Source organism: Henckelia pumila, chromosome 2 (genome assembly GCF_033568475.1).
Source record: "Henckelia pumila isolate YLH828 chromosome 2, ASM3356847v2, whole genome shotgun sequence".
Taxonomy (NCBI): Eukaryota; Viridiplantae; Streptophyta; class Magnoliopsida; order Lamiales; family Gesneriaceae; genus Henckelia; species Henckelia pumila.
In genome coordinates, this window is record NC_133121.1 from 40,181,585 (window position 1) to 40,325,763 (window position 144,179).

At 39.1% G+C, this 144,179-nt stretch overlaps 1 protein-coding gene across 1 annotated transcript; it reads left to right on the forward strand.

The window, feature by feature from the left end:
* Nucleotides 1-42,755: 42,755 nt before the first annotated feature.
* LOC140877528 (uncharacterized) lies at nt 42,756-46,197 on the forward strand. Its single transcript, XM_073281066.1, has 5 exons — nt 42,756-44,290; nt 44,545-44,707; nt 44,852-45,039; nt 45,118-45,226; nt 45,346-46,197. The coding sequence occupies exons 1-5, from the start codon at nt 42,756-42,758 to the stop codon at nt 45,973-45,975; spliced, it is 2,625 nt and encodes an 874-aa protein (XP_073137167.1). The 3' UTR covers nt 45,976-46,197.
* The last annotated feature ends 97,982 nt before the right edge of the window (nt 46,198-144,179 follow it).

Here is a 144,179-nt window from a genome sequence, read left to right on the forward strand (position 1 = left end):
TCACCTCGGTCGCCTATCCTCAAGCTAATGGCTAAACAGAGGTAACCAATCGTACTATTGTTCGATCTTTACAGGCGCGATTGCATGGAATGGGGAAAGATTGGGTTGAAGAGATCCCGAGTGTGTTATGGGCCTATCGCACCACTCCACACACTGCAACACAAGAATCACCTTTTAGCCTGGTATATGGGTCGGAGGCTATTTTGCCTGTAGAGATCGGACAGCCTTCAGCTCGGATTAAAGCATATGAGGACACAAACGAAGGAGCCCGGGCACAAGAATTGGATCTCATTGAAGAACGAAGAGAAAAGACGGCTCGTAGAATGGAGGCCTACAGAGCTCGGGTGATGAAAGCCTATAATCAGAAGGTCAGGCCTCGGGAATTCCAAGAGGGAGATTTTGTGTTGAAAAGAGTTAATCCAGCAGGGGAAGTAGGGAAGCTAGATGCCCGATGGGAGGGACCATATAAGATTATCAGAAAAGTCGGTGCTAATACTTGGTACCTACAAGATGGCCAGGGACGCCCCCTCAAGCGACCACGGAATGCTTTACATTTGAAGAAGTATTTTGTGTAATGATTTGTATTTAATGTTTTATTAATGAAGGAGTTTTATCATAAAAGAAGGATAGGAATTATATAAGCCCGGGAGGTTCCAGGCCCCGGCACCCATCATAAGCCCAAGGCATATATAAGCCCTTGGCATATATAAGCCCTTGGCATTATATAAGCCCGGGAGGTTCCATGCCCCGACATCCATCATAAGCCCAAGGCATATATAAGCCCTTGGCATTATATAAGCCCGGGAGGTTCCAGGCCCCGGCACCCATCAAAAGCCCAAGGCATATATAAGCCCTTGGCATTATATAAGCCCGGGAGGTTCCAGGCCCCGGAACCCATCATAAGCCCAAGGCATATATAAGCCCTTGGCATTATATAAGCCCGGGAGGTTCCAGGCCCCGGCACCCATCATAAGCCCAAGGCATATATAAGCCCTTGGCATTATATAAGCCCGGGAGGTTCCAGGCCCCGGCAACCATCATAAGCCCAAGGCATATATAAGCCCTTGGCATTATATAAGCCCGGGAGGTTCCAGGCCCTGGCACCCATCAAAAGCCCAAGGCATATATAAGCCCTTGGCATTATATAAGCCCGGGAGGTTCCAGGCCCCGACACCCATCATAAGCCCAAGGCATATATAAGCCCTTGGCATTATATAAGCCCGGGAGGTTCCAGGCCCCGGCACCCATCATAAGCCCAAGGCATATATAAGCCCGGGAGGTTCCAGGCCCCGGCACCCATCATAAGCCCAAGGCATATATAAGCCCTTGGCATTATATAAGCCCGAGAGGTTCCAGGCCCCGGCACCCATCATAAGCCCAAGGCATATATAAGCCCTTGGAATTATATAAGCCCGGGAGGTTCCAGGCCCCGGCACCCATCAAAAGCCCAAGGCATATATAAGCCCTTGGCATTATATAAGCCCGGGAGGTTCCAGGCCCCGGCACCCATCATAAGCCCAAGGCATATATAAGCCCTTCGCATTATATAAGCCCAGGAGGTTCCAGGCCCCGGCACCCATCATAAGCCCAAGGCATAACCCTTGGCATTATATAAGCCCGGGAGGTTCCAGGCCCCGGCGCCCATCATAAGCCCAAGGCATATATAAGCCCTTGGCATTATATAAGCCCGGGAGGTTCCAGGCCCCGTCACCCATCATAAGCCCAAGGCATATATAAGCCCTTGGCATTATATAAGTGTAGTAACCCAGAAACCATTTTAAGATAATAATATGTTAAACATGATTAAGGGTTGGTATTTAACCAATTTCGGAGTGTTATTGGACTTCAGAAGTAAAATTTGGGCTTTTTAATTTTGGGCCGGATAGTAAGCTCCGATCCCAGATAGTAAGTTCCGATCCCAGATAGTAAGCTCCGATCAGAACGGAAGCTCCGATCCTGGAACGGAAGTTCCGATCCCCAGCTGCCAGCAATGATCGATGACTCAGTCGCGAGTTTTGACAAGTGTCGATCATAGAGCAGATCGGAAGCTCCGATCGTAGATCGGAAGTTCCAATCCTGGCGTGGCAGACATGCACGCAATGAGCTGGATCGGAAGCTTTGATTCCGAAATCGGAAGTTCCGATCCTGGCCGAGAAATTTGGCTATAAATAGGGCAGTTCAGAGTTCATTTTCAATTACGAATTCCCGAGTTTCCTTCTTCAGTTATATAGTGTGAGATATACACTTGAGGGCCCTATCGGTTATAATCGAAGTTCTGGAATAACCAAGTTGTGGTTATAGTCATCCGGGACTAGCGTCTTCAAAGGGCTTACTTCGGACGAAGGTATGGTCCGGGAATCGATTTAAGTTTTGGGAGTACTTATTAGCTTAGTTAAGGCTTATACAACTTGTGTAGTGATACGGTGAACTTTTGAATATAGGCTTGGAACCTAGGATCTACTTTACTTGAACTAGCCTAGAGGTACGTACACATTGACTGAGATTGCCAGCGAGTATACATGTTTATATGTTGCATTTATTTGGCATTATTATATGGCATGATGTATGATTTACCGTTTTCTATACTCATATGTCATGTGCATATACACGTTGAGCCTATTCCTTGTTATACCTGATTATAGAGCCGCTCAGCTTTATACTCGATAGTCTGTCACTGAGAGTACCGCGACGGCGGGGGCATTTATGTCTGTCTACTCTGGTGTAGTAGACGAGTGTGGTTGCACCCAGAGGTTGATCCGTGCGGTGGCAGCACTCATATGGCGCCGGTTCTAAGCATGACTTTTCAGATGATCTTTTACCAGTCATCATGTAGCATGCATTATATACATATGTTTACTCATGTCTATGTACTGGGCGTAGCGCTCACGTCCTAGTTGTTATCTTGGACACCCTATTCCATGGGGCAGGTTGCAGGATGGACGGAGTTGGTAGTTCAAGGCAAGACTAGGGAGCAGGAGCCTTGAGGAGTTTATTATACAACATGATTTGTTAGCTGTATAATGTTTATTTTAAGAATTTCGATATGGTTGTATCATTACAGATTTAAGCCTGAATTATATTACTAAGCTGATATGTAATTTATGGTTAAGTTTCCGCACGTTTTTACTCTGTTACGTATTTTGCTGTATTAAGTTTAATGCATGCTATTAGTTGCCAGTTAGTAGGTGATTCCATGCAGGGTCACTACATTTTTGGTATCAGAGCATGCATAGATTTTGGGATTAGTACTTGAGATTTAGTTTAGTCTTGAGTAATTCTTGCGCATTTGGGATTTTAATGTGCAATTTTTTTTAGGATATGGCTGACGAGAGTCACGGTAGTGTTGGCCAGGGAGGTGGTCATCATCATCGTCGCCATCATCACCAGGATGATCAACATCGTCCTCATGAGGGTCGACGTCGCTATACTATTAATAAGTTCATGCAGGTAGGACCGAAACCCTTAGTGGGAGGCGAGAATCCTGAACAAGCTAGAAGCTGGATGTCTAAACTTGAGAGCACGTTCCGAGCTTTCGAGTGTACTGAGGAGCAGAAACTGGAAGTTCTAGAATTCGTTGTAGAGGATAGAGCACGTTTTTGGTGGGATGCCAAGGTTGCTCAGGCACGTACTGAGAGAGGACAGGTGACTTGGGGGGATTTTTGTCGGGAGTTTCAGAAATTATATTTTCCTCCGGCTGTTCGCCAAGCACGATCTATGGAGTTGCTTACTTTGAGGCAAGGATCAATGACTATTGATCAGTATCAGCAGCGATTTCTTGATCTGCTACCTTTTAGTCCTCATATTAATGCGAGTGATGCGTCGAAGTATGATATCTTTCTGCAAGGCCTGAACCAAGATATCTACGCACAGGTTGTCGTTTGTGATGACACGGTGTCTTATGAGACTTTGGTGAACCGTTGCCGTCTTGTGGAGACCAGCAACAGGCGTGGACAGTTGATGATGCCAGCACAGCCTAGTGGATTTGTTGAGCCTCGAGCTCAATCTGTTGTGCCATCTGTACCTACGTCTTCTTCTACTCCTACTACTTCGTCTGGTTCTCGTGGTTCACGAGGTACTTTCCTCTTTGGGAAGAAGAAGAAGAAGGAGGAGTTTTGTAGCCACTGTGGTGGGAAGCATCCTGCAGCTTCATGTCGGAGAGCTACTGGTGCTTGTTATATTTGTGGTCAGCAGGGACATCTGCGAAGAGATTGTCCTCAGCGCATGGGTTCTGCTAGTGGATCGGGATCCCAGGTTGGATCTCAGGCTTCTACTTTTCCACGTCAGCAGCCAGCACCACAGAGTTCTTCTGGTTTTCGTCCCCAGACTCAAGGGCAGGTGTTTGCTCTGTCTCAGGAGCAGGCTACTGAAGGAAGCGATCGCATGTTGGCAGGTAACTTCTTGTTATGTGGTATTCCTGCACTTGTATTAATTGATACTGGAGCATCGCATTCCTTTATTTCTAGTCGCTTCGTTAAGAGACATAGATTACCTTATGTATCATTAGATATGGATTTAGTTGTATCTACTCCGTTGGAGCAAGAGATAGTAACTAAGCGTCTAGTGATGGGTTGTCTTCTGGAGTTTGAGGGTAATGTGTTAATAGCTAATTTGATGATATTAGCGATGGCAGATTTTGACTGTATCTTGGGAATAGATATGCTGACTTTGTATCACGCTACTGTGGATTGTTATCAGCGTCTGGTACAGTTTCATCCCGTTGAGGGTGATAGTTGGTACTTTTATGGTGAGGGTGCACGACCTCCGATGCCACTTGTTTCGGCTCTGAAGGCATGTCATGTCTTGGAGTCAGGTGGGGAGGGCTACCTCATCTATGCAGTTGATATGTCCATGAGTAGTACGGGTATTGATCAGCTACCGGTTGTCAGCGAGTTTCCTGACGTATTCCCTGATGAGATTCCTGGTTTTCCTCCGGTTCGAGAGGTTGAATTTGGTATTGATCTAGTACCAGGAACTACGCCTATATCCCGAACACCTTATCGTCTGGCACCGTCAGAGATGAGGGAATTGAAACAACAGTTGCAAGATCTGCTTGATAAGGGATATATTCGTCCGAGTGTTTCTCCATGGGGAGCACCTGTTTTGTTTGTCAAGAAGAAGGATGGATCGATGCGATTATGTATTGATTATAGGCAATTGAATCGTGTCACCATCAAGAATAAGTATCCTTTGCCGCGGATTGATGATCTGTTCGATCAACTACAGGGTACTTCTGTTTATTCGAAGATAGATATGAGATCTGGATACCATCAGATGCGGGTACGAGACTCAGATATATCTACGACTGCTTTCAGGACCAGATACGGGCATTATGAGTTTCTGGTGATGCCATTCGGTTTGACGAATGCACTGGCAGTCTTTATGAATCTGATGAATCAGGTATTTCGAGATTATCTGGATAGATTTGTCATTGTCTTTATAGATGATATTCTTGTTTATTCTCATGACAAGAATGAGCATGCACAACATTTGAGGATTGTTCTACAGACGTTACGAGATAAGCAGCTATATGCGAAATTGAGCAAGTGTGAATTCTGGCTTGATCGGGTAGTATTTCTCGGTCATGTGATTTTTAATGAAGGGATATCTGTTGATCCTAGTAAGATAGAGGCAGTGCTGAACTGGTCTCGTCCGACGACGGTTGCTGAGATTCATAGTTTCTTGGGTCTAGCTGGATATTACCGTCGGTTCATCGAGAATTTTGCACAGTTGGCAAGGCCTTTGACTCAGCTTACACGGAAAGATGTTACCTTCATTTGGTCCTCGGATTGTGAGGAGTCGTTTCACGAGCTGCATAGACGTCTTACTATTGCACCTGTGTTAGCTCTACCTTCTGGATCAGGAGGTTATGTTGTTTATACTAATGCCTCTGGTCAGGGGTTGGGATGTGTGTTGACATAACATGGACATGTTATTGCCTATGCTTCTCGACAGTTGAAGACGCATGAGAATAACTATCCAGTGCATGATCTCGAGTTAGCCGCTATTGTATTTGCGCTCAAGATTTGGAGACATTATCTTTATGGCGAGAAATTTGATATATTTACGGATCACAAGAGTTTGAAGTATTTATTCACTCAGGCAGAGTTGAATATGCGACAGAGACGCTGGATGGATCTCCTGAAGGATTATGATTGTGAAATCAAATATCATCCAGGTTCTGCTAATCTTACTGCTGATGCCTTGAGTCGGCAGGTGAGACTGTCTGCACTTCAGACTAATGAAATATCTTATATGATTCAAGAGTGCTGTTCATTGAGTTTTACGCTCAAGCACAAGAAAGGGAGGAATGGGATTCGTTTGTATACTATTCTATCTGAGCCAGCATTGTATTCTCGGATCAGAGATGCTAAGATATCTGATGTTAAGACTCAGCGATTGGCACGTCTAGCCAATAGAGTTAATACATCTGGATTCCATTTTCAGGCAGATGCTTTATTGTGCCTATCCAATAGAGTGGTTGTACCTAATGTTGCGGAGCTCAGGAATGATATTCTATCTCAAGCTCACAGGAGTCGATTATCAGTTCATCCTGGAAGTATGAAAATGTATAAGGACTTGCGAACTAGATTCTGGTGGAAGGGAATGAAACGAAGTGTTTATCAATTTGTTTCGAGATGTTTGGTTTGTCAACAGGTCAAGGCTGAACATCGACGACCAGGTGGATTACTGCAGAATCTTGAGATTCCCGAATGGAAGTGGGAGCACGTGACTATGGATTTTGTTACCCACTTGCCTATGACTTCACGTCAGTGTGATGCTATCTGGGTTGTCGTTGACCGTTTGACAAAATCAGCACATTTCATTCCTTATAACCGGGAGTATTCTTATGATCGCATGACACGCTTATATATCCAGGAGATTGTGCGATTACATGGGATTCCGGTGAGTATTGTCAGTGATAGAGATCCGCGATTTACTTCACGTTTTTGGGGTAGTTTCCAGCAAGCGTTGGGTACCACTCTGAGTTTGAGCATGGCGTATCATCCGGAGACTGACGGGCAGTCAGAGCGTACTATTCGTACGCTGGAGGATATGCTACGTTCTTCTGTCATGGATTTTGGCTTATCTTGACAGGATCAGTTACCTTTGATTGAATTTGCCTACAATAACAGTTATCATCGTAGTATTGATATGGCACCTTTCGAGGAATTGTATGGTTGACGGTGTCGTACTCCGTTATTCTGGGATGAAGTCGGGGAACGGCAAGTCTAGGGTCCTGAATTGGTGCAGCAGATTGTAGAAAAGGTAGATTTGATCAAGCATAGGATCAAAGTTGCTCAAGATAGACAAGCCAGTTATGCGAATATTCGCCGCAGGCCACTTCAGTTTGAGCTTGGTGAATATGTATTTCTGCGAGTATCACCTTTCAGGAAGGTGATGAGATTCGGTGTGAAAGGCAAGTTGTCTCCTCGTTACATTGGGCCTTTCCAGATACTGGAGAAGATCGGAGATGTTGCTTATCGTTTGGCTTTACCGCCATCTCTTTCCAGTATACACAATGTTTTTCATGTGTCGTTGCTTCGACAGTACATAGCTGATGAATCTCATGTGATTCAGTCTACTGATATTCAGCTAGAGCCAGATTTGTCTTTTGTTGAACGACCAATCTGTATCCTAGACAGGAAGGAGAAAGTTCTTCGAAACAAGACTATACCACTTGTGATGGTACAGTGGCAGCCCCGAGGCGTTGAAGAAGCAACTTGGGAAACTGAGAGTCGTATGCGAGCAGAATATCCTGAGTTGTTTGCTTTGTATTTTTGATTACCATGTAAGATGTAATTACCGTTGTTATAATAAGACATGGTTTGATGTTTTATATTGTTATCCTGATTTGTCTTTAGATGTTATTTCGCGGACAAAATATCTAAAGGTGGGGAGAATGTAGTAACCCAGAAACCATTTTAAGATAATAATATGTTAAACATGATTAAGGGTTGGTATTTAACCAATTTCGGAGTGTTATTGGACTTCAGAAGTAAAATTTGGGCTTTTAAATTTTGGGCCGGATAGTAAGCTCCGATCCCAGATAGTAAGTTCCGATCCCAGATAGTAAGCTCCGATCGGAACGGAAGCTCCGATCCTGGAACGGAAGTTCCGATCCCCAGCTGCCAGCAATGATCGATGACTCAGTCGCGAGTTTTGACAAGTGTCGATCATAGAGCAGATCGGAAGCTCCGATCGTAGATCGGAAGTTCCGATCCTGGCGTGGCAGACATGCACGCAATGAGCTGGATCGGAAGCTCCGATTCCGAAATCGAAAGTTCCGATCCTGGCCGAGAAATTTGGCTATAAATAGGGCAGTTCAGAGTTCATTTTCAATTACAAATTCCCGAGTTTCCTTCTTCAATTATATAGTGTGAGATATACACTTGAGGGCCCTATCGGTTATAATCGAAGTTCTGGAATAACCAAGTTGTGGTTATAGTCATCCGGGACTAGCGTCTTCAAAGGGCTTACTTCGGACGAAGGTATGGTCTGGGAATCGATTTAAGTTTTGGGAGTACTTATTAGCTTAGTTAAGGATTATAGAACTTGTGTAGTGATACGGTGAACTTTTGAATATAGGCTTGGAACCTAGGATCTACTTTACTTGAACTAGCCTAGAGGTACGTACACATTGACTGAGATTTCCAGCGAGTATACATGTTTATATGTTGCATTTATTTGGCATTATTATATGGCATGATGTATGATTTACCGTTTTCTATACTCATATGTCATGTGCATATACACGTTGAGCCTATTCCTTGTTATACCTGATTATAGAGCCGCTCAGCTCTATACTCGATAGTCTGTCACTGAGAGTACCGCGACGGCGGGGGCATTTATGTCTGTCTACTCTGGTGTACTAGACGAGTGTGGTTGCACCCAGAGGTTGATCCGTGCGGTGGCAGCACTCATATGGCGTCGGTTCTGAGCATGACTTTTCAGATGATCTTTTACCAGTCATCATGTAACATGCATTATATACATATGTTTACTCATGTCTATGTACTGGGCGTAGCGCTCACGTCCTAGTTGTTATCTTTGACACCCTATTCCATGGGGCAGGTCGCAGGATGGACGGAGTTGGTAGTTCAAGGCAGGACTAGGGAGCAGGAGCATTGAGGAGTTTATTATACAACATGATTTGTTAGCTGTATAATGTTTATTTTAAGAATTTCGATATGGTTGTATCATTACAGATTTAAGCCTGAATTATATTACTAAGCTGATATGTAATTTATGGTTAAGTTTCCGCACGTTTTTACTCTGTTACGTATTTTGCTGTATTAAGTTTAATGCATGCTATTAGTTTCCAGTTAGTAGGTGATTCCATGCAGGGTTACTACAATAAGCCCGGGAGGTTCCAGGCCCCGGCACCCATCATAAGCCCAAGGTATATATAAGCCCTTGGCATTATATAAGCCCGGGAGGTTCCAGGCCCCGGCACCCATCATAAGCCCAATGCATATATAAGCCCTTGGCATTATATAAGCCCGGGAGGTTCCAGGCCCCGACACCCATCATAAGCCCAAGGCATATATAAGCCCTTGACATTACCTACTCTTTTGTTTATATATATCAGGCATTAAATAATGAATAACAAGAACAGAGGAGTTACATTGACAACAGATTATGAGAGGAGGGGCTCCTACGGCCCAATTACAAATAATAATTCAAAGTGCGGGGTTATTAGAGGGACCGGCATCTGCAATTGTCTGACTCGGGGCAGCCTTCGCATTTTCAGCTCCTTGGGTGGCGGGGAGGGAGTCGATGGACTTATCCAAGTCGGGAAAATCTCTCTTGTCAGAAGACCATAGGCCAGCTTCCTCGAATTGATCTCGGCATTTGTAAAATCCGACCTGGAAAAAGGTGTACGATCTATCCACCACTGCCTCTTGAAATTCAACAGAAGATAGGAAGGTTGCTTTGAGCTCTTCCTCTGACTTCAGGCGAGTTTCCAGAGCTGACACTGCTTTCTCCGCTTTATCCCTTGCACTGGCCGCTTCAGCTTGAGCCTCTGCAGCTCGGTTTTCAGCCGCCCTCAACTCACCTATAGTGGTGGCTAGAGCATCTCGAGCCTGCCCTAGATCAGCTTCAGAGCGGGCACGGTCTAGCTGAGCAGCGTGAAGACCTTGCTCGGCTGCCTCCAGGGCTGAACGGAGACTAGACGCCACTTGATCATGACTTTGTTGTGCCATCATCAAGTCTTGTTCCAGTTTTTTGATCAACTCCGCGGCAGCCCGAGACTTCTCAGCCTCTACGTGTGCCCGATCAGTCTCAATCCGACCAAATTTGGTCGCATCTTCATAGCTGTCCACCAGCATATGCAGTCCCTGAAAGCAGAGGTATTAGAAATAGAAAACAGAACACGTTCGAGACTAGGACAAGTAAACTTACGGATATAACCCGGTTGGTGCCCTCGAAATACTTCACGGTTGGGTTTTGGTTATAGAGGTGGAGCTGCTCCGCAGAAGTCAAGAGGTCCTTCAGCATCCGCACTCCTCGGCCAGAGGCCCCGGCTTGGAATATATTTTCCCTCGCACCGAAGGGACTAGATCCCTGGGCAGCCTGGTAAAAGGGGGCCAATGGGGGGAAAGAGGGAGAGGAAGGAGCCACCTCTTCTGGGTCACTAAGAATGACCATTTCTGGCTCCTCTATGGCTTTCCTCTTCCGCGTCAAAGGAGAGGAAGGACCGGCAGCCGAAGGAGCCGGCTCATTCGTCCACCCTGCCTCCACAGATGGAACTGGCAGGGGTACGGCAGAAGGTGAAGGAGCGGCGACCTCGGGAGTGACAACTGCAGTGGTAGCCTCCTTACCTAGGGCCTGTTGAGCCCTGCGTTGCTCCGCTAGTTGAAGGACTCGGGCCTTTCTCGCTGCCTCTGCAGCCCTGGCTTCTTCCTTTTCCCGGGCAGCTGCCTTCTCGGCTGCCCGTTTCTGAGCAAAGGCCTGCTTCATCAGTCGAGATTTTTTCTTCTTAGGCGGGGCTGGGGATGCTGCGCAATAATGATAAAAATCGGTACATTACAAACAACATGTAAGAGAAGCAAATACATGGTAACAGTAAAGCATACCAGGGACTGGGGCCGACTCATCATATTCATCAATAATCCGGTCAACCGGATCAGTTACCCGGGCACCCAGCCCATAATCATTCAAACTTTTTTCCTCCAGGAGAGGGGCTGAAGGAAACTTCTGGTTTTCCACTAGCTCTTGGGTTCGGAGGTAGGGTTCCTCCAACTTATAATTTTTAGGGAGCTCGGGTTGAAGAGGAAGGGCCGTCAAGAATTGGGTAGGTCTGGTTCAGGCACCAGGGAGTTGAATATAAAAGAATCTTTCTTTCCATCCCTTCCATGAGGACGGGGTATCATCTAGAAACCGGGCATTCTGCCGGGCATTCAAAGAGAAAGCCATCTCCGTGAAACGGCAGGCATAATAGTAGTGAAATATGAGAGGGGTGATGGCTAAGTTGTTCGCTTTGAAAAGAACATAAGTGGCAGCCATCATGCGGAAGGCATTGGGATGAAATTGGTTCAAGGGAACCTTGTAAAACGAAGCAATTTTGTAATAAAAGGGATGAATAGGGAAACGAAGCCCATTCCTAAGCTGTTCCCTGAAGAAGGTATAGAACCCCTCGGGCGGCTGGTCAGCCCGGCCTAGGGGCCCCGGAATGAGAATAGAGTACGCCGGAGGAATGTTACCCATAAGTTTAAGTTCCTCTATGGATTCTGGGTGGAGGGTACTGGTAAAGTGGGAGAACCAGGGACCTTCGGGGTTTGGTTTGGGCAAAGGAAGGAGAGGCCCAGAGTCGGATATTTTAGCCTTACCCTTGTCCTTAGAAGGCCCGATTTTAGCCTTCTTCAGACGAGAGGAGGAGGGAGCTCCTGTGGATTGGACATGGGAGGTGACAGGCGGGGGAGAATCGTGGCGTAAGGCCTCGGATTCTATCTCAGAGGAGCCACGAACGTGGCCACCGGAAGTTGAAGATGTGGAATTTGACATGCTCAAAGGACAAGGAAACTTTAAGGTAAGATAGACAGAAAACTTACAGAAGAAAGCAAGCTTGCTACGCGGAGTCGCCGGAGCCGGAGAAGCTTAGAAGCAGGGAGGGAATACGTGAATAGGGAAAGTAAAGAAAAAGTGAAGGAAGGGGGCCTTGTTTTTATAGGCGAAGAGCTTTAATGCTGGCCGTAGATGAAAATGTGATCGAAGGGTAAGGATGATCTTGGGAAGTTGAACCGGGCAGCGTAATGATGACGCGGGCAGTCGAAAGGACAGGTAACGTCTTCTGACACCTGCCCGTCTTTTCAAAATTCTAGGGTTAACGTCAGCCCTAGAATTTTTGGACTTTACTGGACGATACCCCCACAAGGCCGGGGTAGCAAGGCTTTGAACAGCCAGGGGCAGGACTGTAAGTCAGGACAGCGAGTAAGACTCTAGCCCGACTATTTTTGGGCTGAGTAGTGATGCCCCGGCAAGACAGGGGAGCAGGGCCACGTATGCCCCGGGAAGCAGGGACATAAAGAGTCAGGGATTACAGGGTTGTATTAAAGCAAGGGTGGCGGAACTGTAAGTCAGGACAGCGAGTAAGACTCTAGCCCGACTATTTTTGGGATGAGTAGTGATGCCCCGGTAAGCCAGGAGGGCAGGGCCACGAATGCCCCGGAGTGGTAGGGCCATATTAAGGTAGCCCAGTAGCCTCAGGAGCCCGGAAAACCAGGTATGCAGGACTTATATAAAGCCCGTGTTTTAGGGGCATGATCCCCACGATTTGTTGGAGAACCGCGATCAGATCAATCAGAATTGATACCCGGTGCAGCGGAAGTTTAAAAATTTTATATATAGAACGATTCCATAATGGGTATCAAAACTTTACGATTAAATTGTGCGTGTAAAATTAAATAACAATTATAAATTTTTACCTCCAATCTCGAATCGAGATTATTGACACCAACAGATTGTTCTGCTCTTGTTGTATCTCCCAGGAACTGATGGACGAACTGTTCTTCAATCAGGTCCACGAACAGAGATTTAATCCCTCTGATAGATTGCACTAGAAAATCTATCAGAAGTTTATACGAAGAGAATTAACGAATTTGATCCGTTAAACCAGACTGTAATTCAAAATTCACAGGCTGGATTTTTCCCGAGCAGAGGGGAGGGGGGCGGCCACTTTTAGAGAGAAAACTAGGGTTTTTTCGAAAATTGTGACCTGTGTTATCTAATTTCTGTACTGCAATAACTTATTTATAATGTAGGCCGCTAACAACTTAGGGCCCATTAGTCATAAGTTCAAGCCTGACAAGCAAAGCCCGCATGTTCAAAAAATAATATAAAATTCATCGTGACTCTGATTGATAAACCGATTTTACCAATGTTCACAGAAACCATTTCTGCACTTTTCAAAGTCAAGATAAATTTTTCTGAATCCGAATTCAGTGATTTCCAAAAATGCTCATCCCTATGTCATTTTAGGAAATCTTACTCCTCTACTCTTAAATAAGAAGTCCAACTTCTTTGTTCATTAAATTTAACTCTTTAAATTTAACTATCTCAACGGGGATTAAAAATTCATTACTCTGTGTGACCCTCAATGGTTCAGGGATACAGCTAGCCGTGGGCTCACAACTCCTTGTGACTCAGAACAACAATTTCCGACTTGCCCATCGAATCATGGTAAGAGCGCCTAGCAACATCGCCCCATGATTCCCTAGGTATCACTGATAGTGCCTACAAGAACCAATAGATTTTGGTTAGCGTACAGTACGGTCCCTTCATCCATATATCCCGATCGAATCAACAACCATTGGTAAATCGAGAGTCGTTCTAGATTCGATAACTATGCAATACATCTTGAAGATCAAATAGTGACATCGCATGTGCTACTAAGAAACCATTTCTTAAAACACATCATGTACTCTGGCCAGAGATTCGTCACACTAATATCTCCTCAGATCGCATAGGATATCCACACTCGCAAGTATGTGGTGAATCCTTGACAACAAAGCATCGACTCCTATATGTGTTGTAACTGTACCCAATCCCAACACCTGATGACCCCAATAGAGTCGGTAAACTAGTCAAAGCACAGTACTAGCATATAGAGTCTCAATGATGTTTCAAGTAGTAAGGACTAATGGTGTACAACCAAAACCGCGGACTTTATCCACTCGATAAGTGATAACCACTTGGAAAGTCCGGATAGGGTAGTTCGATCATTCATCGTTTGAATATCCATTTGCATGCTTCGAACATCTCTATGTTCCTTACCAATGAAACGTGGTACTCTGCATCGCAAATGCTAGTCTCAATCTCGAGCGATCCTTATCCTTATTAACGGACGGCTCAATCGACTAGGAACAGTTTAGAATATACAGTGACTATAAGATGTGTTTCATGATAGACATCCCCATGTACTACCACATCTTACATACACTATAGTATATTCAAGGTCTTTATCAAAACAACAATAGTATATCACAATATAACAATATGAAGAAAGATAAAGTCATTGCCATTAATAAAAGTGTAAATTATATTAAACAAAAGATTGTTTATACAAAGAGTCATCAAAGCCCTTAGCAACAAGTTGGCTCACCGGGGCACCCACTCTTTCAATCTCCCACTTGCCCTATAGCCAACTAGTCATACTACGTAGACCCATTGCTTCGCGATGTTTGTCAAATAATGGTCCTGGCAAGGGCTTAGTAAGTGGATCAGCGATATTGTCTGCAGAGGCCACTCTTTCGACAGTAATGTCTCCTCTTTCCACGATCTCCCGGATGATGTGGTATTTCCTCAGTATGTGTTTGGATCTTTGATGAGACCTTGGTTCCTTTGCCTGAGCAACGGCACCCGTGTTGTCACAGTACACCGGGACTGGACCAACAACTTCCGAAATAACGCCCAACTCTTGGACAAAATTCCTCATCCAAACGGCCTCTTTAGCAGCAGCTGATGCTGCAATGTATTCTGCCTCAGTGGTGGAATCCGCTGTGGTGTCCTGCTTGGAACTCTTCCAAGAGACAGCACCGCCATTGAGCATGAACACAAATCCAGAGGTTGACTTCGAGTCATCCACATCACTTTGGAAGCTAGAGTCGGTATAGCCTTCCAATTTTAGTTCTCTTCCTCCATATACCATGAACATATTCTTAGTCCTTCGTAAGTACTTAAGAATGTCCTTCACGGCTTTCCAATGCATTTGACCGGGATTAGCTTGATATCTGCTCGTGACACTCAGAGCAAATGCTACATTCGGTCTGGTAGATATCATCCCATACATGATACTACCTATGGCTGACGCATATGGTACATGTGTCATTTTCTCTATCTCTTCATCAGTCTTGGGACACATAGACTTGGATAGAGAAACTCCATGACACATGGGTAGATGTCCTCTCTTGGACCCATCCATTGAAAACCGTTTCAATATGGTGTCGATGTAGGTTGATTGAGTGAGTCCTATCATTATCTTAGATCTATCTCTATAGATCTGTATCCCTAGAATATAGGATGCCTTACCCAAATCCTTCATCGAAAATCTACCTGATAACCATATTTTTGTTGACGGTAACATCCCTACATCATTCCCAATGAGTAGGATGTCATCAACATAAAGTACTAAGAATGTCACAGAATCCTTAACTACTTTCTTGTACACGCACGGTTCCTCCGGGTTCTTGATGAAACCAAAATCCTTTATTGTTTCATCAAATTTTTGGTTCCAACTTCTTGATGCTTGTTTTAGACCATAGATTGATCTCTGAAGCTTGCATACCTTATGCTCGCTTCCCATGGATGTGTATCCCTCAGGCTGCGTCATATAGATCTCTTCCTTAATGTTTCCATTAAGAAATGCAGTTTTCACATCCATTTGCCATATCTCATAGTCATACCAAGCAGCTATGACAATAAGGATTCTTATGGACTTGAACATTGCAACTGGTGAAAAGGTTTCATCATAGTCAACTCCTTGTCTTTGAGTATAACCTTTCGCCACCAATCGCGCCTTGTAGGTCAATACCTTACCATCAGGCCCAAGCTTTCTCTTGTAGATCCATTTACACCCTATTGGAACAATTCCATCGGGAGGATCTACTAAAGACCAAACTTGGTTTGTATGCATCGAATCTATTTCCGACTGCATAGCTTCAAGCCATAAATTTGAATCCGCATCAGAAATTGCTTCCTTGAAGTTTCTTGGATCACATCCAACATCGGGTTCATCTTGATCCCCTTCAAGAAGAAGACCATATCGAATAGGAGGTCTAGAAGTCCTCTCGGATCTTCTAAGTATAGGCGTGTCCATCAATGGTTCCTGAGGTGTAGGATCATTATTTTGTATTTCGGGTTCTTCTCGAATTTCTTCGAGTTCCATCATCTCGCCTTTCTTATCCAATAAGAACTCCTTCTCCAAGAAGGTGGCATTCCTTGAAACAAACACCTTTGTTTCAGTAGGATGATAGAAATAATATCCGATTGAATTCTTCGGATACCCTACAAAATAACATAAGGTGGATCGACTATCCAACTTATCTCCCACTGTCTGCTTCACGTAAGCAAGACATCCCCAAATCCTCAAGTACGAATACTTAGGAGCTTTGCCATTCCATAACTCGTATGGTGTTTTGTCCACTGCTTTGGTGTGGACGTTGTTCAACAACAATACCGCCGTTTCAAGCGCATAGCCCCAAAACGAAGGTGGAAGCTCAGTGAAGCTCATCATGGATCGAACCATGTCCAACAAATTTCGATTACGACGCTCCGATACACCATTCAGCTGAGGTGTCATAGGAGGAGTCCACTGAGAGAGAATCCCATTCTCTTTCAGATAGTCCAAAAACTCGGTACTCAAGTATTCTCCACCTCGATCCGATCGAAGTGCTTTAATACTTTTACCTAGCTTGTTTTCTACTTCAGCCTTGAATTCTTTGAACTTTTCAAATGCTTCAGACTTATATTTAATTAAATATAAATACCCATACCTTGAATAATCATCAGTAAAGGTAATGAAGTAGGTGTGGCCAAATTTCGTACCAATTCTAAATGGACCACAAACATCTGTATGGATCAAATCCAACAGATTTTGACTACGCTCAGGTTTCCCCTTAAAAGGAGATTTAGTCATTTTTCCTTTCAGGCAGGACTCACAAATAGGTAGAGAGTTAATATCAGACATATCAAACATGCCCTCTCCCACTAGCTTGTTCATCCTCCTTGAGGAAATATGACCTAGCCTAGCATGCCAAAGATTTGCTTGGTTTTGACTATCGATTTTCCTTTTGTTTGTTGTTGCCGGTTTATCAACATAATTTATTGGAACGTCTTTTAATTTTAAGTTATATAGATCATTTTCAAGTTGTCCATTTCCAATCAAACATTCATTCTTGTAAATATTGCAAATCCCATTCACAAAATTGCAAGAATAACCATCTCTATCAAGCATAGAAACAGAAATAATGTTTTTAATCAAATCTGGAACAAATAAAACTTCTCTCAAAAGTAACTTAAAATCGTTCTGCAAAATTAAATAAACATCTCCCACAGCTTTAGCTTCAACTCTGGAACCATTTCTGAGCCTCAGCTGGGTCTCACCCATTCTAAGCTTGCGACTTCTTGTCATCACCTGCAAATCATTGCAAATGTGAGATCCACATCCGGTATCCAATACCCAAGAAGTAGTATTAAGTGAAACATTTATTTCAATATAGAACATACCCTTCGCAGTTCGCAACTGCTCTAGATATTCCTTGCAGTTACGCTTCCAATGACCGGGCTTCTTGCAGTAATGGCAAACATCCTTGGACTTTTCCATGTTTGAAGCCTTTGTCTTGTACTTCTTCTCGGGTTCGATTTTTTTGGGTGGGGCAGAACGTTTCTTACCCTTTGTACTTGGCCCCTTCTTCGCAGAAGAAGAGGAGCCCACCAAGAAAGCCGATTTATCCTTCTTTAAAGTGGATTCATATGTTACAAGCATATTGACCATCTCTTCAAGGGAGGCCTCTATCTTGTTCATATTGAAATTCACCACAAATCCGTCAAACGAAGAAGGAAGAGATAGAAGTAGTAAGTCCACGTTGAGTTCATGCTCCAACACCAAATCAAGCGTTACCAACTTCTGTATGAGCCAAATCACTCGTACCCCATGATCACGGACCGAAGTCCCTTCACGCATGCGACACGTCATTAGCTCTTTTACAGTAGCGAACCTTTCAGCTCTCGATTGAGCCCCAAAAAGTTCCTTGAGTTGTACGTGAATGTCAGCAGCATTCACGGTATCCTCAAATCGCCTCTGGAGTTCATCAGACATCGAGGTTTGCATATAGCATTTGGCCTTGATATCATGGTCCCACCATGTATCAAGATTGGCTAACTCTTCTGGACTTATGTCAGCTGGTGCTTCCTTCGGAGGAGATTTTTCTAACACGTAGATCATCTTCTCCGAAGTCAAGACAATCTTCAACTTACGGAACCATTCCGTATAGTTTGCGCCAGTCAATTTATTTTGTTCGAGGATCGAGAAAAGTGGATTACGCGAATTCATCTTTATGAAATACTAAAAAGAAACAGACAAATATCAGTGATTGTTTAATTAATTTACTAAGACATAAAATAGGCGAAATTTATTTTATGAATCTCACTCCCACTATTTTAACGATTTCACTACCCTCTAGTGAAAACGGGAAACTGTTTTCCTTAGTGAGAACATGGAGTCCAATTGACAAACTATGGTCCCGAATAATATCAGTCAACCATAATTTTCAAAAGGTAGAGCCCAATTGCTTCCAAAGCAACCTCCACGTTTTTACCTCATGTCCAATAAGGGCCCAATAATATGACGCCGTTTATTGTGACATGTCAAGATGACCCATCAATATTAAGTTGTGATGGACGGTCGCCATGTGGATCCCCCAATAATATGAGCCGATCCCATGGGAGTTCCACCCAACTTACAACATGTGTCGATCCAATGTACAGCTTTCCGACGAACGGGCCCCCCCAATAATATGAGCCGGACCGTATCCGCGGGTAGCATCTCATACATTGATCGTTGATGGAAGGTAGGAACATTTAAACAATTTTAAATTTCCTTTATTTATCTTGATATCAATTTTAAATCATATTTAAAATGAGGGATTTTAATTTTGAAAATTTGTCTCATCATTTTAAAATTTTGTATGCTTGCCGGATTCACACAATTTAGTCTAAAACATGCATACAACAATAATATCATATATTATATAGGATGATCGATTCCATTTCTAATCGACCCGTGGTTGCCAATCACGAGTCTTAGTCCAATCCTAGGTAATATGCAGTATGCAATGCAATCCTATTACATTGAGCTTCCAATTTAAATTTCTTCAGTCTTTATTGTCTGCTGGGCCCACCTCCATCTTCAAATCTTCATCTCCCACTAAGTCTAATGTATTTACAATAAATAACCATGACAAGTAGGGAATACATTTCAAGGGGTGGGAACGGGCCATAAACCAGGCCCACTTTTATTACATATGACAATTCATATTGGGCCATAAACCAGGCCCATTAATAAATCCAACAACAATAAAAACAAATGTAAATTCCTAACATACACCTACAAAATTGGTCATGACAATCGATCATCCTTATCCAATAATATTTAATTCAAAATTAATTTATTGGATAACATGCAATGGCAATTTAAATTAAAAGGATAAAATCATATTCCATATATAAAATCTTATTTTACATACAAAATCATATTTTATCTTTTTATCAAATAAAATCATATTTTACATATAAAATCCAATTTTATACATAAAATCATATTTTACTCAATATTTCCATAAGATCATATCTTATCATCAATTGTACCAAAAATAATTAATTTCATAAAATCTGATTTAACGGATAAAATCTATAAATTTTCCAAAAATTCAAATTTATCCAAAAATCAATTTTAAAATTTTCGCACTCGAACAATTCGATCCGATGCCTCGTGGACCAATCAAAAACAATTTTCGATCGGACCAAAAATAGAATTTTAACATATTAAAATTTTAATTTTAAAAATTAAAAATTAATTTTTCCGCGGGCCGCCCGGGACGTTCCCGGGCAGCCCGGCTTCCCCTAGGGCAGCGCCGTGCGCTGCCCGGGGCAGCGATCCAATCGCTGCCCGTGTTTTTGCCCGAAAAAATTTTTAATTTTAAAAAAAAATTATTTTGTTTCAAAAACCGAGGCTAAAATTTTTTTTTTTTGTACAATCGATTAATTTAATCGCTTGATCTGAGCAACCTGGCTCTGATACCACTGTTGGAGAACCGCGATCAGATCAATCAGAATTGATACCCGGTGCAGCGGAAGTTTAAAAATTTTATATATGGAACGATTCCATAATGGGTATCAAATTTTTACGATTAAATTGTGCGTGTAAAAATTAAATAACAATTATAAATTTTTACCTCCAATCTCTAATCGAGATTATTGACACCAACAGATTGTTCTGCTCTTGTTGTATCTCCCAGGAACTGATGGACGAACTGTTCTTCAATCAGGTCCACGAACAGAGATTTAATCCCTCTGATAGATTGCACTAGAAAATCTATCAAAAGTTTCTACGAAGAGAATTAACGAATTTGATCCGTTAAACCAGACTGTAATTCAAAATTCACAGGCTGGATTTTTTCCGAGCAGAGGGGAGGGGGGCGGCCACTTTTAGAGAGAAAACTAGGGTTTTTTCGAAAATTGTGACCTGTGTTATCTAATTTCTGTACTGCAATAACTTATTTATAATGTAGGCCGCTAACAGCTTAGAGCCCATTAGTCATAAGTTCAAGCCTGACAAGCAAAGCCCGCATGTTCAAAAATTAATATAAAATTCATCGTGACTCTGATTGATAAACCGATTTTACCAATGTTCACAGAAACCATTTCTGCACCTTTTAAAGTCAAGATAAATTTTTCTGAATCCGAATTCAGTGATTTCCAAAAATGCTCATCCCTATGTCATTTTAGGAAATCTTACTCCTCTACTCTTAAATAAGAAGTCCAACTTCTTTGTTCATTAAATTTAACTATTTAAATTTAACTATCTCAACGGGGATTAAAAATCCATTACTCTGTGTGACCCTCAATGGTTCAGGGATACAGCTAGCCGTGGGCTCACAACTCCTTGTGACTCGGAACAACAATTTCCGACTTGCCCATCGAATCATGGTAAGAGCGCCTAGCAACAACGCCCCATGATTCCCTAGGTATCACTGATAGTGCCTACAAGAACCAATAGATTTTGGTTAGCGTACAGTACGGTCCCTTTATCCATATATCCCGATCGAATCAACAACCCTTGGTAAATCGAGAGTCGTTCTAGATTCGATAACTATGCAATACATCTTGAAGATCAAATAGTGACATCGCATGCGCTACTAAGAAACCATTTCTTAAAACACATCATGTACTCTGGCCAGAGATTCGTCACACTAATATCTCCTCAGATCGCATAGGATATCCACACTCGCAAGTATGTGGTGAATCCTTGACAACAAAGCATCGACTCCTATATGTGTTGTAACTGTACCCAATCCCGACACCTGATGACCCCAATAGAGTCGGTAAACGAGTCAAAGCACAGTACTAGCATATAGAGTCTCAATGATGTTTCAAGTAGTAAGGACTAATGGTGTACAACCAAAACCGCGGACTTTATCCACTCGATAAGTGATAACCACTTGGAAAGTCCGGATAGGGTAGTTCGATCATTCATCGTATGAATATCCATTTGCATGCTTCGAACATCTCTATGTTCCTTACCAATGAAACGTGGTACTCTGCATCGCAAATTCTAGTCTCAATCTCGAGCGATCCTTATCCTTATTAACGGACGGCTCAATCGACTAGGAACAGTTTAGAATATACAGTGACTATAAGATGTGTTTCATGATAGACATCCCCATGTACTACCACATCTTACATACACTATAGTATATTCAAGGTCTTTATCAAAACAACAATAGTATATCACAATATAACAATATGAAGAAAGATAAAGTCATTGCCATTAATAAAAGTGTAAATTATATTAAACAAAAGATTGTTTATACAAAGAGTCATCAAAGCCCTTAGCCACAAGTTGGCTCACCGGGGCACCCACTCTTTCACGATTATCATCAACCCAAGCTTTCCGGGTTCATCGTACGTGACAGGAAAACATGGGCAACTACCACACCCACGATCCAGATCGTGGCCACTACCCTGGAATTGCGGAGTGAAATTCTCACTCCAAGGCCTTTAAATACCTGGTCACAGATATTTGTAGAGGTATGTTCACCTAAATTTCCAAAGCACTATACTCATTTTCTCTAAAAAGCCCACTCTATTTCTAAGTCTAACTTAAGCATCGGAGTGGCCCCGCCGGAACTTCCTCCGGCATCCCACTAACGTGCTTTTTATTCCCTTCTTTGGTGTGCAGATCATCTTGATTAAAGAAGGGCAGCTCATATATTACTGCCATTAGCCCGGTCACCACGTCAAGCCCACAACACTACCCTGATAGCCCGGGCCCTAGTTTTACAACCATCATCATTTCCAATGTCCAAAACTTTGCTTTCATATCAAAATTTTACTGAAAACTTGCGACCCGGCTGGCCTCTGTTGACGTTGGCCGCCGTTCGGCGCTTGTTTGCCGTTGAAGTGACTCGTGCTTGTTGTAAACAGTGTTTTTGGGTCGTTGGTAACTAGTTTAAGTTTAGAGAAAAGCTTTTCGAGCCATGTTTCGATTTTTCCTCGAGTCCGTGGCTTTTCCAGTTGAGTTCCGGCTGAACGACGTTGAAAGCTACAGTCTCTGATCACCGTGCTTCGTGTTCGGAAGTGTTGAAACTCGAGTTTTTCAGCCGTGGTTGGTGCAGATTATAGACTACGGGTAAGCCTATTTGGTTCGATTATTATTTGATTTTGTGAGATGGATAATGATCAAATAATTTATAATTGTTGTATATTTGATTGTATGTATTAAATTTGCTATGATTTGAGGAATCGAATACATTTCTGAAATTTATTCGGATAGTTTTGAAAATCCAGATTTATATATTGGAGAATTCCTTAAATACGGTGTAGCTTAAGTTGAGAATTGGATTGTTCAATTAATATTTTTAATATTATTTAATGCTTAATGATCTTTGTTATGATGTGAGTATTTATATTTTAAAAAATAATTGCGCAGGATCAAATAATGCAGAAGACATGGATGGACTGTCCTCGTGCTAGTCTTCAATATCGGGTCGGAATTCTACACTTTTTACGTTATGCATATGCTAATACAAATGATGAAGTGAGGAAACCATGTCCTTGTTGCAAATGTATAAACTCATCAAATCACGATCGCGCAACAAATCTATGAACATTTGACCATAAATGGTATGTTACCAGATTATCGCATTTGGGATTTTCATGGAGAAATGTCTACTGGACAATCTAGTAATAACATGTGTAGTGGGCCTCAGATTTCATCGGAGTCGATTTTTGAGAAGACTAACCATGGACAGGTGGTGCAAGAAATGATACATGAAGCATTTGGGATGCGTGAAGAACCATTTACGAATCATGAAAGTTGCTTCGGCCCATCCACAAGTCATACGCCAAGCGAATCGAATGTAGAAGATTTCTATAGATTGGTTGACGATGGGAAACAACCTCTGTATACTGGATGCACCGAGTTTTCCAAATTGACGTTTCTTGTTGAGTTATTTCAGTTGAAAGTTAGTGGGAAATGGAGTGATAAGTCCTTTTCGGCATTACTGGACTTTCTTCGCAGAGTACTTCCATCTGAGACACAGGTACCTAATTCTTTTTACGAGGCAAAAAAATTAATATCCAAATTAGGACTTCATTACGAAAAAATACATGCTTGTCCAAATGATTGCATGATTTATTGGGGGGAAAATGAGAAAGAACAAGCTTGCAAAGTGTGTAACCTCTCGAGATGGAAGAATTTGCAGAAATTACCAAATAAATCACTGAGAGATGGAAAAAAACGCCTTCAACTAAAAGCTCCTGCCAAGGTTTTTTGGTATTTTCCATTAAAACCAAGGTTACAACGATTATTTATGTCGTCTAGGACATCTGAAAATATGCTGTGGCATTCGAAGAAACGGGTAGTGGATGGAAATCTTAGGCATCCAGCTGATTCATTAGCATGGAAGACATTTGATGAACGACACCATGAATTTGCATCCGATCCTAGAAGCGTACGGTTGGGTCTTGCCACTGATGGGTTTAATCCATTTAAAAATCAAAGTACTTCACATAGTACTTGGCCAATTGTCGTGATTCCTTACAATTTGCCACCTTGGGAATCTATGAAGCCTCATTTAATTATTTTATCCACCTTAATTCCTGGCCCAAAAGCACCTGGAAATGATATTGATGTGTATTTACAACCTTTATTGACTGAACTAAAGGATTTGTGGGAAAATGGGATTTCTACCTATGATGCGTGCAGTAAAGAGATGTTCCAAATGCGCGTTGCACTGCTTTGGACAATTAGTGATTTTCCTGGTTTGGGAAGTTTGTCTGGATGGAACACATATTCCAAAAATGCATGTCCATCGTGTGCTGATAAGACAGATGCATTATATTTGAAGCATGGCAAGAAATGGTCGTTTAGAGGGCATCGTCGTTTCTTACCTCATAATTTAGAAATTAGAACGAAGTCACTTTGGAAGCTAGAGTCGGTATAGCCTTCCAATTTTAGTTCTCTTCCTCCATATACCATGAACATATTCTTAGTCCTTCGTAAGTACTTAAGAATGTCCTTCACGGCTTTCCAATGCATTTGACCGGGATTAGCTTGATATCTGCTCGTGACACTCAGAGCAAATGCTACATTCGGTCTGGTAGATATCATCCCATACATGATACTACCTATGGCTGACGCATATGGTACATGTGTCATTTTCTCTATCTCTTCATCAGTCTTGGGACACATAGACTTGGATAGAGAAACTCCATGACACATGGGTAGATGTCCTCTCTTGGACCCATCCATTGAAAACCGTTTCAATATGGTGTCGATGTAGGTTGATTGAGTGAGTCCTATCATTATCTTAGATCTATCTCTATAGATCTGTATCCCTAGAATATAGGATGCCTTACCCAAATCCTTCATCGAAAATCTACCTGATAACCATATTTTTGTTGACGGTAACATCCCTACATCATTCCCAATGAGTAGGATGTCATCAACATAAAGTACTAAGAATGTCACAGCATCCTTAACTACTTTCTTGTACACGCACGGTTCCTCCGGGTTCTTGATGAAACCAAAATCCTTTATTGTTTCATCAAATTTTTGGTTCCAACTTCTTGATGCTTGTTTTAGACCATAGATTGATCTCTGAAGCTTGCATACCTTATGCTCGCTTCCCATGGATGTGTATCCCTCAGGCTGCGTCATATAGATCTCTTCCTTAATGTTTCCATTAAGAAATGCAGTTTTCACATCCATTTGCCATATCTCATAGTCATACCAAGCAGCTATGACAATAAGGATTCTTATGGACTTGAACATTGCAACTGGTGAAAAGGTTTTATCATAGTCAACTCCTTGTCTTTGAGTATAACCTTTCGCCACCAATCGCGCCTTGTAGGTCAATACCTTACCATCAGGCCCAAGCTTTCTCTTGTAGATCCATTTACACCCTATTGGAACAATTCCATCGGGAGGATCTACTAAAGACCAAACTTGGTTTGTATGCATCGAATCTATTTCCGACTGCATAGCTTCAAGCCATAAATTTGAATCCGCATCAGAAATTGCTTCCTTGAAGTTTCTTGGATCACATCCAACATCGGGTTCATCTTGATCCCCTTCAAGAAGAAGACCATATCGAATAGGAGGTCTAGAAGTCCTCTCGGATCTTCTAAGTATAGGCGTGTCCATCAATGGTTCCTGAGGTGTAGGATCATTATTTTGTATTTCGGGTTCTTCTCGAATTTCTTCGAGTTCCATCATCTCGCCTTTCTTATCCAATAAGAACTCCTTCTCCAAGAAGGTGGCATTCCTTGAAACAAACACCTTTGTTTCAGTAGGATGATAGAAATAATATCCGATTGAATTCTTCGGATACCCTACAAAATAACATAAGGTGGATCGACTATCCAACTTATCTCCCACTGTCTGCTTCACGTAAGCAAGACATCCCCAAATCCTCAAGTACGAATACTTAGGAGCTTTGCCATTCCATAACTCGTATGGTGTTTTGTCCACTGCTTTGGTGTGGACGTTGTTCAACAACAATACCGCCGTTTCAAGCGCATAGCCCCAAAACGAAGGTGGAAGCTCAGTGAAGCTCATCATGGATCGAACCATGTCCAACAAATTTCGATTACGACGCTCCGATACACCATTCAGCTGAGGTGTCATAGGAGGAGTCCACTGAGAGAGAATCCCATTCTCTTTCAGATAGTCCAAAAACTCGGTACTCAAGTATTCTCCACCTCGATCCGATCGAAGTGCTTTAATACTTTTACCTAGCTTGTTTTCTACTTCAGCCTTGAATTCTTTGAACTTTTCAAATGCTTCAGACTTATATTTAATTAAATATAAATACCCATACCTTGAATAATCATCAGTAAAGGTAATGAAGTAGGTGTGGCCAAATTTCGTACCAATTCTAAATGGACCACAAACATCTGTAGGGATCAAATCCAACAGATTTTGACTACGCTCAGGTTTCCCCTTAAAAGGAGATTTAGTCATTTTTCCTTTCAGGCAGGACTCACAAATAGGTAGAGAGTTAATATCAGACATATCAAACATGCCCTCTCCCACTAGCTTGTTCATCCTCCTTGAGGAAATATGACCTAGCCTAGCATGCCAAAGATTTGCTTGGTTTTGACTATCGATTTTCCTTTTGTTTGTTGTTGCCGGTTTATCAACATAATTTATTGGAACGTCTTTTAATTTTAAGTTATATAGATCATTTTCAAGTTGTCCATTTCCAATCAAACATTCATTCTTGTAAATATTGCAAATCCCATTCACAAAATTGCAAGAATAACCATCTCTATCAAGCATAGAAACAGAAATAATGTTTTTAATCAAATCTGGAACAAATAAAACTTCTCTCAAAAGTAACTTAAAATCGTTCTGCAAAATTAAATAAACATCTCCCACAGCTTTAGCTTCAACTCTGGAACCATTTCCGAGCCTCAGCTGGGTCTCACCCATTCTAAGCTTGCGACTTCTTGTCATCACCTGCAAATCATTGCAAATGTGAGATCCACATCCGGTATCCAATACCCAAGAAGTAGTATTAAGTGAAACATTTATTTCAATATAGAACATACCCTTCGCAGTTCGCAACTGCTCTAGATATTCCTTGCAGTTACGCTTCCAATGACCGGGCTTCTTGCAGTAATGGCAAACATCCTTGGACTTTTCCATGTTTGAAGCCTTTGTCTTGTACTTCTTCTCGGGTTCGATTTTTTTGGGTGGGGCAGAACGTTTCTTACCCTTTGTACTTGGCCCCTTCTTCGCAGAAGAAGAGGAGCCCACCAAGAAAGCCGATTTATCCTTCTTTAAAGTGGATTCATATGTTACAAGCATATTGACCATCTCTTCAAGGGAGGCCTCTATCTTGTTCATATTGAAATTCACCACAAATCCGTCAAACGAAGAAGGAAGAGATAGAAGTAGTAAGTCCACGTTGAGTTCATGCTCCAACACCAAATCAAGCGTTACCAACTTCTGTATGAGCCAAATCACTCGTACCCCATGATCACGGACCGAAGTCCCTTCACGCATGCGACACGTCATTAGCTCTTTTACAGTAGCGAACCTTTCAGCTCTCGATTGAGCCCCAAAAAGTTCCTTGAGTTGTACGTGAATGTCAGCAGCATTCACGGTATCCTCAAATCGCCTCTGGAGTTCATCAGACATCGAGGTTTGCATATAGCATTTGGCCTTGATATCATGGTCCCACCATGTATCAAGATTGGCTAACTCTTCTGGACTTATGTCAGCTGGTGCTTCCTTCGGAGGAGATTTTTCTAACACGTAGATCATCTTCTCCGAAGTCAAGACAATCTTCAACTTACGGAACCATTCCGTATAGTTTGCGCCAGTCAATTTATTTTGTTCGAGGATCGAGAAAAGTGGATTACGCGAATTCATCTTTATGAAATACTAAAAAGAAACAGACAAATATCAGTGATTGTTTAATTAATTTACTAAGACATAAAATAGGCGAAATTTATTTTATGAATCTCACTCCCACTATTTTAACGATTTCACTACCCTCTAGTGAAAACGGGAAACTGTTTTCCTTAGTGAGAACATGGAGTCCAATTGACAAACTATGGTCCCGAATAATATCAGTCAACCATAATTTTCAAAAGGTAGAGCCCAATTGCTTCCAAAGCAACCTCCACGTTTTTACCTCATGTCCAATAAGGGCCCAATAATATGACGCCGTTTATTGTGACATGTCAAGATGACCCATCAATATTAAGTTGTGATGGACGGTCGCCATGTGGATCCCCCAATAATATGAGCCGATCCCATGGGAGTTCCACCCAACTTACAACATGTGTCGATCCAATGTACAGCTTTCCGACGAACGGGCCCCCCCAATAATATGAGCCGGACCGTATCCGCGGGTAGCAACTCATACATTGATCGTTGATGGAAGGTAGGAACATTTAAACAATTTTAAATTTCCTTTATTTATCTTGATATCAATTTTAAATCATATTTAAAATGAGGGATTTTAATTTTGAAAATTTGTCTCATCATTTTAAAATTTTGTATGCTTGCCGGATTCACACAATTTAGTCTAAAACATGCATACAACAATAATATCATATATTATATAGGATGATCGATTCCATTTCTAATCGACCCGTGGTTGCCAATCACGAGTCTTAGTCCAATCCTAGGTAATATGCAGTATGCAATGCAATCCTATTACATTGAGCTTCCAATTTAAATTTCTTCAGTCTTTATTGTCTGCTGGGCCCACCTCCATCTTCAAATCTTCATGTCCCACTAAGTCTAATGTATTTACAATAAATAACCATGACAAGTAGGGAATACATTTCAAGGGGTGGGAACGGGCCATAAACCAGGCCCACTTTTATTACATATGACAATTCATATTGGGCCATAAACCAGGCCCATTAATAAATCCAACAACAATAAAAACAAATGTAAATTCCTAACATACACCTACAAAATTGGTCATGGCAATCGATCATCCTTATCCAATAATATTTAATTCAAAATTAATTTATTGGATAACATGCAATGGCAATTTAAATTAAAAGGATAAAATCATATTCCATATATAAAATCTTATTTTACATACAAAATCATATTTTATCTTTTTATCAAATAAAATCATTTTACATATAAAATCCAATTTTATACATAAAATCATATTTTACTCAATATTTCCATAAGATCATATCTTATCATCAATTGTACCAAAAATAATTAATTTCATAAAATCTGATTTAACGGATAAAATCTATAAATTTTCCAAAAATTCAAATTTATCCAAAAATCAATTTTAAAATTTTCGCACTCGAACAATTCGATCCGATGCCTCGTGGACCAATCAAAAACAATTTTCGATCGGACCAAAAATAGAATTTTAACATATTAAAATTTTAATTTTAAAAATTAAAAATTAATTTTTCCGCGGGCCGCCCGGGACGTTCCCGGGCAGCCCGGCTGCCCCTAGGGCAGCGCCGTGCGCTGCCCGGGGCAGCGATCCAATCGCTGCCCGTGTTTTTGCCCGAAAAAATTTTTAATTTTAAAAAAAAATTATTTTGTTTCAAAAACCGAGGCTAAATTTTTTTTTTTTTTGTACAATCGATTAATTTAATCGCTTGATCTGAGCAACCTGGCTCTGATACCACTGTTGGAGAACCGCGATCAGATCAATCAGAATTGATACCCGGTGCAGCGGAAGTTTAAAAATTTTATATATGGAACGATTCCATAATGGGTATCAAAACTTTACGATTAAATTGTGCGTGTAAAAATTAAATAACAATTATAAATTTTTACCTCCAATCTCTAATCGAGATTATTGACACCAACAGATTGTTCTGCTCTTGTTGTATCTCCCAGGAACTGATGGACGAACTGTTCTTCAATCAGGTCCACGAACAGAGATTTAATCCCTCTGATAGATTGCACTAGAAAATCTATCAAAAGTTTCTACGAAGAGAATTAACGAATTTGATCCGTTAAACCAGACTGTAATTCAAAATTCACAGGCTGGATTTTTTCCGAGCAGAGGGGAGGGGGGCGGCCACTTTTAGAGAGAAAACTAGGGTTTTTTCGAAAATTGTGACCTGTGTTATCTAATTTCTGTACTGCAATAACTTATTTATAATGTAGGCCGCTAACAGCTTAGAGCCCATTAGTCATAAGTTCAAGCCTGACAAGCAAAGCCCGCATGTTCAAAAATTAATATAAAATTCATCGTGACTCTGATTGATAAACCGATTTTACCAATGTTCACAGAAACCATTTCTGCACCTTTTAAAGTCAAGATAAATTTTTCTGAATCCGAATTCAGTGATTTCCAAAAATGCTCATCCCTATGTCATTTTAGGAAATCTTACTCCTCTACTCTTAAATAAGAAGTCCAACTTCTTTGTTCATTAAATTTAACTATTTAAATTTAACTATCTCAACGGGGATTAAAAATCCATTACTCTGTGTGACCCTCAATGGTTCAGGGATACAGCTAGCCGTGGGCTCACAACTCCTTGTGACTCGGAACAACAATTTCCGACTTGCCCATCGAATCATGGTAAGAGCGCCTAGCAACAACGCCCCATGATTCCCTAGGTATCACTGATAGTGCCTACAAGAACCAATAGATTTTGGTTAGCGTACAGTACGGTCCCTTTATCCATATATCCCGATCGAATCAACAACCCTTGGTAAATCGAGAGTCGTTCTAGATTCGATAACTATGCAATACATCTTGAAGATCAAATAGTGACATCGCATGCGCTACTAAGAAACCATTTCTTAAAACACATCATGTACTCTGGCCAGAGATTCGTCACACTAATATCTCCTCAGATCGCATAGGATATCCACACTCGCAAGTATGTGGTGAATCCTTGACAAAAAAGCATCGACTCCTATATGTGTTGTAACTGTACCCAATCCCGACACCTGATGACCCCAATAGAGTCGGTAAACGAGTCAAAGCACAGTACTAGCATATAGAGTCTCAATGATGTTTCAAGTAGTAAGGACTAATGGTGTACAACCAAAACCGCGGACTTTATCCACTCGATAAGTGATAACCACTTGGAAAGTCCGGATAGGGTAGTTCGATCATTCATCGTATGAATATCCATTTGCATGCTTCGAACATCTCTATGTTCCTTACCAATGAAACGTGGTACTCTGCATCGCAAATTCTAGTCTCAATCTCGAGCGATCCTTATCCTTATTAACGGACGGCTCAATCGACTAGGAACAGTTTAGAATATACAGTGACTATAAGATGTGTTTCATGATAGACATCCCCATGTACTACCACATCTTACATACACTATAGTATATTCAAGGTCTTTATCAAAACAACAATAGTATATCACAATATAACAATATGAAGAAAGATAAAGTCATTGCCATTAATAAAAGTGTAAATTATATTAAACAAAAGATTGTTTATACAAAGAGTCATCAAAGCCCTTAGCCACAAGTTGGCTCACCGGGGCACCCACTCTTTCACGATTATCATCAACCCAAGCTTTCCGGGTTCATCGTACGTGACAGGAAAACATGGGCAACTACCACACCCACGATCCAGATCGTGGCCACTACCCTGGAATTGCGGAGTGAAATTCTCACTCCAAGGCCTTTAAATACCTGGTCACAGATATTTGTAGAGGTATGTTCACCTAAATTTCCAAAGCACTATACTCATTTTCTCTAAAAAGCCCACTCTATTTCTAAGTCTAACTTAAGCATCGGAGTGGCCCCGCCGGAACTTCCTCCGGCATCCCACTAACGTGCTTTTTATTCCCTTCTTTGGTGTGCAGATCATCTTGATTAAAGAAGGGCAGCTCATATATTACTGCCATTAGCCCGGTCACCACGTCAAGCCCACAACACTACCCTGATAGCCCGGGCCCTAGTTTTACAACCATCATCATTTCCAATGTCCAAAACTTTGCTTTCATATCAAAATTTTACTGAAAACTTGCGACCCGGCTGGCCTCTGTTGACGTTGGCCGCCGTTCGGCGCTTGTTTGCCGTTGAAGTGACTCGTGCTTGTTGTAAACAGTGTTTTTGGGTCGTTGGTAACTAGTTTAAGTTTAGAGAAAAGCTTTTCGAGCCATGTTTCGATTTTTCCTCGAGTCCGTGGCTTTTCCAGTTGAGTTCCGGCTGAACGACGTTGAAAGCTACAGTCTCTGATCACCGTGCTTCGTGTTCGGAAGTGTTGAAACTCGAGTTTTTCAGCCGTGGTTGGTGCAGATTATAGACTACGGGTAAGCCTATTTGGTTCGATTATTATTTGATTTTGTGAGATGGATAATGATCAAATAATTTATAATTGTTGTATATTTGATTGTATGTATTAAATTTGCTATGATTTGAGGAATCGAATACATTTCTGAAATTTATTCGGATAGTTTTGAAAATCCAGATTTATATATTGGAGAATTCCTTAAATACGGTGTAGCTTAAGTTGAGAATTGGATTGTTCAATTAATATTTTTAATATTATTTAATGCTTAATGATCTTTGTTATGATGTGAGTATTTATATTTTAAAAAATAATTGCGCAGGATCAAATAATGCAGAAGACATGGATGGACTGTCCTCGTGCTAGTCTTCAATATCGGGTCGGAATTCTACACTTTTTACGTTATGCATATGCTAATACAAATGATGAAGTGAGGAAACCATGTCCTTGTTGCAAATGTATAAACTCATCAAATCACGATCGCGCAACAAATCTATGAACATTTGACCATAAATGGTATGTTACCAGATTATCGCATTTGGGATTTTCATGGAGAAATGTCTACTGGACAATCTAGTAATAACATGTGTAGTGGGCCTCAGATTTCATCGGAGTCGATTTTTGAGAAGACTAACCATGGACAGGTGGTGCAAGAAATGATACATGAAGCATTTGGGATGCGTGAAGAACCATTTACGAATCATGAAAGTTGCTTCGGCCCATCCACAAGTCATACGCCAAGCGAATTGAATGTAGAAGATTTCTATAGATTGGTTGACGATGGGAAACAACCTCTGTATACTGGATGCACCGAGTTTTCCAAATTGACGTTTCTTGTTGAGTTATTTCAGTTGAAAGTTAGTGGGAAATGGAGTGATAAGTCCTTTTCGGCATTACTGGACTTTCTTCGCAGAGTACTTCCATCTGAGACACAGGTACCTAATTCTTTTTACGAGGCAAAAAAATTAATATCCAAATTAGGACTTCATTACGAAAAAATACATGCTTGTCCAAATGATTGCATGATTTATTGGGGGGAAAATGAGAAAGAACAAGCTTGCAAAGTGTGTAACCTCTCGAGATGGAAGAATTTGCAGAAATTACCAAATAAATCACTGAGAGGTGGAAAAAAACGCCTTCAACTAAAAGCTCCTGCCAAGGTTTTTTGGTATTTTCCATTAAAACCAAGGTTACAACGATTATTTATGTCGTCTAGGACATCTGAAAATATGCTGTGGCATTCGAAGAAACGGGTAGTGGATGGAAATCTTAGGCATCCAGCTGATTCATTAGCATGGAAGACATTTGATGAACGACACCATGAATTTGCATCCGATCCTAGAAGCGTACGGTTGGGTCTTGCCACTGATGGGTTTAATCCATTTAAAAATCAAAGTACTTCACATAGTACTTGGCCAATTGTCGTGATTCCTTACAATTTGCCACCTTGGGAATCTATGAAGCCTCATTTAATTATTTTATCCACCTTAATTCCTGGCCCAAAAGCACCTGGAAATGATATTGATGTGTATTTACAACCTTTATTGACTGAACTAAAGGATTTGTGGGAAAATGGGATTTCTACCTATGATGCGTGCAGTAAAGAGATGTTCCAAATGCGCGTTGCACTGCTTTGGACAATTAGTGATTTTCCTGGTTTGGGAAGTTTGTCTGGATGGAACACATATTCCAAAAATGCATGTCCATCGTGTGCTGATAAGACAGATGCATTATATTTGAAGCATGGCAAGAAATGGTCGTTTAGAGGGCATCGTCGTTTCTTACCTCATAATTTAGAAATTAGAACGAAGTCACTTTGGAAGCTAGAGTCGGTATAGCCTTCCAATTTTAGTTCTCTTCCTCCATATACCATGAACATATTCTTAGTCCTTCGTAAGTACTTAAGAATGTCCTTCACGGCTTTCCAATGCATTTGACCGGGATTAGCTTGATATCTGCTCGTGACACTCAGAGCAAATGCTACATTCGGTCTGGTAGATATCATCCCATACATGATACTACCTATGGCTGACGCATATGGTACATTTGTCATTTTCTCTATCTCTTCATCAGTCTTGGGACACATAGACTTGGATAGAGAAACTCCATGACACATGGGTAGATGTCCTCTCTTGGACCCATCCATTGAAAACCGTTTCAATATGGTGTCGATGTAGGTTGATTGAGTGAGTCCTATCATTATCTTAGATCTATCTCTATAGATCTGTATCCCTAGAATATAGGATGCCTTACCCAAATCCTTCATCGAAAATCTACCTGATAACCATATTTTTGTTGACGGTAACATCCCTACATCATTCCCAATGAGTAGGATGTCATCAACATAAAGTACTAAGAATGTCACAGCATCCTTAACTACTTTCTTGTACACGCACGGTTCCTCCGGGTTCTTGATGAAACCAAAATCCTTTATTGTTTCATCAAATTTTTGGTTCCAACTTCTTGATGCTTGTTTTAGACCATAGATTGATCTCTGAAGCTTGCATACCTTATGCTCGCTTCCCATGGATGTGTATCCCTCAGGCTGCGTCATATAGATCTCTTCCTTAATGTTTCCATTAAGAAATGCAGTTTTCACATCCATTTGCCATATCTCATAGTCATACCAAGCAGCTATGACAATAAGGATTCTTATGGACTTGAACATTGCAACTGGTGAAAAGGTTTCATCATAGTCAACTCCTTGTCTTTGAGTATAACCTTTCGCCACCAATCGCGCCTTGTAGGTCAATACCTTACCATCAGGCCCAAGCTTTCTCTTGTAGATCCATTTACACCCTATTGGAACAATTCCATCGGGAGGATCTACTAAAGACCAAACTTGGTTTGTATGCATCGAATCTATTTCCGACTGCATAGCTTCAAGCCATAAATTTGAATCCGCATCAGAAATTGCTTCCTTGAAGTTTCTTGGATCACATCCAACATCGGGTTCATCTTGATCCCCTTCAAGAAGAAGACCATATCGAATAGGAGGTCTAGAAGTCCTCTCGAATCTTCTAAGTATAGGCGTGTCCATCAATGGTTCCTGAGGTGTAGGATCATTATTTTGTATTTCGGGTTCTTCTCGAATTTCTTCGAGTTCCATCATCTCGCCTTTCTTATCCAATAAGAACTCCTTCTCCAAGAAGGTGGCATTCCTTGAAACAAACACCTTTGTTTCAGTAGGATGATAGAAATAATATCCGATTGAATTCTTCGGATACCCTACAAAATAACATAAGGTGGATCGACTATCCAACTTATCTCCCACTGTCTGCTTCACGTAAGCAAGACATCCCCAAATCCTCAAGTACGAATACTTAGGAGCTTTGCCATTCCATAACTCGTATGGTGTTTTGTCCACTGCTTTGGTGTGGACGTTGTTCAACAACAATACCGCCGTTTCAAGCGCATAGCCCCAAAACGAAGGTGGAAGCTCAGTGAAGCTCATCATGGATCGAACCATGTCCAACAAATTTCGATTACGACGCTCCGATACACCATTCAGCTGAGGTGTCATAGGAGGAGTCCACTGAGAGAGAATCCCATTCTCTTTCAGATAGTCCAAAAACTCGGTACTCAAGTATTCTCCACCTCGATCCGATCGAAGTGCTTTAATACTTTTACCTAGCTTGTTTTCTACTTCAGCCTTGAATTCTTTGAACTTTTCAAATGCTTCAGACTTATATTTAATTAAATATAAATACCCATACCTTGAATAATCATCAGTAAAGGTAATGAAGTAGGTGTGGCCAAATTTTGTACCAATTCTAAATGGACCACAAACATCTGTATGGATCAAATCCAACAGATTTTGACTACGCTCAGGTTTCCCCTTAAAAGGAGATTTAGTCATTTTTCCTTTCAGGCAGGACTCACAAATAGGTAGAGAGTTAATATCAGACATATCAAACATGCCCTCTCCCACTAGCTTGTTCATCCTCCTTGAGGAAATATGACCTAGCCTAGCATGCCAAAGATTTGCTTGGTTTTGACTATCGATTTTCCTTTTGTTTGTTGTTGCCGGTTTATCAACATAATTTATTGGAACGTCTTTTAATTTTAAGTTATATAGATCATTTTCAAGTTGTCCATTTCCAATCAAACATTCATTCTTGTAAATATTGCAAATCCCATTCACAAAATTGCAAGAATAACCATCTCTATCAAGCATAGAAACAGAAATAATGTTTTTAATCAAATCTGGAACAAATAAAACTTCTCTCAAAAGTAACTTAAAATCGTTCTGCAAAATTAAATAAACATCTCCCACAGCTTTAGCTTCAACTCTGGAACCATTTCCGAGCCTCAGCTGGGTCTCACCCATTCTAAGCTTGCGACTTCTTGTCATCACCTGCAAATCATTGCAAATGTGAGATCCACATCCGGTATCCAATACCCAAGAAGTAGTATTAAGTGAAACATTTATTTCAATATAGAACATACCCTTCGCAGTTCGCAACTGCTCTAGATATTCCTTGCAGTTACGCTTCCAATGACCGGGCTTCTTGCAGTAATGGCAAACATCCTTGGACTTTTCCATGTTTGAAGCCTTTGTCTTGTACTTCTTCTCGGGTTCGATTTTCTTGGGTGGGGCAGAACGTTTCTTACCCTTTGTACTTGGCCCCTTCTTCGCAGAAGAAGAGGAGCCCACCAAGAAAGCCGATTTATCCTTCTTTAAAGTGGATTCATATGTTACAAGCATATTGACCATCTCTTCAAGGGAGGCCTCTATCTTGTTCATATTGAAATTCACCACAAATCCGTCAAACGAAGAAGGAAGAGATAGAAGTAGTAAGTCCACGTTGAGTTCATGCTCCAACACCAAATCAAGCGTTACCAACTTCTGTATGAGCCAAATCACTCGTACCCCATGATCACGGACCGAAGTCCCTTCACGCATGCGACACGTCATTAGCTCTTTTACAGTAGCGAACCTTTCAGCTCTCGATTGAGCCCCAAAAAGTTCCTTGAGTTGTACGTGAATGTCAGCAGCATTCACGGTATCCTCAAATCGCCTCTGGAGTTCATCAGACATCGAGGTTTGCATATAGCATTTGGCCTTGATATCATGGTCCCACCATGTATCAAGATTGGCTAACTCTTCTGGACTTATGTCAGCTGGTGCTTCCTTCGGAGGAGATTTTTCTAACACGTAGATCATCTTCTCCGAAGTCAAGACAATCTTCAACTTACGGAACCATTCCGTATAGTTTGCGCCAGTCAATTTATTTTGTTCGAGGATCGAGAAAAGTGGATTACGCGAATTCATCTTTATGAAATACTAAAAAGAAACAGACAAATATCAGTGATTGTTTAATTAATTTACTAAGACATAAAATAGGCGAAATTTATTTTATGAATCTCACTCCCACTATTTTAACGATTTCACTACCCTCTAGTGAAAACGGGAAACTGTTTTCCTTAGTGAGAACATGGAGTCCAATTGACAAACTATGGTCCCGAATAATATCAGTCAACCATAATTTTCAAAAGGTAGAGCCCAATTGCTTCCAAAGCAACCTCCACGTTTTTACCTCATGTCCAATAAGGGCCCAATAATATGACGCCGTTTATTGTGACATGTCAAGATGACCCATCAATATTAAGTTGTGATGGACGGTCGCCATGTGGATCCCCCAATAATATGAGCCGATCCCATGGGAGTTCCACCCAACTTACAACATGTGTCGATCCAATGTACAGCTTTCCGACGAACGGGCCCCCCCAATAATATGAGCCGGACCGTATCCGCGGGTAGCATCTCATACATTGATCGTTGATGGAAGGTAGGAACATTTAAACAATTTTAAATTTCCTTTATTTATCTTGATATCAATTTTAAATCATATTTAAAATGAGGGATTTTAATTTTGAAAATTTGTCTCATCATTTTAAAATTTTGTATGCTTGCCGGATTCACACAATTTAGTCTAAAACATGTATACAACAATAATATCATATATTATATAGGATGATCGATTCCATTTCTAATCGACCCATGGTTGCCAATCACGAGTCTTAGTCCAATCCTAGGTAATATGCAGTATGCAATGCAATCCTATTACATTGAGCTTCCAATTTAAATTTCTTCAGTCTTTATTGTCTGCTGGGCCCACCTCCATCTTCAAATCTTCATCTCCCACTAAGTCTAATGTATTTACAATAAATAACCATGACAAGTAGGGAATACATTTCAAGGGGTGGGAACGGGCCATAAACCAGGCCCACTTTTATTACATATGACAATTCATATTGGGCCATAAACCAGGCCCATTAATAAATCCAACAACAATAAAAACAAATGTAAATTCCTAACATACACCTACAAAATTGGTCATGGCAATCGATCATCCTTATCCAATAATATTTAATTCAAAATTAATTTATTGGATAACATGCAATGGCAATTTAAATTAAAAGGATAAAATCATATTCCATATATAAAATCTTATTTTACATACAAAATCATATTTTATCTTTTTATCAAATAAAATCAATTTTACATATAAAATCCAATTTTATACATAAAATCATATTTTACTCAATATTTCCATAAGATCATATCTTATCATCAATTGTACCAAAAATAATTAATTTCATAAAATCTGATTTAACGGATAAAATCTATAAATTTTCCAAAAATTCAAATTTATCCAAAAATCAATTTTAAAATTTTCGCACTCGAACAATTCGATCCGATGCCTCGTGGACCAATCAAAAACAATTTTCGATCGGACCAAAAATAGAATTTTAACATATTAAAATTTTAATTTTAAAATTAAAAATTAATTTTTCCGCGGGCCGCCCGGGACGTTCCCGGGCAGCCCGGCTGCCCCTAGGGCAGCGCCGTGCGCTGCCCGGGGCAGCGATCCAATCGCTGCCCGTGTTTTTGCCCGAAAAAATTTTTAATTTTAAAAAAAAATTATTTTGTTTCAAAAACCGAGGCTAAAATTTTTTTTTTTTGTACAATCGATTAATTTAATCGCTTGATCTGAGCAACCTGGCTCTGATACCACTGTTGGAGAACCGCGATCAGATCAATCAGAATTGATACCCGGTGCAGCGGAAGTTTAAAAATTTTATATATGGAACGATTCCATAATGGGTATCAAAACTTTATGATTAAATTGTGCGTGTAAAAATTAAATAACAATTATAAATTTTTACCTCCAATCTCTAATCGAGATTATTGACACCAACAGATTGTTCTGCTCTTGTTGTATCTCCCAGGAACTGATGGACGAACTGTTCTTCAATCAGGTCCACGAACAGAGATTTAATCCCTCTGATAGATTGCACTAGAAAATCTATCAAAAGTTTCTACGAAGAGAATTAACGAATTTGATCCGTTAAACCAGACTGTAATTCAAAATTCACAGGCTGGATTTTTTCCGAGCAGAGGGGAGGGGGGCGGCCACTTTTAGAGAGAAAACTAGGGTTTTTTCGAAAATTGTGACCTGTGTTATCTAATTTCTGTACTGCAATAACTTATTTATAATGTAGGCCGCTAACAGCTTAGAGCCCATTAGTCATAAGTTCAAGCCTGACAAGCAAAGCCCGCATGTTCAAAAATTAATATAAAATTCATCGTGACTCTGATTGATAAACCGATTTTACCAATGTTCACAGAAACCATTTCTGCACCTTTTAAAGTCAAGATAAATTTTTCTGAATCCGAATTCAGTGATTTCCAAAAATGCTCATCCCTATGTCATTTTAGGAAATCTTACTCCTCTACTCTTAAATAAGAAGTCCAACTTCTTTGTTCATTAAATTTAACTATTTAAATTTAACTATCTCAACGGGGATTAAAAATCCATTACTCTGTGTGACCCTCAATGGTTCAGGGATACAGCTAGCCGTGGGCTCACAACTCCTTGTGACTCGGAACAACAATTTCCGACTTGCCCATCGAATCATGGTAAGAGCGCCTAGCAACAACGCCCCATGATTCCCTAGGTATCACTGATAGTGCCTACAAGAACCAATAGATTTTGGTTAGCGTACAGTACGGTCCCTTTATCCATATATCCCGATCGAATCAACAACCCTTGGTAAATCGAGAGTCGTTCTAGATTCGATAACTATGCAATACATCTTGAAGATCAAATAGTGACATCGCATGCGCTACTAAGAAACCATTTCTTAAAACACATCATGTACTCTGGCCAGAGATTCGTCACACTAATATCTCCTCAGATCGCATAGGATATCCACACTCGCAAGTATGTGGTGAATCCTTGACAACAAAGCATCGACTCCTATATGTGTTGTAACTGTACCCAATCCCGACACCTGATGACCCCAATAGAGTCGGTAAACGAGTCAAAGCACAGTACTAGCATATAGAGTCTCAATGATGTTTCAAGTAGTAAGGACTAATGGTGTACAACCAAAACCGCGAACTTTATCCACTCGATAAGTGATAACCACTTGGAAAGTCCGGATAGGGTAGTTCGATCATTCATCGTATGAATATCCATTTGCATGCTTCGAACATCTCTATGTTCCTTACCAATGAAACGTGGTACTCTGCATCGCAAATTCTAGTCTCAATCTCGAGCGATCCTTATCCTTATTAACGGACGGCTCAATCGACTAGGAACAGTTTAGAATATACAGTGACTATAAGATGTGTTTCATGATAGACATCCCCATGTACTACCACATCTTACATACACTATAGTATATTCAAGGTCTTTATCAAAACAACAATAGTATATCACAATATAACAATATGAAGAAAGATAAAGTCATTGCCATTAATAAAAGTGTAAATTATATTAAACAAAAGATTGTTTATACAAAGAGTCATCAAAGCCCTTAGCCACAAGTTGGCTCACCGGGGCACCCACTCTTTCACGATTATCATCAACCCAAGCTTTCCGGGTTCATCGTACGTGACAGGAAAACATGGGCAACTACCACACCCACGATCCAGATCGTGGCCACTACCCTGGAATTGCGGAGTGAAATTCTCACTCCAAGGCCTTTAAATACCTGGTCACAGATATTTGTAGAGGTATGTTCACCTAAATTTCCAAAGCACTATACTCATTTTCTCTAAAAAGCCCACTCTATTTCTAAGTCTAACTTAAGCATCGGAGTGGCCCCGCCGGAATTTCCTCCGGCATCCCACTAACGTGCTTTTTATTCCCTTCTTTGGTGTGCAGATCATCTTGATTAAAGAAGGGCAGCTCATATATTACTGCCATTAGCCCGGTCACCACGTCAAGCCCACAACACTACCCTGATAGCCCGGGCCCTAGTTTTACAACCATCATCATTTCCAATGTCCAAAACTTTGCTTTCATATCAAAATTTTACTGAAAACTTGCGACACGGCTGGCCTCTGTTGACGTTGGCCGCCGTTCGGCGCTTGTTTGCCGTTGAAGTGACTCGTGCTTGTTGTAAACAGTGTTTTTGGGTCGTTGGTAACTAGTTTAAGTTTAGAGAAAAGCTTTTCGAGCCATGTTTCGATTTTTCCTCGAGTCCGTGGCTTTTCCAGTTGAGTTCCGGCTGAACGACGTTGAAAGCTACAGTCTCTGATCACCGTGCTTCGTGTTCGGAAGTGTTGAAACTCGAGTTTTTCAGCCGTGGTTGGTGCAGATTATAGATTACGGGTAAGCCTATTTGGTTCGATTATTATTTGATTTTGTGAGATGGATAATGATCAAATAATTTATAATTGTTGTATATTTGATTGTATGTATTAAATTTGCTATGATTTGAGGAATCGAATACATTTCTGAAATTTATTCGGATAGTTTTGAAAATCCAGATTTATATATTGGAGAATTCCTTAAATATGGTGTAGCTTAAGTTGAGAATTGGATTGTTCAATTAATATTTTTAATATTATTTAATGCTTAATGATCTTTGTTATGATGTGAGTATTTATATTTTAAAAAATAATTGCGCAGGATCAAATAATGCAGAAGACATGGATGGACTGTCCTCGTGCTAGTCTTCAATATCGGGTCGGAATTCTACACTTTTTACGTTATGCATATGCTAATACAAATGATGAAGTGAGGAAACCATGTCCTTGTTGCAAATGTATAAACTCATCAAATCACGATCGCGCAACAAATCTATGAACATTTGACCATAAATGGTATGTTACCAGATTATCGCATTTGGGATTTTCATGGAGAAATGTCTACTGGACAATCTAGTAATAACATGTGTAGTGGGCCTCAGATTTCATCGGAGTCGATTTTTGAGAAGACTAACCATGGACAGGTGGTGCAAGAAATGATACATGAAGCATTTGGGATGCGTGAAGAACCATTTACGAATCATGAAAGTTGCTTCGGCCCATCCACAAGTCATACGCCAAGCGAATCGAATGTAGAAGATTTCTATAGATTGGTTGACGATGGGAAACAACCTCTGTATACTGGATGCACCGAGTTTTCCAAATTGACGTTTCTTGTTGAGTTATTTCAGTTGAAAGTTAGTGGGAAATGGAGTGATAAGTCCTTTTCGGCATTACTGGACTTTCTTCGCAGAGTACTTCCATCTGAGACACAGGTACCTAATTCTTTTTACGAGGCAAAAAAATTAATATCCAAATTAGGACTTCATTACGAAAAAATACATGCTTGTCCAAATGATTGCATGATTTATTGGGGGGAAAATGAGAAAGAACAAGCTTGCAAAGTGTGTAACCTCTCGAGATGGAAGAATTTGCAGAAATTACCAAATAAATCACTGAGAGGTGGAAAAAAACGCCTTCAACTAAAAGCTCCTGCCAAGGTTTTTTGGTATTTTCCATTAAAACCAAGGTTACAACGATTATTTATGTCGTCTAGGACATCTGAAAATATGCTGTGGCATTCGAAGAAACGGGTAGTGGATGGAAATCTTAGGCATCCAGCTGATTCATTAGCATGGAAGACATTTGATGAACGACACCATGAATTTGCATCCGATCCTAGAAGCGTACGGTTGGGTCTTGCCACTGATGGGTTTAATCCATTTAAAAATCAAAGTACTTCACATAGTACTTGGCCAATTGTCGTGATTCCTTACAATTTGCCACCTTGGGAATCTATGAAGCCTCATTTAATTATTTTATCCACCTTAATTCCTGGCCCAAAAGCACCTGGAAATGATATTGATGTGTATTTACAACCTTTATTGACTGAACTAAAGGATTTGTGGGAAAATGGGATTTCTACCTATGATGCGTGCAGTAAAGAGATGTTCCAAATGCGCGTTGCACTGCTTTGGACAATTAGTGATTTTCCTGGTTTGGGAAGTTTGTCTGGATGGAACACATATTCCAAAAATGCATGTCCATCGTGTGCTGATAAGACAGATGCATTATATTTGAAGCATGGCAAGAAATGGTCGTTTAGAGGGCATCGTCGTTTCTTACCTCAGAATTTAGAAATTAGAACGATGGCAAGTTATGGAAAGCCAGAACGACGTGAGTTAGATTTAGCACCGTTGTCTGGATCCAATGTTCTTTCAATGACTCGATACAAGAACGTGGTATATGGTAAGAGTAATGCATCAAAACCAGCCACACGAGTAAAAACAGGGTCGATGGAACAGATGTGGAGAAAACGAAGCATATTTTTTAGTCTACCGTATTGGGAGTTTAACTTGATCAGACATAATTTGGATCCTATGCATATTGAAAAAAATGTTTGTGACAATATTCTTGGGACACTTCTAGGTGATTCAAACAAGAGTAAAGATAATGCTGCCGCACGTAGAGATTTGAAAATATTAGGTATTATGAGACAATTATGGCTGCAGATACAACCAGATGGCAAAGAGTATTTGCCAGCAGCATGTATTGTCTGAGCAAAGATGAAAAAAAAATATTTTGTTCGGTGTTGAAAGGCATTCGTGTCCCTGATGGTATGTCATCCAATATTTCAAAGTGTGTGGATGTTGGACGTTGTAGGATTATGAGTCTGAAAAGTCATGATTGTCATGTCATAATGGAACAATTTCTTCCAATTGTTCTCCGCCGCGTGTTATAAAAAAAAGTAACTGCGCCATTGATTGTTTTATGTGAATATTTTAGGACAGTGTGTGCGAAGACATTGCGAGAAGATGAATTGCAGAAGGCAGAAGAAGGGGTGGTATTGGCTTTATGCCAGTTGGAAAGAGTTTTTCCATCATCATTTTTCACAGTAATGGTGTATTTGGTGGTACATTTAGCGTACGAGGCAAGAGTAGCTGGGCCTGTAAATTTCCGGTGGATGTATCCAATAGAAAGATATCTTGGGAGACTTAAAAATTTTGTTAGAAACAAAGCCCAACCAGAGGCCAACATCGCAGAGGCATATTTGGCAGATTAATGTGTTGTGTTTTGTTCTCGTTATCTGGAGAGTAACAACTTGTTGTGCAATCAAGGAACACGTCACAAAGAGACACCAAATGTTGAGTTTCCATCATTAGCAATGTTTCCGCAAGTAGGAAGACCTACAAAAGGACGTCAAGTTGTTAATTTGGACACTTTGGCTCAAGCTCATAGATACATCCTTTCCAACTGTACAGAATTGGAGCCATATCGTGAGTAAGTATCATTTTTTAAACTTGTTTTTCTTTTTCTTCGTAATCGAAATTTCTAACAATCATTTTTAACATTAAATAGAGAATTTAAAAACAAACTGAAGAGACGATATAGATATGGTCGTCGTCCAACTAATTCTCAGGTGGATGATATGGTACGAATGCAATTTCCAGAATGGTTTGCAAGACGCGTAAGTATTATACTTAAAACTTACATGTATATTACTAGTTTAATTATAAAATGGATTGGTTATGTTTTTAGATATTTTTATCTCATTATAATTATAATTTTATTTTATGTATCTTACAGGTTGATCGAACGAATGAACAAATTGATGACTTGGATCTAAGGGCGCTTTCACGAGGTCCAAATTCTGTGGCCTTTAGTTATCAAGGATTCAATGTAAATGGTTTCGCATTTCGCACAATGGAATCTGAACAGAACAAAAAAGTTCAGAATAGTGGGATCATGGTGCAATCGATGCATGATAATGATGATAATGAATCAACCTACTACGGCAGATTAAATGATGTAATCTCAGTTGATTACAGTAGTCGTGGAAGAATTGTTCTTTTTCGATGTGAATGGGTTAACACTACTTCTGGTACAAAATTTGATTCTTTGGGATTTACAATGGTTAAATTTTCACGCCTAATACATACAGGAGAACGAGAAGAGCATGAACCTTTCGTTCTAGCTTCACAAGCTCAAATGGTTTATTATGTCCGTAATCCAAAAGAAGAGGATTGGTATTGTGTTATTCGTCACACACCAAGAGATACATACAATATGGGTGATGAAGATGATCTTGATACAATGCATTTTGTTGATAGTAATTGTTCTGATATACAATCGTTGTTAAGTGGTATAAATAGGGAAGATGTTGAGTTAACTAGATCTGATGTTGAGGGATCAATAGTTGATGGCGCCTGTCGCTAGCAATGAGACTGATGATGAAAATTTTAATTGAAGTTTGTGTTTTCATTCATTTTGGTGAAAACATATCTTTACATGGTACGTCATGAATTTAATTTTCTTTGTATATGTTAGTAAAGGTGATACATTGTATTTATCAAACTAATTGTTTCTTTGAAGGTATCTTACAATGCCTAATTCTCTTGTGGGTTAGAGACTATTTAGGTACTTCTATAAACTTTGTGAATTTATGTGCTCGTTTGTTAGTGTTTTTGTACGGCTTGTATTCCGTACTATTGGATGAACATTTTGGGGTCATTGGTCTGCTATTCCAACATATCAGCAGGCCCATATTGTATGTCTTATGTTTTGTTTTGTTTATGATCGAGTTAGTTCACAAATTTACTCAAATTTCCACTTGATGGCATTTTATACTTTGGTGATTCTTTACATTTAGTTTTCCATATTTTTATACTCAATTATGTTCTTGATTTAGCAGCCCTCTAATAGCTTATGTGTGTATAATTTATATGTATTCATCGGAAGATTTTTTTGGAGGATCTAGTTTAGTGCAATTCTAGAATTCATTTATTCAGTTTCCAGTTTTGGAGAGAGGTGGATCTGTAAGTGGAATCTATATTTGGAAATTCCCATGTTTTCTTGATTCATGAATGATATTTTTGGACACTTGATTTATTTTCCCTCTCTCTTATTTTAAGGGTATGTGATTATAGATCAAAGTTTCTTAACAATGTTGAAGGTTGTGGGTTTTCTGCGCTATGACATATGACATGGTAGATATTTGGTTCTGATGAGGGTGGGTTGAGTTGTTTGCGATATGGGTATTTTTAGCTGTTTCAAGTCACAGGTGAGGCCTTTTTTTGCTGCTGTTTGTTTTTGAGGTTTTTGTTCTTACTTTCCATTAGATATTATGGCTGTTGGGTGCTTCCAATATGTTAAGTTCGGATGAGAAATTACTCAAGTTTGCATTTTAAGATCTATTATAATTTCCTCCCATCATGTGTCTTGTTTTTTTATGAATACTAATTTGTTATGGAATCTTCAATAATATTGTAATTCATTAGAATTTCATCTATCATATTTTATGTTGTTTTAGTCCCAAGATTGATCTTCTCTGGATGAAATGTCAAAAAGGCTTCGTAGGTGGTATGCTTGTCGTCGACGATATCGATACGGCGAAGATGAACTACCCAACTTCTTCGGAGAAAACGGGCCGGGGAGGTCTTATCCTAGAGTCATTGGTGATTAGTGCGGACACGGTTTTATGGGAGCTCGAAGTGTCTTTCAACTAAACTCTCTCGGTCCACTTTTATATTCATGTTTTCCTCTCTGAACACCATCCATGACTTCTTCCCAGCTTTGTTTTGTCGAATCGAACATTTCAGTTCATCGCACAACATCTGAATGAGTACTTTTGCTTGATTTGGTGTTAGTTGCTTGTCCTGGATTGTACATTGACGGGCAAGAGTACTTCAATGCGTTTCGAGCTTGGCCCGGAAGAACATGAAAAGTCGTAAACATTCCTCCACCGGTGGAGTCACATTTAAAATTCAAATGAAACATTTTTAATTATCTAATTAGATATTTGTGTTAATTAAAATAGTACGAGATAATATATGAAAATCGTAAATCAAAACTAAAATACGTGTGATATATATTTATACATTATTTTACATACAAAATGTTTATGTTCACTTGCTAATAACATTAATATATATGCGGGCCTACGTAGTGTGACCGATCCGTTTGATGAATTTATTTAAATTTATATTATATTATTTTCAATAATCTATATTATTATTATTATTATTGAGATCATATTTATTGACAAATTTTCGTGTAGTTATCTTATGATAATTTATTTGGAACGTTGAGTTCTAGTTGGGTTCGTATCAATACGGTCGTCAACCAATCTTATTATTATTATTATTATTATTATTATTATTATTATTATTATTATTATTATTATTATTATTATTATTATTATTATTATTATTTAACAATCTTATTATTATTATTATTATTATTATTATTATTATTATTTCACAATCTAATTATTATTATTATTATTTAAAAATCTTATTATTATTATTATTATTTAACAATCTAATTATTATTATTATTTAACAATATTATTATTATTATTATTATTGTTATTATTATTATTATTATTATTATTATTTAACATATAGAATTAAGAAATATTGACATCATTTTTATATACTGAAACAGTTATTGTATATTGATAATATAGGTTTTCACAATTTAATTTTTATTTTGTAAAATTTGATTTTTTTAATTTTTTTAATTTTGTTAGTGAGTATATTTTAAATTTTCTAAAAGTCTATTTATAGAAAATTTAAAATATACTCACTACAAAAATCAAAAGGTTTTTTTTATAGTGTTGAATAGGGTATGATCGGACCGTCTGATCAAGGATTCGGAGCCTCCGAACTTAGCTGATTCAAATTCAAATTAACTTAGTTTTATAATCATCAAAACATAATATTTGAGAATTGTTAATGCATTAAAAATATTAATATCAAAACACAAGATTTGTATTCATTTAAGACGTAACATGTAGTATATAACTTGAAATATCTAAAAGCTTAAATTTATAGTTAATTTATCAATTTATTTAATGTTTGCCTTAAAATAATTAAAACTATAGTAAAAATAAAAAAAAAACATCTTTTCATAATTAAGATCATACAAAACTCTCTACGTTTGAAACTTTTGAAGCTTGATCTTCACGTCTCGATGCGCTTCAGGTTTTTTAGAACCTCGAATATTACTGTGTTTTTTATTTTTTATTTCATTATTTTGTTAAAAATAAAATAAAAAATAACATAAAATCGAGTTAGTTGGGTTATCCGGGTTCTAGTTGATTCGGGTTTGTGTTGAGACATCTTTTACTAGTTTTTTGTGTCAACCTGACCTGAACTCTCCTGATCCACCCAAATTGGTACCCCTATCTACCTCCCTACCCTTCATATATTTGTCACTCACTTCTCTAAAGGGTGTCAATGTAGGTGGATTGGTTCGGGTTGGAGAAGATATTGTTTAACAAATTCTCAACCCAAATCCAAACCAACCCAAAAATTGTCAACCCAAATTCAAACCCAACTAGCCTGAACCAACTCAATTTTTTTTTTAATTTTTTTTAACAAATTAATTTAATAAAAAATCAAAACACACAAAAATAATAGTATTATTCACATAATACTATTATTCAACTCACATATAATTTAGATTTAAAGTCTATTTATATAAAAGTTAAAGTATATTTATTACAAATAAAAAACTATTTCAAAAAATCATAATTGTAGAAATAAACATTAAATAACGAATATATGTTATATCAAAATAGAATAATTTTTTTTAAACATAGAACATATAAATATAACAAAAATTTCTTAATTTTATATAAAAATAACAATAATAAAAAGTTTTGGATCATTTCGGGTCAAACCAGGTTTACCTGAACTCGATAAATTTTTTTTGGGTTAGCTTTCAAGTCAACACGATCCAATCCGAACTCAAAGCCCTCAATCTTAACCGATATTTTTCGGCTCGATTTTGTCGTGTTGACGTGTTGGGTTGATTTTTGACAATCCTAATTCTCTTGGATGCTATAATTTTACACTATATAAGGAGAATGAATGTCAAATGCACAAATTTTTTAAATGTTTGTAAGAATTTTTTATAATTCCATAAACACCATTTTATCACACAATGTTTTCATATTTTATGTTTTAATTTCAATTCTATTTTCTCCCGTTCTATATTGATTTTCATTTAATTTTATTTTTTAATAAAACTACTCTATTCACTATTATACACACATATATATATATATGTATATAATTCCCAAAATATCATTTAGCCACTCAATTTTTTATATTTTTTTCCTATTCATTTTAAAAGCATGGTCTTAAAAATATTATCAAGTAAATTTATATTTTTTAACCTTACTAAATATATATAATGCTTAAAAAAGAGAATGAAAATCCAAAATCAAAACTGAAATGATCCACAAATAAAAAAAATACAAACAATATATTCTTTAGTAATATGGAAATTTAATTATAATTTATTAAATCTATACAAATAAATCTGAATTGTTTATGAATATTCTAGAAGGTGCTTTGTATAGGATGTAATTTTAATTTTTTGGTATAAATTTTTTTTTTCGTAATCTGAAAATTTTATAAAATCTGAAAATGATATAATAAATTTATATAGCTCATTCTTCACGGTACAATCTGAATTTTTTTAGTTGATTAGATAATATGTTTGTTTCTTTAATTTTTCTATTCAACAGTATATTAAATTTCATATAAATACAAAACATTTGGCGTTAAAATATTTAATTACCGCCAAAATTTTCATCACCAATTGAATTACAAAAATATTTCCGCCAAAAGTTCCCTCCACATTAAAAATTGTAGTGATAGAAGATAATCCATCAAAGTTTAATTTTTCAAATCAAAAAAATATGAAAAGATAAACATCCATTTAAAATTTTAAAGTGAGTTAATCAGTTAATCTCTATTAAACTTCTTCCTTCATATTCAATTCAAGTGCCGTAAGCAAAGATAAAGGCGGTCCTTTTCTTAGATTCTGTCATTTACTCTTTCATTGACACTGCTTGTTCTATCGCCTTTTTGTACGTAATTTATTTTTCAACATGTGGTTACTTCCTTGCACTATCAAAATTTGTAGAACACTCTTTACATGGTTTTATGGTTTTTTGAATCTTGATCGGTTGGAATTTATAGATTATTCTAATGTAAATTGTTTCATATTCATTCGTCGCGAGTCATTTAAGAACACATTGTCGCCAGTTCATTCATATCATTCAGATATGTATTGCTCTTCCCTTGAGCGAAGCCTACCAACACATATCCATCGAACCTAGAAATCCACTACAACCAAATTCCCAAGCAACGACATCAATACCTATGATCAAGATTTTACCTTGGTTATTGGTTTCTGGATAGGCATCTTCAATCTCGATCCATAAATTCTTGGTTCTTTCATTTTTTTATCCTTGCATTTCCAACCTTATTAATTTGTGTACAAAATAATTTCACCAAAGATTTTATTAATTTCATTAAATTTAACATGTTGGTTTTGATGTACCATACCATGTATCCCTTTAGATATATTTACTTCTATATTTTTAGTTTTTAATTTATAAGCATATATAACAGAAGTACTACATCCTATAAAATATTAAAAAAAACACATTTTGTTTATTTTTGAATTTATGTCCAATGTAGATTTTTTCTAAGAGTTTGCTTCATTGTTTAGTTCTTCAAATTTACTCATCATCAGATTGGATTTTTTTGACCTTTTTGCCTTTCGGTGCGACGCCGAATTTTTTTGGATTTGAGTATTAAATTGTATCCTTTAATGCACTAATGCAATGGTTTTTCAGGTTTGATATTTAATATGGCAAACAAAAGAATGCAAAAGTTGCTTCAAAATATAAGTGAACGATCTCGTAGAGATGACACAAGTAACAGAGGACATGAAGATGAACCTGACGCACGAAACAATGCAACACCAAACAATACAATGGAGTCAAGACTGACCGAAGAGCATAATCAAGGAGGTAAAGAAATTTTTTGGGTATGAATTGATGGTTATCCTTATAGCTTGAAATAAAATTTATGTTTTACAAATGTTTTTAGGTCACAACGAGATCATACATTCATCCCAAGTCCAACGAAAGAAACGTGGAAAAACTATTATGAAGGATGTTCATTCCTTGGCACCCGGTGAACGTTTAGTAGTAACATTTAATGAAAAAGGTCAACCATATGGAGAAATGTAGCCGACGCTTGCCAATTTTGTGGGCACTATTGCCCGTAATGGAAATGTCTTGCCCCTGGATTTCTTATATTGGAGGAAAATGGATAAGCGTTGCTTGGATAATGCATGGGAACGTGTAACAGTAAGTTGATAATATTATATTTAACACTTAATTTAAAACATTATTACAACTTATTTAATGTTTATAGGCAAGTTTTGATATCCTCGAACAACACAGAACTAGTGTGATGCAGATGATGGGAGTTTCATGGAGGCGATGGAAGGCCGAAGTTAAAGCTACTTCTTATGATTCAAATATTGCATTATGTGAGCTTGTGTCAATTCGTCCCATTCCCCATGATCTTACTCCAGAAGTTTGGCAAACTTTGTGTCGATACTGGAAGTCTAATGAGGTTCGTATTTATTGTTTATTTTAAATATTGTTTTAATGCATAAATTTGATATAATAATTTTTTTTCAGGATACTTCAAAAATAAATCGAGAAAATGGGAGTAAAAAAAGAGGGATACATGCACAAGGACGGACAAATATTGCATCTTTGGAATATAAGTTTGTAAGTTTTAGATCATAATATTTCTTCACGAATAATTTCATACTATTGATTTATTGCATTATGTATTTATTTTATTTTGTTCTTATGGAATGTATTAAGAAGATATAAGGGAGTGATTGTTGAACATATATATATATATATATATATATATATATATATATATGATTTAGGTAGTCAATTTTGTTAAGAAATTTTCATACTTATTTGGAAATATTGTCAATTTTTTGTCATTCTAATTAAATATGTGAGTCTTGGGCTATCATAACCTGCATAATATTTAATCTGAAAGTGTTTTTTTTCCATGTTTAGTTTCAAGAAAATGGTAGAAAACCAACTCGTATTGAAATATTACATTTGAGCCGTCAAAGTAAAAAGAAAGGAGGTGCTCTTGTTGACGATGAAGCAATACGAGTTGAGGTTATAATTGTTTCAACATTTTCAAATAGCTTCTCAATATTCTTTTTATTTATTGACAAGATTTTTTTTAGGCTTTGCTAAATAATGCAGTGCAACATCACCTCCAGGACAAGCCCGAGCGAACACAACCAACAGAAGTGCATGAGGAAGCATTTCGGTACATATACTTTATTTCATTTTTAAATATAATTATACACTGTACAATACTTATTATACATATATTTTTCAGTGACATATTTGGACCAGAACATTCTGGTCGAGTACGATGTCTAGGAGCTGGTGCATTACCTAGTCAAGTATTTCCAGATCGGTATAAGCCCAGACTATTTTTAACACAGAGAAATCTTCCTCCATCTGATGTTACTAATAAGTTACGAGAAATGGAAGATAAAATGAAAAGTATGGAAGAAAAAAGTCAAGAAAAAATTGAGCGGATGAGACGGACGCATGAACATCAACTCCAAAATTTTACAAGAGTCCTTCAAAGTATGATAGCTGGAACTGCTGGAGGATCTCGTGGGCCTGAATTATTACCTGCACTGGTAGCCCCATATCGAATATTAATGAATTGATTCAAAAGTACTTGTATAATTGAATAATATTAAATTAATTTTTTTTCTAGATGGCAACTATCATGGCAGAAGTTATTCATCAACAGACAAATACTTCACAAAATGCCAATGAAAGTCGAAGATCTCCACCAGGGACAGAGTCGGACAACGATTAGATGAAATGTGAAAACATTTTATATTTTATTCATTGAATTTCAAACATTGTCATTTATTTTTATTAGGATTTGGAGTATTATTGATGAATTTGAAACATTTACATTTTTTTATTAGGATTTGGAGTATTATTTATGAATTTGAAACAATTTAATTTATTTTTATCGGGATTTTTATTTTTTATTTGATATGCATTATTTATCTATTTTATTGATTGAGGAATTATTTTGAAATAATGTATATTTGTTTTAAAAAATACAATAAAAGACTTAATAATTGCTAAATTAGATTTAAGAGCAATTTAAAATAATTTCATTTAAACCGTTCTAAATTGTGAGCTAAAACCTTGCTTTTATATTTTTTGTTTTACGAACGATTTAAAAAATAACTTATAAATTTACAGCTTAAAGATCGGTCATAAATCGCTCCTATATCTACAACGTATAGGAGCAACGGAAACCATTCTTACAACTACGGTTTTTAAAGCTATTTGATACCATTCATATATTTTTCGCTCCTATATCGATGGAATATAGGAGTCATTTGAAACCGCTTTTACACAACTAACATCAGCAGCGGTTGCAAATTGCATTCATATCTATGACATGTAGGAGTGGTGTAAGACTGTTCTTACACCTCACAACGTTTAGTGCACTTTGAAAGTGATCCTAAAGGCAAAATAATAGAAACGTTTTAAAACCGTTGTGATATGCATGACGTGTACGATCGGTTTCAAACCGCTCTTTAATTGCTACCATCAACACCGCTCGCTAATCACTCTTAAATGAATGGCGTGTAGGAGCAGTAGATGACCGTTCTTACACCTCATTAATTTTAGAACGCTTTTGAAGTGGCTCCTAGATGCACAACTATAGGAGCATTACAAAACCGTTGTAATATGTCCAATATGCACAATCGGTTTCAAACCGTTCTTGAATTGCTAATATTAATAGCGGTTTTAAATCGCTCTTATTTTCAAGGCATGTAGGAGTGGTGTAAGACCGTTCTTATACGTCACGCATTTTAGAGCGCTCTGAAACTGTTCCTAAATACAAAACTATAAAAATGGTTCGAAACCGTTGTAATATGCGTGAGATGTAAGAGCATTGTCAAACCGCACCTAAAATGAACAATAGAAGCGGTTTCTTAACTTGTACCAACGGTAAAAAAAACCGCTTCTAAAAGCTATAAGGGCGTTGATAAGAGGAGCGATTGTGTAACCGATGGTAAAAGTGCTGGAGCGGTTAAAAACCGCTCTTAAAAGTAAAAAAAAACCGCTTTTATAAAGCATTTTTTTTGTAGTGAAATAAAAATTAGTGACATTAAAAATCTTATCGACACCATACTTACCTCGTATTTCCTCCTTGTAAGCTTCATCAACTCGTGAACCTTGCACACTCACAACAAGGTCAAAGAACACAAAACTCTCCATGCTCACGTTAAACACCTTAACATTTTTAGCATGAAAAAATATGATCAACATTTCATTGAGTATGACATACACCAAATTCTTTTTCTTCTTAGATCTAGTTAACCCCAACACAAAATTCATATATATGTATACATATTGTGCTCTAGGAATAAGAAATGATATATTCAAATAATACAATTGAGACCTTAGCATTGTTTGGCTACATGCAATAGATCTCTAACAATTCCACTCAACATCTCTCTTCATGTGTAACCATAACAAATATTTATGCAAAATATTCATTGTTTTGAACTTCCAAATATAACGCAACAAACTTACACTCTATGCCTCATCAACAAGTATTTTACTCAACGATGAACATATAATGAAATTTTTATTTTATTTACACAAGCACTCATTGCTCAAATAAAATTTACCATGAAGATCACACAAACATAACCCAAACACATATTTAAAATCATCTTCCGACACATAGAAATCCTTGACATACTCACAACCCAAAAACTTTAAGCCCAATATATCTCAAATGTTCAATATGCTCATCCAAAGTTTTGCTATATACTAATATATCATCGAAGTATACCACAACAAATTTACCTCTATGTGCATGCAAAACATGAATCATCAATGTCATAAAATTATAATCACATTAATTAGTCCAATAGACAAGACTAACCATTCAACAAAATAGGATTTTCTACCTATACAACTCATGCACCATTCACACACATCAACATAACTCAAATCACTCAATTTCCAAACATACCAAGATTCAAAAAACTTAAGATCAATATTTAAAATCAAATCATATTTCATAGATAGCACTTTCACAAATTTCTCATCAAAATATTTAAATCCAAACAATTTAAAATTGAGATCATACCTTTGAAAGTTGTCATTAAATTTGTATTTTTTATTTGAATTTACATCATACTCACAAAGAGAACAACTTTCAAATCTCCAATCTCACCTTGAGTGTACTCAACTCTACATGGATCAAACATGTTTACCCTTCTATAACTGAATCTCCTTTGCCTTCTCATTGACACATCTCAAATATTCTGCAAAGAAGAAAACACAATGCTCGGGATTGAACCAGTTATATCATGACAATGAGATAAAACCTCTTTGTACAAAAGTGCTTTAGGGGTTTTATTAAATTGCAAAAAATTTTCAATCTCACTATTTTGGACCATCATATTATTTTTCTTGGTCTCTTTCCTCTCATTTTCTTTCCTCTTTTTTTTTTCTCTCCAAGACCATCTCACTTTTTTTTTGGCCTCTATTTTTCTTTTTCTTCCTTTTTTTTTTCAATGGTCATCTCACTTTTTTGTTCACTCTTTATTTCATCCATATCACTCACTTTATGAAATTTCAATTGATCTTAGAAAACATCCTTTGAAGTCAATTCAAAAAGAGAAATAGATAGTTCCTCCAATAACAAATTGCTAGTCTCACTAGCAACACCAATATGACTCTCCTTCACCACATATTTTTCAACACTCACTTCATCAATCGTTGAAGTATCATCATCCTCAACTTTCTCAACTTCAACATTTGATTTCACATCAACTAAAACATTGGATTCAACCTCTACTTGAGAATTCACCACTTTCATCACCTCACTTGGACATTGGCTAATATCATGCCCAATTCTTGACACCAAAAGCATATTATATCACAAGTACAAGTATTTGAAAGTTTAGATGTACCTTGATATCCATGCTTGAGAATTTCACGTCTTGAATTCCTCATTGGATGCACGTGAACTTTCTCTTTTACACTCGATCTCAAAACTCTTCCTCCACAAGAAACATCACCATGTCTAAATTCCTCTCTATCCAAATATGATTATCTATACCCATAAACTCTTCTATCTCTTCTATTCCTATCCAACCCATGATCTCTCCTTTTTCTCCCCCAATTCTCATTGTGATTTTGATCATCACCACTGTAAGGCCCGGGATTATACAATTTAATCTGAGATAATTTAATTTTAATCCGAGTATATTTAATTTGGAAATATTTAGAGTTTCAATTTAAATTATAATATTCTTAAATTATTTAGGATTGAAATTGAATTTAAAAAGGGCCGAGGAATGAATTGCAATTTTTGAAGTTTCAGGGACTAAATTGCAATTTATGCAATACATATCCGATTTTATGATATGAATCAGATTTCACACAAGTATCTTCCTTAATGTATTCAGAAGAATTGAACAGAAGCCGAGATCCTCTTTCATTTTTGTTGAATTTTTGATTTTCAAATCGCCATAACTTTTGATCCAATTGTCCGATTTTGATTCCGAAAAGAGTTCTGGAATCCTTGTGACAAGGGCTTCAATTTGGTGTAAGTCATTAATTATATCTATGAATGTTTCGAAATCTGAATATTGAGGAAATCAGAAGTTGACTGTGAAGTTGTGTTTTTGAGCTTTATATTGTATCGATATCGCAACCGGATCAAAGATTGATTATTGAATGAACTTCTTATGATTTCCAGCATGTATATCAAGAGTTATAGCAGTTGATTATGTCTGATATGCTGGTTTATGAGATTATATTGCTGAAGTATCACGTTCATGAATTGGAATATGATTGCGATATTTCGTCGGTTATCGATTTTTAATCGCTACGCTGTCGATTCGTGTTTTGAGACTGTTTTGATAGCTTATGTTTGAGCCGAGATGTTCTTTGAGATGTTGTTGATGTTGTAGCATTTATATTCTTCCATTTCAGATTTGTTTGGAAGGTTAACGACTCAAGAACTCTGATTTCAAACCGGAGAAGAAGAAGTCGAGGTTTGAAGTGATTTGATTAAGAAGATTGGTTTATGACGTTGCTTAGAGTTGATATATGTGTTCTTGTATTATGTTTCAGATTTGAAGCGTCAAGAACCAAGACTAAACGAGAAGGTATAAGACGACATCGCGAGTCAGGGATTTGAAACTCGAGAATGAAGCTTCTTGAGTTGTCCCGCCAAAATCACATACTTGTTTATCTTTTCGATTTGATTTTGATGTTGTCAATCCATCTCAGGTAGTGGATCTTTGAGTTTGAGTCGATACGATGATGATATGATATTATATTGAATTAATTCTATGCCAAGATCTGAGGCGATCTTATTTTCTAGTCCAGAATGACTACGATAGATGGATATCCATGTCAAGATCGTTTACGAATCTTGATGGCAACGACGTTTTATGAATCAATTCTTAATCGATATATGCGTTATTTACTCTACTACTTAGTCGATTATTATTAGAGTTGATATGATTTATTTAACGCTTTATATGTCGATTATACTAGGAATTATTTCTCACCGGAGTTTATCCGACTATTGCTTTGTTTTGTATGTGTGCATGGCAACAGATGGGGCAGGAGCTGGCCAAAGTCGACGAGGGTAGCTCATGAAAGAGTCTAGAGATGTGTACTCGGGTTGTTGTAGGTGAATGATGTATATTAAGTCTAGAAAGCTTGTTAGAAAACACTCTAGATGATGTGTTTGGAGATATTGATGAACATCTTGTATAATTTCATGCTTTTGTTGGATTCAAACCTTAAGTGTGGTGTATCATATACTTATATGCATGTTTAGATGTTGTTCTTTGTATTTATACATGATCTAGACTTGTTAGATATGGATTGGAATGATAAAACTTTGATGCTGAAAAATAGAGCAAGGGACTGCTCAGAGCTGAGCTCGGTCTGCTCTTTTTGGTAGACCGAGCGCAGCCCTTGATTTTCCAACCCGAAGGTTGGGTTAAGAAGGGGCGCTCGGTCGGCAGTTTTTAACCGACCGAGCGCACCCTAGGTTGGAAAAAAAATTTGCTTGTTCTTATTCCTTCCTTGTGTAATTAATGATGTTTAATTACTAATTTCCCTAAGAATGAGATTAGCAATCCGAGGCCTCACAACAGGTGGTATCAGAGCTTAAGTTTCCCGGACTGAGAATAGATGAGCGGGGTAGATCGAGTCTTCTATTTTGATTTATATATTCTTGAAGCATGTTTATTATCTGAACTGATTTACAACTTTAAGAATTGAATGCTATCTGTTTATCTGATGTGATTGGAAGTATGTCTTGACTGCGAATGAATCAGAACTCGATCTCTTGAGAAGGCATTGTGTGCTTATCAGAGGCGGACTGAAACAGATTTGTTATATCTGGAATTGAATTTTACACTAATCTGTTGATTATCAGATATGCCTCCCCGACCTGCACCGAATACTAGACGTACTGTGGTAGTGAATCAGCCAGAACAGACTAATGCTGTACAGGTACCAGTAACAGCACCTGAAGTAGGACAGGGTAGTACGTCTGTTGATACGATGAGTGGTAATGTCAATCCGATGGAAAAACTGCTTAAACAATTTCAATCCTTCAAACCACCGAAGTTACAAGGAACTGAGAATGCTGTGGATTGCGAGAATTGGCCAGAGGATATTGAGAAGTTATTTGAATCCCTCGATTATAAAGATGATCGTCGTGTGAGACTGGTGATTCATCAACTACACGGACTTGCAAAGAGTTGGTGGATAGCGACAAAGAGGGCATATGAACATCAAGGTACAGTTATCACATGTTCGGTATTTAAAACTGCTTTTTTTCAGCGATTCTTTCCTGTTTCTTATCGTAAGGACAAGGGAGTGGAGTTTGTAAGTTTGCAACAGGGACCGATGAATATCAAAGAATATGTTGCAAAGTTCACTATCCTATTGAAGTTTGCTCCACATATTGCTGTCAGTGATGAAGCTCAAGCCGATCAATTTATAAATGGCTTGAATCCAGATGTGTTCACTCTTGTAAATTCGGGATGACCAAATAACTTTGCCGATGCTCTGAATCGTGCAAAGGGAGCTGAAGCAGGGATACTGAGGCAACGAGGAGCACAGTTTGTGCCACAGCCAATGAAACCACCGCAATAACAGCCACAGATTCCACCACCATCTCGATTTGATCCAGGAGGTAGTAGCAGTGGCAAGAAGAATTTATTCAAGGGTAAAAGTAAAAAGTTTAAACGTTCTGGTATTAGCTCTTCTAGTTCGAGTGGATCCAGACATTTTAGAGGTGGACAGAAATCCGGTACTTTTGATGTCTACTGTTCTAAATGTGGAGGACGTCACACCAATGAGCAGTGCCGAGGAGTGTTTGGCAGTTGTCACATTTGCCAACAACCGGGTCATTTTGCGAGAGTATGCCCACAGCGAGGTTCTGGAAGTGCACAGGGTGCTGGATCATCTCGATCAGTGACACAGCCGAAGAGTCACAGAGCCATGCTAGAGGAAGTCAAGCTGGGAGCCAGCAGCAGCGGCAACAGGCTCGAGTGTTTGCATTGACTGAGGAGCAAGCACAAGCTGCACCAGATGATGTGATTGCAGGTAACTGTTTCATTTTTAGTTATCCTGCCTATGTCTTATTCGATATTGGTGCATCACATACATTTATATCTGAGCAATTTGTTGCATTACATGAATTTCCTGTTGAACCCTTAGCTACTGTCGTATCTATTTCATCAGCTTTGGGCAGAGGTATTATATCAGTGAAGTCTGTCAGAAATTGTACATTGTAGTTTGAGGGTCATGAGATTGAGATTGATTGTGTTGTACTCGGTTTATCTGATTTTGATTGTATAATCGAGATCGATATGCTAACCAAGTACAGAGCTACAGTTGATTGCTTTCAGAAGATTGTAAGGTTCAGACCGAAGATGGCTGACGAGTGGAAATTTTACGGTAAGGGATCACGAGCCGAAATTCCCTTGATATTTGTTCTTTCCATGACTAATTTATTGCAGAAAGGGGCAGAGGGATTTCTGATTTACGCAGTTGATGTACTGAAGACTAGCCCAAAATTGGCTGATTTTCCAGTGGTTAGTGAATTCGCTGATGTTTTCCCTGATGAGATTCCGGGATTGCCTCCATTTCGATAGGTATACTTCAGTATTGAATTGATGCCAGGTACACAACCCATATCAAAAGCACCTTACCGTATGGCACCAATTGAATTGAAAGAACTAAAAGAACAGCTTGAAGATCTGTTAGCCAAAGGTTATATCAGACCGAGAGTTTCTCCTTGGGGTGCTCCGGTTTTGTTTGTTAGAAAAAAAGACGGATCGATGTGGTTATGTATTGACTACCGGCAATTGAACAAGGCAACGGTAAAGAATCGCTATCCTTTACCTCGTATAGATGATTTATTTGATCAATTGTAGGGTTCGTCAGTATATTCGAAGATTGATTTACGATCTGGCTATCATCAACTGAGGGTAAGAGATGAAGATATCCCTAAGACTGTATTTAGAACCAGGTATGACCATTACAAATTTATAGTCATGCCTTTTGGTTTAACGAATGCACCAGCAGTATTTATGAGATTGATGAATAGAGTATTTCAAAAGTATCTAGATGATTTCTTGATCATATTTATCGATGATATTTTGATATACTCTAAGAACTTGTGTGATCATGCTGACCACTTAAGAACAGTTTTGAAGACGTTGAGAGAGGAGAAACTGTATGCTAAGTTATCCAAATGCGAGTTTTGGTTGAAACAGGTGGTATTTCTTGGTCATATTATTTCAAGAGATGGTATTTCAGTTGATCCGAGTAAAGTTAAAGTTGTGATCAGTTGGCAGAGACCGACATCTGTGCCAGAAATCAGAAGTTTCATGGGCTTGGCAGGATATTATCGTCGATTTATCCGAGACTTCTCGTCTATTGAAAAGCCTATTACACAACTTACACAGAAGAATGCACCGTTTGTGTGGTCTGAAGCATGTGAAACTAGTTTTCTGGAGCTGAAGAGAAGATTGACTACAGCTCCAGTCTTGACAATACCTTCAGGTACTAGTGATTTTGTTGTTTATTGTGATGCTTCTCACCAAGGTTTGGGATGTGTTTTGATGCAGAAAGGACATGTTGTTGCTTATGATTCTTGACAACTGAAACCACATGAAGTCAGATATCCAATTCATGATCTTGAATTGGCAGCGATCGTCTTTGCATTGAAGATCTGGCGACATTATTTATATGGTGAGAAATTCGAAATCTTTTCTGATCACAAGAGTTTGAAGTATCTGTTTTCACAATATGAACTGAACATGAGACAAAGAAGATGACTCGATTTATTGAAAGATTTCGATTGTGAAATCAAATATTATCCAGGGAAGTCAAATGCAGCAGCAGATGCCCTAATTAGGAAGGTATGTGCTTTATCTTTGTCTACTATAGGTGTATCTAATATTATTGAAGATTGCTGTATTTCTGGATATATATTTGAGACAGATAGGAGACCAATGAGAGTATATGCTATCAGTACTGAGCCAGAACTGTTGATTCGAATCAAAGAAGCACAGAAATCTGATTTGAATGTTCAGAGGTCGATTGAAATAATCAGATCAGGACATCAGTCTGAGTATAAGGTTAGTGATGATGATATTCTGTATGTGAATAACCGAATTGTTGTTCCCAATCTTCCAGATTTGAAACAGAGTATTTTGAAAGAAGCCCATTGTAGTCGATTCAGTATTCACCCTGGAGGCAGAAAAATGTACAATGACTTGAAGAATCAATACTGGTGGAAACAAATGAAGTCTGATGTGACTGAATTTGTATCCAAATGTTTGAACTGCCAACAGGTGAAGGCTGAGATAAAGAAGCCTGGAGGTCTATTGCAGAGTTTATTTGTTCCTGAATGGAAATGAGATCACATTTCCATGGATTTTGTGACGAAGTTACCACGATCATCCCGAGGATTTGATGTTGTTTGGGTGATCATTGACAGGTTGACGAAATCTACGTGTTTTATTCCCTACCGAATGACTTATCGTCATGATCAAATGACAGATCTCTATATTCGAGAAGTGGTAAGACTGCACGATGTGCCAAAGTCGATTGTATTTGATCGAGATCCGAGATTCACTTCGCACTTTTGGCATAGCCTACAACAAGCTCTAGGTACGCGTTTACATTTGAGTACTGCTTATCATCCTCAAACCGACGGACAATCTGAACGAACTATTCAAACTCTTGAGTATATGTTTAGAGCTGTAGTACTTGATTTTGGTACTACATGGCAAGATTCCATACCACTTGTGGAGTTTTTTTATAACAACAGCTATCAGACGAGTATAGAGATGACTCCATTTGAAGCATTGTATGGGAAGAAGTGTCGATCGCCATTGTATTGGGATGATGTGTCAGAGGTTCCTGAATTGGGACCAGATATGATCAGACAGATGACTGAGAAGGTAAAGTTGATACAGCAGAGAATGAGAACAGCGAAGCATAGACAAACCAGATATGCGAATGTTCGACGTCGGCCATTATCTTTTGAACAAGAATATAGAGTGTTCTTGAAGATTTCACCGTTCAGGGGCACAGTCGGATTTGGCAAGCAAGGAAAGTTATCTGCACGATTTATTGGGCCGTATGAGATACTCGAGAAGATAGACAATCTTGCTTATCGACTCGCTCTTCCTACATCTTTATCTGGTATCCACGATGTATTTCATGTATCGATGCTTCAAAAGTATCAACCTGATGAATCTCATATCTTGCAACCTGATGAAGCTGAATTGGATGAAACTCTTAGTTATATAGAACAGCGGATTCAGATACTAGATCGGAAGGAAAAGCAACTCCGAACGAAAACCATTCCATTGGTAAAGATTCAATGGAGTCGGCACGGGGTTGAAGAAGCGACATGGGAAGTTGAAGATGACATGAGACAGAGATTTCCTTATTTATTCCACTGATGTGAGTTCTTATTCAGTTTTTTGTTACTCTTTATTCTTATGAGTATACGAACTGCATATCTATACTTCTTATGAATTCGAGGACGAACTCATGTCCTAGTAGGGGAGAATTGTAAGGCCCGGGATTATTTAATTTAATCTGAGATAATTTAATTTTAATCCGAGTATATTTAATTTGGGAATATTTAGAGTTTCGATTTAAATTCTAATATTCTTAAATTATTTAGGATTGAAATTGAATTAAAAAGAGGGTCGAGGACTGAATTGCAATTTTTGAAGTTTCAGGGACTAAATTGAAATTTATTGCAATACATATCAGATTTTATGATATGAATCATATTTCACACGTGTATCTTCCTTAATGAATTCAGGAGAATTGAACAGAAGCCGAGATCCTCTTTCATTTTCGTTGAATTTTTGATTTTCAAATCGCCGTAACTTTTGATCCAATTGTCCGATTTCGATTCCGAAAAGAGTTCTGGAATCCTTGTGACAAGGGCTTAGATTTGGTGTAAGTATTTAATTATATCTAGCATGTTTCAAAATCTGAATATTGAGGAAATCAGAAGTTGAGTGTGAAGTTGTGTTTTTGAGCTTTATATTGTATCTATATCGCAACCGGATTGAAGATTGATTATTGAATTAACTTGTTATGATTTACATCATGTATATCGAGAGTTATAGCAGCTGATTATGTCTGATATGCTGGTTTATGAGATTATATTGATGAAGTATCACGTTCATGAAGTGGAATATGATTGCGATATTTTGTTGGTTACCGATTTTCAATTGCTACGCTGTCGATTCATGTTTTGAGACTGTTTTGATAGCTTATGTTTGAGCCGAGATGTTCTTTGAGATGTTGTTGATGTTGTAGCATTTATATTGTTCCATTTCAGATTTGTTTGGAAGGTTAACGACTCAAGAACTCTGATTTCGAACCGGAGAAGAAGAAGTCGAGGTTTGAAGTGATTTGATTGAGCAGATTGGTTTATGACGTTTCTTAGAGTTGATATATGTGTTCTTGTATTATGTTTCAGATTTGAAGCGTCAAGAACCAAGACTAAACGAGAAGGTATAAGATGACATCGCGAGTCAGAGATTTGAAACTCGAGAATGAAGCTTCTTGAGTTGTCACGCCAAAATCACATACTTGTTTATCTTTTCGATTTGATTTTGATGTTGTCAATCCATCTCAGGTAGTGGATCTTTGAGTTTGAGTTGATACGATGATGATATGATATAATATTGAATTGATTCTATGCCAAGATCTGAGGCGATCTTATTTTCTAGTACAGAATGACTACGATAGATGGATATCCATGTCAAGATCGTTTGCGAATCTTGATGGCAACGACGTTTTATGAATCAATTCTTAATCGATATATGCGTTATTTACTCTAATGTTGAGTCGATTATGATTAGAGTTGATATGATTTATTTAACGCTTTATATGTCGATTATACTGGGAATTATTTCTCACCGGAGTTTATCCGGCTGTTGCTTTGTTTTGTATGTATGCATGGCAACAGATGGGGCAGGAGCTGGCAAAAGTCAATGAGGGTAGCTCATGAGAGAGTCTAGAGATGTGGACTCGGGTTGTTGTAGGTGAAATGATGTATATTAAGTCTAGAGTTTACCTACTCATACAATCAAACAATGTCTCCATTTGAACATTGAAAATTCCTTGATTCGAACTATCCTCTCCTCCTTTATTAGAATTCATTGTACATTCAAGAAAAAATTAGTAATAAAAGTTTACCTCACCCAAATTCTCATAAGTCACTCCAAGAAAAATCGCTCAAACTCTATTTTTTTCACTCAAAATATCGGCTTATGATTTGTGGTTTAAGTGCATCAAACTCACAAGTTCAAACTTGTAGACACTTGTAAATCAAATCACATAGAATGCACAAAAACAAGCAAATTGACTTATGAAGGTTGGAATGGACTTGGCACCCAAGGATGAACAAGACACAAGAAATTGATCAAAATTTTTTTTTTCTCTTTTTTCTTTTGAACTATTTTCGGTCTCCTTATATTTTTTTTTATCGATTTTTATTTTCTTTTTTTTTTTTGAATTTTTTGATTACTTGTAGCACAAGAAACAACGAAAATTGGGCAAAAAGACAGAAAAGAACGATGCAAAAAATTTAACGAAGAATAGACTCGATATAAGAACAAAGGACGAGAGACAAGAAACGAAGAACGAATATGGATAACAGAAAGATACAACTTACTTGAAACAAAACCTTAAGCTCTGATTACCAAATGATACGAATCTTGTTAGAAATGAATAACAAATACGATTATTGTAGAATCCCACCCTTAATTCAATAACACGAGAAGATTCTAGTTGTTGTCCTGATCTTGAAACAAATAAGTTTGTGAAAATTCACTCCTAATTTACGAGAAACTAGTAACAAAGATTCACAAAATAACAATTGAAGAAATCAAAAAGACCTTCAAAGGAACTCATCTTTGACAATCTAAGTGATAATCAATTGACAAACACCACAAAGTATTGAAACTTTGATCAGTTTGATTTTTGATGAACAAAGCAAAAAGCTTCACAAAATTCTAGACAAAATTTTGAAAGAAAATATCAAATCTTAATTATGAATAATCAGTTGTGTTGTTCCCAAAGTTTATAACTTTAAATAGTCAAAACATAATACAACATATCAGAAAATAACACAAAATTAAGTTTCCTAATATTCTAAAACTCTCCAATATGTAAAATATCGAAAAATCCGAGTAAAAGATAATTTCCATAATCGCGACGCGTTCGAGCGATAACTTTTGCATGCTGGAGCGCAAAAGTTTATGTCCCGGAATTTTCAACAACACAGAGGCGCGTTCGAGCGGATTAAAATTGCAGCTGGAACACAAAATTTTTGAACTCGAGCGGATAAAAGTTGCGGCTGGACAAAACGTTGTGTCCTACATTTTCATGTTCCTTTAATTCTTTTGATCACTTAGCACTTCAATGACATTCAAATGTCCTCCAAATTGACTCCCATGCTCTACAACTTGGTTCCAATGCTCTCCAACTTGGTTTCCATGAATCCCAAATCTTTCTAATCTTGATGACAAGTTTTTAGAAACTTCTTGATAATTCATCACGAATCCTTGACGTGCTTCGTTGAAATTTTTTCTTTGGCCCCTTGATTTCGGTCTGTCCGGCAACTCTATCAGACCCTTGGCTCTCTTAGCAACTTGACTACTTTGAGGGCTTTCCATGATCATATCCGAGGAGATCTTTGATTTTCTCGTCAGAGAGAAGTTTTCCACGTTACCAACAAATCATCAGGTGCTTAAGAAGGAGGAAATAAAAGCGAAGGAATACTGTAAGTATCATAATTCCTTCAACCATTATACAAATTCATGCTGGAAATTTAAAATTATTATATAACATAGAATACACAAGGGTGTTTTGAAGTTCCCTGAGAAGAAGGAGACTATGATGATCGACGAGGATCCGTTTCCCCCTGTTGCATCAGTCAACGTAAACACCACAAATTTGAGGAGTATCATTGTTAGGGAACATCAATGGGACAAAATCATTGGCCCCAGCTGAGTGGTGAAGAAATTTTGGGTACCAAAGAACATGATATATAAGGTCAAAGAAAAAGGTAACAGTTATAGGTTCACCCAGTATACTTGGAGAAACAGAAATATAACCCATGAACATGCCCATGGTCTCAGGAACTCTTTTAAGGATAAAAATGAAAGAACTGTGTAAAATTAATTATCTTCTCGAGAAACTGGAATGGAGACTCAAAAATATGGACAAAAATCAAAGAATTGTGCCTATCATCAAGGAACCAATAAAATAAGGAATGTCAATAAACAGTATCATAAGAGGGTGCATGACATGCCCAGATTTGTTGTTCCCCACAGTGAATCCTAATGGAAAGTGGCATGTGGTACAACACAAGAAGATCCCTTTACCCCTTAAACACACTCAAAATTGGAGAATTATGATGGATATGACCATTATAAGGAGAGCAGAGAATGAGACTCCAATCCAAAGTAAGATTATGTTTGGAAGAAAGATTATAAAAAGATAAAGAGTTTGATGATGATGACATGTTATTTGTGGATAAGCAAGTGTTGCGTAATTTTGTGCCCGTAAGTGCACGGTGTCAAGTTTTAATAAAGTGATGAATAGAGTATCGTTTCCAAGAGGAGTAATGTGAAAATTACTCAGTGCTTGTAATTAGAATAGTCCAAACTTTATCTAGAAAATTAAATAAGAAAATTTTGATTTTTTTAAATTAAATAAATTCAGAAAACTTTAGCCAAGCGCGCACACAACTTCAGAAAATATCAATAAGAGAAAATGGTCTAGAGGTTTTGATTTCACCTGGTTTCGACAACAACTACTTCTAATTAAATTATTATCATGAATTTCATTCAATTAATAGCCAAGAACACTTAGATTATATTATTTCCCTCTCCCGAGAAACAAATAATGTGTATCAACTAAGATTCAATTTCAATATCCCTGTTAAAAATCTAGTCTTAGTGATATGTGTAAAACAATGTTCTTCCTAGATTTTGTTAACGCTATATACTCTCCCGAGCTATATAAACAATTAACAATGTAACTTCTATTGATCCTATTCAAAATTCCCTCTCCCGAACAAACATTTCAAATAAATATAACTATCCAATTATTGATCAAGTAATTGAAAAAACAATAAAATCTAGAAAAATAATTAATCTAGGAGAATTCAATCAAATAAAATTAACAGTCGTAAAAGTTGTCTACACCAGGTTCCATTATTCCTCTAGACTAATGAAATTTAATTCATGATCAAAATATTGCAAAAATAATTCATGTTCAGAAATTTAGACATCAATTCAATAATAATAAGTTCAAAAGAAAAAAAAAACAAATCCAAATATTCGATGGCGTGTCCGGTCGATTGATCTTCGTCTTTGTTCTTCACGTTCTTCACGTCTTCAGATTTCTCTCGCCTTCAAATTCTCTCAAATCTCATGTTTAAGGCTCTCAATTTGTTTTTCTGTGAATTGTGGCGGCTAGTACTCCCCTTTAATTTGATTTTCTGAATCCCTTTTATATGTGTATAAAAGCCCACGATCAAGCCATAAATCATGTCTCCAAAATTTCCAAAACTCTGATTTTTTTTCTTATTTTCGCTGTAGCGCATATGTGAAAGTTTTAAGCGCAGATGTGCTTCATCCTTTCTTCATTCTCCGCCTTTAAGCGCAGAAGCATGATTTTATGCGCATAAGCAAAAAGAACTTTTCTCTGTTTTCTCATGTTTGGTGCAGATGCGTTTCTTCAAGCGCAGAAGCGCATCACCAATATTTATGTTTCTGCCTTTAAGCGCTTCTGCACCATTTCTAGCGCATTTGTGCTTAACTCTCTTCTCCAAGGCGCAAATGCTCCTATTTTTGTGCAGATACGCCTAATTTTTGTGCAGATGCGCTTCTTTTCTCATCCAAATTGCGCAGTTGCGCCTCTTTCTCCCGCAGATGCGCCACTCATTTTTCCAGCTGCACGACATTTTTAAAAAATTCATATCTCACAATCTACCCGTTGGATTGAGCTGAAATTTTGACAAAAGCTTAGAAACATCTTAAAATTGATTATGAATGGTGAAGATTGGATTTAAATGTCTCAAACATTCTCAATAATTTTCATAACTTGCTGCTCCATATTTCTATCTTTTTGCTTCTTCTTCTTATTTTTCCTCCAATCCTCGAATCTCATAAAAACAAGAATAAATATGCATAATATCCACTCGATACATCACAAAAGTCAAGTCAATTTATATATAAATTAAGTGCATAAATTGCACTTATCAGCAAGATACCAACAAGATGGTTAACTTCCCAGTAGGCAAGATCACCATCTCTATGGACGGTGTCCATATTAGTGTGATTATACCTGATGTGTTTAAGTACAAGGAGGAGATTTCTAGTTTAGTGGAAGAAATGCAAGATGATGATGTTGAGGAAAGTTCCAAGAAGTTGTGTATTGGTGTTAACATAAAAGAAGAAGAACCACACGAGCCAAAAAAGATGGTAATAGAGAAGCTTTCCATTGAGATGACCAAATATATTAGACCACTGTAGGCAAAAGCACATTTTAATGGTCAATCGATTTCAAGGGTACTAATTGATAATAATTCTACGGTGAATATCCAGCACTTGAGAGTGTCCAGGAACTTGGGAAAGGAGAAGCAGATATCATTACCATTGAGGTGTCTATCATTGCCGTCATGGGTGAAGCCAACAAAACAATTGGAGTGTTCTCTACAGAGGTGCTATTGGAAAGTAAGTCTTATATTTAAGCGTTTTTTGGGTGAATTATTTTGCCAATTTCAAGGTCTTGTTAGACAGAGACTGGATATATGTAAATCACAATATACCATCATTGATGCACCAGTTCCTGATGTTTTGGAAAAGAGATTGTTGGATCAATTAAGTTTCGGTGTCTTAACAAATCTAAAGGCAAAAACTAAACTAGACAAATTTTAGTGACCCAGTCTAGATCACCGACTAACTTGCAATCTTAAGTATGCAATTAGCTTAATAGATAAAAATATTTATTAAAACAAAGTTTATTGCGGAAACATAAAAAACCTGCATCAAAAGAAACCGACGGAATACAACCGGTACTTAAAAACCCAAATGTGTTTTCCCATAAATATTTACAACAAAAAATTGACTATAGATATTACAACTTCATGCAGTTCCTGGACCTGCATCTAACCCTGCCTTGATCCACCCGCTCCATCCAGCCTGAGAATTGCCCCGTGGAATGAGGTGTCCAAGATAACTCCATGAACATGATTGACTAACTTCCAATACGTAATTATGAGTATATAAAACTAATATGATGCATGCAGCTTGAGATGACTGGGTGATTGGTCAACTGCCAAGTCTTGCTCAAACTATGCACCAATGAGTATGTAGTAACATATCGAAATCTGACCACTGAGTAACTCACACACTAGTCTAGACCACCGTATTATCAATCTCTACATTGCGATACCTTCTGGTGTCAGACAGTATAAACAGGTGTAGGACTGAGCAACCCTACGAGAAAGGCTATATCGAAGGAGATATAGCTCAATGTGTATGTTCATATGCAGTATGTATGAAAAGCGGTAAAACATGTATCTAATAAGTGTATTTTATACACTTAATTTATATATGATTTTAATTGTTAAATGTTTGTTTCGAGCAGATTTATGCGGAGTTTTGTTTTTTTTTTTTTGTGGTTATAGGAAATTATTGAAGTGTTTTGGAAAGGAAGGGAAAAAAGAGATTTAAGAGAAGAAAGAAGAAAAGAAAAGAACAGGAAAAGCATGAAGAATCTTTAATGGGCTTTTATTTGGGCCTAATGTTAGCGCTTCATTAAGAGCTAAAGGAGAAAGGAAGTAGAGCAAACGCGCAACTTTCTGTGAGAGTGAAGAATTGGAGTCAGAAGCTTATGCTCGCCCGCATGGGATTTATGGAGTGGCCGCGCGTGATGAGATCTCGGTGTTTTAATTATTGCGGGAAGGAAAGTTTTTATTTTCTTGGGCTTTTAATGGGCTTTTATTATGTCGTATAAAAGGGATTCCTGAGCGTGAGAATAGGGGATTGGCGGCCACAACACAATACAACACGTACACATCAGAGAGGGAATTGAGAGTTGATTGTGATTATTTCTGGGATCGTGCAGAGTTTACTTGAAGAACAAAGACGGAGATCGATAGACCGGACACGGTATCACATCGACGGATTTGTTTTTTTTCTTTTATATATTAAATTCTGAATATGTTTAGATTTTTTAACATGAATTATTGTTTTATTCAGAATTTTATTATGAACTAAATTTTTTATAGTCTAGAGGTCGGATGGAACCTGGTGTAGACGATTTCATGAATTTTTGATTTCATTGAATTGAGTTTCTTCTAGATTAATTGTTTTTTCTAGAATTGATTGTCTTTTCAATTACTTGATCAATAATTGAATTGTAATATTTATTTGAAATCTGGTACTCGGGAGAGGAGATTTTGAATAGGATCATTGGAAACTACACTGTTAATTATTTATACAACTCGGGAGAGTGTAAAATTTTAACAGATCTTTTATAAAGAATATTGTTTTGAATAGATCACTGCAAGTATATTCCTAATAGGGATATTGAAATTGAATTGTAATTGATAAACATTATTTGTTGCTCGGGAGAGGGAAATAATAATCTTAAGTGTTCTTGGCTATTAATTGACTGAAATTCATGAAGATAAATTAATTAGGATTGATTGTTGTTGAAACCAAGTGAAATCTATACCTCTAGACCATTTTTTTTCTCTGATTGATTTTTATCTGAAGTTGTGTGCGTGCTATCAAAAAACCTCATTGATTATTTTATTTTTCTGCAAAATTCTTGATCATTGATTTTCTATATAAAATTAAGACTATTTTAATTAAAAGAACTAAATATTTTTATTTTACTCTCTGTGGGAACGATACTTGATTTATCACTATATTAAAACTTGATACTCGTACGCTTGCGCGCATTTTTCACAAAAAGTTTTTGGCGCCGTTGCTGGAGGAGTAACTTTTGATTTTTGTTTAGTCTTGTTACCAATTAGTCTATGTTTTATTTTAGAGTTTTTTATTTTATTTTTAAGTTACTAATTGATTTCTTCTTATTTTTAAATTGCAGTTCATGCGAAGATCTCAAAGTGCAAATTCTCTACTGTTTGATCCGGAGATCGAGAGAACTGCACGTGCTTTGAGAAGAACTAGAAGAGAAGAAATTGATAGAATGGCTGAAGAGAATCAAGATCCCTTGGTGCCAATTAGAGAGCACTTTAGGCCAGTAATCCAGGCTCACTACTCTGGAATAGCTCGTGAAACTATCAATGCTAACAATTTTGAGCTAAAGCCTGCATTGGTCAACATGGTTCAGCAGAACCAATATAATGGGAGCTCCACTGCCGATCCTCATTTGCACCTGCGCACTTTCTTCGAAATATCTGATACGGTAAAAATTAATGGTGTGTCTGAGGATATTATACGCTTACGATTATTTCCTTTTTCTCTCAGGGACCAATCCAGAAGTTGGCTACAATAACTGCCTTGGGGAGTATCACTATATGGGAGGAGATGACAGAAAAAATTCTTGAAAAATATTTTCCACCTGCCAAATCCACCCAACTGAAGATTGAAATCAACACATTCAGGCAGATGGACTCTGAACAGCTCTACAAGGCATGGGAAAGATATAAAGAGTTATTAAGACATTGTCCTAACCATAAATTTGCAGATTGGGAGCAAATTGAGCTGTTCTATAATGGGCTGAATGCGCCTACTCGATTGTCGGTGGACTCTGCTGCTGGAGGCACTATTTTTTCTAAGGACACTGTACAGGCCTATGATATGCTGGAACAGATGACAATCAATAGTTTTCAATGACCATCTGAGCGTATGGAAGTCAAGAAGCCAGTTGGAGTGTATGCAGTGGATCCTCTCACATCTATCACTGCCCAATTATCTGCATTGACTACACTGGTAGCTACGTTGAATAAAGTGAGTGTTACAGAACCAGCAGGTGTTCCGGGTGCTATGGACGAATCTCACCATCCTGAACAAGTGCAATACATGAATCAGAGAGGTTATGGAGGCTACAGAGGTAATCCTGTTCCAAATACTTATCACCCTAGTTTGAGGAATCATGAAAATTTTTCTTATGCTAATAATAATAATGTGTTGAATCCTTCGGGGTTCATTACAAATAAGGGTGAGGGTAAGCCTTCTTTGGAGGATGTTGTTAGTAATTTTGTGCAGGAATCTGGTAAGAGGATGACGAGGACTGAGACTCGCCTTGACAGTTTAGAGACACATGTGGCCAACATTGGTGCTGTGCTTCAATCCATGGAGACTAGCATTGGGCAGTTGGCGAACGCACTGAAAGATAACAACCGCGGCCAGTTCCCAAGAAATACTGAGGTGAATCCTATAGAATAGTGTAAGGCTATAGAGTTAAGGAGTGGGAAAGAAGTTGGAGTCCAGGAGCATGCAGCTGATGTAGAGAAAGAGAAGGTGGTTGATGAGAAGCAAGTCGAAGAGAAAAAACATGAACTTTAAGAGAAACCGATGTACAAGCCTCCACTCCTCTACCCGCAGAGATTCAATAAGAAAACTTTAGATTAGCAGTTCTCCAAGTTCTTGGAAATTTTCAAAAAGATTCATATCAACATCCCCTTTGCTGATGCTTTGGAGAAAATACCAAATTATGCGAAGTTCATCAAGGAGGTGATGTCCAAGAAAAGGAGGCTGCTCGAAAATGAGTTAGTGAATCTAACTGAAGAGTTCAGTGCGGTGCTTCAAAAGAAGATGCCACAAAAGCTAAAAGATCCAGGGAGTTTTACTATTCCTTGTTGTATTGGTGGATCTCATTTTACTACTGCACTATGTGATTTAGGGGCCAATATTAATTTAATGCCATTGTCTATTTACAGGGCCTTGGAGTTGGGAGAGATGAAATCGACCATGATTTCATTGCAGTTGGCGGATAGAAGCATCACATTTCCACTTGGTATTGTTGAAGATGTTCTAGTCAAGGTGGACAAATTTATATTTTGGACGGATTTTGTGATTTTGGACATAGAAGCAGATCAAAGTGCTCCACTAATTTTAGGAAGACCATTCTTGGCCACAGTGGATGCCAAAATTGAAGTGAAGAAGGGGGAATTGTCGATGGGTGTGGAGTGCAAACGAGGATTTTTAACTTATTTATGAAGACACCTAATACACCCATTGAAGAATTGTGCTTGATTGAGCCGGTGGTGAAGTTGGAAGGTTGTCAAAGAGCTAATATTGCGGGTGATTTATCAAAGAATAACATGAAAGAGTTGATGCCCCACTAGCAAACTTGTGGCTAAGGGCTTTGAGAGTCTCTTTTTGTAAACAATCTTTGTTTAATATAATATACTTTCTTTAAATGACGTTCACTTTATCTTATTATTATATAATGATATACTATTGCTATTTTGATAAAGACCTTGAATATACTAAAGTAAGATGTGGTAGCACATGGGGATGGCTGTCATGAAACACATCTTATAGTCACTGTATATTCTAAACAGTTCCTAGTCGATTGAGCCGTCCGTTAATAAGGATAAGGATCGCTCGAGATTGAGACTAGCATTTGCGATGCCGAGTACCACGTTTCATTGGTATGGAACATAGAGATGTTCAAAGCATGCAAATGGATATTCATATGATGAATGATCGAACTACCCTATCCGGACTTTCCAAGTGGTTATCACTTATCGATTGGATAAAGTTCGCGGTTTTGGTTGTACACCATTAGTCCTTACTACTTGAAACATCATTGAGACTCTATATGCTAGTACTGTGCTTTGACTCGTTTACCGACTCTATTGGGGTCATCAGGTGTCGGGATTGGGTATAGTTACGACACATATAGGAGTCGATGCTTTGTTGTCAAGGATTCACCGCACACTTGCAAGTGTGGATATCCTATACAATCTGAGGAGATATTAGTGTGACGAATCTCTGGCCAGAGTACATGATGTGTTTTAGGTTACTTGGTTTCCTAGTAGCACATGCGATGTCACTATTTGATCTTCAAGATGTATTGCATAGTTATCGAATCTCAAACGACTCTCGATGTACCAATGGCTGTTGATTCGATCGGGATATATGGATAAAGGGACCGTACTGTATGCTAACCAAAATCTATTGGTTCTTGAAGGCACTATCAGTGATACATAGGGAATCATGGGGCGATGTTGCTAGGCGCTCTTACCATGATTCGTTGGGTAAGTCGGAAATTGTTGTTCCGAGTCACAAGGAGTTGTGAGCCCACGGCTAGCTGTATCCCTGAACCATTGAGGGTCACACAAGTAATGGATTTCTAATCTCCGTTGAGATAATTAAAATTAAAGAGTTAAATTTAGTGAATAAAGAAGTGGGACTTCTTATTTAAGAGTAGAGGGAGTAAGATTTCCTAAAATGACATAGTGATGGACATTTTTGGAAATCACTGAATTCGGATTCAGAAAATTTATCTTGACTTTAAAAGATGCAGAAATGGTTTCTGTACACATTGGTGAAATTGGTTTATCAATCTGAGTCACGATGAATTTTATATTAATTTCTGAACATGCGGGCTTTGCTTGTCAGGCTTGAACTTATGACTAATGGGCCCTAAGCTGTTAGCAGCCCACATTATAAATAAGTTATTGCAGTACAGAAATTACACATAACACAAGGCATAATTTTCGAAAACCTAGAGCCTCCTCTCTTAGGGTTTTCGGCCTCCCCTCTCCCCTACTGTGTTAGAAAATTCAGTCTGCAAATTTCTGAATTTGCAGTCTGATTTAACAGATCAAATCTGTTATTTCTCTTCGTAGAAACTTTTGATAGACTTTCTAGTGCAATCTATCAAAGGGATTAAACTTTTGTTCGTGGATCTGATTAAAGAAACGTTCGTTCATCAGTTCCTGGGATATACAACAAGAGCAGTTTAATCTGTTGGTGTCCATAATCTCGCTTCGAGATTTTAAGGTAAAATTTACATTGTTTAAATTTTATGTTATCAATTTTAATCGTAAGAATTTGACACCCATATGGAATCATTCCATATAAAATTTTAAAACTTCCGCTGCAATGGGTATCACTTTCTTTTTCGATCCGGAGAACGACCGTGTTCCAACATAACACGCCAAATTCCACAAAGAAGGCCACAAAAAAGAAAGCAAAATTTAAAAGGCGGTTTGATGTGCATATCTGGCATGTGAAAGAGAAAGGAAAGATCGTCTAATACCAGTAAAAGTCGGGTTGACGACTATAAACCAAGCGCTATTTGGGAGGTAACCCAAAATTTTTGTGCTATTTTAATTTTATTTTATTTAAATTTTTCTTTCTAATTTATGCTTTAAAGTTTTTTTTTCGTTCATTTTTGTTAATTATTTTATTTTATTTAATTACATTGTTGGAAGAATTTTGGAGCTTAGTATTACAAAAATTTTAATTTTTTTCAGGATTTTGGAAGTTTTGGCAGCAGATCATGCGCGCTCGCGCAAGATCAGAGGCGCCCGCTCCAGGTTGTGATTTCAAATCAGACATTTATGCGCGCTCACTCACACTCTACGGATGAAAGAACCTGCACAAATGCGCATATCTTCCGCGCAAACCTTGCGCTAACAAGCATCCCCAACCGCACACAATCAAGCGCAATCGCGCTCTTTATCCGCGCAACACCTTGTTTAAATGAGATCCTCATCCGCGCCTCCACCATGCGCAATAGCGCAGCAACTCCTAGCGCAAACAAATCTCCCCATCAGCACCTAAACATGCGCAAACGCGCAACTCCCACCTGCTCATTCTTGCGCCAAACAGCTTCTCATCTGCGCAGAATCCTTGAGCAAACGCACCAACCACCAGCTGCTCACTTATGCGCGATTGCACTCCTCTTTAGCGCTGCAACCTGTGCAAACGTGCCTCTCCATCCTTTCAGCAGCGATTTATTCCTTCTCCAACGAGTCCTTACCTGCTGACTCCATGCGTGAAGGAGCTTTTAATAAACAATCTCCATCCATGCGCAACAATCTTCCCGAACAGCCCTCGAATCAAGCTTAACTGCGCGCATGCTTAAAATGAATGTTCAATGTTGTGCATCTCCACCTCCTCTCCAATGGTCTTGCGGTTGCAAATTATTTTTCATGAAATATGATGATGATGCCGAGTACTGATGCTCGGGGTCGAAGGTACGAGTCCCTTGTTATTTTTATTGTTTTTAATAATTAGGGACAATGATTATACTAAGTTTGGGGGGGGGGGTGAATCAGTGTTTAATTTAGTTGTTTGGTTGATAGTTGATTAGTTGAGTTTTATTGTGTGCTGCATAGATACAATTTTTATTTGAGTTGGATGCATGGCTGATGAAATTTTTTTTTGTGCTATAACTGAAATCTTTTGAGCCTTTCAAGCTACGCAGTAATGCATGTATCCCTAGTACCTTGTTTGAGCCTTATTGAAAATCGAATGGTATGCGTGTAAACATGTGTTAAACCCTCATTCTTCATTGTTTCAAGGTCCTACATTTACTACTTATGAACAGCCTAAACCCTATTTCCTACCTTTAAGAGAGTAATTTGAATGTTAGAATTTTATGTGCTCCTAGTTTATATTTGTAAATTTGGAATGGTGTGGTGAAAAAGAATTGAAAAAGAAGAAGGTGGTAGTGAAAAGAAAAAAACAAAGTGATGAAAAAAAAGTTGTGAAAAAGAAAATATGAAAAAAATCTATGGGGTGAAGAAAAAGTGTGAAATTTGAATGAAAAAGGAGTTGAAATTAGATTTAAGCATTATTTACTCCTTCTTTTGAATTCTGATCCTTTGTTTGTAGCCATGAGCCAGACCTTACATTATAAGCTGATTAAGTCCTATTGACTGAGTCACAGTTGCCCAATATACTAGTGGAGAAGAGTTGCGAGACTTTAGCTTATGGACTGTTGATTGATACTTTTAATTATTATGAGTTTTTGATCGAAACACGCACACACTATTATTCTTTGCATTTAACCTGATTGTGAGTGTTTTTGATTGAAAATCCATTATATTTGATCCCTTGCTACCTTGAAAAATCCTCATGATCTATGAATGTTTGAATTGAATTTGGATAAGGGTGTTTTGAAACGTGAGTTGCGGAGATTGTAAGTTTATGCGATTATCTGGTTATGATTTAAATTTTCAAGTGTTAGTAGGTTGGATGAGATTGGATTTGATTTTTTAAAAATTATTGCTGAGGCTATTGCTCCATAATATTTTTTAACTATTTTGGTGATTTGATTTTTAGAATTTGTGAGGTGTTTGATAGTTTTGCTCGGGACTAACAAAAGTCTAAGTTTGAGGGTATTTGATAAGTGTATTTTATACACTTAATTTATATAAGATTTTAATTGTTAAATGTTTGTTTCGAGCAGATTTATGCGGAGTTTTGTTGTTTTTGTGGTTGTAGGAAATTATTCAAGTGTTTTGGAAAAGAAGAGAAAAAAGAGATTTAAGAGAAGAAAGAAGAAAAGAAAAGAACAAGAAAAGCATGAAGAAACTTTAATGGGCTTTTATTTGGGCCTAATGTTAGCGCTTCATTAAGCGCTAAAGGAGAAAGGAATTAGAGCAAACGTGCAGCTTTCTGTGAGAGTGAAGAATTGGAGTTAGAAGCTTATGCGCGCCCACGTGGGATTTCTAAAGCGGCCGCGCGTGATGAGATCTCGGTGTTTTAATTATTGCGAGAAGGAAAGTTTTTATTTACTTGAGCTTTTAATGGGCTTTTATTATGTCGTATAAAAGGGATTCCTGAGCGTGAGAATAGGGGATTGGCGGCCACAACACAATACAACACGTACACATCAGAGAGGGATTTGAGAGTTGATCGTGATTATTTCTGGGATCGTGCGGAGTTTACTTGAAGAACAAAGACGGAGATCGATAGACCGGACACGGCATCACATCCACGGATTTGTTTTCTTTCTTTTATTTATTAAATTTTGAATATGTTTAGATTTTTGAACATGAATTATTGTTTTATTCAGGATTTTATAATGAACTAAATTTTTTAGAGTCTAGAGGTCGGATGGAACCTGGTGTAGACCCTTTCATGAATTTTTGATTTTATTGAATTGAGTTTCTTCTAGATTAATTATTTTTTCTAGAATTGATTGTCTTTTCAATTACTTGATCAATAATTGAATTGTAATATTTATTTGAAATATGGCACTCGGGAGAGGAGATTTTGAATAGGACCATTGGAAAATACACTGTTAATTATTTATACAACTTGGGAGAGTGTATAATTTTAACAGAGATTTTAAAAAGAATATTGTTTTGAATAGATCACTTCAAGTAGATTCTTAATAGGGATATTGGAATTGAATTGTAGTTGATAAACATTTTTTGTTCCTCGGGAGAGGGAAATAATAAACTTTAGTGTTCTTGGCTATTAATTGACTGAAATTCATGAAGATAAATTAATTAGGATTGATTGTTGTTGAAAACAGGTGAAATCTATACCTCTAGACCATTTTTTTTCTCTGATTGATTTTTATCTTAAGTTGTGTGCGTGCTATCAAAAAACCTCATTGATTATTTTATTTTTCTGCAAAATTCTTGATCATTGATTTTCTAGATAAAATTAAGACTATTTTAATTACAAGAACTAAATATTTTCATTTTACTCTCTGTGGGAACGATACTTGATTTATCACTATATTAAAACTTGACACTCGTACGCTTGCGAGCATTTTTCACAACAGTATCATGTCATATAAATACAACATATAAGCATGCATACTCAGCTAGAAATCTCAGTCAGTACTTATGTACCTCTAAATGTTAGATCAAGTACAATCAGTGTAAGGCCCGAGATTATTTAATTTTAATCCGAGTATATTTAACTTGAGAATTTTTAGAGTTTGAGTTGGAATTCTAATATTCTTAAATTATTGATGATTGAAATTTAATTAAGGTAATGGCCGAGGACTGAATTGCAATTTCTGAAGTTTCAGGGACTAAATTGCCATTTTTTTAAAACACATCTGATTTTGTATTGAGGAGTCAGCTTCCACACGTGTATCATGTATGTTATTTCAGAATTGGAATAGTGAACAGAGCAAAGCACCGAGCTCTTCTTTTCTTCTTGTTCTTGATTTCATATTTCCGTATCTTTTGCTCCGGTTATCCGATTTCGATTTCGGAAATTGCGTTGTAATCCTTGCGACAAAAGCTTCGATTTGGTGTAAGTATTTCAGTATTTCATCATATTTCGAAGAAGGATATAAGGAAGAGATAGGGAATTTGTATAAACTCATGTTCTTGAGTTTGTATGTGACTTGTTATCAAAATCGGATCAAGGATTGATTGTTAGATGAACTTATGATTATTTCAGCATGGATTCGATTTGTTAGCATATGAGTATGTTGGTTTATGCGGGTTTTATGATGATATATATATGGTGTATGATGGTTGGAATTGATGGCTATGAGTTACGGTTACCGATTTTCAATCGTTACGCCGCCGGTTCACAAAATTGATAGATTTTGTATTCTTGTGATTGAGCTGTGGTATAACTAAGTTGATTTACGTTGTATCGATTATTCGAATATTGATGTTGTTGTTGTTGCATGAATCAAGACTTTATGTTGTATCGGTTTGATTGAATTGGAGAAATGAGTCGAGAGAAATTTTGAGTTTTTGTTCATGGTTGGGCTCGCTCGATCGGCAGTTTATTACCGATCGAGCGAGAAGTCCTAATTTTGAGAGGCATAACTTTTCTCGCTCAATCAGTAACTTTTAACCGATCGAGCAAGAGGACCATCTCCTCTGTCTCATATTCAGTTCTGACTGTGAAAACAAATACTTAAGACTCTTATGATCAGAAAAGATCTCAAAAGACTCACCATAAAGATAGTGACGCCAGATCTTCAAAGCATGTATGATCGCGGCGATTTCAAGATCATGAACTGGATAACGAGTCTCGTGCAGCTTCAGCTGCCTTGATGCATAAGCTATCACATGCTTCCTCTGCATAAGAACACATCCAAGACCTAGAATAGAAGCATCGCAATAAATGGTAAAACCTCCAGTACCTGATGGAATATATAAAATTGGACCTTATGAAATTCTCGAGAAGTTAGGCGATCTTGCCTACAAACTTGCACTTCCTCCATCTTTATCTGGTATTCACGACGTTTTTCACGTCTCTATGTTGCGAAAATATCATCCACACCCTTCTCATATTCTTCAGCCTGACGAAGCCGAGCTTGACGAGACTTTGAGCTACTTTGAGCGACCGATTCAGATCCTTGACCGAAAGGATAAGCAGCTAAGAACCAATTCGATTCCTTATGGTGAAAGTTCAGTGGAGCCATCACGGAGTTGAGGAAGTGTAGTAGCCCGTAACCAAAATCAGTAATTAAGGGATTAATCATAATTACTTGGGTAGAGTTCGGAAGCTCCGATGGTGAGATCGGAAGCTCCGATCAGGATCGGAAGCTCCGAACGGGATCGGAAGCTCCGATCGATATTACGTCAGTCATGACGTGTGGCAAGATCGGAAGCTCCGATCAGGACCGGAAGCTTCGATCACCCCTATCCGAAGTCAACAAGTGATATTTTGACACGTGGCAGATCAGGATCTTCGGAAGCTCCGATGGCAGGATCGGACGTTCCGATCGAGGTTCGAACGTTCCGATCGAGTTTCGGAAGTTCCGATCGTTGTCTATAAATAGAAGGCCGAGACTTCACTTTCATTTGCCAATTCCGAGTTCTCCTTTCCTTTTTAGTCCTTTTGGAGCTGTTCTAGTCTTCTTAGACTTGGTCCGAAGGTCGGCGAGGCGTTCGGTAGTCGTAGCGGAGTTGTGCCCAAGTTCTGGAGGCATCGACATCAAAGGGCTAACGACGGACGAAGGTATAGCTTTTACTTCCTATAAATATTTAGGAGTATGCAATAGCTTAGTTAAGGCTTTTAGAGCACTTTAATGATAGTAGTATCATTTGGCAGTGTAGAGCAGACTATAGGCGTGGACCTAGAGTTGGTAGAGCTTGCTCTGTTTTGAGGTACGAAAGTACTGTTCGAGATATCCTGACTGAGTATGCATGTATTATGTGACTACATTATTTATATGCCATGGTATTATGCTGCATTCATTTGCATCTTGCTGTATCTCTTTCGAGATGTCTGTTAGTAGGGTTGTACCCTATCCTGTTAGTGGATGGACTTCCATCGATTTGGGTCCGGCGTATCCACGGTTATCTCGGTATGGGAGCCACCTCCTGAAGCGACGGCACAGCGTGCTACATACCAGGGCCCGGTCTGTCTCTGTTATCTGATCCTTGACCTCGAGTTTATAGGGAGTTCACTTTGCATGCATGTATACTCATACTCTCGCACTGAGCGTTTTATGCTCACGTCTCGTACTCTGTATTTTCTGGACACCCTATTCCATGGGGCAGGTTTGCGATTGGACGAGGAGGGTGGATCCAGGAGGGGCTAGTCAGTGGTTGGCCAGCTGGAGATTCTCTTAGGTTTTATTACTGTTGTTTGGGTTTATACAGCTATTCGATTTGGTTGTATATTATTGGATAAATTACAGATTCCTTTTCTTGGGATTGTATGACGTTTATGGTTTCCGCAGTTTTATTCTGATATCTGTTTAATTAAGTTAATTGCATGCATAAATTCTGTTTAGTAGGTGATCCGGGAAAGGGTCACTACATTTATGGTATCAGAGCATGCAAAAGAATTCTTGGGATTTAGTCTCATCTTGAGGTATTTTTGTAGTTGTCAAATCGTGACGACCGGAGTTCTCATGGCAGTGTTGGTGGGCGTTGGGGTGATGCCGACCGGGAGCCTCGTCGAGAACGGCGTCATCGTCATCATGACGACGAGCGTTTCACTGTGCGTCGATTCTTAGCTATGGGTCCTAATCCCTTAGTTGGAGGTGAGTCTCCGAAGGATGCGGAGAACTGGTTAGACCGCATAGAGACGACTTTTCAGACTTTACAATGCACCGAGGAGCAGAAGGTGGGGACCCTTGGCTATCTTCTGGATGGGCGTGCGCGCAGGTGGTGGAGGTTTACTTCTGCACCTTTTGTTGCAGCGAGAGGAGTGGCCACCTGGGCCGAGTTCCGCACAGCTTTCCAAAAGCGGTACTTTCCTCCTGCACTCCGTCAGTCGAAGGCAGGCAAGCTACTGAGTCTTCGACAGGGAGCCATGTCTATTGATGAGTATCAGCAGAGGTTCTTTGATCTGCTATTCTATTGCCCCAAGATTGCTGATAGCTCAGAGATGAAGTATAATCTGTTCCTTCAGGGCCTTAACCCTGAGATCCATGATCGTGTGGCGGTTGGTGACGACATGTCCTACGAGGGTTTGGTGAGCCGTTGTCACCAGGCGGAGGATAGCATTCGGCGGAACAGGTCTTTCTCTCAGTCGAGACCTGCTAGTTCTTTGGGTCCTCGTGCCCAAACTTTCAAGAAATCTGGATCTTCTTCTTCCTCTGGTTCTGGAGGTGTTGTCCGTTACGGTAAGAAGGACAAGTGTGATCACTGTGGGAAGAACCATCCATCCGACAAGTGCCGTAGAGCTTCTGGAGCTTGTTTCCATTGTGGAGAGACTGGTCATATCCGGAGGGATTGTCCACTATCTGGGGTAGGCGGTTTTGGTTCTGGTTTAGGATCGGGCTCTCAGACCACCGTACAGCAGAGGTCGCAGGGACAGTCTGCTGGGAGTTCTCATTTGAGGCCACGAGCTTCTGGCCAGGTGTTTGCCCTGAGACATGATCAGGCTATGGAGGAGAATGAGAAAGTCATCGCAGGTACATTTCTGCTTTATGGTATACCTGCTCTTGTACTTATTGACACTGGTGCATCTCATTCCTTCATTTCTGCACGTTTTGTTAAGAGGCATAAGTTACCATGCATTGCACTAGACGTAGTGATGTCTGTTTCTACTCCGACGGGCCAATCTGCTTTGGCTAAGAGTCTAGTGATGGGTTGCCCTTTAGAGTTCGAAGGGAACATTTTGTTAGCGAATCTCATGGTCCTGGCGATGGACGACTTTGATTGCATTCTGGGAATAGATATGTTGACTACCTATCGAGCTTCAGTGGACTACTATCAGAGATTAGTACGCTTTCATCCGGAAGGGAGTGAGAGTTGGTTTTTATATGGTGAGGGAGCGCGACCCCCGATGCCTTTGGTATCAGCTTTGAGAGCCTGTCGAGCTCTAGAGTCTGGCGGGGAAGGCTACCTTATCTATGCAGTTGATTTGTCCGCTGAGAGTTTTGGGATAGAGAGCATTCCTGTGGTGGATGAATTTCCAGATGTATTTCCTGATGAGATTCTGGGTTTTCCTCCTGCTAGGGAAGTCGAGTTTGGCATAGAGTTGATGCCAGGTACTTCACCTATTTCTAGAGCACCGTATCGTCTGGCTCCGTCAGAGATGCGTGAGTTGAAGAATCAGCTACAGGATCTTTTGGACAAGGGGTACATTCGTCCTAGTGTATCTCCTTGGGGAGCTCCTGTTCTCTTCGTGAAGAAGAAGGATGGGTCGATGCGGCTGTGCATTGACTATCGGCAGCTGAATCGAGTCACTGTGAAGAACAAGTATCCGTTGCCTCGTATTGATGACTTGTTTGACCAGCTGCAGGGCACATCAGTTTACTCCAAGATTGACTTGAGATCTGGGTATCATCAGTTGAGAGTCCGTGATAAGGACGTAGCCAAGACTGCATTCCATACTCGCTATGGGCATTACGAGTTCCTAGTGATGCCATTTGGTTTGACTAATGCGCCGGCTATATTCATGAATTTGATGAACCGTGTCTTCAGGGAGTATTTGGACAAATTTGTCGTGGTCTTCATTGACGACATCTTGGTTTATTCGCGTAATACGGAAGAGCATGTTTCTCACTTGCGGTTGATACTGCAGACTCTTCGAGATGAGCTGTTGTACGCTAAGCTGAGTAAGTGTGAGTTCTGGATGGATAGAGTGGTCTTTCTTGGCCATATCATATCCAGGGAAGGGATTTCTGTTGATCCAAACAAGATTGAAGCTGTACTTAATTGGTCGCGTCCGACAACAGTTGCTGAGATCCGTAGTTTTCTGGGTCTAGCAGGGTATTATCGTCGCTTCATTCTGAACTTCTCTCAGTTAGCTCGACCATTGACGCAGCTTTCCCGCAAGGGTGTGGATTTTGAGTGGTCCTCCGAGTGTGAGGAGAATTTCCGTGAGCTTCGACGGCGGTTGACTTCTGCGCCGGTGTTGGCACTACCGTCAGGATCTGGAGGGTATGTAGTTTACACGGATGCTTCTCTTCAGGGGTTAGGTTGTGTCCTGACTCAGAATGGGCATGTGATCGCATACGCTTCTAGACAGCTGAAGCTTCACGAGGACAACTACCCAGTCCATGATTTGGAGTTAGCAGCCATTGTGTTCGCTTTGAAGATCTGGCGTCATTATCTGTATGGCGAGAAATTTGAGATCTTCACCGACCATAAGAGTCTCAAGTATTTGTTCACTCAGGCGGAGTTGAACATGAGGCAGAGACGTTGGATGGACTTGCTTAAGGACTATGATTGCGAGATTAAGTACCATCCGGGAGCTGCTAATCTCACCGCTGATGCTTTGAGTCGCAAGGTGCGACTATCCGCACTTCAGACTTGTTCGATGTCTAGTGCGATCAGTGACTGTTGTACTTCAGGTTATACCTTCAAGCATAAGAAAGGTATGCAGAGTATCCAGATGTTTGCGATATTATCTGAGCCAGCCTTGTATTCGCGGATCCGAGATGCTCAGATGTCTGATTCGAAGACCCAGCATTTAGCTCGTCTAGCTAACGAAGGTAGCTCGTCTAGATTTCATTATCAGACAGATGGCTTTCTGTGTTTGTCTGGTAGGCTTGTGATTCCTCAGGATTCAAGTATAATAGGATCCTAGGTTCCAAGCCTATATTCAAAAGTTCACCGTATCACTACATAAATTCTATAAGCCTTAACTAAGCTAATAAGTACTCCCAAAACTTAAATCGATTCCCGGACCATACGTTCGTCCGAAGTTAGCCCTTTGGAGTCGCTAGTCCCGGATGACTATAACCACACCTTGGTTATTCCAGAACCTCTATTATAACCGATAGGGCCCTCAAGTGTATATCTCACACTATATAACTAAAGAAGGAAACTCGGGAATTCATAATTGAAAATGAACTCTGAACGGCCCTATTTATAGCCAAATTTCTCGGCCAGGATCGGAACTTCCGATTTCGGAATCGGAGCTTCCGATCCAGCTCATTGCGTGCATGTCTTCCACGCCAGGATCGGAACTTCCGATCTACGATCGGAGCTTCCGGTCTGCTCTATGATCAACACTTGTCAAAACTCGCGACTGAGTCATCGATCATTTCTGGCAGCTGGGGATCGGAACATCCGTTCCAAGATTGGAGCTTCCGTTCCGATCGGAGCTTACTATCCAGGATCGGAGCTTACTATCCGGCCCAAAATTAAAAAAAGCCCAAATTTTACTTCTGAAGTCCAATAACACTCCGAAATTGGTTAAATACCAACCCTTAATCATGTTTAACATATTATTATCTTAAAATGGTTTCTGGGTTACTACACTTTGATCCAAATAAGTTCAAAACAAAGTATACGATGCATTATTTATTGTATGTTGAACTGGGATAGTTCTAGCAATTAGATTTAGTTTAGTATGAGGTTCGTGCCTGTGACTACCCTTAGCTATCGTCTGACTCTGTCACAGATAGGAGTGACGAATTCGGAGCAAAACTTGTGATTCCAAGTGTTTGGGATTAGGAGACTTATAACAGCAAGATCAGAGTTGTTGATCAAGACATATAAGTTTTTAGTGACCAAGAATTGGCGAGTGATTGCCTAAATTTGGTTGATCCTTTCAGACTTAGCATGTGCCGCAGAGGATCAACGTGATAGATAAGTTTAGCCCAATCAGTGTTGATTTGGGATATAGTGCATCAAGTGGTATGTGGGACGATACTACAAGCTGGTATGATTAGGAGTTTGGTCCTTGGTAATGCCTCGAAGTAGTAAAGCGATTCAGGTGCATTTAGGATTCTCTAGTTGTTTGGGGTTCTCCAGGAATGCAAGAGATGGAACTTTTGGGTTTCTACTGATCACGGGGAGTTGTTAAAGTTTGACTCTTGTGATCATGTCTTAGTCGAATAGCATTTATGAAGTTATCAGTTATAAATACAGACGTTTGAAATTAGTACCATTTCAGGATAGTACTTCCTTGTTAGGAAAGGACAGATTGGATCTGAGCATTTCTGGGTATTAGCAATGGTTGACCCAGTTTTTGGAGATGAGATTAAGTAGTTGTTCCAGGTTGTTAGGGGACGACAGTTTTCTGGGTCTGGTAGCCTAGTACTTTGCTTAGGAGTTTCTTGCAGTATTCTCAGGAGTTTGTCATTGGGCCATGAGCCGGTAAATAACTTTGGAATTCGATGGGCATTAGCCGGATAGCATCAGTTGTTTTAATCGTGGTATGAGACACTAGATGAGACCTATGATTTTCAGGGTCAGGAGGGATTGTTTTCGCTGACCTCCCAGTGTATTTCCGATACGCTGTGCCATTGAGTTGCTAGAATCGACCGGTATTGATCCGAAAGTCGGCCGGATTTTCGCATGTATTGAGGAGTTCGTGTAGGATTGAGGTGAACCAGTTTTGTTCATCCAAGTTAGCGGGTCAAGTTGACAAGGATTTTTCATTATCCATGACAGGATAACTAGTGTCGTTCTACATATTATCTCGAGGAACGGGACAGATGTAATCATTCGATACAGACTAATAATTCCTAGGATGATGTTAACCCATCTAAGCGTTCAGCGTAATGGTAGTGTATTTCTGAGGTGACGATCTGAGAATTTCTAAAGATAAAGGATTGCGAACAACGACGTTGTCACAATATTTTTGAGTCAGCAAAGAGGTTTCCATCCGTTTCCATAGTTGGTCTCCTTTTGGGAATGTTATCCAGCATCGGACATGATAAATATTGAAGGTACATACTCTGATGCTAGGATTTGTAAGGATTTTTTTTATTTTTTGTGGCAGGATAACCAGTAGAATCGTTTGGATGATATCTCCAGTAGTGAAATTCAGGTATTGGGATCAGGACCGATTGTAATAAGTTCAAGTATTCCGCAAGTTTGTAATCATACCACTAAAAATGCAATCTAAGGTGTTCAAATAGGAGAGAGTGGTGTTTAGCGATGCTTTCTCTATGCAATGTCAGTGTCAGGCAAGTTAGTGATACAGTGCACATGTATCCTGTCTTCTCATTGATGCGGACAGATGATAGTGGAGGAGATTGTGCGTATCTAGAAATAATTGATGACAAGTTACGGTCTTAGCAAGAAGTGTCCTCGTTAAGATTCGCAGTCAGCGTTTTGTTTCAGTTAGAGTTGGTATCCGGTGGATAGTGAGAAGACTAGCAGAACCTCGTGATATTCGGGTTAGATATCAGAGGAATCGTGTTAATAGCCATTTAGCGACTATTAATTCACATAAAACATTTGAGATCGCATAAGTTGATTGAACAGTGAGTTCGGGGTAAACTCCTGTGTGATCTGCTCAAGAGTTTAGATTATCATGCGAAGTAGGTAGGACAAATCAGGACTTAGATGGCTGCACAGCCATCAATGTTTCTAACTCGTGGCATAAAAGGTATCAAGATTCAATATCATTCGTGAGACGTGTTAGTTCATGTTAGAGGAAGACTGATCCTGCGACTACCAAAGGAAATTTCTTTTAATTGTTTTCGGACATGTGGTTTTTATATAATGGTCTGTCGGTTGTACTGTACCGTTTCCAATGGACAGGGAATTGATGACTATGGTCCGTAGTACTACGCAATTCTAGTGGGATTGCAGATTATAAGACAATTGTCAGAAGGTAGAATTCAGTGTTAGCTTGGATTATTGACAAGGCTTGCAAGGTTAGAACCGGGGCGAAGTTCTAAGCCGATTCTTTTGAGTTTTGATAAGTTGGTCTATGTTACGTTCTCAGGGGTCCCTAGATTTCGAGGACGAAATCTTTTAAAGGGGGAGAATGTAGTAACCTAAATCCAAAAATTAGTGATTTAATGGTAATTAATCAGGTAACCATGTTTAAGAAAGGTAAAACATGATTAATGAATTTCTAATGGGTCTAAGGAGTTGAAAAATGGATTCAAAACACTCAAAAATGGCCCGGAGGGGTCCATGCCATCGGGTGGATCGGAATATCCGAACCCAAGGATCGGAGGATCCGAACTTGGGAAGTTTGGAGGGAGTGATCAAGATCAGATGGAAGAGTTCGGACAATCCGATCAGGATATTGGACGATCCGAACTCAAGGTGGACAAGTGTCCAAATCAATCATCATGATGACGTCATGGATGACATATTTTTGTGGGATCGGATGATCCGAATTGTAGGATCGGACCATCCAAAGTGCTGGTAGGATAGATGTCATACATGCAGAGTTTGGACGATCCGAAGAGAGAGTTCGGACCATCCGAACATCAGCTATAAATAGAGGGTCCGAGAGCCTCATTCTTGCACCAATCAAACTTCTTCCTCTATCCTTTAGTAGGATATTTTTAGGTGTTCAAGAAACCCCTTTCTTAATTACCACCTACTCTAATCAGAAATTTGAAGCTACATATGCATGAGCTCACATAAGATATCCATACCCGAAGGTAAGCGGTGAATCCCCGACTACAATGCATCGACTCATATATGTTTCGACACAACACCCAACAATTCCACCTGATGACCCAGTTGAGTCGGTAAACAAGTCAAGTAAAGCACTAGCATATAGAGTCTTCATATTGTCCCGGGTCATAAGAACTATTGGTGTACAACCATAAACTAGGATTTTCTACTCGATAAGTAAGAACCACTTGGATAGTCCTTTAGGGATGGTTGTTCAGTGCTCTCTACAAGGAGCACCTATTTGAATGCTTGGACATCACCATATCCCCTACCAATGAAACGTGGTACTCACATCGTAAATACTAGTCTCAAGCTTGAGCGGCCTTTATCCTTATTTGTGAAGGCTAAATCGACTTGGAACAGTTTAGAATATACAGTATTTCAAATATGAGTTCATGATAGTCATAACATGACCATATTATATTCTTTCTACTATTTGTATATTCAAGGGCTTTATATATGCAACTAGCATGGGTATACAGATAAAGGTGTGCCAAATTAAATAATGTCAAATATTATTAAAATAAAAATTGTCATACAAGAGTTCTCTCAAGGACCATCGGCCAACACTTGGCTCGACGGGCACCTACTCTAACAATAAGCCCACAGAATTTATGGTATGGGAGCAGCCACTTCCTGATGATAGTGTGCTACATACCACGACTCCTTTGCCTGAGCAGTTTTTGGATAGTTTTCCAGTACCCTACACTTTCATTTTATTTGCATTCATAGCATGTGTTTATTTGTACTCTCAAACTGAGATTTAATGCTCAAATCCAGTGTTTTCTATGTTTTTTGGATACCCTATTCGACGGGGCAGTTGCAGGTGTTCCACTAGGACTTGGGATTAGGTGGTGACCAAATAGAGCTGCAGGAGTAGTAGCTAGGATATTCAATTGGGTTGTATATTGGTTTTATTTACCAAGTTGTATTTTGCCAGTTTAGCATTCATTTAAGTTTTTGCAATTTATCTATGATTAATTATTAATTTTATGCTTAATTAAGCTTTAACCTCTGATTAGCAGTGGATCTGGGTCGGGTCACTATACGCCATGGTATGTAGCACACTGGGCTGTCGCATTAGGAGGTACTCCCATAAAATAAGAATAAGTGGAAAAAAGTAACCAAACCCGATCCACGGTATCCATCCACAAATAACTCAGGGCTGAGCAACCCCTCTACAAGTAATATCAAGGTATATGCTCAACATGATAATGTGTGTAGCAGTAATAATTGTGGCATAATAAATGCACATAAGTCATGTCATATAAACCATGCAAACATAGAACATGCATACTCAACCAGGATATTTCGGATAGTACGTCTGTACCTCTATTAATGTAGGGACCCAACCCGAATCCACTACTAAACAGAGATTAAATCTTAATTAAGCATGCAATTAACATAATAAGATATATGCTACAAAAAACCCAAATAAATACTGGACCGGTAGAATACATTCGGTTAAATAAATTCATTAAATACAAACCAATAGAATCTATAACCTAACAACAAATCCTGCAGTAACATCCATGTCACCACTCCAAATACCTGGAGGAACTACCTGCAACTGCCCCGTCGAATGGAGTGTCCAGAAAACACAGAAATACTGAACGTGAGAATAAGGCTCAGTACGCTAGTACGGGTAAACAATATAAATATGATGCATTCACAAATATAATGTCTAGGTATCCATATCTAGAATATAAAAATCCAAACTTCTCATACTGGCGTCTAGTACATGAGCTGTAACCTAGGGGAATCAAACCACTTGGTTCAACCACTCACTCCTACTGGACGTGGATCTAAAATGTCCATGGATCACTAGAGTCGGTGCAACCTGTCGGTCGGCAGGACTCTTAGTGTCACAACTTCCTAACAAGGGCTGAGCGACCTTCACTGGCTCATCTCAAAGAGAGACAGGCTCAATATGATATATATGCACATACAATATCTCAAAGCAGTAACATGCAATAATGACATATAAATGAAACACATAAGCATGCATACCCCCTGGAAATCTCAATCAGTACTTACTTACCTCAACTCAATCTCTTCGCATCTATAGTCCAGCACTACAATTCAAAATACACATGCATCATCTATTATGCTCTAAAAGCCTTAACTAAGCTATTACATAATCCTTAATATTTTAAAGGATTCAAAGTTATACATGCATCCGTCATCAGCTCGCTGATGGTGACTGTCCCACAACTTGGGCACAACTTTTATACGATCCCGGGACACCACCATATCGTCCGACCCTTGGGAAAATGGCTAAAAATCCCCAAAAAAAACCCAAGAATGAGAGTGGAAGAAGTTGGGATGAGAAAGAAAGTGATTCCCTCGACCTCATATTTATAGATCACGATCGGAAGCTCCAATCCCCCTTTCGGACGCTCCGAACCACCTGATCGGACGTTTCAATCTCACCCGATTTCCAAAGATCCTCCGGGCCATTTTCGAGTGTTCTGAATCCATTTTTGAGCTCCTTGGACCCAACTGGAAATTCCATAATCAAGTTTTACCCACTATAAACATGATTATTTGATGAGTTACCACTTAATCATAAATTCTAGGTTCGGGTCACTACATTCTCCCCCCCTTAAAATATTACTTCCTCGAAATCTAGGGTAATCCCGAGAACATAACATAGACCGACTTATCACATTCACTGGTAGTTTTGATTCGAAACTTCTGGTCGAATAGCATTCGACAATCCAGACCTCACTAAAACCTGCATGGTCTGTTCATTACTGAACCATAATAAAACCGAAAATAGCTTTTGAACTCCGCCTAGGTTAACTCCATATGCCTTTTCCAAAACCTAGGCTAGCGCTGAATTCTACCTTATGACAACTTTCTTATTATCCACAATTCCACTGGAACTGCATAGTACTATTGACTACCGACAGTAATTCGCTATCCATTGGAAATGGTACAGTACAACCGATTGACAATTATTCCAAAATCCAATGTCCGACAAGCAGATAAAAGAAATCATCCTTGTTATTCGTAGGATCAGCCTTTCTCTAACATGATCTAAGAAGTCTCACGACTGATACTGAATCTTAACACCTTTCAAGCCACAAGTTAGAAAAGTAACTGGCTGCACAGTCATCGAAATCCTGATTCGTCATACCCACTTCGCATGATCATCTATACTCTTATCAAATCACACACGATTTTACCTAAAACTCTCTGTTCAACTAAATTATGCAATCTCCATCGTTGTTTGAGCCGTAATAGCTTTTAACTATCTACTAACATGATCCCTTGATATCTAATCTGAATATAATGAGGTTCCTGTAGTCTTCTGACTACTCACCGTATACCAATTCTAACTAAAACAACAACACTGACTATGAATCTTAGCGATGACGCTTCTTGTTAAGGCCGCAACTGGTCATAAACTATCTCTAGATGTTCACATCTTCTTTCGATATCATCCAACCGCATCAAACGAGAAGACATGATACATATACTTTGTATCACCTAACTGGCCTGATTACCACAAAGCGTTATCCAATTGTCCACTATTCTAATCTCAGTGTCAAATTCTAGAGACCTTTTTTTAGAGTACACGCTCGAGCTACTCCACCTTACTGAGGATGAGGTCCTAACATCGAAACAAAATAACAATTGCAAAAAGAAATGGCCAATGCCTTTCTACTCACTTGCGTAGCATCTAAATCATTGCACACTACTCTTTCTATCTGAAAACCTCAAATTACATCTCTAATGGTATGATTACAAACTTACGGAATACTCAAACTGATACAATCATTCCTGATATATATACCTGAATCTCGCTACTAGAGATATCATCCAAATGATTTCACTGGTCATCCTGCCATGGATAACAACAAATCCTTCTCAAACTTGACGCACTCACGGGAATGAAAAAAACTGGTTCACATTGATCTTACATGAATTCCTCAATAATTACGTCAATCCAGCTAACTATTGGATCGATCCCATCGATTTTGACATCTCAATGGCATAGCGCATAAAAAACACACTGGGAGATCAACAACAACAATCCCGCCAGACCCTGAAAACCATAGGTCACAGCTGTGGTCTCATCCCATGACTAAATCAACTGATGCTAACCTGCTAATGATGCTCATCGAAATACATAATCATTCACCTGCTCATAGCCCAACGACAAACTCCCGAGAATACCACTGGAAACACCTAAGCATAGTACTCGGCTAACAGTCCCCAAAAAACTATCGTTCACTAACAACCTAGAGTAAATACCTTTTCCCATTTCCGCAAACTGGGTCAACCATTGCTAATAGCGAGCAATGCTCAATACTGGTCGATATTTTCCACAATAAATAAAAACTTATGGAATTGTCACCATGTTCTACGTCTGTCACCAATATATTCAGAAACTTCTTTTTGGTTGGGCCACAACAACTAAAGCTAACTGCAATTCTCCTCTTCAATAGAAGGAAACCCAAAATCTAGACTCGTACATTCCTGGAAATTCCCAAACGACTAGATGAATTCTAGATGCACCTGAATTGCATTATGCTTCGAGGCATCACCAAGTACCAAATACCCGCTTATAGTACAATATACCAAGTACCTCCTGATTCACTATATCCAAAATAAATACTTATTGGACTAAACTTATCGATCACGTTGAACCGTTGTGGCTCACGCTTAGCTCGACAGGATCGAGCAAATTAGGCAATCACTCTCCAATTACTGATCATTGAAAAACTTGCATGGCTCGATCGACAAATCTGATCTCACTGCCATAAGTCCACTAATCCCAAACACTTTCCATCACTCTTATCTCTGACGGAGTCAGAACATATCTAAGGGTAGTCATTGGAACCGATCCTGCACCAATCTATACCTACTAACAAAATTCATTGTTCACCCAAGATGAACACCAAGGCAAACTAAGCCCAAAAAAAATTTCCGATCCGATATCCTGGACCATCCTGTCTCAAGGAATTATACGCCGCACCACCGACAAAGTCAAATGATACTCCGAATAACCACTGGTAGGAATCATTCCACCTACTAGATCTATCTGTCTAGCGGTATCCCCAAATTGAAGGCCAAAACCTATTTGCTCAGAACGATCACTCGTCAAGGAAAATCCCTTTCCATGACTAATTGTGACAACAGAAATCAAATATATGTATCTCTAATAAAAATCAGATGATAACTAATCTCCTGATACAAAACCTGGTATCAATCCAAACCAAGGTCATACATACCCTGCTACGACTATTTCAAAACTCCCAGACTGAGGTAGCCTTCCCCGACCGCCCTCCTGAAGCATGAAAGGATTCCAAGCAACCTCTGAAGCACGAAAAGCTCCCAGATTAATACTGACATAGGGTCGCGCCTCCTCATGTCTCGTCTCGCTCACAATCCACAACTCTTGGTATCACTCGACCTTGTGCCCTGATGAAAACCCATCATCACACGGCAACAACCTAAAAATAGCCAACTGTTCTAAGGAAAACAACAATACCATGCCACTAATGATTTACCTTGTCCCTGGCACTAAACATACTCAAACGACTAACTAGATCATCCTAGGAAAACACCTAGAACCAACAAAGTGGAAACATGCAATTACCCAGCAAGAAACTGTATTTGAACATCGATCAACTAAGAACTGGACTAATCTCGAGAAATTCCCAAAAAATTAATACATCAGTATTACTTATCCAAGTTCCTTACTATTCTTATTACAATCCCATATAATAGAAACAATTACTAAAACCCAATTACACCGAAAGATGTGAAATAAAAACTTGAAATGATACAACAAGTGTCTGGAATCACTAATACGGATGATTAAATACTTACAACTGAAATACTTTTTATAACAAAACTTAATACAATATTTTAAAATCCAAATACTATACAACTCTGTCGTCGTACATATCTTGAATACGAAGTTTCCCGTCTGCCTTTTCCAAGCATCAATACAAGCATGCTGCCAGGCGTCTCTTCCGCACGTACCCTAAAAGATTTACCTGGATCCCCACTACTATTAAATTGTCAATTCTCTAAATGAAGCAAAATCTTTATGACAATACCTCCAACTGCTTGTGGAGAGTCTACCTTGGACAAAGACGAATGGGTAGTTACAACTATGCGCTCTAACCAATACTGAGAAGTGCCAGGAGTTCAGCATCTCTTCCAGTCAGATCCTGCTGGAATCCTCATCACTGCTGGACTTCCTCATAATGCGAATCTTTGATTCCAATCTTGGCGATGACTTTCTTGAAAACTCTTAATAGCCTTGAGAAATCAACATCCAAGGCTGCTACAGGCTCCATCTTTCTCTCATGAATCAATTTCCTATTGATTTCATGGATGATGATAGTCTTGGGAGCATATAGGTATCTCATCATCTCTACAAGGATCACCAAATAATCTTAGTACTATGTCCCAAAAATCCTATTCCATATTCTAATACCATAAATGTAGGGACCCAACATTGATCCACTACTAAACAGAGATTAAATCTTAATTAGGCATGTAATTAACATAATCAGATATATGCTACGAAAAACCCTAATAAATACTAGACCAGCAGAATACAACCGGTTAAATAAATTCAATAAATACAACCCAATCGAATCTATAACCTAACAACAAATCCTGCTGCCACATCCTGGTCACCACTCCAAATCCTTGGAGAAACTACCTGCAATTGCCCCGTCGAATGGGTGTCCATAAAACACAGAAATACTGGACGTGAGCATAAGGCTCAGTACCCTAGTATAGGTAAACATACAAATATGGTGCATGCACAAATATAATGTCTGGGTATCCATATATAGGATATAAAAATCCAAACTGCTCAGACTGGTGCCTAGGACATGAGTTGTAACCTCAGGGAATCAAACCACTGGGTTCAACCAGGACATGCACATGCAATCATAATATCTCAAAGAAGTAACAGGAAGTCATGACATATAAATGCAACACATAAGAATGCATACCTGTTGGCAATCTCAATCAGTACTTACATACCTCAACTCAATCCAAGATGTCTCTGCATCTACAGTCTAGCACTACAATGCAAAATACCCGTGCATCATCTATTGTGCTCTAAAAGCCTTAACTAAGATATTACATATTCCATAATATTTTTAGGGATCCAAAGTTATACATGCGTCTGTCGTCAGCCGGCTGATGGCGACTGCCCCGCAACTTGGGCACAACTTTTCTACGATCCCGAGACGCCTCCCTATCGCCCGACCCTAGGGAACTATGGCTAAAAAGCCCCTAAAAACACAAGAACGAGAGCGAAGAAATTGGAATGAAAAATGAATTGAGGCCCTTGACACCATATTTATAGAGCCCAATCGGAAGCTCCAATCCCCAGTTCGGACGCTCCGAACCACCTGATCGGAAGCTCTGATCTCTTGATCGGATGTTCCAATCTCACCCCATGGACAAAGACCCTCCGGGCCATTTTCAATTGTTCTGAACCCATTTTTGAGCTCCTTGGACCCAACTGTAAAATCATTAATCATGTTTTGCGCACTCTAAACATGATTACTTGATTAGTTACAACTTAATCATAAATTCTGAGTTCAGGTCACTATAATTAAGCAAATCAAGTAATCTAGAAACAATGGATCTCTAGTTCAAGTCTATAAGCAGATAATCATCACATCACTTATTGTCTACTAAAAGCCTTAACTAGACTAATAGCTACTCACAGATGCTAAGAAGAGTCTAGACTTATACCTACGTCGGTCGTTAGCCCTTTGATGCAATGACCCCAAAACCTAAGCACAACATCACTACGACACCGGTATCACTTTGCTATCATCCGACCTTTGAACTGACGCCTAAAAATTCTAGAATGAAGCTAGAAATCGAGAGAGAAAAGTGAGGAAGGTTTGAGGAAATCTCTATATCGATCCTATATTTATAGGCAACGATCGGACCTTTCGATCAGATTTTGGAGCTTCAAACGTCAAGTCAAGTAACCAATCAGAAATCCCATAATTTTGTATCCAAAGGACATCGGACCTTTAGACCATGAGTTCAGAGCTTCCAAACTTGCCCTCTGCCTCCGTAGTGCAATGTTGCTTCCAAACTAGTTCGGTGCTTCCGAACTGTCCACTAATTTGAAGTCCTTGGAACCATTTCCGATCATTACGAATTCGTATTTCAACTCCTTAAACTCATGTAGGAACCTTTAATCATGTTTAGGCAGTTGATTCAATTAATTATGAATTGTGCTACTAAATTTACCCTCGTGGTGAAAGCGGTGCGCACGGGGATTTCTCCGAGCTTCATCGTCTCCTCAACGACCTACACTACCATGAATCTCGTCGTCTCTACCGACCATGAGAAAGGATATGTGGTAATAAAAAAACTCAAAATGTCAAACCGAAGTCCCAAAATACTATGCATGCTCCAATACCATAAATGTATTGACCCTACCCGGATCACCTATTACTTGCCTAGACAAGCATGCAATCAAGATAACTTAACCAATAGATAAAAAAGTGAAAACTAAATTTGCGTTACAAACCAAACCGGCGGTATACAACCGGTAACTAAAACAAAAGGTAACAACTATTTAAACAATCATATCAAATAACCAGTAATAACACAACTGAAATAATGGAAACTCACAGCTACCACATCACCAGTTCTCAACCTTCTCTCGACCAACTGACATCTTCCAACATGAGACCTGCCCCTTCGAATAGGGTGTCCAAGAAACAAAACACTGGATGTGAGTGACTACACTCAATATGATAAGTACGAGTATACAAACCAAGTATGATACATGCACATGACTGGGTACTAGTTAAAATGATATTTTCTCAGTTTGGGTGCCAATGAGTATGTAGTATGTAGTGACCTACCCGGATCACTTATTAATTAGCAGTCTTAGGCATGCCATTATCTTAATACAAAATTTATTAAATCAAACTCAACAAAGTTTATTGCGGAAATATAAAAAGCTACTCATTAGATGATAAAATGACGGAATACAACCGGTAACACAAACCCAAGTATTTTCACCCAAATATATACATATGAAATTTACTGTAGAAGGTAATTCGTGGCATCTCCAGAACCTTCAGCTAACTGTTCTTTGATCCACCTGTTCTATCCTGCTTAAGAATTGCCCCATAGAATGCGGTGTCTAAGATAATACCAAAAACGAGAGCGACTAACGCCCAGTACTTACATAAGAGTATACAAAACTTAATATGATGCCTGAAGCATGAGATGACTAGGTTGACTGGTCAACAGCCAAGTCCCTCTCAGACTAGGTGCCAATGATTATTTAGTACCATCTAAGACTCCATCCTATGGGTAGCTCACACACTCGTCTAAATAACCATAGTATCAGTCTTCGCTCAGTGCGGTAACTTTCGGTGTCAGACAATATAATCAGGTGTAGTGTTGAGCGACCCTATGAGAAAGGCTATCTCGAAGGAGATACAACTCAAAGTTTATGTGCACATGTAGTATGTATATAAAACAGTAAAACATATATCATGACACATAAATGTAACACATAAGCATGAATACTCAGCTGAAAATCTCAGTCAGTACTTACGTACCTCTAGTAGTAGATCAAGTCTAGCAGAGACTAGGTTCCAAGCCTACATTCAAATATTCATCATAACATCAAACATGTTCTACAAGTCTTAACTAATCTAACATATACTCCTATAATTTAAATAGGATTCTCAGACTATACCTTCGTCCATCGTTAGCTTGCTATTGTCGAAAACCTAGTTCCTACTCTCAACTAGATGCTATTTCAGAAGTAACTCACTTATATCATCGGGCCCTCAATTATAGATTGAATCAAGAAGGAAAACTATGAATTTTTGTTCCGAACTACGTCACTTTTAAGTTCACCTTGTGACTAATCATGGACAACTTGGCTGACAGGGTTCGGTAGTTCCAATCGTGGGCTCGGTTCTTTCGAACTCTATTATTGTTTCCAAAGTTGACCATGTTGATTTTTTTGCTTCCGAAGCATATGCTGTTCGGATCTTCCAAACTACCCAAAGTTCAATTTATACTTTTTTCTAATTCATCTGGTTTAATCCTTTGTTTCTTGAGTTATTAACCCTTAGTCATGTTTACCATGTAATTATCTTAAAGCAGGATAAGAGTTACTACATTCTCCCCAACTTAAGAAATTTGTCCTCGAAATTTAAGTTTGGTAACAACTCAAGGATACAAGAACACTCATGTTTATTTCATAAAAAGATAATATACATTCCATACACATTAACAGAATATACAACAAACAACTCAGGATATTTTGTCCGCATCCGGCTCCCAAGTTCCCAAGTTGCCTCTTCAACACTTTGACGTTGCCACTGTACCATCACCAATGGTATACACCTGTTTCTGAGGACTTTATTTTTTTTGTCAAGAATCAGGATTGGTCGTTCCATGTATAACATATCAGGTTCAAGCTGTACGTTAGTCGGATATATCACATGCGACATGCGACTTGTCAGCTATATATTTGATCGAGAAAATACTACCACAAAAAATCAACTTAAATATATATATATATATATATATATATATATATATATCAATTAAGCTCGAATATATCGCAAGTGCACGAGTCAAGTAATAATATAGTGTACTAAGTACGAGTATCGTCTCACAGAGATTGATTTGTGAAAAAATTACCTCAAGTATTATTCTTAAGTTAATTAAGATGAGATGAGAATAAATTAATAAACTAACATAAAAGAATGAAACTAAAGAATATAAATAAATTAAGTTCAGAAAATAAAAAAACAATTGTTAGGATCTCGGTTCACCTACCCTTAATCTTCTCTACTGAGTGAATTTAAATTCTCAAGTCATGATTTTGACGAAATTCCTTAATTTATCAATATACTCTGTCGAGCGATATTAATATAATTAACAAATTGCAATAACCAAGTGTCCTTGTGTTATTTAACAATTGCAATTGCATTAGCGAATCATGGAATCCTCTTGCTTTTGACCTATTATACTATGACTATCAACATGTATCCAACCTCATATGTCTATGCAAGTTGTAAATCCATGGGTTACATTACTCTATCATGCTATAAAATCTCCTCTCGTTATCAATTATAACACATAAAATCAATTCTAGAGAACCTGAGTTCTTCAAGTTCTCTCCCTCTTCACGTTCCTCTCCTTGATGGCGGCTCCTTTGTGGTAACCCGTAGCCAATCAAGGTGATTAAGAGAATAATTAACAAAAGTAAGCAATCTGGGCCAGGACAGATCGGAATATCCGAAGCAAGGATCGGAGGCTCCGATTGCGATCGGACGATCCGTCGACAGCATCGGACAGTCCGATCAGGGCTAGGGCTTACTTCATCATTTAAGTCAGCAAGTTGACGTCGTTGCTTACGTGAGGATGGGACATCGGACGGCCCGATGTCGGGATCGGATGCTCCAATCGTGTTCGGAGGCTTCGAACGGAGTTTGGATGGTCCGAACGTTGTCTATAAATAGAGGTGCCGAGGTTCATTTCTAGGCGCACCAAATTCCTCTTCTCTTTCAATTCCTTAGCCTTCTAACTTATATTTAGGAAATTCTAGGCGTCCTTTTGGGATTCTGGAGGTGGTATAGAAATCCAGGCGTCGTAGCGGAGTTGTGGCCTAGTTTTGAGGCAAGCGACAGTAAAGGGCTGACGACGGATGTAAGTATAACTTTGGCTTCCTAAATATATTTAGGAGTATTAAATAGCTTAGTTAAGGCATTTAAAGCTTAATAAATGATGCATGGGTATTTGCATTGTAGTTCGTGGTAGTGTGGACTGGTAGGCGTGGGATCTAGACTAGTGGTGCTATGATTTGCCAGCAGTGTTAGAGGTATGTAAGTACTGACCGAGATAGCTGGCATGATATATATGCTTATATGTTGCATGAGTATGTGCTATGTGTTTTATCATGTTTTACCATGTTTTAAGGCTTTAGCACATGCATGTTTTTACACTGGACTGCATCTGGTGTGATGCGAGTCATGACAGTTTCCATCGGTGACGAGTTACTCCTTATGGATTCGTGTCTGGGGAGGCTCAGCCTCTGGTTTTGCTATCACTAGGAGCGACCAAGACGGTGGAGTAGACTCTATAGTGGATAGGGTAATACACGAGTACCCCGCGGAGTCGCTCTCTTAGCACGGTACTGTGTATTCATGCCCTGAGTAGATTATTTTACCCACTATTTTAAAGTCATTTTCCTGCTGCATATTTGTTTATATATCATTGATTTTGTATTGAGCGTTGTCGCTCACGCCCATGTGTTTGGTATTCTTGGGTACCTTGTGGCAGGGCAGGTTTGAGGCTGGACGGTCTAGGCGATTCGCAGCAGGGTTGAGGTTATTACCTGTTGCAGTGAGAGTTTAGTGGTAGGGCTTGTTACCATAATAATTTCTATTTGGTTGTAAAAGAGTATTTATACAATATTTTGTAGTCGGTTGTATTCTTCCAATTGGATTTGTTGTATTTAGAGTATTCCGCTATTCACGCTTTTAATATTAATGCATGCGCTTAATAACTCTGATTAGGTAGTGGATCCGAGTAGGGTCGCAACATTTATTGGTATCAGTGCGCATTGCAACTGGGAAATTAGTAAAGCGGATTAATACATTATCTGTTATGATAGATGGCAGATTACGACGAGAGCCACGATAGTGGAGGTGATGGTCGTTGGGATGGCAGAGACGGTCGTAGACATCGTCGTGGACACCGCGAAGAGCGGAGGAGAGTCAACATGCACAGATTTATTCAAGTGAGCCCTAAACCATTAACATGAGGCGAGACTGATAAGTGCATTTTGTATGCATTAGTTTGTCACATTTTTATATATAATTTTTTGTGCGTTCATATTGTTTTTATGTGTTTTTATGTGTTTTAGTTTATGTGTGTGTATTTCACTCCTCCGCTTAATTTTGTAGGAAAATGGATTTTTGAAGAGTTAATTACGGAGCAGCCTTGATCTAAAAATAATATTTAATTTTATAAAGATTTAAATCCGATCTCAACCGTTCAGAATAAAGTTCAAGGTGTTTTGAAGCTGCAGTCCAAATTTCAGGTCAATCCGACGGCTATAACTCAAGATATGAATTTTTCAAAATCGTCGCTCGGAGCAGGTTGAAAGTGGCGCTGTTGGTGAATGTCTAGCGCGATTGATCTAGTTTGTTGCGCGATTGCTCAAGTTTTTAGTGCTTCATGATAGCGCTATTGCGCAAGGTGAGAAAGGGGTTAGCACATGTGGTTGGCGCCGCTGGGAAGAAGTTGGCGCATGGGTGTAGCGCAATCGCGCAAGGCTTTTGCATTTCAGAAATTAAAGAACGCGCACGGGCGAGCTTTACACCTCGCGCGCGTGCAGCAAGAGGAAATTCCAGAGAATTGTGAAAAGAATGCGCGCGCGCGAGGACTCCAAGGCGCACGCGCGCGTGTCGACGGGCCAGAAAATTCCAAAAATTATATTTCGACTAGGAAATTAATTTTTAAGGCTTTCCAAACACTATAAATAGGAGTTTTTATTATTTTACAAGGGTTGCAGAATTTTAGAGGAGATTTCGAGAGGCGGCTACGGCACAGGCTTGGGAATTTTTTCTCTTCTCTTTTATTTTATTTTATTTGTCAATTCATGATTAAAACTTGGTTTTGAATTATGAATTGTGAGTAGTTTTTCTTCTTCGATCAAGGCCACGTGATTGAGCCAGACAATTTATGTAGAAAACTCGTTTGTTTATTTGACATTTTTAGACTTGATTTGATTTTATTAATTATCGAATTTATATTTGTCTTACAAATTTCTTGGCCAGTTATTTGTTTTCTTGTTAATCGATTCCAAATCGACTAAGGAGGTCTCGATTTTGATCACTTCGATAATCAACATAGTGTAAAACTGACTAGAAATAGAATTCGGTTTCATTATGCGGTTTAGGTGTTCACTAAATTTTCATAGTGATTCATGCATTCAAGTTTGATTAGAATTACGAAAGATTAGTTCATCAATATTTGAATGGGTTTGATTGTTCTAGAAATAGTCCTTTGAACAAATTAGGAAAATTCCCGTAAATTAAGATTAAGTCTGATGTCTTAGATTGACTGCTTGTTAAATGAATTGTCTGGTACCTACGTGTGTCCTTGATCGAACTTTTCCCAAATTTTAAGTAATCCAAAGTTTTCTGCTGCGTTTTTATTTCATTTAATTTTATTTGCAATTTTATTCATTAGTTTAAAATCTGAAATCATCCTTTTTCATTAGTCTAGATTAAGTAGAAATAAATAGATTTTGGTAATCATTTTTATACAGTCCCTGTGGGTTCGACACTTGGACCTTTGTCCACTATATTATTACTTGACCTAGTACACTTGCCAGTTTAATTTATTCACACCGATTAACGCGGTCAAGTTTTTGGCGCCGTTGCCGGGGACTGTTTGATATCAAAATTTTTATTTCTCTTGAGATTAGACTGTTTTTTTTTATTTTTTTATTTATCTGCTTTCTGACTTTTTTTTTATTTTATTTGTGTTTGTCAGGTACTCGTCTGCTAGTGCATGCGTCGATCTCGATTTTTCAAAAATCTCCTACCACTCGATTTAGAGATAGAACGCACACTCAGAAAAATTCGTTGTGCTAAGAGAGATCTTAATCTGGAGCTTGATTCTGAGTCTGAGGAAGAGATGGCTGACGAAGTTGACAACCGCACTGTTTGGGATCTTATTAGGCCTCCGGTTGAAGGTTATGGATCCAGCATCATTTTCCCCGCTGTTGAGGCGAACAACTTTGAGCTTAAACCCTCCACTATTCAGATGATCCAACTTCAAGCACGGTTTGGAGGCACTTCTACTGAGGATCCTTACGCTCATCTGGAGCGATTCCTGTCGATCTACGACACCTTCAAAGTCAATGGGGTAACCTCTGATGCAGTAAGACTGCGGTTATTCCCATTCTCTCTACAGTGCGAAGCCTTGGAGTGGCTTGATGACCTACCGACTGGTTCTATTACTACTTGGACGGGGCTTGTCCAAGAATTCCTAAAGAAATATTTCCCTCCTACGAAGATGGCTAAGTTATTCTCTGATATTATATCTTTCAAGCAAAAGGAGGGAGAATCTCTACATGCGGCATGGACCAAGAGACCCAGACGTTCTACAACGGAGCTGATCAGTCGGTTCGATCTATGCTGGATGCTGCTGCTAATGGATGCCTATTCAGGAAAACGCCAGCTGATGCGTAGGAGATCATAGGCAATATGGCAGAGAGTAACATTGGATGGCCGGATGTAAAGAAGGAAAAGAAGGCTGGAATTCTAGAGGTCGATGTTTTGATGTCCCTGAACGCTAAGATTGACTCTCTAACACATCAAGTGGCACTCATGAAAACAGCGCCAGCACAAGGGAATCTGAAAGAAGATCAGCAGTTGTTTGAAGTTGATGCTGTAAATTTTATGGGAAATCAAGGACGGCAGCCGTACAACTCCTACAACAACAATTATAATCAGAACTGGCAGTCCAAGCAAGAGGAGAAGAATCCGAGCTTCGAGGAAATAATGATGAAATATGTGGCGGGTACTGAGGCTCGTTTACAAAATCAAGAAGCTATGATGCAGAGGTTGGAAAGTCAGATGGGTCAAATTTCTTCCCAATTGTCAAATCGTCCTAATGGATCTCTACCGAGCAACACTGAGCTCAATCCCAAAAGCGTGAATGCAATTATGGTAGTGACGAGATCACAATCTGAACAGTCTGAGAAGCAACCGGAAGACGAGAAGGCAGTGGAAGGGCCGAAAATTGATGAAGAAAAAGAGGAGGTGCGTACAGAAAAATCCTCCACGACAGGTAAGAAAGGTAAGACTTCAAAATTTGAAGTTAATAAAAATGTTGATTTATCTACTTTGCCTTTCCCTCTTAGAGCTAAGCAACTATTATTTGATTCTAAATTTAAGAAGTTTCTTGAAATTTTCAAGAAACTGCATATTAACATACCTTTTGCAGATGCTTTAGCTCAGATGCCGAGATATGCAAAGTTTCTGAAAGACTTGCTGAAAAATAAAAAGAAGCTGAATGATCTTACGCAAGTCACAATGAAGGAAGAGTGCTCGGCGGTGTTGCAAAAGAAGCTTCCAACAAAATCTCAGGATCCAGGGAGTTTTTCTATACCCTGTCATATTTGAAGTTTGTCTTTTGAGAATGTGTTGTGTGATCTTGGGTCGAGCATTAATTTAATGCCTTATTCTATTGCTCAAAAATTAGGAGTTGAAAATATAGAACCTGCTGCTATCTCTCTTAAATTTGCTGATGGTTCTATTAAATATCCGAGAGGGATCGTAGAGAATGTCCTAGTCAAGATAGAACACTTTATATACCCTGTAGATTTTGTTATTCTTGACATGGATGAGGACTGTGAGGTTCCACGGATTTTAGGGCGTCCTTTTCTTGCTGCTAGTAGAGCCCTAGTTGATGTTGAGAAGGGAGAGTTGGTTCTGAGATTGAACGATGAACAAATAGTTTTTACTATGTCCAAGTTGGCTACTGAGAGCCCAATTTTGAAATCTTGTTCTGCTATTCGTTTGGTTGATGAGATGCATGATGTTGGTGCATGTCTGCAGGTGCAGTTGTCTGCAGGAATTAATCCCTTGCACAAGTTTTTTGATGATGTAGCATGCAAGTGCAGGACTGATTCGAGTTTTTCACAGACGGTGGATAAACCACCTTGAATTTTGACACTCAAAGAGGAGTATAGTCGGGCTATAGACTATAAATTTAGCGCTGACTGGGAGGCAACCCAGTGTTTTTGTTTTTTTTTTTATTTATTATGTTTTTGGTTTTTATTTTTGTTTTTATTTGATTATTGTTTCTTTCCCATGCCAGTTGGTCGTGCCCGCCGATAATCTAGACTGCTGATACCGTCCCAGAGGATACTGTCAAGAAGGAAGAGAATGCATCGAAAACTAGGGGAGTGCTATTTTTGTTTTCATTGTGTTTTTGTTTGTCTTACATTCTGTTTATTATTCTGAAGTATTGAGGGCAATGCTTTGGATAAGTATGGGGGGGTAGATTAGTTTTGTTTGTGTTGTTGTTTGCATTCATTTGGTATAGTTTATTGCATATAGTTTGTATTCATGCATATCATTATGTTTTGTTGTTAGTTTAGTCTTGCATGAGTGAGATGAGTCATAATAGCCAATGATGATGAAGTTTATTTGAAAAAATGTTTTTTCGAAAAATTTTGCTCTTGACTGGACATGAGAAACTGTAGGTTGAACCGTGAATATTTATAAGCACTTGTGTTAGACCAGTGGAGTGTAACAAATGATTTGATGAAGTTTCTGTCTGTTTGACCATTGCACGGCAATAGGTGGTTTGTGAATCATGATTGTGTACTATGAATTTTGATGAGGCTCTAGTTTACACTTATGATCTTGGGCGCACCTAGAGAAAAAAAATTTATATACAATTCCATCCGGGCCTTGAAAGGATTAAAATCCTAAAAAAAAAAATTAAATTTAAGGCTAAGTATGCGGATTCAATGGGATTGATGCTCCATCCGTGCTATAGACGAGGGGATTAGAAAAAAAAAATAGAATGATTTTCGTATCCTAGCCAGTTATAGCTAAGTCAGTGGGTAATTATTGGGGCCAAAGCAATACCGGGTGCAAAATCTGGAGGTGTGTAATTTATTATCTCAAGGGAGATGGGTTTGTCTAGAGGTCGTTGGAAGGAATGTTCACTTGAAAAGTGAAACTTGCACTAATTTGTCATAGGTCGCTAAGCAGATTTGAAACGAATTCGGTCTAAGTTGCATGAAACTGGAATGACATTTCACTCACACACGTTCACGTTAAACCGAATGTATATTATGAAAAGTTGAGAGCATGTCGGTGATTTTATTTTTGTGATTGAACTTCTCGGAGGCTGAGCACATTCATGATTCGTCCTTACTTATGTTTTTGTTTGCATTTTGTTTTTGCATGTCTTGCTCGAGGGCGAGCAAGAGTTAAGTATGGGGTGTTGATAAGTGCATTTTGTATGCATTAGTTTGTCACATTTTTATATATAATTTTGTGTGCGTTCATATTGTTTTTATGTGTTTTAGTTCATGTGTGTGTATTTCACTCCTCCGCTTAATTTTGTAGGAAAATGGATTTTTGAAGAGTTAATTACGGAGCAGCCTTGATCTAAAAATAATATTTAATTTTAGAGATATGCAAATCCGATCTCCACCGTTCAAAATGAAGTTCAAGGTGTTTTGAAGCCGCAGTCCAAATTTCAGGTCCATCTGACGGCTAGAACTCAAGATATGAATTTTTCAGAATCATCGCTCGGAGCAGGTTCAAAGTGGCGCTGTTGGTGAATGTCTAGCGCGATTGCTCTAGTTTGTTGCGCGATTGCTCAAGTTTTTAGCGCTTCATGATAGCGCTATTGCGCAAGGTGAGAAAGGGGTTAGCGCATGTGGTTGGCGCAGCTGGGAAGAAGTTGGCGCATGGGTGTAGCGCAATCGCGCAAGGCTTTTGCATTTCAGAAATTTAAGAACGCGCGCGGACAAGCTTTACACCTCGCGCGCGCGCAAGAGGAAATTCCAGAGAATTGTGAGAAGAATGCGCGCGCGCGAGGACTCCAAGGCGCACGCCCGCTTGTCGACGGGCCAGAAAATTCCGAAAATTATATTTCGACTAGGAAATTAATTTTTAAGGCTTTCCAAACACTAAAAATAGGAGTTTTTATTATTTCACAAGGGTTGCAGAATTTTAGAGGAGATTTCGAGAGGCGGCTACGGCACAGGCTTGAGAGTTTTTTCTCTTCTCTTTTATTTTATTTTATTTGTCAATTCATGATTAAAACTTGGTTTTGAATTATGAATTGTGAGTATTTTTTCTTCTTCGATCAAGGCCACGTGATTGGGCCAGACAATTTATGTAGAAAACTCATTTGTTTATTTGAGATTTTTAGACTTGATTTGATTTTATTAATTATCGAATTTATATTTGTCTTACAAATTTCTTGGCCAGTTATTTGTTTGCTTGTTAATCGATTCCAAATCGACAGAGGAGGTCTTGATTTTGATCACTTCGATAATCAACATAGTGTAAAACTGACTAGAAATAGAATTCGGTTTCATTATGCGGTTTAGGTGTTCACTGAATTTTCATAGTGATTCATGCATTCAAGTTTGATTAGAATTACGAAAGATTAGTTCATCAATATTTGAATAGGTTTGATTGTTCTAGAAATAGTCCTTCGAACAAATTAGGAAAATTCCCGTAAATTAAGATTAAGTTTGATGTCTTAGATTGACTGCTTGTTACATGAATTGTCTGGTACCTACATGTGTCCTTGATCAAACTTTTTCCAAATTTTAATTAATCCGAAGTTTTCTGCTGCGTTTTTATTTAATTTAATTTTATTTGCAATTTTATTCATTAGTTTAAAATCTGAAATCATTCTTTTTCATTAGTCTAGATTAAGTAGAAATAAATAGATTTTGGTAATCATTTTTATACAGTCCCTGTGGGTTCGACACTTGGACCTTTGTCCACTATATTATTACTTGACCTGGTACGCTTGCGAGTTGAATTTATTCACACCGATTAACGCGGTCAGAGACCCTAGAGGCTGTTGAGGACTGGCTAGAGAGGATGGAGCATTACTTCAAATAGTTCCATTTCACAGATGAGGAAAACATGGAGACTCTTGGTTTTTTGCTAGAGGCTCGAGCAAGAAAGTGGTGGATATTTTCTTCCGCACCATTTATAGCAGCGAGAGGAGCAGCTACTTGGGCAAAGTTTTGTACTGCTTTCCAGAGATTGTATTTTCCTCCAGCCCTTCGTCAAGCGAAAGGTAGTGAGTTGCTTGGACTGCGATAGGGGAAGATGTCTATCGAGGAGTATCAACATAAGTTCTTCGATCTTCTACCTTATTGCCCGCATATCGCTGAAAGTTCTCTGGCCAAGTGTGATCATTTCCTTCAGGGTTTAAACCCAGAGATTCATCAGATGGTGGCTGTTGGTAGTGACATGAACTATGAGGGTTTAGTGGACCGTTGTCACCAGGCAGAGGACAGCCTTCAGAGGAACAAGTCTATATGATTTCTTCCGCATCCAGACCGAATAGTTCTTTGGGTCCGAGATCCCAGTCTTTCAAGAAGCAGGGTGGTTCTTCTTTTTTTTTCTTCCGGATCTGGCGGAGTGCAGCGTTTTGGTAGCCAGGGGATGAGCCGGTGTCGTCAGTGCAATCCACCAGGCCCGTGCCCTCGATCGACTGGCGCGTGTTTTTAGTGTGGACAGGAGGGTCACATGAAGAAGGATTGTCCTACTCTGATGGGAGCAGCGAGTGGATCCATAGGCTCTCAGGCATCTATGCAGTAGCAGCAGCCCTCTCAGTAGCAGCGTCACCAGTCGCAGCCATCGCCGCGACAGACTTTTTCTCTAGGTCATTCTTTCTTACGACCACGTGTTCAAGAGCAGGTCTTTGTACTGAACCAGGAGCAGGCGGAGGCAGACAGTGACCCGATGATCGTAGGTACCTGTAGTTTATGTGGTTTTCCTGCGTATGTTTTGATTGATATGTGTGTGTCACACTCATTCATCTCAACACATTTTGCTAATAGGCATAGATTGTCATTTGTTCCTTTAGACATGTTGTTAGTAGTTTCTACTCCGATGGGTAGCGAGGTTTTAGCTAAGCGTCTAGTGGTTGGTTGCTCTTTGAATTTTGAGGGGCATCAGCTTAGTGCTAACCTGATGGTTTTAGCCATGGATGATTTCTACTGTATTATCGGGATTGATCTCCTGACTACTTATAGAGCCATAGTTGATTGCTATCAGCCGTTTGTTCAGTTTTGTCCTGAGGATGACGAGGCATGGTACTTCTATGGTGAGGGAGCACGATCTCCGATTCTAGTGGTTTCTGCTCTGAAAGCCCGACGTGCTTTAGAGTCTGGCGGGGAAGGCTACCTTATCTACACCATAGATGCATCCTTGGAATGACCAGACATACAGGAGATACCCGTAGTCCATGAGTTTCCCGATGTGTTTTCGGAGGATATTCAAGGTTTACCACCAGTGAGGGAAATCGAGTTTGGCATTGAGCTAGTGGCAAGGACAACACCGATTTCCAGAGTGCCGTACCGTTTAGCACATTCAGAGATGAGAGAGTTACAAAAGCAACTTCAAGATCTTCTTGATAATGGCTACATTCGGCCAAGTGTTTTGCCATGGGGAGCCACAGTCCTTTTTGTTAAGAAGAAAGATGGGTCGATGCGTCTTTGCATTGACTATCAATAGCTTAATCAAGCAACGGTGAAGAATAAGTATTCTCTTTCGTTAGGTTTTATTTGTATCGCTTTTTTATGTTTATATACAGGTAGGGGTCTGCCTAACCCCCCGCTTCCGGTGGTGTTTTATTAAAAAAAAAAAAAAAACAATAAGTATTCTCTTTCGCGGATAGATGATCTGTTTGATCAATTGCAGGGTACTTCCGTTTACTCGAAGGTTGATCTACGGTCGGGATATCACCAGTTGAGGGTTATAGAGGAGGATATCTCTAAGATAACATTTCGTACGCGGTATGGTCACTACGAGTTCTTAGAGATGCCGTTTGGTTTGACGAATGCTCCAGCAGTCTTCATGGATTTGATGAACAGAGTATTTCGCGACTTTCTAGATAAGTTTGTGGTGGTGTTCATCGATGATATCCTTGTTTATTCTCGCAGTGTTGACGAGCACGTTTTCCATCTCCGCACTGTACTGCAGATACTGAGAGAGAGGTAGTTGTATGAGAAGTTGAGCAAGTGTGATTTCTGGATTGATCGAGTTGTTTTCCTTGGTCATGTGATTTCACGAGATGGATTTTTTGTTGATCGTATTAAGATGGAAGCCATTTTGAACTGGTCGCATCCGATGACAGTTTCAGAGATTCGTAGTTTCCTTGGGATGGCAGGATACTACCAAAGATTCGTGGAGAATGTTTCTCAGATTGCTAATCCATTGACGCAGCTGACGAGGAAGGATGTGCCTTTTGTTTGGACGTCAGAGTGCAAGGAGAGTTTTCACGAGTTGCGACGCCGTCTGACTACAGCTCCAGTGTTAGCTCTGCCGTCTGGATCAGGCTTTGTAGTTCACATCGATGCTTCTCTCCAGGGCTTGGGATGCGTATTGTCACAGAGAGGTCATGTGATTGCCTATGCCTCTAGGCAATTGAAGACTCATGAGGAGAACCATCCCGTACACAATTTAGAGCTTGCAACCATTGTCTTTGATCTTAAGATATGGCATCATTATTTGTACGGTGACAGGTTCGAGATCTTCACTGGCCATAAGCTGTCAAGGTTCACTCTCTCGTTGGATAATCGAGTGGAGTCACGAGTTGAGGACCAGGATCTCTGCCGCTAATTATGAGTATAGACGCAGTAGGGGTTAATGTAAAATGCTATAAACTTCGAATGTAATGAAATTATTCTAATGAAATGCAGTATTCCCCCTAAATTCACGCTTATCTTAACTTAACTCGATTAAACCAAGTACATTACGGAAATAAAAAAACTTAGCGTCCGGTAGTGGCTTGGTGAAGATGTTTGCTGCTTGCTGGTCAGTAGATACGTAGATCATCCGAATCTCCTTTTTGAGCACATGTTCTCGTATAAAATGATGTCGCACATCAATGTGCTTTGTCCTTGAATGCATCATTGGATTCTGAGTGATTGCTATGGCACTAGTGTTGTCGCAAAATATAGGGGCTTCACTTGACTGTATTCCATTGTCTCGAAGCTGTTGTTGTATCCAAAGTATTTGAGCACAACAACTGCCAGCTGCTAGGTATTCTGCTTCAGCGGTAGAGGTGGCAATTGATGTTTGCTTCTTACTAAACCATGAAATAAGTCTGTCTCCCAGAAATTGACAAGATCCACTAGTACTTTTTCTGTCAATTTTGCAACCTGCATAATCTGCATCTGAATAGCCAACAAGATTAAATTCTGAGTCTTTGGAGTACCAAAGACCCACATTCGTAGTACCCTTAAGGTATTTAATAATCCTTTTAGCAGCAATAAAATGAGATTTGTTTAGGTGATGCTTGAAATCTTGCACATAGGCATATGGCGAACATAATATCAGGCCTACTAGCAGTGAGATAAAGTAATGAACCTATGAGACCTCGATACATTGTTACCTCAACTGGTGCTTCTGCCTCTTCCTTATCAAGATTGATGGAAGCACTCATAGGAGTGGAGATGGCAGACCAGTTCTCCATACCAAACTTTTTTATAAGTTCTTTGGTGTACTTAGCCTGATTTATGAAAATGCCATTGTCCAGCTGCTTTACTTGTAATCCAAGAAAGAAATTTAACTCTCCCATAATGCTCATCTCAAATTGTTCCTGCATCAACTTAGATAATTTCTCGCATAAATGAGGATTATTTGATCCAAATATGATATCATCTACATATATTTGAACAAGTAGAATATGATCTCCTTTGACAAATTTAAAGAGAGTGATATTCATGTTTGTGTTGCATATTTTCATATCATTTCATTGTCATTTTTGCATGCATTCATTTGTTTTAATTAAGTTTTAGTTTGTATTTCATGCATCATGTCTACATTATGCGCTCCCATGTTTATTGTATAGAACGTATCTTTTTGTCGAGGAAAAGATGGAAAAGATTTTGCGCGAGAATGAATTACGGAGCAGCAATGATCTGAAAATTATTTTTAATTTTATAAAAGTCAAAATCCGATCTTTACCGTTCAGAATGAATTTCAAGATTCTTTAAAGCAGCTGTCAAAATTTCAGCTCAATCCGACGGTTAGATTGTGAGATATGATTTTTTGAAAATTGTCGCTAGCTACAGAAATTGTCCGATTTTTGTAACTTTAAAACACTCGATTTGTCGGACTTTCTTTGACGGGCTTCGAGGACATATAAAAGAGATTTAAAAGACACAATAGAAGAGATCAGAGGGAACGACGCAGACTTGGACGGCCGAAGATAGAGAGAAATCTTCTGGCGGCTGGTTCTTTCTTCCTTGTTCTTAGATTTTAATCTTTTAGTTTTTGTTCTTGTTTGAAGGAAGACGAAACCCTTGATTTTATTTAATTTGTGAGATTCAGTTTGTATTTGTTTAATTCAAATTGCGTATCAAGAGTTATTCTGAATTGATTGCCATGCTTGTGTGTGAGATTATAGGCCTGTGATTTCTATACAATCTACTGCTAAATTGGAATTCAAATTCGTAATTGTTTGAAACCTCTGATTTGTGAAAAAACTACAATTAATAATCGTCCGCTTGTGAGATTAGGAATTGTAGGGAAAACAATTGACTAGGCTAAATTCATCCGCTTGTGTATGGGTTGTCTAGATTTATCAATTTTACTAGTTTGAATGCTGCCGTGGGTTTAAATCTGATCGCTTGTATTGGGTTAATTAATTGGTAAGGGTTAATTTAGAACTCTTGTGTCTAGTTAACTAAAATTAAGGTGAAACAGGAATTAAATTTCCAATGGTGAATATTCAATGAGAATTAATTATTTTTAGGGAATCGTTGATCAAATGAATAATTTCAAGGGTGGAGTCGACTGATACCAAGACTTGTTTTTAAGTATTTTATTTTGTTTTAAATTGTTAGTAGTTATTTTTTAAAATCCAAATCCTTTTTTTTTATTTAATTTCAGTAATTTTAAGATCACGGATAAATTTTACTTTCCTCGTGGGAACGATCCCTACTCTCGCTACTACATGTTTAATTGTATAATCTGAGTTGGGTTAATTTGGGCGTGACACGACTAAGCGCTACCAAATTTGGGCGCCGTTGCCGGGGAAAAGACGTTTAATTTATTTGTGTTTTGTTTTTTTTTTTATTTTTATTATTCCTCCTAGTGCTACTCTGGTTTGTTCGTGCGTGCAGGTGAATCTTCGGAGGAAGAAGAATTTCCATACGACTCAGATATAGAAAGAATTTTGCTTAGGCGAAGGAGGATTATTGCAGTGTAATACTTCGAGATGTAAAATCAACAAGTATTCCCAAGTTTTATCCAGCAACACAGAGAGCCTTTCTACGCAGCATGGAAGAGATTCAATGATTTAGCAACCATCATCCGGTATCGTGATTTTTCTAACTATTCTCTCCTAACATATTTTCTTGGTGTTTTGGATGCAGTGACAAGAAGATGGGTAATTGATGGAGCTTTCACAGCCGGTATTTCAATTTTTTGCCGAGATTATGAGACCATTTGACACCTGATGGATGATATGGCAGAATTTGACTATTACCAGTATTCACACTTTCAATACCCAGATTTTACAGACCAACCATTCGAGCTTCAATAGGAGGTGGGAAGTTGTGATCAAGGGGTCTTACATCCACTGGAGGATATAATGAGCAAGTTTGTGGCATCGACTGAGGAAACTATAAAAGATATGAAGAAGTCTAGATGCGACCTTGCGGAGCACATAGAGAATCTCAAGAGGTCAATTCTCCAGGGACACAGCGAACAGGAGGTGAAGCAAGATACTCAAGCAGTGACCAACCCAATTTGGTTTGATGATGATGACTCAGAGAACCAGTATTGGGAGTGCGAATCAATTCCTGCTGAAGATTTAGAGGTGCTTGAGTCTTCTCTTCTTATTGACCCTCAGCCGGAAGATGTACTGGAAGAAATATTGGTCGATGGAAATATGTCAGAAAAGTGTGAGGATGACGCGGTTCAAGAATCTATCGATAGGAGCTCATCAATAGTATTATCATACACACATCCCCAATATCCTGTCCTTCCATCAGTACCTGTTTCAAAGGATTTTGGCTTCCGAGATCCAGTAGAGATATTCTCTTCCCATGTTTACCAGCTTCAGAGTGTTGTTGAGGTGACGAGCTTAATTTGTTTACATCTAGCCAAGCTTGAGGGCATATGGAACCAAGACCCATTTGTGGTGTCGTATGACACTTACTTTGGGCGTCAGCCGCTCTTTGAGCAGTGCTTTTGAGAGTCAAGCCGACGACTGAAAATCAAGCGCTGGCTGGGAGGCAACCCAGTGTCTTTTTCCTTTATTTCGTTTTTGTTTGTTTTGTTTTTTGTTTTATTTTTTTTGTTTGTCAGAACCTAGCCGCCCCATCTGCAGTCCAAAGTTTCAATAGGAATCTTTCGTTATTCAGCCAGATATCGAAGAGGAAAACGTCGACACTTAAACCAGGGGAGTATTGTTTTGTTTTTTTTTTCGCTTGCATTTTCATCTTGTGTTTGCATTTGTGTTGTTAGTGCTAGAGCATAGAGGGCAATGCTTTGGTTAAGTGTGGGGGGAGTTTCATTCGTTGTTTGTCATTTTGTTCTGCATTTGTTTTGTTGCGTATTTGCATATAGTTCATTCCGTATCATTTGTTAATTTGTTAGTATTTGTCGTGTTACATAAGTAGGATGGAAATTGATAGCCTACGAAGAGATTGTGAGAAAATGTTTTTTTTTGTGAAAATTTACTCTTGATTGGATATGAGAAACTTGAGGTTGAGTTGTGAATAATCTTTTGCACACATGTTTGACCAGTGAACTGTAATGATGTATTAGACGAGTTGGTGTCTATTGGACCATTGCACGACAATAGGTGTCTGTGAAACTTGATAGTTTCTTGAACCTTGATGATTTTTTTATGTTACACCTACGATCTTGGGCGTACCTAAAAAAAATAAAAAATTTTTTACAACTCCATCCGGGCCTTGACAGGATTGAAATCCTAAAAGAGCAAGATCAAGGCTAAGTATGCGGATTAAATGGGGTTGATGCTCCATCCGGGCTATAGACAAGGGGATTAGAAAGAAAAAATAGAATGATTTTTTGTATCCTAGCCAGTTATAGCTAAGTCAACGGGTAATTATTGGGGCTATTGCAATACCGGGTGCAAAATCCGGAGGTACATAATTTTATCTCAAGAGAGTTGTGTTGTGTTAAAGGGTTGTTGAGAGGAGGGATTCTTGAGGGTGAAACGTACACTGATATGTCTTAGGTCGGCAAACAGTCTTAAAACTTTTTCTTTTGAAGTTGCACTAGCTGGAATAACATGACACACACACACGTTTGCGCTTAACTGAAGGTGTATCATTGAAAATCGAGAGTATTCGTAAGCTTGTTTTTGTGGGAGAAACTTCATTGAGGCTATGATGTCATGATCCATACTTACTTTTGATTGTTTTGTTTTATTTGCATATTGTTTTGCATAACTTGCTCGAGGGCGAGCAATGAGTAAGTGTGGGGGTATTTGATATTCATGTTTGTGTTGCATATTTTCATATCATTTCATTGTCGTTTTTGCATGCATTCATTTGTTTTAATTAAGTTTTAGTTTGTATTTCATGCATCATGTATACATTACTCGCTCCCGTGTTTATTGTATAGGACGTATCTTTTTGTCGAGGAAAAGATGGAAAAGCTTTTGCGCGAGAATGAATTACGGAGCAACAATGATCTGAAAATTATATTTAATTTTATAAAAGTCCAAATCCGATCTCCATTGTTCCGAATGAAGTTCAAGATGTTTTAAAGCAGCTGTCAAAATTTCAGCTCAATCCGACGGTTAGATTGTGAGATATGATTTTTTAAAAATTGTCGCTCGCGGCAGAATAACACATGCGAAGCTAAGGCGCACCCTCCCGATTTATAGGCGCGCCCGCGCCGTCCCTGGACATGAAAAGAAGTGAAAATATGAAGCTAAGGCGCGCCCTCCCGATTTGTAGGCGCGCCCGCGCTGCTCTGTGCGAGAAATTGGCCGATTTTTGTAACTTTAAAACACTCGATTTGTCGGACTTTCTTTGACGGGCTTCGAGGACATATAAAAGAGATTTAAAAGACACAATAGAAGAGATCAGAGGGAACGACGCAGACTTGGACGGCCGAAGATAGAGAGAAATCTTCTGGCGGCTTGGTTCTTTCTTCCTTGTTCTTAGATTTTAATCTTTTAGTTTTTGTTCTTGGTTGAAGGAAGACGAAACCCTTGATTTTATTTAATTTGTGGGATTCAGTTTGTATTTGTTTAATTCAAATTGCGTATCAAGAGTTATTCTGAATTGATTGCCATGCTTGTGTGTGAGATTATAGGCCTGTGATTTCTATACAATCTACTGCTAAATTGGAATTCAAATCCGTAATTGTTTGAAACCTCTTATTTGTGAAGCAACTACAATTAATAATCGTCCTCTTGTGAGATTAGGAATTGTAGGGATAACAATTGACTAGGCTAAATTCATCCGCTTGTGTATGGGTTGTCTAGATTTATCAGTTTTACTAGTTTGAATGCTGCCGTGGGTTTAAATCTGATCGCTTGTATTGGGTTAATTAATTGGTAAGGGTTAATTTAGAACGCTTGTGTCTAGTTAACTAAAATTAAGGTGAAACAGGAATTAAATTTCCAATGGTGAATATTCAATGAGAATTAATTATTTTTAGAGAATCGATGATCAAATGAATAATTTCAAGGGTGGAGTCGACTGATACCAAGACTTGTTTTTAAGTATTTTATTTTGTTTTAAATTGTTAGTAGTTATTTTTTAAAATCCAAATCCTTTTTTTTTATTTAATTTCAGTAATTTTAAGACCACAGATAAATTTCACTTTCCTCGTAGGAACAATTTCTACTCTCGCTACTACATGTTTAATTGTATAATCTGAGTTTGGTTAATTTGGGCGTGACACGACTAAGCGCTACCAAAGAGTTTTATCTACTATTCCTATGACAAAATTGTGATCCAATAGAAACTATGATAATGTGTCATACCAAGCTCGTGGTGCTTGTTTTAGACCATAAAGTGCTTTATAAAGTTTAAAAACATGATTAGGAGTTGAGGAGTTGATAAAACCTAGTGGTTGCTCAACATACACTTCTTATTGAAGTAGTCCATTGAGAAAAGCTGACTTGACATCTATTTGATAGACTTTAAATTTTTTGTAAGCAGCATAGGCAGGAAATATCCTGATGGATTCAAGTCTTGCTACTGGAACGAATGATTCGTCAAAGTCAATACCCTCTTCTTGTCTAAAGCCTTGAGCAACCAGTCTCGCTTTATTTCTAATCACTGTTCCATCTTCATTTAATTTGTTACGAAATACCCATCTGGTACCTATGATATTTTGATTTTCCGATCGAGGAACTAGATTCCAAACTTTATTTCTCGTAAATTGATTTAGTTCCTCCTACAGTGCTTCAATCCAACTAGCATCTTGTAATGCTTCATCTATGTGTTTAGGCTCTAGTTGTGAAATAAATGATGCATGCAATAGTTCATTAATCATTTGATTATGTGTACGAAGAGGGGCAATAGGGTTACCAATGACCAGCTTGGGTGGATGATTTTTACTCCAGCGAAGATTTGGTCCAAGGGGATTTGTTCCTGCTAGAGTGTCGTCCTCATTCCTGACTAGGTTATTAGGTTCAAAAACTTCTTCTCTCTGTTCGTCATGATCTTGATCTATTCTTCCTTCATTGGGTTGATCGATCTCTTCTACTGGTTCATTTCTTGTGACAGGATATTCATCACTGTCACTATCATCATCTAGAACAGTTGATTCCAGCATTTTTGCTAGATCTTTGATATCGGTTAGGGATTTATCTGCACATGTAGTAGTTTCATCAAAAATAACATGAATGGATTCTTCTACTGTCAGTGACTTGTTGTTGTACACTCGATAAGCTCTGCTGACAGAGGAATATCCAACGAATATGCATTCTACTGCTTTAGCATCAAAGGATGTTAAGCGGTGTTTTCCATTATCATGAATGTAGCAAGTACAACCAAATACTTTGAAGTAAGAAACATCGGGTTTTTCGCCATTCCAGATCTCATATGGTGTTTTTTTGTGATTCTTGTTAATCATAGACCTGTTTTGAGTAAAACATGCTGTGTTAATTGCCTCTGACCAGAGTCTTTGAGATTCGTTAGAGTTAACAATCATAGTTCTAGCTGCTTCTTTGAGTGTTCGATTTTTTCTCTCAGCAACACCATTTTGCTGTGGAGTCTGAGCAGCAGATAACTCATGCTTGATTCCATGGTCATCTAGATAGGATTCAAGGGTTTTGTTTAAAAATTCAGTGCCTCTATCACTCCTGATCCGATCTATTCTACTACGTTTCTCATTTTGAAAACGTTTAAAAATCTTTATCAGGTGAGTATCTGTTTGATCTTTGGACGATAATAAAATTACCCAAGTAAAAGAAGAGTAATCGTCCACAATTACTAAGGTATATCTCATTCCCCCTAAGCTCCTGACCGGTATAGGACCAAATAGATCCATGTATAACAGGTCTAAGCATTTAGAAGAAGATATACACCGTTTGGTTTTAAAAGTAGCTCTCACTTGTTTGCTTTGCTGACAAGCCGAACAAACTCTATTCTTTTTAAAATCACCTTTGGGCAGGCCAAAAACCAAATCATGTTTACTTAGATGTTTAATGGACTTCAAATTTAAATGATTGAGCCGTTTATACCATAACCACTGCTTATCATTTTGAGCAACAAAACAAGTAGGAACTGATGGTTGTTCACTTTGCCAATTTAGCCTATAAGTTCTTTATTCACTTAGTCCGGTTAACATAACATCACCATTACTAAATTTGATCATGCATGTGTGTTTGTGAAATTCAACAGTGTAACCATTATCACATAGTAGACTAATGCTGATCAGATTATAACATAGGTTATAAACAAGCAATACGTCATTAATAATAATATTATCGTGAGTAATCTTACCCTTACCCACAGTCCTACCCTTTGAATTATCACCAAAAATAATTTTAGGCCCTTTGTATCGTATTATATCGGATAATAGATCTTCATTTCCGGTCATGTGTTTAGAGCATCCGCTGTCTAGATACCACGTTGTCTTTCCCATTGGACTATTCTTCTCGACTGATTTTACCGATAGTACCTGCAAAAAGAGTATATAACCATGGTACCCTTATCTATTTGGGTTGCGAAATTTACGCTCGCAAGCTCACGATTGTCAAGTTTTAGTAAATATTAAGTGAAGTGTCGATCCCACGAGGAGTAACGTGAAAATTATCAATGCTTGTAATTAAAATTGTCCTAATTTTATTTAGAAAACCAAATTTTGAGGGATTTTCTAGAAAATTAAATGAATGATATAAATTAACAAGCGCACACACACAATTTTTAAAGGTTTATCAATCAACGAGAAATGGTCTAGAGGTATTGATTTCACCTGGTTTCAACAATATTCAATCCTAATCAATCTATTTTCATGAAATTCTTTCAATTAATAACCCAGAAGAGAAGCGTGTCAAGATCTTGGCTATCTTGGAGCCGATGATTGCACTTGACCAGCGCTTCATGACCCGTCGCCTTGGTTTCCAGAGAGTTCTGTCGAATGTCTCTGGTCATATTTGGGTTTTTTTGGCGGACGATGTGAAGGCGGAGTGTGTCCTTGATCACGCTCAGTTCCTCCATCTTCGCGTGGCAGCTCCCTTTTTGCCGACCCATGTTTTTTGCTCTTTCGTGTATGCCAAGTGTGACTGCACTTTATGATGCGACTTGTGGGCTTCTTTGCTGCAGGTCAAGCCTGTTGGTGGTCCTTGGCTTGTCGGGGGGGATTTTAATGTCGTGAGGGATGCCTCCGAGTGTCTTGGCTCTTCTGGTGGGAGGCAGCTCCCCATGGACGAGTTTAATCATTTTGTTTTGGAGTCTGCGCTGGTTGACGCTGGTTTTGAGGGCTCTTCGTTCACCTGGACGAATAAGTCCATTTGGAAGCGTCTTGACAGAGTTTTTTTTTCTGTGGATTGGGGTGACCATTTCAACTCTATCAGGGTTGAACACCTCAGTCGCACGGTTTCGGATCATTGTCCTCTTTTGGTGTCTGCTCCTGTCTTTGCTCGGGGGCCGAGCTCGTTTCGGTTCCAGAGCATGTGGACTCAGCACCCGGGGTTCCTTCAAACCGTCAGGCTGAACTGGAACATGCCCTGCTCTTTGCAAGGCATGCCCAGGCTCTTTGCCAAGCTGAAACGGTTGAAGGGCCACCTCAAGTGGTGGAACCGGGATGTTTTTGGGAACCTTTTTGATAAGATCGCTGAGGCAGAGAGGTCGGTTAGACTGGCTGAGGCTGCCTGTGAAGCGGATCCCTCTGAGCATAGCTGGACCCTCTTGTCCAGATGCAATGAGGAGCTGTCTAGAGTCACCGCTATGGAAGCGGATTTTTGGAAGCAGAAAGCTGCTTGTAATTGGCTTGAGGAGAGGGAGAGGAATACGAAGCTTTTCCACAACATGGTGAAGAAGAAGAATGTGGTTAATAAGATCTTTCGTATTTGGGAGGATGGTAATTGCCTCACCTCTCCTGGTCTCATCAAGCAGTCTGGGGCTGCCTATTTTGAGCGCCTCCTCACTAGAGATCCTTTTGTCCTGGATCTTCCGGATTTTTTTGGCTTCTCCTCGGAGATTTCGGAGGAGGAGAACCATAGCTTTGCCGCCGCACCTTCCTTGGAGGAGGTACGTGCTGTCGTCTTTTCCATCCCTCGGGATAGTGTGGCGGGCCCCGATGGGTTTTCTTCGGTTTTCTTTCAGAGCTGCTGGGATTTTGTGCAGCATGATGTCATGGACGCTGTTCTTGATTTCTTTCGGGGCTCTCTTATGCCCCAGGGCTTCACTGCCACCACGATCACTTTGATTCCCAAAGTCGAGGGTGCGCAAGCTTGGACGGACTTCCGTCCCATCAGCTTGTGTAATGTTTCCAACAAGATTATCTCGAAGCTTTTATACTCTCGTCTGCGGTCGGTGGTGGGGAGACTCGTTTCTCAGAGTCAGAGTGGCTTTGTGCCGGGGCGGATGATTGCTGACAATATCCTTCTCGCGCATGAGCTCACTCACAGTCTTAATCTCCCTGCCCGTGGTGGTAATGTCATTCTGAAATTGGACATGGCTAAGGCCTATGATAGAGTCCAATGGTCATTCTTCTAGCAGGTTGTGAGAATGGTGAGGGCTTGCATTTCTTTTTGCAAGTTCTCGGTTAATGTCAATGGTACCCCTGCTGGTTTCTTTGCTTCCTCGAGAGGCCTGAGACAGGGTGACCCTTTATCTCCCCTCCTCTTTATTCTTGGAGCGGAGTATCTATCCCGTGGCTTGGACCGGTTGTTCCTCCAGCATGCTGATTTGAGGTATCGGTCTGGGTGTGATTTGCCGATTTCCCATTTGGCCTATGTTGACGATGTCATTATTTTTGCCAATGGGGGATCCCGTGGTCTTCAGCGTCTCAAAGATTTTCTGGCTCACTATGAAAATTGCTCGGGCCAGCTCGTTAATGTGGCCAAGAGTGCTATGATCTTTCCTCCGGGCTGGACCGCTCATCGCCGCTCCCATTTGCTTCAAATCACTGGATTTGCGGAGGGGCAGCTGCCCTTGAAATACCTTGGAGCTCCGCTTTTCCGTGGGAACCGCAAGTGCTCTCTCTTTGAGCCTCTTCTGCAGTCGGTCCGGAAAAAGCTGGAGGGCTGGGAGTCCCGTTCCCTTGCTCCTGGGAGTAGGATGACGCTGATCCGCAGTGTGCTCCTTTCGATCCCGATCTATCTCTGCCAGGTGATCCAGCCTCCTTTGGCTGTTTTGGAGAAATTGGAGCGTATTTTCAATGCTTTTCTTTGGGGCTCCAGACCCTTAGAAAAGAAGTGGCACTGGGCCCGCTGGTCTCGCGCCTGTCTCCCTGTGGAAGAAGGAGGCCTGGGTTTTCGCAGGCTCAAGGACATTGTTGATAGCTTTTCCATGAAGCTGTGGTTCAGATTCCGGCAGGGTTCCTCTCTCTGGGCGAGATTCCTTTCGAGGAAGTATTGCCGGACTGTCAGCCCTATTTCTGTTCCTTCTCGTGGAGCCATTTTCCCCACTTGGAGGCGCTTGCTCCAGATTAGACCTCGTGCGGAGCCTGGTATCCGGTGGAAGATTGGTCTTGGGGATGTCTCTTTTTGGGATGATACTTGGTTGGGTGATGCCCCTTTGTCGAGCAGGTGTAATGTCAGAGGGGATCGGTGTGTGCGTGTTTTCAGCTTCCTTTTGGAGGGAGACTGGGATTTTGATCTCCTTTGCGCTGTCGTCGCTCCCTCGGTGGCGGAGGAGATCGTTCAGATTCCTGTTTTGGTGGATGAACCGGATGCGACTATCTGGATCCACAGCACCGATGGTGCCTTTTCTGTGAGATCTGCTTGGGAGCAGGTCAGACCGAGAGGCTCGGTCTCGGATATCTTTACTCCCTGTTGGGGTCGCTGGATGAGGCCCACCATGTCCTTCTTTCTGTGGAGGTTTTGGCATCGGTGGTTGCCTGTGGATGAGGTGCTCCAGCAGCGGGGTTTCTCCCTTGTGTCCAAGTGCCAGTGTTGTGAGATGTCGGAGACATTTACTCACATTTTCATCGACGGTCCCATCGCCCGCTCTGTGTGGCATTTCTTTGGGGCTATCTTTAGAGTTCGCATCCCTGCCACTGAGAACTTCAGTCTGTTTCTCAGTGCTTGGAAAAGGGGTCGCGAGTGGTCTCCGGGGGGTAATGTGAGGGAATTCATTCCTTTTGTCGTTCTTTGGTTCCTATGGACTGCACGCAATGATACTAAGCACCGTCACTTACCCTACTCTGCGGAGAAGGTTAAGTTCCAAATTTTGTCTTATTTGAGACTTGCTCATTCCGCAACTGTTATCAAGCCCCGTCTTTGGCTGGGGGCTTTGCAGGCTGCGAGGAAGATGGGCATCTCGGTCGGCCTCCAACGGATTCACAAGACTGCGATCGTCCGTTGGTTGAGGCCTCCACCTGGGTCCTTCAATCTCAATGTGGATGGGAGCTCGAGAGGTAACCCGGGTGAGCCGTCTGTGGGGGGGGTTGTCCGGGATTCTTCTGGTAGGGTCTTGGCGTTTTTTAGTGAGTTCATTGGTTTGGGGTCCAATGTCCGTGCAGAACTCTGGGCGATTTGGAGGGGTATTCTTCTCTGTTCTGACCTTAGCCTTTTTCCCCTTTGGAATGAAACTGATTCCCATATTGCTATTCAGATTCTTAGATCTCGGAGGTGCCGTTGGGATTTGGACCATATTGTTTCGAGGACGCGTGTTTTGATGCGGAATAGGCCGGTTCATTTCTCGCATATCTATCGGGAAGGGAATTCGGTTGCGGATGCATTGGCGCGGCAGGATCATGATCATAGGCAGTGTTTGTTGGAGATTGGTGTTTCTTTAACCACTCCCATCACTGCGTTGGCCCGTTCTGACTCTTCCGGGCTTCCTTACCTTAGATCTAGGTTTTCTTAGAGCCTCACGCTCGCTTATAGCCGTTTCTCTTGGGCTTTCTTTTTCTTTGTTTGCTCTCCTTTTTGGTATAGGTCATCCTAGATTTAGATATATGTAGCTATTTATTTTTCTTTGCAGGTACAGCTCTCCGGCCCTTTTCCGGAGTTTTTGGAGTTAGTCTGTTCCCCTGTCGCTTGCTTTGCTTTCTTCAGGGTGATGGATCATCAGGCGTTCTCTGTGCTTCCCCTTGCCTGGTTCTTGCTGTAGTCTTCTTGGGAGTTAGGTTATGGCTTGAGTTCCTTCGCCATTCTCCTGCTTTTTTGCTCTGGGTCTGCTGGTTTGCGGTCGCTCCTCTTTTTCCTCGCGGCCTATGTATAGTGACTTCCCAGCTGATCATGACTTTTGGCATATTTCTTGCATAGCTTTGATCTGTTGTTCAGCTCTGGATGGTGCCAGCCTCTTTTCGCGCTTTAGTGTCGGATTTGATTTTGCTGGCCTGGAGTTGTGGATCTCCTCTAGGTTTTACTGCACAGGCTGATACCATCCACTCTTCGCGCCTCAGTGTCCGTTTTTGATTTTGTTGGGCCGAGCTGTGGCTCTCTTCTAGCTTTGCTGCTCAGGATGCCTGCTGACGTTGATTTAGTTAGCTATCTTTGATGTTATTTGTTTATACTTATTTCCTAGGGATGCTTTGGTTGTATATTTCGATACCCTAGCTGTTCTGATGTTCTTATTACCTTTGTATAGCCTTTTGGGGAGGTCTTGGCCTAGTCCCCCTCCTCCGTTAGGTTTTATTTGTATCGCTTTTTTATGTTTATATACAGGTAGGGGTCTGCCTAACCCCCCGCTCCCGGCGGTGTTTTTTTTTAAAAAAAAAAAAAAAAAACCCAGAACACTTAGTTATTTGTAAAATGATGTTCCTTAAAGGTTCTATTAAAGTTATATACTCTCCCAAGATATATAAACAATTGATAGTATGAATTCTAATGGTCCTATTCAAAATCCTCTCTCTCGAGTGCCGGATCCCAAATAAATTTAACAAATCAATTTATGGCCAGTAAATTAAAAAAACATTCAAATCTAGAAACACAATTAATCTAGAAAAATTCAATTCAGTAAAATCGACTATTCATAAACATGTTTCAACCAGGCTACATCAACATCTAGACTAGAAAAATTTAGTTCATAATAAAATTCAAGCACAAACAAATCATGTTTACTAACCAAAACATAATTCAACAACTAAAAGATAAATAAAGATAGAATAACAAAGCCGTAGTCTTTCTTCCGTGTTCGGTTGAAAAGCCTTCGTCTTCGTTCCAAAGAAATCTTCAATTCACGATCACCGTTAATCTCCCAAAAATCTCACAAAGTTGTGCTCTCAAAAGTATTGTATTGTTGCGGCTGCTAGGTACCCTTTTCATTCAGAAAACTCTATTTTATATGCCCTCAATATCTTCCAAAGTAGGACCAATAAAATCCCCAAAATTTCCATAAAAACTCAGATAATAAAATTCTGAACGAGCGACGGCGCAGGAGCGCGTATAATTGAGCGGGCGCACATGAGTCTCGTTGATTCATTCTCCAAAAATTCCCGATTGCGCGGGTGCGCATAGGAGCTGCGTTGGCGCGCCTTTCCCTCGACTATGTTTCTTCATTTTCTTCACAGACTGCGCGGGCACTCCTCTAACTTGCGCGGGCGCGCCTTGTTCTTGAATTTGTCCATTTTCTTCTCTTTTCAACTCTTAATTTCCACTCTTCTCTCCAATCTTTTGGGCTTAATTCCACTTAAACTCATCATACTCCATTATTTCCTACAATCACAAAAACAACACATATTCATGCAATATCTCCCAATAAATCACAAAAGCCAAGTAAAATCATAAAAAAATTAAGTGCACAAAATGATCTTATCAAATTTCCCCAAACTTAGACTTTTGTTCGTCCCGAACAAAACTAAACACAACATCAAACAAATTCATAACACAAGCAACAACAAGAATCATCAAGAAGTACTATGGATCAATGGCCTCAGCGTTGATTTAAAAAAAAAATTCAAATCCAATCACATCAAACCTCCTAACACTTGAAAATTTGTTTATCAAGAAAAATAGCTTAACCTCATAAACTTATAAACTCTGCAACTCATGTTCAAAATACTCTTCTCCAAATTCAATTCAAACATTCACAAATCATGAGGACTTTTAAGGTAGCACAAAATCAAAGTTAAAGATATTAAATAAAAAACACTCACAATCAGGGTAATTCAACAAAATAGTGTGTGCGTGTTTCTATAAAAAAAAATTCACACTCATTAAAAGTGTCAATCTCCTTTTCATCTCTATTTTTTTTTCTTTTCACTACTACCACCCTTTTTATTTTCAATTCTTCCATCACACCATTCCATATTCACAATATAAACTAGGAGCATATAAAATTCTAACATTCAAATTACTCCCTTGAAGGTAGAAAATAGTATTTAGGCTATTCATAGGTAGTAAATATAAGACCTTGAAACGATGCCGAATGGGGGTTTATCACACGTTTGCATGCATGTCCTTTGTTTTTCAATAAGGCTTAAAAAAGGTACTAGGGATAATTTAATCAGTGGGTAGCTTGAAAGGCACAAACGATTTTCATAAAAAAACTCCTTAATCATTTCTATGTTTGTATGTTTCAAAATTCAGATTCAAGCATAAATCACAAAGTATATAGAAGTTTAATCGTCTAATTGGTTTCCTCAGTTCAAAATTTTTTGTCAGAAAGGCATATATTCAAGGATTTTCATTACAAAACACAAATTTTATCATCATTGGCCATCTTTCCACTTCCTTTCTTGACTTCTTACAGCACTCACTCATCAACTAAACAACTTAATTCAAATGTACACAACACATAAAAACTCAAAAATTCAACAACAATAATCATTTCAAATTACACCAGCCAACCACTAAAACAAATCACAAAACAACACACTTAAAACCAAAGCAAACTACTCTAAAAAATAAAAAACATCAAAAAATTGCATCAAATTTGTAAACAAAAACTAAAAACCTAACTCCCCCCAAACTTAGGTACATTCATTGTCCTCAATGATATGGCAGTAAAAATAAAGGACATGTACCTCAAGTAGCGACCGTCAGCGGTTGCCACCATCCTCACCATCATGCTCTGGATGTGGGTGGTCATAAGGGTCAATAGGGCCAAACATCGGGGGCCACTATGGATGTGGATGAAAGGGATGTGTAGAGAAGGCAGCCGCAGGAAAATGGAACATCAGAGTCTCAGTAAAATCCATCATAAAATTCATGAACATTCCTGACGTCTTCTGAAACGTGTGAAACTCATGTCTATGCTGCCGCAACTCCTCCTCCAAAATAGCAATCCTATCAGGCTCAAAAGTGGGAGCCCGAGGTTGAGGTGCACGGTCTCTCCTTGCCACAGCTCTCTCATTAAACTCTCGACGTTTTGCACGCTCTCTCTACTCAGAAGTGGATATCATACGGAATGGCGCATGGCAGACAATGGGAGCTGTAGGTTTCTGTAATTCCTCATTCGGGCTCCATTCCACCCCCGCCTCTTCACATAGACCAGCCAGGAGAGCTGGTAATGCAAAACCGCCACTAGTATGGCCAGCCACTACGTTTTGAATTGTCTCTTTCAAATTAGCCCCAAATCAATCGACTTGCCCTCCAGGATACAATATACTAAGACGGCTCGTTCTCTTGTAACCTAATGTTCATGATCTGTCGGTTTTAGGCGAGCACAGACAAAATAAGACCAAAGCTTAGCATAGTTAATCAAATCAGTCTTTTTCAATTTAGAGGATCTGTGATCACGTCCCAACCGCCACTCAGCTCCCGTAACACAAATTCGGCTCAGAATCACCGCATAGTCCACTTCATTATTTTGATACTCCACATATTTATCGTGAAACACCGGCGGAAGGTGATAAAGGGTATTGATGGTGTGATCGTCAAACGGGACCAACTTCCCACGAACTAAGACATTGAATTGCACATGTTTCACCTTCAAATTCGAATAGAATTCTCTGACCAAAGGAACAACCGCATCTTGTGGTTGCTTAACAAACTTCTGCCACTGACGAGCTATAACAGTCCGGCCTATAGAACTCATGAATTGCCCTGGATCAAACCCCATCGACATGTCAAAACCCCTCTCTAGTAAGATATTCTTTTCTAACCACTTTTGATAATGTTCCTCAGCTGTAGCATTCCAAAAATGTTGGTTTTCTTGAGCAGGAACAGAAGCTATGAAGAAGCACCAGTCTTTAACTTCTTCTTAGAAGCCATACGTCGAACACTTTAGATACACTCCCAACAACAAATATAGATAAAAAAAAACAATTTCTCCCCCAAACTTGAACTGAAGTTACAACAAAACTCCACAAACTTCTGAATTCAAGCACCACTCCTTAATTTTTTTGAATCAAACAACACGGCACACACCTCCAAAGGCAATAGACTCAAATCCCGTACAATCACGACACAACTATGAATTTGAAATCGCAACAAAGAAGAAACTTACTCCGGATCTTGATAGCAATATGGAGAAAGCAACAACACACCGTTGAACTATGCAAAAATCCAAGTACCCCTATTGAACGTGAAGAACGACCCGACACTGGAAACTTGTGAGAAAGAAAAGGGAGATTATATGTGTGGGAGGGTGATAAGGGATGACCGAATAGAATAGAAGAATCAGAAGAAGAAAAAAAGGCATGAGAATGGAGGATTAGGAATGGACAGAATTAGGGTAGAAAATAATTGGGTAAACGTGAGAAAAAAAAGTGAGGAGCGTGTGAATAAGTGATATAGAAGTGAGCGGGGTGGGCGCTCAATAGGATGGGCACGCGCGCAGTAGGTTCGCACTTGGTTTATGAGAACGTGGATTAAATGCACGGGCCCACGTTTGGATGGGGCGCGCGCACATAGTGTGTGAATTTTTCATGAAACAGGGCTTTAAACAATGCACGCGCTCTGTATTTCTGGGCGGGCGCGCTATTTTTGCACATTTAGTAATTTATGTGAGACGTAAAGGCGCGGGCGCGCAGGAAAATGAAACGGGCGCGTAGGGACTTTGCACAAATCTGTTGGATAGGCATCAAGGAGCACGCGGGCACGCCTATAAAGCGAGTGGTCGCGCCGTACTCTCGAATAAGGACTCGAAATTCCTGAAAAAATTCATCAAAATTAATGAAATTAATTCTAAGACACGCAAAAATATAACTTAGTAAACTGAAAAAAAAAATTATTAAAAAATAAAAAAAAATAAAGACTTAAAACTAAAATTTTTGGGTAGCCTCCCAAAAAGCGCTTGGTTTATAGTCGTCAACCCGACTGCATCTGTCTTTAGTTGGGGTCCTCAAGCATTGTGCTAGCCGCATGTTGTACTTTGTTGCCAAAGTAATACTTGACTCTCTGCCCATTCACTTTGAAAATTCTTCCATCTATACATCTCAGCTCAATGGCACTTTGTGGATAAACAGTCTCCACGATAAATGGCCCAAACTATCACGATTTCAGCTTTCCTGGAAATAATTTCAAACGTGAGTTAAACAACAAAACTTTCTGACCCGTTTCGAATTCTTTGCGCACAATGTGTTTGCCATGCCACTTCTTTGTTTGCTTCTTGTATATCTTGGCATTATCATATGCGTCATTTCGGAATTAATCCAGTTCATTCAACTGTAATTTTTGCGACTCCCCGCATACTTCAAGATCCATGTTCTGCTTCTTGACAGGCCCAAAACTCTTTGTGCTCCAACTCCAATGGAAAATGACATGAGTTATCAAATACCAACCTATAAGGCGATATCCCAATATGTGTTTTGAATGCAGTGCGGTAGGCCCAAAAAACATCATCTAGCTTGATTGCCCAATATTTTTGATTCTTCTTAACTGTTTTCTCCAAAATTTGCTTGATTTCATATCTCAGCCTGACCATTGGATTGCGGATGGTATGCGCACGCTACCTTATGCCTGACACCATACTTAGTGAGAAAGGTATTAAAAATTTTATTGCAAAAGTGCGTACCTTCGTCACTGATTATTTCTCGTGGAGTTCCAAACAGCGTAAAAATGTTCTTTTGTAAGAATTTTACTACAACACGAGCATAGTTAGTAGAGATGGAAATTGCTTCCACCCATTTCGAAACATAGTCTACGTATAGTAAAATATAAGTGTAACAAAAAAAAAAGGAAAAATGGACCCATAAAATCAATGCCCCACACATCAAACAATTCGACTTCTAAAATATTTGTGAGGAGAAGTTCATGTTTTCTAGAGATATTCCCAGTTCTTTGACACTTATCACATGATTTCACTAAAGTGTAACTATCTCTAAACAACTTAAACCAGTAAAAACCAGATTGTATTACCTTAGCAGCAGTCTGTGTTGCTCCAAAATATCCTCCATATGGCGCAGAATGACATTGTTCTAGGATTTCATGTGCTTCTTGACCCACAACACATCTCCTGATCACTTGATCATTGAATCTTTTGAACACATAAGGGTCATCCCACAGAAAGAACTTGACGTCATGGAAGAATTTCTTCTTTTGATGGTTATTCAAATCTGGAGGCATAGCACCACAAGACAAAAAATTAGCAATATCAGCAAACCATGGAATGGAAGAACTTAACTGAAAGATCTGTTCATCTTGAAGCACTTCTTTTATGTTGTCCTCCTCCTTACGTCTTCTAGCTCCAGTCTTTACAAGTGGTCCGCAACCTGATTTTCGCTTCCATTTTTATCCTTGATCTCAAAATCAAATTCTCTTAGAAGCAAAATCCACCTAATCAAGCGTGGCTTGGCATCCTTCTTGGTAAATAGGTAACGAATTGCTGCATGATCAATGTACACAACAACTTTAGTTCCAATTAAATATGGTCTAAATTTATCAAAAGCAAAAACTATTGCTAGCATCTTCTTTTTTGTGGTGGTGTAGTTTTGCTGTGCAGCATCCATTGTACGACTGACATAGTAAATATCTATAAACATCTTCTCTCTCCGCTGGCCCAAAACAGCCCCCACTACAGAGTCACTAGCATCACACATCAGCTCGAACGGTTCTTTCCAATCTGGAACGATCATGGTAGGTGTTGTGGTTAATGTCGTCTTTATCTTCTCCAAAGCCTGAAAACAATCATCATCAAATATGAAAGTAGAATCTTTTTCAAGCAAATTACATAGGGGTTTTGTGATTTTAGAAAAATCCTTGATGAATCTCCGATAAAACCCCACATGGCCTAAAAACCTTCTGATGCCCTTGATATTCTTTGGAGGTGGAACCTTCTCGATTGCAACCACTTTGGCCCGATCAACCTAAAATCCTTGTGATGACACTTTGTGTCTGAGGACAATTCCCTCTCGAACCATAAAGTGACATTTCTCCTAGTTAAGAACTAAGTTATTTCTTGACATATTTGTAAAACAAGGGAAAGGTTATGCAAACAGTGATCAAAAGAGGAAACAAAGACTGAAAAATCATCCATGAAAAGTTCTATCACGTCCTCCACCATATCTGCAAAAATCATCATCATACACCGCTGAAAAGTCGTCGGTGCATTGCACAAGCCAAAGGGCACGTAAAAGTAGTCTTCTCCTGATCTTCCGGTGCTATAACAATTTGGTTATACCTTGAATAACCATCTAAGAAACAGTAATAGAAATAACCAGCAAGCCTATCAATCATTTGATCAATGAAAGGAAGTGAAAAATGATCCTTACGAGTAGCTTTGTTCAACTTTCTATAATCTATACAGACTCGGCAGCCAATTACTATACGTGTGGAGATTAAATCATTGTTTTCATTTTTTACCACAGTAATCCCATCTTTCTTAGGCACCACTTGTACAGGATACACCCAACTACTATCAGAAATAGCATATACAACTTCTTTCTTAACAACTTCTTTCATGGCGGGATTCAACCGCCTCTGATGGTCAACATAAGGAGTATATGATTCTTCCATCAATATTTTATGCATGCATATTGTTGGACTAATACCCTTAATATCAGAAATTGACCATCCTAAAGCATTTTTAAAATTTCTCAAAACACTCAACAACTTATCTTTTTCTACTTCAGACAAATGAGAAGAGATAATAACAGGACAAGTAGAATTCTCACCAAGGAATGCATAACATAAATGTGCAGGCAACTCTTTAAGATCATGGATTTCAGCAAATACCTCTGGTGCACTATTTTCCCGTGCTTCAGATTCCATAGGACTTACCCTTTTTTCTTTCGGAGCTTCCTCGAGAAATGCTTCTTGTTCACGTCGCTCCTAATCTTCATCCTTATCAAATGCCTCATTCGAAACCAAACATCTTTCTAATGGATCATTACTTCCTACACATGAAAAATAATTATGAGAATCAATAATTTCAATGCTTTTACATGTACTTACCTCGTTTGGTCCCCTCATGGTATGATAGATATTGAAGATAACAGCTTCACCACCAACTCTAAGTGTGAGCTCGCCTTTATGGACATCTATTAGCTCTCTAGCAGTAGCCAGAAAGGGTCTCCAAAAAATTAAGGGAGTTTCTTCATCCTCATCCATGTCCAATATCACGAAGTCTGCTGGAAATATGAACTTTTTGACCTTCACCAAAACATCCACCATAATACCCCTGTGGATATATGATACTTCGATCTGCCAACTGTAATGTGATTGTGGTTGCCTTGACTTCCCCAAGCTCCAATGTCCTGTAAAAAAAAAAGGGAATTAAATTTATACTCTCTCCTAAATCACATAAATCTCTATTTACTTTAGAACCACCAATAAAACAACAAGTAGTAAAACTCCCTGGATCCTTAAGCTTTTGTGGCAACTTTTTCTGCAGGATTGCGCTGCACTCTTCTGTTAGGTTCACCACTTCATTGTCTTGCAACCTCCAATTCTTGGACATCACATCTTTGATGAACTTAGCATAGTTAGGCATCTGTTCTAGAGCATCTGCAAACGGAATATTGATGTGTATCTTCTTGAAGATGTCTAAGAACTTGGAAAATTATTCATCAAGTGCCTTCTTCTTGAACCATTATGGATAAGAAATATGTGGCTTGTACATCGGTTTTGAATCAGAATCATCCTTTTTCTTTTCAGCAATGATTTCTTCAACCACTAGTTCTTCAACTTCCTTTACTTTTCTCTGCTTCTCAGCCTCTAACTTCTTACCACTCCTTAACTCCACCGCTTTGCATTGCTCTTTCGGATTCACTTTAGTATTGCTGGGAAACTGTCCTCGATTTTGATCCTTCAAAGCATTTGCAAGCTGCCCAATCTGTGTTTCCATGGATTTCATCATAGCCCCCAAACTACACATATGTGTCTCCATGCTATCAAGTTGAGTCTCAGTTCTCGACATTCTCTTGCTAGATTCATTGACAAATGTAGAGACAACATATTCCAAAGATGCCTTACCTTCACCCTTGTTTGTATTGAATCCCGGTGGAGGATTCAACACATTTTTGTTGTTGGCATAGGAAAAATTCTCATGGTTACATAATCCAAGATGATAAGTATTATGGGGAGGGTTACCTCGATAATTTCCATAGCCTCTGGGATTTATATATTGAGCTTCCTCATGTGGATGAGATTCTTCTATGGCAACCGACACACCTGATGGATCTTCTACACTCACCTTATTCAATGCAGCAACTTGTGTAGTCAATGCAGATAATTGTGTAGTGATGGAAGTGAGAGTATCAACGCTATACACTCCTTTCTTGACGCCCATGCGTTCAAATGGCCATTGATAACTATTGATAGTCATTTGTTCCAGCATCTCATAGGCCTGAATGGGATCCATTGAAAATAGGTACCACCAGCTGCAGAGTCCACTGACATTCTTGTAGGCGTGTTCAAACCATTGTAGAAAAGCTCAATTTCTTCCCAATCTAAAAAATTATGGTTAGGACAACGCCTCAACAAATATTTATACCTTTCCCACGCCTCATATAGTTGTTCTGAATCATGCTGATGAAACGTGCTGATCTCAATCTTCAGCTGGGTGGACTTGGCAGGTGGAAAATATTTTACAATAAACTTGACTGCCATTTCCTCCCATGTATTAACACTGCCCAACGGAAATGATTGTAACCAACTTTTAGCTTGGTCCCTGAGAGAAAAAGGAAACAAACGTAAACGTGTAATATTCTCAGAAACACCATTCATCTTTACCGTATTAGTTATCTCCTAGAAAGTCCGTAGGTGTAGATGAGGATCAGAGGTGGCGCTCCCATTGAATTGGTTCTGCTGAACCATGTTGATCAATGCCGATTTCAGTTCAAAGTTGTTGGCATTTATCATCCCTTGAGCGATTCCAGAATAGTGAGCCTGAATCGTCGGCCGGAAGTGATCTCTGATTGGCACCAAGGGAGCTTGATTTTTTTCATCCATATTTTGTTTTTCTTCCCTTCTAGCTATTCTCAAATCACGTGCAGTTCGTTCGATCTCTGCATCAAAAATTAGAGAATTCGCACTTTGAGATCTTCGCATGAATTGCAAGTAAGACGAATTAAAATTTATTAGTAAATTAAAATAAAATAAGGAAAAACTCTAAATTAAAACTTAGAATAATTAGTAAAAATACTAAACAAAATCAACAATTTACTCCCCGGAAACGGCGCAAAAAACTTGTTGCGAAATTTACGCTAACAAGCGCATGATTGTCAAGTTTTAGTAAAGAGTAAGTGAAGTGTCAATCCCACGAGGAGTAACGTGAAAGTATTCAATGCTTGTAATTAAAATAGTCCTAATTTTATTTAGAAAACCAAATTTCGAGGAATTTTCAAGAAAATTAAATAAATGATAGAAATTAACAAGCGCACACACATAATTTTAAAAGGTTTATCAATCAACGAGAAATGGTCTAGAGGTATTGATTTCACCCGGTTTCAACAATATTCACTCCTAAAAAATCTATTTTCATGAACTTCTTTCAATTAATAACCATGAATACTTAGATTATTTTATTTCCCTCTCCCAAGAAACAAATAGATTGTATCATCTACAGTTCAATTTTAATGTATTTATTAAAAATCTAGCCGCAATGATATTTGTAAAACCATGTTCCTTAAAGGTTCTATTAAAGTTATATACTCTCCCGAGTTATATAAACAATTGATAGTGTGAATTCTAATGGTCCTATTCAAAATCCCCTCTCCCGAATATCGGATCCCAAATAAATTTAACAGATCAATTTATGGCCAGTAAATTGAAAAGACATTCAAATTTAGAAACACAATTAATCTAGAGAAATTCAATTCAATAAAAGCAACTATTCATAAATATGTTTCAACCAGGATACATCAATCTCTAGACTAGAAAAATTTAGTTCATAATAAAATTCAAGCACAAACAAATCATGTTAACTAATCCAAACATAACTCAACAACTAAAAGATAAATAAATATAGAATAACAAAGTCGTAGTCTTTCTTCTGTGTCCGGTTGGAAAGCCTTCATCTTCGTTCCCAAGAAATATTCAATTCACGATCACCGTTAATCTCCCAAAAATCTCACAAAGTTGTGCTCTCAACATTATTGTATTGTGGCAGCTGCTAGGTACCCTTTTCACTCAAAAAACTCTCTTTTATATGCCCTCAATATCGTCCAAAGTAGGCCCAAGAAAATCCACAAAATTTCCATAAAAAATCAGAAAATAAAATTTTGAACGAGCGACGGCGTGGGTGCGCGTATAACATAGCTGGTGCGCATGAGCCTCGCTGATTCATTCTCCAAAAATTCCCAAATCGCGCGGGTGCAAATAGGAGCTGTATGGGTGCGCCTTTCCCTTGACTTTGTTTCTTAAATTTCTACACAGACTGCGCGTGCGCGCCTTGTTCTCGAATTTTTCCATTTTCTTCTCTTTTTTAACTCTTAATTTCCACTCTTCTCTCAAATATTTTGGGCTTAATTCCACTTAAATTCATCATACTCCATTATTTCCTACAATCACAAAAACAACACCAATTCACGCAATATCTCCCAATATATCACAAAATCCAAGTAAAATCATAAACAAATTAAGTGCACAAAATGCACTTATTAGGCATCTGTATATGCATTGATATTATGCTACATGCATAAACATGTTGTGCTTTATGCCTTGTCTGCATAGCTGTAGTAGGGGTCGCTCATCCCCGTATTTTTAATGGATGGATTTCATGGATTTGGATCCGGATATATCCACAATTTTATGGCATGGGAGCCACCTCCTGATGCAACAGCCAAGCGTGCTATATACCATGGGGCTTTGATTAAGCAGTCTTCTTATTAGGTTTTCTAGTACCCGTCATATTGCATGTTCATGCATGGTATATGTAAATTTCTACTTCTGTACTGAGTGTTTTATGCTCACATCCATAGTATTTTGTGTTGGACATCCTAATCTATGGTCAGGACTTAGGTTGGATGGACCCGGAGGTAGCGGTCGTTGAGCTGCAGTGGTTTCATGGTTTTTTTCTTTTTTCCGCATCAATTTGTTAGTTATGGATTTTAGTGCTTTCCATTCGATGGGGTTGGATAACATTATTCGATTTAAGACCGGTTGTTCTGCCGGTGATCTTGTATTTATGATTTAAGTTTTCGCTGAATTTTCTGATTTATCACTTTTAAGTTGATTTGCATGCTTTAAGCTTTGGTTAATTAGTGATTCCGGGTTGGGTCACTACATTTATTGGTATCAGAGCATGCATTGAATTTGGGATATAGTAAAGCAGTCTTCGGGATAATCATTGTTGTCTTTTATTAGATGGCGGACTATGATGAGAGTCACGGTATCGGGGGTGGATGCTGAGGTGAAGAGGATGATCGCGAACGTCGCCAAGGCCATAGTCATAATCGTGATGATCGTCGCTGTTTTAGTATGCATAGGTTCACACAAATGGGTCCTCAACCTTTGGTTGGAGGCGAGTCTCCGGAGGATTCATAAAATTGGCTAGAATGCATGGAGAACTTCTTCCAAGAGTTTCAGTGCACAGAGGAGCAGAAGATAGAGACTGTTAACTTTCTAGTGGAGGGGTGTGCTCGTAAGTGGTGGAAGTCCACGTCTGCACCTTTTGTGACCGAGCGAGGCGCAACTACTTGGGCAAAGTTTTGTGCAGCCTTCCAAAAGCTGTATTTTCCTTCCCGCACTTCGACAATCAAAGTCTAGTGAGCTGCTGAGTCTGAATCAGGGTACGATGTCTATCGATGAGTATCAACAGAAGTTATTTGAGCTATTTTTGTATTGTCCGCATATTGCTGCCATCTCTATGGCGACGTATGATCTTTTCCTTTAGGGTCTTAGTCCAAAGAACCATGACCGTGTTGCTGTTGGTGACGACATGACTTATGAGGGTCTGGTTAGCAGATGTCGTCAGGCAGAGGACAGTATTTGGCATAACAAGTTTTTTCTCTAATCTAGACCAACTAGTTCCTTGGGTCCGAGGACTCAATATTTCAAGAAGAAGGGCTTGTCTTCTTCTTCTTCTTCTTCTTCTTATTTTGGTTCCAGTTCAGGTGGTGTTCACCATTTTTGGAAGAAGAAAATCCAGGGTCAGTGTGCAAATTGTGGAGGTCGTCATCCGACTGAGAAGTGTCGCGGGTCAGGAGCTTGTTTCCGTTGTGGCGAGGTTGGCCACATGAAGAGAGATTCCTGCAGGCTGACGGAGGATTAGCATCTGGTTCTGGTTCTTAGCCTTCCGTTTCACAGAAAACTCAGGGACAGTCTATCGGGAGCACCAATCAGAGGCCTCATGTTTCCGGGCACGTGTTTGCACTGATTCAAGATCAGATTCAGCAGGAGAACGAGAATTTTATTGCAGGTACATTTCTTTTCTACGGTATTCCTGCATTCGTTCTCATTGATATCGGTGCATTGCATTCCTTCATTTTTGCACGGTTTGTTAAGCATCATTGATTGTCGTATGTGTCTCTAGATGTAGTGGTTTCTATTCTACCACGACTGGTTATTATTCTTTAGCTAAGCGATTAGTCTTGGGTTTCTCTTTAGTATTCGAGGGTTTTGAGATAGCGGCGAATCTTATGATTCTAGCGATGGAGGATTTCGATTGTATCTCGGGTATAGGTCTTTTGACTACATATAGAGCTATTGTGGACTGCTATTAGAAGATAGTGCAGTTTCGTCCGGTTGAGGGCGATAACTAGTATTTCTATGGTGAGGGAGCACGACCCCTTATGCCTTTGGTATCAACTTTGAGAGCTTGCCGGGCATTGGAGGTTGGTAGGAAAGGCTACTTATCTATGCTATTGATGCGTCCACGGGGATTAGGGCTCTTGAGAATTTTCCAGTTGTTTGGGAGTACCCAAATATTTTTCTTGATGAGATTCCAGTGTTTCCCCAGTCCACGGCTTGAGTTTGGGATTGATCTCGTACCAAGGATGGCACCGATTTCTCGTGCACCTTATCGTCTGGCTCCATCAGAAATGATGGAGTTGCAGCAGAAGCTGCAGGATTTGTTGGACAAGGGATATATGCGTTCGAGCATTTTGCCTTGGGGAGCGCCAGTGTTATTCGTCAAGAAGAAATATGGTTCTATGTGTCTCTGTATCGATTACAGACAGTTGAACCAAGTGACGAATAAGAACAAGTATCCTTTACCGTGCATTGATGATTTGTTCGATCAGCTTCAAGGTACTTCAGTGTATTCCAATATCAATTTGAGATCAGGATACCATCAGTTATGAGTTCTTAGTGATTCCTTTCGGTTTGACGAACACATCTGCGGTGTTCATGGATTTAATGAATAGAGTTTTCCGAGATTACTTGGATAGGTTTGCCGTGGTGTTTATCGATGAAATTCTGATTTATTCCCGCAGCATCGAGGAGCAGGGTCAGCACTTGAGAGTTGTGCTGTAGATTCTTCGAGAGAGGTAGTTGTATGCCAAGTTCAGCAAGTGCGAGTTCTCGATAGATCGAGTAGTGTTTCTTGGTCATGTAATTTCTCGAGATGGTGTTTCAGTGGATTCGAGTAAGATGGAAGATATTTTGAATTGGTCGCATCTGACGACAGCTTCTGGGATTCATAGTTTCTTGGGTTTGGAAGGATACTACAGACTGTTCATCGAGAAGTTTTCACAGATTGCTAGACCATTGACGCAGTTGACGAGGAAAGATGTTCTTTTTGTCTGGTTCGCGGAATGTTAGCAGAGCTTAAATGATTTGAGGGGACATCTAACTATTGGGCTTGTGCTTGCCTTGCCATCTGGTTCTGGTAGCTTCAATGATTTGAGGGGACGTCTGACTAGTGCGCTTGTGCTTGCCTTTCCATCTGGTTCTGGTGGTTATGTGGTTTATACAAACGCATCTCTCCAGGGTTTGGGATGTGTGTTGACATAGAATGGTCATGTGATTGTCTATGCTTCCCAACAGTTGAAGACTCACAAATGAAATTATCCAGTGCATGATTTAGAACTTGCTACGATAGTGTTTGCACTCAATATTTGGCAACATTACCTGTACGCTGAGCGTTGTGAAATTTACTCTGACCACAAGAGTTTGAAGTATTTGTTCACTCAGGCTGATTTGAACATAAGGCAGCGTCGTTGGATGGATCTTCTCAAAGATTATGATTGTGAGATCAATTATCATCCGGGTTCTGCAAATCCAGCTGCAGATGCGCTCAGCTGTAAGGTTTATTTTAGTGCCCTTCATTCCAGTGTTGTTTCTAGTGTTGTTCATGAGTCTAGCACTGTTCATGATCGGTGTTCTTTGGGTTTCACTTTTTGCCACAAGAGAGATCAGCAAGGGATTCGAGTATTTTCAGTGTTAGCTGAGCCAACTTTGCTTGCTCATATCCGAGAAATTCAGATTTTTTATCCAAAGACGCAAAAGATAGACAGGCTTGCTCAGAGAGAAAACACCTCTGTTTCCATTTTCAATTTGATGGTTTGTTGTGTTTGTCTGGTAGAGCAGTTGTGCCTGATGATTTGTATTTGCGTGAAGAGATTCTATCTCGAGTTCGTCGTAGTAGAGTCACCGTAAAACCAGGTAGTGCTAAGATGTACAAGGATCTACGTATGGGATTCTTGTGAAAAGAATGAAGCGCAGTGTTTACTAGTATGTTTCCCGATGCCTTGTTTCTCAGCAGGTTAATGAAAGAGTGGGTGCCTAGTGAGCCAACTTGTGGCTATGGGCTTTGATGACTCTTTGTATAAACAATCTTTTGTTTAATATAATTTACATTTTTTAATGGCAATGACTTTATCTTTCTTCATATTGTTATATTATGATATACTATTGTTGTTTTGATAAAGACCTTGAATATACTATAGTGTATGTAAGATGTGGTAGAACATGGGGATGTCTATCATGAAATACATCTTATAGTCACTGTATATTCTAAACTGTTCCTAGTCGATTGAGCCGTCCGATAATAAGGATAAGGATCGCTCGAGTTTGAGACTAGCATTTGCGATGCGGAGTACCACGTTTCATTGGTAGGGAACATGGAGATGTTCGAAGCATGCAAATGGATATTCATAGGATGAATAATCGAACTACCCTATCCGGACTTTCCAAGTGGTTATCACTTATCGAGTGGATTAAGTCCGCGGTTTTGGTTGTACACCATTAGTCCTTACTACTTGAAACATCATGGAGACTCTATATGCTAGTACTGTGCTTTGACTCGTTTACCGACTCTATGGGGGTCATCAGGTGTCGGGATTGGGTACAGTTACAACACATATAGGAGTCGATGCATTGTTGTCAAGGATTCACCACATACTTGCGAGTGTGGATATCCTATGCGATCTGAGGAGATATTAGTGTGACGAATCTCTGGCCAGAGTACTTGATGTGATTTAAGAAATGGTTTCTTAGTAGCACATGCGATGTCACTAATTTGATCTTCAAGATGTATTGCATAGTTATCGAATCTTGAGCGACTCTCGATATACCAATGGTTGTTGATTCGATCGGGATATATGGATGAAGGGACCGTACTGTACGCGAACCAAAATCTACTGGTTCTTGTAGGCACTATCAGTGATACCTAGGGAATCATGGGGCGATGTTGCTAGGCGCTTTACCATGATTCGTTGGGCAAGTCGGAAAGTGTTGTTCCGAGTCACAAGGAGTTGTGAGCCCACGGCTAGCTGTATCCCTGAACCATTGAGGGTCACACAGTGTAATGGAGTTTTAATCCCCGTTGAGATAGTTAAATTTAAAGAGTTAAATTTAATGAATAAAGAAGTTGGACTTCTTAAATAAGAGTAAGGGAGTAGGATTTCCTAAAATGACATAGGGATGGACATTTTTGGAAACCACTGAATACGGATTCAGGAAAATTTATCTTGACTTTAAAATGTGCAGAAATGGTTTCTGTGCACATTGGTAAAATCGGTTTATCAATCGGAGTCACGATGAATTTTATATTAATTTCAGAACGTGCGGGCTTTGCTTGTCGGGCCTCAACTTATGACTAATGGGCCCTAAGCTGTTAGTGGCCTACGTTATAAATAAGTTATTGCAGTACAGAAATTACACACAACAGGTCATAATTTGAGACAGTTTTTCGAAAACCCTAGCCTCCTCTCTCTCAAAGTGGCCGTACACCCTCCCTCACTCTACCTGAGATTTTCCGGTCTGTGATTTTGAATTGCAGTCTGGAATAGCGAATCAAATTCGTTTATTCTCTTCGTAGAAAACTTCTGATAGATTTTCTAGTGCAATCTATCAGAGGGATTAAACCTCCATTCGTGGACCTGATTGAAGGAGTTCATCAGTTCCTGGGAGAGACAACAAGAGCAGAGAAATCTGTTGGAGTCCAATAATCTCGCTTCGAGATTGAAGGTAAAATTTAATAATTGTTATTTAATTTTACACACACTTATAATTTAATCGTTAAACGGTTGATACCCACACTATGGAATTGTTCCATAATAAAATTTTTAAACTTCCGCTGCACCGGGTATCAATCGTGATTGATCTGAACGCCAGTTTTCCAACAGTGGTATCAGAGCCAGGTTGCTCAGATCAAACGATTAAATTAATCGATTGTACAAAAATTTTTGGGTCTTGTTTTTTTTTTTTAAAAACAAAATAAATATTTTAAATAAAAAAAAAAATTTTCGGGCAAAACCCGGGCAGCGATTGGATCGCTGCCCGGTGGGGCAGCGACGGTCGCTGCCCCGGGCGGCGCACGGCGCCGCCCAAAAGGGGCGCACAGCGCCGCCCACGGCGGCGCACGTCGCCGCCCAGGGGCGGCGCTCGGCGCTGCCCAGCGCAGCGCAGCACAGAGCGCTGCGCAGCGCAGCGCTCGGCGCTGCCCAGGGCGGCGCACGGCGCCGCCAGGGCAGCGCACGGCGCCGCCAGGGCAGCGATTTTCGCTGCCCCGGCCCGCGCCCACGGGTGCGGGCCGGCCCGGGAGTGTCCCGGGCGGCCCGCGGGAAAAATTATTTTTTATTTAAATTAATTTTAATGTGTTAAAATTTTATTTTTGGTCCGGTCAAAAATTGTTTTTGATTGGTTCACGAGGCATCGGATCGAATTGTTCGAGTCCGAAAATTTTAAAATTGATTTTTGGATAAATTTGAATTTTTGGAAAATTTTAATATTTTATCCTTAAATTGAATTTTGAAATCAATTATTTTTGGTACAATTGATGATAAGATTTGATCTTATGTATATATTAAGTAAAATATGATTTTATCTATAAAATTAGATTCTGTAGATAAAATATGATTTTATTTAATAAAAGGTAAAATATGATTTTATATGTAAAATATGATTTTATATATAAAATATGATTTTATCCTGTTTAAATTTAAATTTCCATATGCATGATATCCAATGAATTAATTTTGAATTAAATGTTATTGGATAAGGATGATCGATTGCCATGACCAATTTTGTAGGTGTATGTTAGGAATTTACATTTGTTTTATTGTTGTTGGTTTT

Coding starts and splice junctions, on each gene's coding strand:
- LOC140877528 (XM_073281066.1), top strand. CDS start 42,756: ATGATACATGAAGCATTTGGGATGCGTGAAGAACCATTTACGAATCAT. Junction 44,291..44,544: donor ATACAACCAGATGGCAAAGA/GTATTTGCCAGC, acceptor TGAATATTTTAG/GACAGTGTGTGCGAAGACAT. Junction 45,227..45,345: donor CAGAATGGTTTGCAAGACGC/GTAAGTATTATA, acceptor TGTATCTTACAG/GTTGATCGAACGAATGAACA.